This window comes from Nicotiana tabacum, chromosome 7, assembly GCF_000715075.1.
Source record: "Nicotiana tabacum cultivar K326 chromosome 7, ASM71507v2, whole genome shotgun sequence".
NCBI classification, from domain to species: Eukaryota; Viridiplantae; Streptophyta; class Magnoliopsida; order Solanales; family Solanaceae; genus Nicotiana; species Nicotiana tabacum.
The window spans coordinates 130,069,896-130,209,351 of NC_134086.1; the positions used below are offsets into that span (position 1 = coordinate 130,069,896).

At 38.4% G+C, this 139,456-nt stretch overlaps 5 protein-coding genes across 6 annotated transcripts; all 5 read left to right on the forward strand.

Annotated features, from left to right (window-relative positions):
* Positions 1-48,023: 48,023 nt before the first annotated feature.
* LOC107829810 (pectinesterase-like) lies at positions 48,024-52,122 on the forward strand. Its single transcript, XM_016657276.2, has 3 exons — positions 48,024-48,543; positions 49,096-49,455; positions 51,328-52,122. The coding sequence occupies exons 1-3, from the start codon at positions 48,048-48,050 to the stop codon at positions 52,029-52,031; spliced, it is 1,560 nt and encodes a 519-aa protein (XP_016512762.1). The 5' UTR covers positions 48,024-48,047; the 3' UTR covers positions 52,032-52,122.
* A 434-nt stretch (positions 52,123-52,556) lies between these two features.
* LOC107829809 (pectinesterase-like) lies at positions 52,557-56,099 on the forward strand. The gene is made up of 3 exons (XM_016657275.2): positions 52,557-53,813; positions 54,146-54,910; positions 55,357-56,099. Exons 1-3 carry the CDS (start codon positions 52,808-52,810, stop codon positions 55,626-55,628), a joined length of 2,043 nt encoding a protein of 680 aa, XP_016512761.1. The 5' UTR covers positions 52,557-52,807; the 3' UTR covers positions 55,629-56,099.
* Positions 56,100-87,721: 31,622 nt separating this feature from the next.
* On the forward strand, positions 87,722-90,212 carry LOC107759210 (uncharacterized). 2 transcript variants are annotated; one of them, XM_075217643.1, is made up of 6 exons: positions 87,722-88,001; positions 88,938-89,007; positions 89,080-89,155; positions 89,468-89,509; positions 89,599-89,655; positions 89,792-90,212. In XM_075217643.1, the coding sequence occupies exons 1-6, from the start codon at positions 87,842-87,844 to the stop codon at positions 89,882-89,884; spliced, it is 498 nt and encodes a 165-aa protein (XP_075073744.1). In that variant the 5' UTR covers positions 87,722-87,841; the 3' UTR covers positions 89,885-90,212. The 2 variants fall into 2 exon arrangements, with proteins under 2 accessions (XP_075073744.1, XP_016432578.1); XM_016577092.2 differs by having other exon boundaries at positions 87,723-88,001; positions 89,096-89,155.
* Positions 90,213-122,993: 32,781 nt separating this feature from the next.
* Positions 122,994-124,254, forward strand: LOC107759211 (uncharacterized). The gene is made up of 3 exons (XM_016577093.2): positions 122,994-123,149; positions 123,270-123,599; positions 123,932-124,254. Exons 1-3 carry the CDS (start codon positions 123,098-123,100, stop codon positions 124,078-124,080), a joined length of 531 nt encoding a protein of 176 aa, XP_016432579.1. The 5' UTR covers positions 122,994-123,097; the 3' UTR covers positions 124,081-124,254.
* A 3,415-nt stretch (positions 124,255-127,669) lies between these two features.
* On the forward strand, positions 127,670-131,252 carry LOC107759209 (epoxide hydrolase 3). Its single transcript, XM_016577091.2, has 3 exons — positions 127,670-128,325; positions 130,536-130,768; positions 130,883-131,252. The coding sequence occupies exons 1-3, from the start codon at positions 127,861-127,863 to the stop codon at positions 131,130-131,132; spliced, it is 948 nt and encodes a 315-aa protein (XP_016432577.1). The 5' UTR covers positions 127,670-127,860; the 3' UTR covers positions 131,133-131,252.
* The last annotated feature ends 8,204 nt before the right edge of the window (positions 131,253-139,456 follow it).

The window sequence follows — 139,456 nt, forward strand, 5'->3', positions numbered from 1 at the left end:
CTCTTAAATAAAATCGAGACGAGCCTCGACAAACAAAAATGCACAAGCTGCGGGGCCCTCTAAATGTATATATATTAAAATACTTAGAATTCGGACATGCCGTTTAGTGAATTTTACGGCCTTCCCAAAATAACAATACGCTAGTTGCTTTAGGCAGACATTTAATAATCTAACCTTCTTAAACACGGGTGCACTTGATGTGACCCAAATCCAAATCTCAACGGAGTCGAAATGTATTAATAACTGTGGGTGCATTGATTGCGACGTGGTTCAAGATGCATTTTCACGACGTTGCAATTTTATAAAAATAAATGATAATAATAAAAGCGGTTTAAACTTAATAAAAGCACGTAAGTCATAACATGTATTTAAATCAGATATTTAGCCATTATAACAATTTAAGCGACCGTGCTAGAACCACGGGATTCGAGGGTGCCTAACACCTTCCCTCGGGTCAACAGAATTCCTTACTTAGAATTTCTGGTTCGCAGACTTCATTTGGAAAAGTCAAAAATTTCCTCGATTTGGGATTCAAGATAAACCAGTGACTTGGGACACCAAAAACCAAACCTTTCCCAAGTGGCGACTCTGAATTAATTAAATAATCCCATTTCGAATATTGTCACTTTAATTGGAAAAACTCCCTCGCGCATCTTAACCCTTCGGGGCTGGGTGCGCAAAAAGGAGGTGTGACAGCTCTGGCGACTCTACTGGGAATGTATTAACCCAGAACCACTGGTTCAGGGTTCAAGAATTCGAGCTTAGAATAATTGTTATATTTGGCTTTATTATCTGATCTTTATTACATGTTTTTGCATAACGTGCTAAATGTTATTTTTTACCGCTTTGATATTATCTGAACTGTATATAAACTGTGCCGAAACCTTTCTCTTCTTACCTCCGGAGAGAAGCTCGCTGGTCGAGACTCCCTATGTTAGTGCCAATACCCGAAATAAGAAAGAGGTCGGACAAGTTACAAAGCCGGACGATCTCGCGGGTCCCCGGTACGTAGCCCCCTCCTCGACTCGAGTTGTCCGCTCGGGTACACAGTCTAGAACAAATACCCAGGTTGTGAACCTAGTATAACGAAACTTCATGCCGGATCCCTAGTAGGAACGCTTATTTGCATCATGTTGCATTGGACTTAGGGGACTCAACACAGGGGTTGGGTCTGTCTAGGACAGGCAACCTGAGATGAAAAGACCATCCTGCTGCATCCTATTTGTTTTGCGCATTTATTTGCTTCAGTTCTACATGCTGACCGGTTTCTAAAAATAAAAGGGAAAAATAACAGCGTAGGGAGATAATTACTTCTTTTGGAAAAACCAATGTCCGAGTAGTATCGAAACCTCGCCGGAATTTCTTCTAAAAAATATATAAAAAAAAAAAGAAAAAAGATTGTCTTCTAGTTTGATTTTTTTAAAAAAAAATATATATAAAAGTTTCTTTTTATCACTTTCAAAATCAAAAAAAAAAGAAGGTATTTATTTAAAAGTAAAAAAAATGGAAAATTCATAATTCAAAAAAAAAATGTTGTTTCTTTCGTAGTACCCCTTTTTATAAATTCAGACTAATAGTCCAAATATTTCCTAAAAAAATATATATATATTTTCTTTAGTCTTTATCTCTTTTCAAAAGAAAAAAAAATATAATAAAAATACGTATTCTTGATTTCTAGGTTTATTTGATTTTCTCTATTCACGATATTCCCGAACTACGCCAGTTTGATTCTCACCGGATGTGAGATACGTAGGCAACCCTCGTCGGGTTCAACCGCATTTTTTGCTAAAATAGCCAAAATCAATAAATAAATAAAAAAAAGAAAGAAAAAAAGATGTGCCAAATTTTAAAAGAGTCATAAATAAGCCAGGTAATGCTGTTTTGTCATAAATAGCCGAATGTTCCCGAAAAGGGACGCCGGAAGGCTGACTTTGCATAAACAGCCACCTTTGGGTCTTGTTTAGTATTTTTGTCCAGTTGACCCACACAGCCTTAAAATCTTCGTCCCCAAAGTGTTTAAAGGTCGTGTTCAAAACTTGATCCCCTTTGTAAAATATTTTTGAGTCAAGTCATTTTTGTTAAAATCACCTTAATAAATGTGCAGGATGAGCACGATGCAAAATGAACATTTTTCAATAATGACCAAAATCCCTGTCAAGTTACGGCTATGGTGGAATGATCTAGGTGCTGAAGGACAAAATGAGGTCAAGAAATATCTGAAAGGTCTCGTGGGTTTGTTGGAAATCCAGCCTCGGGGAGATATCATAAGAGCTTTGGTTACCTACTGGGACCCGGCGCACAATGTTTTCCATTTCTCTGATTTTGAACTCACCCCGACTTTGGAAGAAATGGCCGGGTACATCGGGAATACTGAACTTCCGTTGAGGCAAAAATACTTGGTCGCCCCAAGAGTTGTCACGGTACATCGATTCCTAGATTCATTGAAGATACCCAGAACAGTCCACAACCCGGATCTGGCAGCCGGATTTTGTACTCCATGCTTCATATATGATAGGTACGGTCATGAGGGGGGATTCGATAATCCAATCAACAAACTGTGCAGCAAAGGTGTTCGTCAGAAGTGGGACAAGCACAGACGAGTAGCGTTCATGATGATGTTCCTGGGCCTTCTGGTATTTCCAAGGAAAGACGGAAACATTGATTTGAAGATATCCGGGGTCGTCAGCACTTTACTCACGCAAAGTGACAGTACTCTCGCGCCTATGGTGGTATCTGACATCTTTCGAGCTCTTACAGCTTGTAAAGCTGGGGGAAATTTCTTCGAAGATTGTAACTTGCTCCTACAGATATGGATGACCGAGCACCTCTCCCATCATTCCGAGATTTTGAGCCATGGTTCCCCGGAAAAGACTTGCATAGAAGAATCTTACACGAGAACCAAAGAGATCAGTTTACCCAAAGGAGTCCTGGCATGGACCTCGTTATTTCAAGCTCTTACTGCCAGCCAAATACAATGGACGCTAGGATGGTTGCCTGTTGATGAGATCCTATATATGTCGGCAGCTAAAACTTATTTCTTACTGATGGGGCTTAAGAGCATTCAACCTTACGCACCCTGCCGAGTTTTGAGACAGTTCGGAAGATGCCAGACAGTACCTCATGAGGAAGATCTTAGCACTCAAGCAGTTGAGATAAGTCCTAACGGACAATTCCCAGAAGCGAAGATTCGCCAAATCTGGAGTGAGTGTCAATATTTGAAATCAGATACTTGCGTGCGGGATCGAGCCAAAGGAGAGACGGCGCTAGGTTACCTTGCATGGTATAGAAGGGAATTTGAGCATGAAAGTCCGGCTAAGAGACCCCACATCCGGAATTTCACCGAATCATCGCAAAGGCAGTGGGATTGGTTAGCAAAGGAAAGAGGCTATTGCGCCGAAATCAGCAGGTTAAAGCAACAAGTGGAAGGCTTGAAATATGAGCACAACGTGCAAGTTACTACTAATCTGGGAGAGCAGAACAGGTTAATTCAGGAAAACGAAATGCTCAGAGCCCAGATCAAACAGATAAGGGTGGATGCGGATAAACAGCCAAGGCGTCGATCAGACGAGCAGATGATAAAAAGGCTAAAAAGTGAAATCAGGGAATGGCAAGATGGTTTGGAGAAATCTGAAAATGTCATAGCAGAGCTCAGGGCACAGTGGGATACAAGAGCAGATAAGCATCGCCGATACCTGAATCAATTGGAAGGCGACCACGAGAAAACTGTTGCTAAAATAAAGAGAGAGATGGCTGCACTTGAGATCAAAGCAGTTAATCAGGCCAAGGATTTCCAAATTGAGAGCAGATACTGGTACGACTCAATAGCCCAGATGAAGTTGGAAGTACGGCGACTGAAACATCAGCATATACAGGATGCTCAAGTATTCAAGATATGTAGCGATCAGATAAAACGCCTACTCGTAGAGAAGAAGCAAACCAGAGATAGGATCAAGTCCATTGCCCATGCCATCACCAGACGATGTCTACGATGTGAGAACATGTCCAGCGTTACCGTCCTCTCGGCAGTGATGGGTTATGTCAAGCAGACTATGCATGAGCTGGAGCAACTTGAGAGGGATCTCACGCCTAGGACCGCGGCAAGGCCGAACGATGCCCCGCGGACACCAATTTTCAAAACCATAATGCACTCATAAGTCAAGCCTGCATCTTAGCATCTTCTGCCTGTTTTTCCCATCAGGGTGATTTTTAGTCTATTTTGAGTCTAGGTTTATTTTCAAAGTTTGCTCTTTCTTTTGCAAAATGTAGTTTGTAATAGACCATTTCAACAATAAAGAGGTTGCTTCTTTTACGCTCATTTGTATTTTTCGAACTACGTAATGATCTGATTCACGTAGGCATCGTGATACGTAGGCAATCCTCATCGGATCCGGTCGCATTTCTTTTACTGCAAAATAAAAAAAAAAGGAAAAAACTAATAAGAGGAAAATGCCAGAATGACGCATGCTCTCGTAGCAAACATGTAGTAATCCACTTAACTGTATAGGTGCATCATGCCCAACGTGAGATTGACTATCTGTTATTTGCTGAAAATTAACCGTACGTTTGTCGTTGAGTATTTCCAGGGTTTTGAAAAGACGGTTGGTTTGGTGAAAGTCTGGCCTCGCACTCATACTTCACGAGGTCAAGGAGAAGTGTTCAACTACCTGTTGTTAGGACCAGAAGCAGCACTCACACTTACTTCACCAGGTCAAAAGGAAGTGTGGAAATGTCTTCAGAAATTCCATTGCAAACAATCCCTGTTTCCGAGGAGAGCTCAATCTCAGCCGTCCTCACACCTGAATCCGCAACTGCGGAGGAAAATAGAATCCTACGGCTCCGCATGTTGGAAATGCTGGACGACTGGAATAATGGGAAAGAGCCGTCAAGTGTCGTCCCCGGATTCCCTGAATTATTCTCCAGGTCAAGTGGGACTTCTAATGTCCCCATAAATTATCCTGCTACCCCATTCGGGTACCCAGCCACCTCAGCCTTCTCTGCTGGATCGCCTTCTGAGCCTCATCCCCGAATGTTAGCCACCGATGCAAGCATGAAAATCTTTACTGCATCGCCTTGCCCGATTACGGCACAGCCTGCCACGTACAAGCCAAGCTTTGACTCATCCTCTTTTACATTCCAAGCACCATCGTTCTCAATGGAACCAACTAGGTTCGCTACCAGCACTAATCCTCTACCGCCTCAGTGCGAGCTTGCACCCGGGCAGGATCAGAACCCCAGAATTGCAGAACAAAATGAGATTGCCAAGAGAATGAGAAGCCTTGAACAAAGTTTGAAGAATATGCAAGGATTGAGCGGACAGAAGAGCGTCTCTTACGCCGACCTATGCATGTTCCCTCACGTGCACCTGCCAGCGGGTTTCAAGACCCCAAAGTTCGAGAAATACGATGGGCACGGTGACCCCATTGCACATCTTAAGAAATACTGCAACCAATTGCGGGGAGCCGGCGGAAAAGAAGAACTGCTAATGGCATATTTTGGGGAAAGTCTAGTAGGGATAGCCTCGGAATGGTATATGGACCAGGAAATGTCCCGATGGCATATATGGGATGATCTCGCCAGAGATTTTGTGAAACAATTCCAATATAACATCGACATTGCGCCAGACCGAAATTCTCTGTCGAATTTGAAGAAGAAACCTTCAGAAAGCTTCAGAGAATATGCTATTAAGTGGCGTGAACAGGCGTCAAGAGTAAAGCCTCCCATGGATGAAGTGGAAATGGTCACTACCTTTCTCCAGGCTCAAGAGTCTGACTATTTCCAAAACATGATGTCAGCCATGGGTAAGCCATTCGCGGAAGCGATTAAGATTGGAGAGATGGTGGAAAATGGTCTGAAAACAGGTAGGATTCTGAGTCAAGCAGCCATAAGGGCGACCTCCCAAGCCGTCCAAAGCGGGTCCGGAGGAATGACAAGAGGGAAGAAGAAGGAAGAAACGACCATGGCAGCCTCGGAAGCAAGGGAGTATCGTCATCCCAGGCCCCGTTTTCCGGAAAGAACCCCACAACACTACTACCCCCACTCAAATTTGGCATGTGCTCATCAACCTTATATGGTCATGAATGCCCAGCCTTACGCCCATCCACCACAACAAGCCAACCGAGGCCCAGCTCCACCTCCCAGAAATCAGCCTCCTTACCGCAACCACTATAACCCACAACCCCCGCAGAATAAATTCTGCCCTCAGGAGCCACCCCGAAGGCGGACTTTCACGCCCATCGGTGAACCATACTCAACTTTGTTCCCGAAGCTAGTCCAGTTGGGTTTCTTGCAACCAATCCCTCAAACAAGGCAAAACCCGACGTGACCTTCTTACAAAGCTGGAGTCTGATGCGCCTATCATTCAGGAGACGAGGGACATGATACAAATGACTGCTGGTCGTTGAAAAGAGTGGTCGAAAATTTGATAGAGCAAGGGAAAATAGTGCTAAGGGACGAGGAGATCCCGAATGTAACTAACAATCCATTACCTGCTCACAATAATGGGCTGCTGATCGGAATGATTTGTGAAGACAAAGAGTTCGACCCTGCTCTGAAAGCCATAATTGCCATTGTCGACACGGGGAGGAGGCCCGAAACAGACCAGAAACCAGAAAAGGGGGAGGAGGCCAAAGCTATAAAGAAAGAGCCTGAAAAGAAGGTGGAGAAGAAAGTGGTACCGGTAAAGGATGGAGTTCTTTACATACCACGAGGTCGAGCTGAGAAGACGCAGAACTTCGGAATCAAAAAGACAAAACCTATGTACGTGCCAAAAGAGGCCTATGTGGTCCGGGGGATGATTCAACCACCTCGGCTGAATGAGCCAGTGGTTATCGGACGCGTGCCACAAAAGCCAATGACCAACCCGTCCACAGTGCCGTGGAATTATCAAAAAACTTTGGTAATGTACAAAGGTAAAGAGGTCATGGGAGAACTTCCAGAAAATACTTTCATTGGAAGGTATTCAAATACCCAAGAACTGAACAACGCCACACAAAGGCACTTCCCGCCAAAGAAGCCCGTAAGTGTTGAAGAAGCGGAAGTGTTCTTCCAATAAATGAAAATGCCGGATTACGAAGTGATAGATCAACTGCGCAAGTACCCCGAGCAAGTGTCCATGCTGTCATTGTTAATGAGGTCGACCGAGCATCAAAAGATCTTACTGAAGACCCTGAATGAAGCATATGTGCCAGTTGAAACCTCGGTAGAACAATTAGAGCGGATGACAGAAAGATTCTTCGCCGTCAACCAAATCTCTTTCAGCAAGAACGATCTACCCCCGGAAGGAGCGGCACACAACAAGGCTTTGCATCTAACAGTTAAATGCGAAGACTATTATGTCAAGCGGGTAATGTTGGATGGGGGCTCAGGCGTTAACATTTGCCCGCTCTCCACGCTGCAGAGAATGGAAATTGGGACCGGAAGAATCCGACCCGACAATGTCTGTGTAAGAGCTTTCGACAGCATCAAGAGAGATACCATGAGGGAAATAGACCTGTTGTTGGTCATAGGACCAGTCGAGTTTGAAGTAACCTTCCAGGTGCTCGACATGGACACATCCAACAATTTCCTCCTCGGTAGACCTTGGATCCATGCGGCAGGAGTTGTGCCTTCCACTCTTCACCAGATGGTGAAGTTCGAGTACGAAGACCGAGAGATCGTGGTCCACGGAGAAGATGAGCATGCTATTTATCGGGACCTATCTATCCCATATCTTGAACCAAGAGAAGGGAGCGAGCATACGGTCTATCAAGCTTTCGAGATTGTACTGGCAGAGCAGCACGAAGAGGGAATACCCTGCCCCCAACCTTTCTTGTCTAACGCCTCGGTTATGGTGGCCAAAGAGATAATTCGGCACGGATTTAGGCCAGGGAAAGGGCTTGGAAGAACCCTTCAGGGAATAACGGAACCCATTACCTTGCCAGTCACCAAGAAACCCTTTGGACTAGGCTTCAAACCTACTCCAGCAGACGAAGAGTGGGCAAAGAAAAGGAAAAATGAGGGTTGGAAGTTACCTCGACCATTGCCGGATTTATATGCAACTTTCATCAGGCCAAGGTACGCCGAAGAAGAAGATGATGAGGTCTTCACAGCTGAGGAAATCGAGGAGATATGTGGGGCGATGAGAGAGATGCTCTACGAGGTCCACATGTTTCAACCAGGTGAAGGCACAAGCACTGCTGAGATGATGTACGTCGGGCCGAACGCCAAACTTCAAAACTGGGAGGCCACGCCATTCCCGACTAGACGGAAGTCCGGGTAGACCTGTCCTGCCACCTTTCCTGTGTCACAAGTTATCTCCAGGACATAACTTGAACTTTTTCTTCCTTTCAATTGTTGTTTTGAATTCCTAAGTTGTAAACATTGTTGTCTTCCAACTTTCCAAAGAAAATAAAAAAAATCATCATTGCTTTCCCATTCTTTCTTTTGTTCTGATTTTTGTTATTTTTCCTTTTATCTTTCTTTTCAGTTATAATAATGCGGCTTTAAATATGACATGCTTGCGGACTTCACGCCCAGATCACAAGGAGCTATTTAACTGCGAATTAATGAACCCAGAACCAGAATATGATACGGAAGAAGCTTTTAGGGAAATAAACCGAGAGTTGGAATATTTTGAGAATAAACCTAAGCCAAATCTGAATGACACCGAACCGGTTAATTTAGGAACTCCTGAAGAAATCCGGGAGACCAAAATAAGAATTCACATGGACAAGAAAACGCGAGAGGCGATAATTCAACTTCTTTTTGAATTTAAAGACGTGTTTGCTTGGTCATATGATGACATGCCGGGTCTAGGTGTTGATCTAGTGGTTCATAAATTGCCGATTCATCCTGATTGTCCTCCAGTTCAACAAAAGCAACGAAAGTTCAAAACTGAGGTCAGCGACAAGATTAAAGAGGAGATCACTAAACAACTGAAAACGGGAGTGATTCGGGTAGTCCAATATACAACATGGTTGGCGAATGTGGTTCCGGTACCGAAAAAGGACGGGAAGACTCGGGTATGCGTAGATTACCGAGATTTGAATAGAGCAAGTCCCAAAGATAATTTCCCACTTCCTAACATCCACATCCTCGTTGATAATTGCGCCAAACACGAGATACAGTCTTTCGTAGATTGTTACGCTGGGTATCATCAGGTACTGATGGATGAAGAGGATGCCGAGAAAACTGCCTTCACCACGCCTTGGGGCACCTACTGTTATCGGGTCATGCCATTCGGTTTGAAGAATGCTGGGGATACTTACATGAGGGCCATGACTGCCATTTTTCATGACATGATGCATCAGGAAATAGAGGTGTACGTGGACGACGTGATAGTCAAGTCCAGGACGTAGGATAATCACATCCAAGACTTGAGGAAATTCTTCGAGAGACTAAGGAAGTATGACTTGAAGCTAAACCCAGCCAAGTGTGCTTTCGGAGTTCCGTCGGGCAAACTTTTGGGTTTCATCGTAAGCAGGAGAGGTATCGAGCTAGATCCAACTAAGATAAAATCCATCAGAGATCTGCCTCCCCCGAGAACAAAGAAAGATGTGATGAGTCTGTTGGGCAGGTTGAACTACATCAGTCGGTTTATTGCCCAGCTGACAAGCACGTGTGAGCCCATATTCAAGCTGTTAAGGAAAGATGTGGCGATTAAATGGACAACTGAGTGTCAAGAAGCCTTTGATAAAGTCAAAGAATACCTTTCGAATCCCTCAGTCTTGGTCCCTCCAGAACCAGGGAGGCCACTTTTCTTGTATCTAACAGTCTTGGAGAACTCTTTCGGTTGCGTCCTCGGGCAACACGACATAACCGGAAAGAAGGAGCAAGCAATCTACTACTTGAGCAAGAAATTCACCGGCTACGAGGCCAAATACACTCTGCTGGAAAGGACATGTTGCGCTCTGACGTGGGTTGCTCAAAAGCTGAGACATTATCTCCAAGCCCACACTACTTTCCTCATAAGCAGGCTGGATCCTTTGAAGTATATATTTCAGAAACCGATACCTACTGGGAGACTGGCCAAGTGGCAAATCCTACTTACTGAATTCGACATAGTCTATGTCACTCGCACGGCAATGAAAGCCCAGGCGCTAGCAGATTATTTGGCCGAAAATCCGGTCGATGAGGAATACCAGCCAGTGAGTACCTACTTTCCAGATGAAGAAGTAAACACCGTAGAGGTGGTCTCGGAGGACGCTCATGTTTGGAAGATGTTCTTTGATGGAGCCGTGAATGCCAAAGGTGTAGGAATTGGGGCAATTTTGATCTCGCCTTCCGGTCAGCATTATCCCGCCACAGCTAGACTGCGTTTCTTTTGCACAAATAATACAGCTGAGTATGAAGCCTGCATCATGGGCATGCATATGGCAATCGATCAGGATGTCGAAGACTTACTGATTATGGGAGATTCTGACCTGATTATCCGACAAGTCCAAGGTGAATGGGAAACTCGGGATGTCAAACTTATCCCATACCGACAGCATGTGGAGGACCTCAGCAAGCGCTTTACATCAATAGAGTTCAGGTATATCCCGAGGTGTCACAATGAACTGGCAGATGCACTTGCTACTTTGGCTTCAATGCTACCCTACCCGGGCAACGCCTACGTCTATCCTTTGGAAATCCAAATCAAGGAAAGACACGGTTACTGCAATGTAATCGAGGCGGGATCAAATACGCAGCCTTGGTACCATGATATCAAGAGGTTCCTGAAGACACAAGAATACCCCGAGCACGATACTGGAGATCAAAAGAGGACCATTAGGCGACATGCAAGTGGTTTCTTTCTGAGCGGTGAATTGTTATATAAGAGGACCCCGGACCTCAATCTCCTAAGATGTGTCGATATCGAGGAGGCGAGGAAGATCATGCACGAAGTACACGCAGGTGTGTGCGGACCTCACATGAACGGGTATGTCTTAGCGAAGAAAATCCTTCGAGCAGGTTATTACTGGATAACCATGGAAAAGGATTGCTTTAGCTTCGTTCGGAAGTGTCATCAGTGTCAGGTGCACGGTGATCTGATTCATGCACCTCCCACAGAACTGCATCCCATGTCTGTGCCTTGGCCATTTGTCGCCTGGGGCATGGACGTCATTGGACCAATCGAACCAAAAGCTTCGAATGGACACAGGTTTATACTGGTTGCCATAGACTACTTCACAAAATGGGTAGAGGGTGTCACTCTCAAGTCGGTCACTAAAAAAGCTGTAGTGGATTTTGTACACTCAAATCTTATCTGTCGTTTCGGTATTCCTGCGACTATCATTACAGATAACGCAGCAAACTTGAACAGTCACTTGATGGGAGATGTATGCGAGCAATTCAAAATAACGTATAGGAATTCTACTCTTTATCGGCCAAAGGCCAACAGCGCTGTAGAAGCGGCAAACAAAAACATCAAGAAGATTTTGAGGAAAACGATCCAAAGTTCCCGTCAGTGGCATGAGAAGTTACCATTTACATTATTGAGGTATCGCACTACGGTACGCACATCGGTAGGAGCAACTCCTTATCTTTTGGTTTATGGGACCGAGGCTGTAATACCGGCAGAGGTAGAAATTCCTTCGCTTTGAACCATTGTCGAAGCGGAAATCGAAGACAGCGAGTGGGTCAAGACTCGGTTAGAGCAATTGACTTTGATTGATGAAAGGCGAATGGTCGCGGTTTGTCACGGACAGTTGTACCAACGAAGAATGGCCCGTGCTTACAACAAGAAAGTCCGGCCCAGGAATTTCGAAGTAGGTCAGCTGGTACTGAGGCGTATTCTGCCGCATCATGAGGAAGCCAAAGGGAAGTTTTCTCCAAATTGGAAAGGCCCATACATCATAAGGAAGATATTGCCAAGAGGAGCGTTGTATTTAGGTGATATCGAGGGAAATGACCCCGAAACAGCAGTAAATGCAGATGCAGTCAAGAGATACTATGTCTAAATTATACTCCAGTGGTCCTGACACATTTGAAAATAACGAAGGTTTTATTCCCCACTACTCCCAAACACTACCCAATTCTCTCTACAAGCCTTTGGGTCGCTTACAAAAAAAACAAAAAAACAACAAAAAAGGGAAAAAAAACAACAAAACAAAACATTGATTGAGGCCTGAACTACGTTTGACTTGATTCCGAAAGGATACGTAGGCAGCCTCTCCCTGAGGTTCAGTCACACCAACAATAAAATCTCATTCGCCCTGAAATTGAAACCGGGGCATGTCGAGCAGTTTAGAAGTTAGTATCATCTACCTCTCTTTACCAAGCAAAAGCCTTCAAATCAATTACCAAAGATAATGGGAAACCAATAAGCGTCACAAATGGAGACCGGCACACTCTGAATTGAGAGAGATAAAATGAGAGAGTCTCGTCGGTGAAAACCTTCGGGCACCGCGAGGCGACGGGAGTAGAGAGACCAAAATGAGAGAGCTTGTTTAGCAAAAACTCACAAAGAATGCTATCAAGCGATGACAGGAAGAGAAATGAGAGAGGTCAACCAGCGAAAACCCGCAAAGGGCGCTGTTGGCCGAAAAGAATGACTCCACCCCAAAGAGGTCTCGGCAAAGTTCCACCGGTTTGGAATCACAGTTCCGTTCTGGTTCAGGGAAACGCAAGTTCATGGAAGGTCAGGCGTCCAGTCCAAAGAGCATGTCATGTCATTTAAAGCCAGTGTTATCTTCCTCAGATAAGTCTTTCTCGTCCCGAAAGGGACACTCCCTTCCTGAAATTGTTTTCTCCTTTCTTTGTTTCTCTTCGAATCCCTTTTTATGTTTTAACCCCAAGTTCAGGATACACCGGAGAGGGCAGGTGGCAGGTTTGTTTTCACGGAATTCCGTTTCATGAAGGAAAACACCCCGTTTCGTTGGTACGTCTGTCCAAACTTGATAAATCATGATGTTTGATGGCGTTCGAAGTAAAGAGGAAAAAGAGAAATTTCCCCCAGCAAGTCCGCCTTCAGACGAATCCCCACAGAGTCTCTCCTTGTACAATCCCCCACAAAGTCTCCCCAATATATATTAAAGAAAAAAAAATCCCCGTTGGAATTTCCCCAGCACATCCCCAGCGAGTCCCTTTGTAAAAATTCCCCAACAAGCTTACCCCAACCAAGCCTAGAAAGCCCGCTTCTAAACGATTACCCAGCATGCCCCATTGTACAAAAATCCACACAAAGAATCCACTTTGTAAATATTCCCCCCACAGAGCTTCCTTTTGTACAAATCCCCACAGAATACCTCCAATAAAATCCCCGTTGAGAACCTCCAAGCAAAACGGGACACAAAAAAGAGAGAAAAGAAAAAGAGCCTTACGAGGCAAATCATCACAGAATCTGGAAATACAAGCCTGAGCAGTCTAAAAGGTTCCGACATATGAATCAAATCAATGGCGGGACTTCGCAACAGAAATGAAGACGCAATAAAGCAACCGGGAACGATCAAGGTCACCAAACCGACCGTCATTTCCGAACTAACAATTGTTCTTTGTCTGAAAAGTTGAAACAGGTTTAATCCAAGACAACCGTGCAAGAAGCAGGTGTCGCCCAAAGAAGAAGGTACATGGGTACAAGAAATATTTTGGCAATAAGGAATTCACTCGAAAGGTAAGTTTCCACGAAACTCCCTTTTGTCTTTTACTAAAACAAGAAAATTCAAAAAAAGAGGTCAGTTGTTGTTCTCGAATTTTGTCCCCAGTTATTCAGCATTAGGGTTTTAAACCCTAAACTGAACTTTTTCCATTCAGCCAGCATTAGGGTTTTAAACCCTAAACTAAGCTTTTCCATGCAATCAGCATTAGGGTTTTAAACCCTAAACTGAATTTTTCCTTTAGTCAGCATTAGGGTTTTAAACCCTAAACTGAACTTTTTTCCTTTCAGCCAGCATTAGGGTTTTAAACCCTAAACTGAGCTTTTCCATGCAATCAGCATTAGGGTTTTAAACCCTAAACTGAGCTTTTCCATGCAATCAGCATTAGGGTTTTAAACCCTAAACTGAACTTTTTTCCATTCAGCCAGCATTAGGGTTTTAAACCCTAAACTGAGCTTTTCCATGCAATCAGCATTAGGGTTTTAAACCCTAAACTGAATTTTTTCCTTTAGTCAGCATTAGGGTTTTAAACCCTGAACTTTTTTCCATTCAGCCAGCATTAGGGTTTTCAACCCTAAACTGAGCTTTTTCATGCAATCAGCATTAGGGTTTTAAACCCTAAACTGAATTTTTCCTTTAGTCAGCATTAGGGTTTTAAACCCTAAACTGAACTTTTTTCCATTCAGCCAGCATTAGGGTTTTAAACCCTAAACTGAGCTTTTCCATGCAATCAGCATTAGGGTTTTAAACCTTAAACTGAATTTTTCCTTTAGTCAGCATTAGGGTTTTAAACCCTAAACTGAACTTTTTTCCATTCAGCCAGCATTAGGGTTTTAAACCCTAAACTGAGCTTTTCCACGCAATCAGCATTAGGGTTTTAAACCCTAAACTGAATTTTTCCTTTAGTCAGCATTAAGGTTTTAAACCCTAAACTGAACTTTTTTCCATTCAGCCAGCATTAGGGTTTTAAACCTTAAACTGAACTTTTCCTTTCAGCCAGCATTAGGGTTTTAAACCCTAAACTGAACTTTTTCCATTCAGTCAGCATTAGGGTTTTAAACCCTAAACTGAACTTTTTCCATTCAGTCAGCGTTAGGGTTTTATATCCTAAACTGAACTTTTCCTTTCAGTCAACATTAGGGTTTTAAAACCCTAAACTGAACTTTTTCCATTTAGTCAGCATTAGGGTTTAAACCCTAAACTAAACTTTTCCCCAAATGGTCAGTATTAGAGTTTCAACTCTAAAACTGAACTTCTCCCCAACTAGTCGGTATTAGGGCTCCAACCCTGAACTGGGCATTCATATCCTCTTTCATCAATTTTATGAACTTCCTGGCGAATAATTCACGAAATTTTCCTAGTGAAACTGGGGCAGAAAATTTCGTTCGTTTGTTTTTCCCGCAGGTCTAACCTCGAGCCACACGGATCGAAACGACCCACGAGATGAGTCTCAACTCAGAATCTAAGAAGGAAAAGACAAAAGGAAGATGTCCCGAGATACCGGAGAAAATGGAAGGCGGATCGCTCCAAGATTTGATTAAGGTCCAGAACTCTGCCAGTCGCGTCTCACTGAGTATCCCGAAGATTAAACAAGTCGCCACAACTCGCAAGCATCAAGATTCGGATCGAAGTCTCCAAGCACAATCAGCTAAGACTCAAGATCAAGTCGCAAAAGAATCATAGATAGGGATCTTGTAACTAGCAGTTGACATACATATAAGTATTTAGTTCAGTTTCAATTTTTCTTTGGTTGTAATAAGGCGGTCAGTAAAGCAACGGTGACAACATCAACAGCAGTAACAACAAGCAATCCCATGGTAGTCCCAACTACCGAAACTTCCCAAACTACATTGACCTGATTTCTGTTTAGCCCAGGATATGTAGGAAATCTTTGAAGCAAGATTCGGTCAAAACTTTCAAAACATGCTTCACACGGAGTAGTCCATAGGCAAAAATCGCTCATATCCGCTCACTTTATCTTTGCACGAAAACTCTTCGTGTTTCCGAACAAAGAGGGGAAGCTGTGAGCACGTGATATTTGTTTTACGCAACAATCGCTCCAAAAGAAACAAAATAATAGCAATTGGTCTTGCTGTACATTTGTTGGATTTTTACGTGGCATTTTTTGCTAGTTATTTGTGATTTTGTCCGTGGTTGTTTTATTCAAAAAAATAAAAAAATATATGTCTATATGTCGTGTGAACCGTAATCCGTTTATTAAAAGAAAAAATAAAATGTGTGCATCCTTCATTGTATTTTGTCATTAAGTGTTTAGTATAATTAAATGTTAATTGTGTGATAAGTGTTGTCCAATGTTTTACATGGTATTATTTGGCAAATTAATTTAAGGAATTAAAAAGAAAGAAAAAAAAAGAGTTTCGGACTTGGGCCAGTCCGATTTTAAAACAAACAAGCCCAAACAACCCAACCCAAAACCAAAATTACCCGGTCCAGTCCAAATCAGCCCCTAACTATCTCAAACGGCGTCGTTTGGGTCGTGCCTGATCTGGGCTGTTGATCTCAGATTGATCAACGGCCAAGATCACTTCCCCATAACCCATAAACAAAACCCGACCCATTCCACCCGGACCGACCCAACCCCCTCTAGTTTTGAAATGACACCGTTTCCTATTAGTTGAAGGATCCTGGCCCTTCATCGTGTCTCATCCGACGGCCAGGATCCGTTCATCCACTCCATATATAAGCTCTCACTCGTACCCTGCCCCCTATCCAATACCCTAGCTTTCATCATCTTCACAAGAACCCCGAAACCCTAGAGCCGCCCCCATCTCCCTTCACCAGAAACCTGGCGGCATGAATGCCGGTGGCCTTCACCTTAACACCATAGGACCATCTCACCCCCCTGAACATGGACCTGTTGACCGTTTAGTTCGAATCATCCTCTAGGTCCTCGAATCTTCATTTGAAGATTCGAGCAAAACTCGATCTACACCGATCTGCCCTAGATTCATACCAGACAATCCCCGGACCCCCCTCGTGACCAAACCATGCTTGGTTTGGTCCGAATCTAACCAAGAAAGCCCAAAACCCAAATCTGCCCTCTAGAACCCTAGGTTTCCTCGTGCCTGTTTTGTGCCTGTTCGAACCAAGAGATTAGGGTCTAATGGACTTTAATCGAAGTGTTTCTAAGGTAAGTTTGTTTTCTCTTTGTTATTCAGTACGTGTGTGGTTTAAAGGTCTGTTCGTATGGCTGAATGTCTTGTGTAATTTGTGTCTTTTTATCAACTGTTGATTGTCCACCTTACCTGAACCTCTGTGTTTGATTGAGTCCCTCTTCTATTTTTACTGATAATGTGTATATGTGTGTACTGTGCAATTAGTCGAACCTCAAATTTGACTGATCAACTGATTCCCCAGTACAATTCTGCTTGGTCAGTATGATTCGAGTCATGTGTTCGATACTGTTAAATGTCTGATTTTGGCTTCGATTGTATGTGTTTTAACTAGTATAGTCGAATCGATATACGTCGTCAATTGGTTTCATGTTAGAATGGTAGCAATTTGACTCAGGCTTTTGTAATTTACTGAAGCATTTTTGAATCAGATTAGTGTTGTTACCACTCGATATTAATTTGTTTAGCCAAATCAGAAAGACATTTAAAGGATTGATTTATTAGCTAGGTTTCAGATTTTAATAGCATTGTTTACTCATCTCTCAGCCTTGGGCAGCATGTGCATTACAAAGTAATGGACAGCATGTGCTGTCAGGACACACCCTTGTTGCCCATACTCTGCTTTAGTTTCAGAAACAATAAACATTACTCAAAAGTAAGTCTGCCAGGGAATATCATGGGGTTTGTCTATACTTAATTAGCTAAGTGGAATCTGAAAATAAGACAGCACATGGGAGGGGTGTTGTGATGGTCTAAACAGGCTGTTAAAGGTTTGATTTTAGGTTGATATAAGGGGGAACTTCCATCAGTTTAAAAAAGAGATTTGGATATATACACACACACACAGACAGACATAGGGAGGGATATAGAAAACTTAGGTTGAACATTGAGAGTTGAGTTCTGAAAAACAGAAAACTGGAAAAGATTTCTTTTGATAACTCAAGTGTAATTTCAAAACTGAAGATTGACACTGGATTTTGAAAGGAGATAGGGAGAGGGATATCATAAAAATCAGAAATTGCTTTTTTCCTGCTGTTTGTTCGATTCTTAGTTTGTTCAAACTGTTCAAATCAGTTCTGTCTTCTTTCAAGTATCAGCTAAGTCTATTGTTTGGAGTTGTATTGTTTGTTTCTCCTGGAATTGGGTTGCCTGGATCTCTGATTCCATACTACTGGGAATTTGCTTCATTCTGTCATTTCTCCATCGGCTCTAGTTGCCTCTTGCACTGGGATTTTGTTCTATTTGTACCTGCTGTTACTGCTGCTGTTTGGTATTGCTTCTATTGTTCTACTGACCCCTTGCTTCTTCTGTTGTATCCAACATCCAGGTACATACTAAGACTTTGCATCTGATGTAACAATGAAAGCATGAAATCAAAGATATGCAGGAGTTTAATCATTTGTTTGTTGCAGTTACAGTTTTACGAATGTTATTAGATTTGTGTAATTTGTTTAGTTTGTAATTCAATAAAGAAACACATTAGGTAGCCTTGTACTTAATCGCAGCTTAGTTCGTCCTAAAGTGTGATTTCGTTTGCTTAATGGGTTGTCTGATAGGGCATGTATGAGTGTTTTGGCACACTGATAATTAGGTAACCTTTCAACTAATATTATGCATGTATAGAACAGAATGCCTTTAATCTTGCCAGATATGATGTTAGTTTGAATCTTTGTAGGTAGTTCACATGATCCTGTTCAAACTCTATTAGCAATAGTTTCCGATAAGTTAATTCCACTGACTTGGCTCAAATAAGCGAGTTTCAAACTCGGATCTGAAGAACATTTATCATAAGCTTTTAGCAGTTATATTGATCTTGTATATTAATTTCCCCTGACAATTTAACAACATGTTCATCCATGAAATAAGGCACAAAACAATTCACGCCTCATAAAATCAAATAATCAAATAAGGATCCGAAGTTGGTCAAGCATGTAATCAGCACGTAATCCTCTTTCTTTCATTTTATTAGAGACAAACACAATAGAAATGTAGTCGCTATAGGTTTATCCTCTTAAATAAAATCGAGACGAGCCTCGACAAACAAAAATGCACAAGCTGCGGGGCCCTCTAAATGTATATATATTAAAATACTTAGAATTCGGACATGCCGTTTAGTGAATTTTACGGCCTTCCCAAAATAACAATACGCTAGTTGCTTTAGGCGGACCTTTAATAATCTAACCTTCTTAAACACGGGTGCACATTGATGTGACCCAAATCCAAATCTCAACGGAGTCGAAATGTATTAATAACTACGGGTGCATTGATTGCGACGTGGTTCAAGATGCATTTTCACGACGTTGCAATTCTATAAAAATAAATGATAATAATAAAAGCGGTTTAAACTTAATAAAATCACGTAAGTCATAACATGTATTTAAATCAGATATTTAGTCATTATAACAATTTAAGCGACCGTGCTAGAACCACGGGATTCGAGGGTGCCTAACACCTTCCCTCGGGTCAACAGAATTCCTTACTTAGAATTTCTGGTTCGCAGACTTCATTTGGAAAAGTCGAAAATTTCCTCGATTTGGGATTCAAGATAAACCGGTGACTTGGGACACCAAAAACCAAACCTTTCCCAAGTGGCAACTCTGAATTGATTAAATAATCCCATTTCGAATATTGTCACTTTAATTGGAAAAACTCCCTCGCGCATCTTAACCCTTCGGGGCCGGGTGCGCAAAAAGGAGGTGTGACACTAGCACCTGGTGCCCAGACCCTCAGATCGAACCATTATAGGAACCAGGTGGGTATTCAGGAACAAGCTTGATGAACATGGGAATACCACAAGGAACAAGCCCAGGCTAGTGGTTCAAGGATACAATCAGGAGGAAGGGATTGACTATGATGAAATGTTTTCTCTGGTCGCTTGCATGGAAGATATTAGAATTCTAATTGCTTTTGCATCTTATATGGAATTCACCTTGTTCCAAATAGATGTCAAAAGTGCATTTCTGAATGGACTTCTTAAGGTTGAAGTCTATGTGAAGCAACCTCCAGGGTTTGAATGTCATGAACACCCTGAATATGTGTTTAAACTAGATAAAGCATTGTATGGGCTGAAGCAAGCTCCTAGAGCTTGGTATGAAAGGATATTAAATTTTCTCTTGGAAAATGTCTTTAAAAGAGGGAAAATTGACAACACCCTGTTCCTAAAGAAACGGGGAAGGAACCTGCTCATTGTTCAGGTCTATGTTGATGACATCATTTTTGGGGAAACAACTGATTCTCTGTGTGAAGAATTTGCAAAACTCATGGGAAGTGAGTTTGAAATGAGTATGATGGAGGAACTGAACTTCTTCTTGGGTCTTCAAGTAAAACAGTCCCCGAAGGGTACATTTATTTATCAGCAAAAATACATCAGGGAGCTCTTGAAGAGGTTTTACATGGAAGCATCAAAGGTGATAGACACTCCCATTACTACGGCCACTCGACTAGACATGGATGAAGGTGGGTCTCCTGTGAATCAAACCATGTATAGAGGCATTATTGGGTCTCTTATCTATCTTACTACAAAGAGACCTGATATTATCTTCAGTGTGGGGCTATGTGAAAGATTTCAATCAAATCCCAAGGAATCTCATTTGAAGGCAGCCAAAAGAATTCTGAGATATCTTAAAGGAACACAGGACCTGGTCCTTTATTATCCCTCAGGTGACAGTTTTAATCTCATTGGATATGATGATGCAGACTATGTAGGTTATCTTGTGGACAGTAAAAGTACTTCTGGAATGGCTCACTTCCTAGGTTCATGTCTCATCTCTTGGGGTACAAGGAAGCAAAACTCAATGGCTCTTTCAACAGCTGAAGCAGAATATGTAGCCTCAGCATCCTGCTGTGCACAACTTTTGTGGATCAAGTAGCAACTGGAGGACTTTTGGGTACTCACTGAGGGTGTTCCCCTTCTATGTGATAACACAAGTGCACTCAGCATGTCCAAGAATCCAGTTCAACACAAAAGGACGAAGCATATTGATGTGAGGCATCACTTTCTGAGGGACAATATGGAGAAATGGTTGATATGTATAAAGTTCTGTAGCACAGAAGATCAAATTGCAGACATCTTTACCAAGACATTAAGTAGGGAACACTTTAAAAGAAACAGAGTGAAGTTGGGGCTTTCAAAGCCCAATTGAGAACCTAATTCCTCATTATTTGGCTATGGAAATTATCTTCAAGAAAAATTGGCTAAAAGTGTTTTCTGGCCCCGTCTAACTCACTTCAATACCATTGTAGGTAAACACACATGATGATTATAGAAGCTAGATGCAGTGCATGGATGATAAACAAGGATTAATATTTTAAAATAATAGGTCAAGAACATTCTGCGCATTCTTTAATACACGTCTTAAAAAAGGTAATAAACATAACTACCATGTCATCCAACTTTTCAGATCCTACTGTCACGTCTCTTCACTTCAAATCATTCCATCTTCCTCTGAAATGTTGCACTTCTCCACGCTCAACCGTCGTTTCAGAATTGGTGCCTATCTCTCTCTCTCTTTATAATTATCCATTCTTAATAAAACCCCTATTTTTGTTCTCCACAAACCATAAGTCTTCTATTCGAACTTCCCAAAGCACCTTCGCTCCATCTTTCCAATGGTTGATACAAACTCCAATCTCACTGTCTCAGTCATACCTATTACTGAAAGACCTGTGGAGTCATCCACCTCTATTGAGCCCTTTTTAATCACTCTTACCCTTCCTGCTAAAATCACACCTCACCCAGATTCCCTGTATCTCTCTATTTCAGAAACCTCTAAAATTGTTGATCATTCCTCTCCACCTTCTAAGGTTCCTACTAATCAAAGACCAAGTGGTGAACAAGGTCAAAAACCCTAATGTCACAGAGGGTTCAGCCATTGTTGCTACCGATTCCGTGGTGGCAGTAGTGCCGATTGAGGAAGAAAATGTTGTAACTGTCTTTGTGGTATCTGCTGATGGTGTACTGCATGAGATCATCTCCCAGAAAAATAAGGTATAAGGTATGGGGGACGAAGGGGCAATTGTCACTATTGAAGGCGCTGCACTAGCAGATACTACTGGGCCCTCATATGGGGAACCTAACCCCTCTCTGGAGGACCCAGGTTAGGGTTCTCATTCCCAGGACAGTTCTGCCTGCTTTCGATGTTGTGCCCTTGGAAATACAGGCACCTGAGATGAGGTCAATTGATGAGGAGGATTTAGAAAACCTAGCTCTGGATACGTTCATAGTAAAGTGAAGGGTGGTGTCCACCCTTGAGTCTTCCACCAAGCGACCCACTACCAGGTTGCAAGCTAAGGTGGCTTACGACTCTGCCCTTTAAAAAAGTAAAAAGGGTAGTAAGAAGCAAATGAGGAAGCTGGTGAATGATGGTATGCCCGTAAGTGATAAGGCGATCCCTGTGGTAGAGGTGGAAGAGGAAACACCAGATGAACCTGGTTCACTGGTTAGACAGTCTCAAAAAAAGAATCACTTTCTTTAGTCGAGAAGGCTTCACCCTCTAGTTCCAAACTGAAGGATGTTGTGAGTGATCTCTCGATGTCTGACGAAGATGTATTAGTCAAATCCAAGGGAAAGGAGAAATCCAGTGGTGGAAAATCCGGCAAACGAAAGTCTAAAATTTTTCAGGAACCTAGTTCTGTGAGAGGATAAGAAGTGAAGTCAGCCTTGGGTCAGAATGCCTGAGGCACCAAAAAGTTCTACTGGGTCGTACCTTTGACCCAGCAATCTCTGAGATGGCTGTCATGCGACAAATTCTTGAAATGGTTGAGTTTCAACGATGGGCGCATCTATTCCAAATATATGCACCTAAGGCATATGAGGATGAGGTAAAAAAATTCTTTTCTAGCCTCTTTCCCATTGAGACAGGCCACATTTGTGCTTTGGTGAATGGAGTGGTTATCGTGTTTGATGTAAAGTTGCTTGGAGAAATTCTTAAAGTTCCTACATTTGGTGTGTCCAGTGTAAAGAATGTGTGTCAGTTTAACATCAAAAATGTTATGGTCAAAGACAATGCAAACCAGAATGGGGACCAGATCCATAAGAAAGCGTTACTCCCTGTCTAGCAGTTGTTGTTCGAATTGGTAAATAAAGTTCTATTACCTCGAGCTGAAAGGAGGTTAGTGACTTCTAAGTCTGACTTTTTCTTGATGGAGCAACTGGATAGCTTTACTCATGTGAGCATGCCTGCTATTATAATTGAACATATGCGAAAGGTCGCCACCTTCAAATATGGTAATCATGTCCTTCCCTATGGGTTCAGCTTACGCGAGTGTTTAAATTCTTTGAGGTGCCACTAAGGCCAGGCAAGGTGGGGACTAAGAAGTAGACCTTCTCACAGACAACATTGGAAGAATGCGAGTGCATAGAAAAGAATGAGGGGGGTAGGAAGTACATCAACTGTCTCACAACTTATTAATGCTCAGAACAGTGCAGCAGAGGAGATTCGTCGGTTGAAGGCCAGGAATGCTATCCTGGAAGGCCAGCAAGCCCGATGGGTTCCGGAAATGATGAAATAGCTCGTTTGACAAAAGAGAATGTTGATATCAGGGCGCAAGTAGAGAACTTGAAAGCAGAACTGCTTAATGAGAAAAAGTTGGCCAATACCTAAATAGACCTTGTTCTCCAAACACTTGCTGCAACTTCCAAGCCCCCTACTCCTAGTGCCCCCTAAGTACCCCTTCAGTGATCAGTTTCTGGAAATGTCCTTTAATTTTATTTTATTTTTTTGGTAGATATTTTGTTTTTTTTATGTGGTTGGGATGAAACAATATTGCTCCCGTCTTAACAGTCCAATGTTGCCTTTGCTTTTTAAGCAAAGGCATATTAAATTTTATTAATATTAAATCTATCCTCTTTTATTATCTCATTGCTATGTTTCTCTATGTTTCTCTTCTCTATCATGTTGTGTGCATATATGTGGCATAAGTTAGCTCGGCTAGACTTCTTTGTAATGTTTATCTGTTTGTGCCTTTTTAATGATGCCAAAAGGGGGAATAAATAAGTCATAAAGTCAGGGGGAACTAATGTGAAATAAGGAAGGCTTAAAGTTAGGGGAACTTGTGAAATTTGTGTTGTCCTGTTACTTAATCTGGTTCATCTTGCTCTAAATAACAACGTTATCTGTTTAAGTTTGTCATCATCAAAAAGGGGAAAATTGATAGGTTTCTCAATGTCTTTGACTTATGTTTTGATGATCTAACAAACTTTATCAAGAACCAGATAGGGAACCTGACATACTTGGGTTGCACTGCAAGTTAATAGATTCCAGCTCAATGTGAACTGCTATGGCTTCAGAGGATAGAGAACCAAATAAGGACCTGATACATTTGATGTTCCCTCATAGCAGCACGAGGTCAATGAGACACAGCTGAAAGACGTGACTGCCTATACTGTTTCTGCCTACACTGCACTGCCAGTGCCCACTTATTCTTTGACCAACTAAAGTGCTTACATCATTTCAAGTGATGTTATCAAGGTCTATCAACATTGAGTTTATATCAAAACATCACTTGAATACTTCTGTTTCTTATTCAAGCCTTTTGCAAAAACAGAGAAATCAATTCTCACGAGCTTGAAGAACAAAGTTGAACGCTACTACGGACCAGTTCCTAAAGTTAGTATCTTGTTGTCCTTAGTTGAGTTGTAACTTTGTGATTGTTCTTATTGTATCTCCTAAACTGCTTAGCCAGAAGCGTTGATTAGGAATCCTCTTGTAAAATCTATAAACTCTCTGAGTTTATGTTGTGACTAGGTTTTTGTAATAAGTTAAAGTCTTTGTCACTAGAGAGTGACAAAGTGGCTTGTGGTGAGAGTATCACAAGTTAGTCAAAGTCTTTGTAACCAGAGAGTCACAAAGTGGCTTGTGGTGAGAGTGCCACAAGTTAGTTGAATTGAATCCTTTGTAATAGAGTTATTATAAAGTGGCTTGTAATAAGTGTTTACAAGTTAGTGAAGTTGAAAGCCTACAGGTGTAGGTCGTGATTTTTTGTCCCCTTGAGTTGGGATTTTTCCACGTAAAAATCTTATGTCTCTCTCTCACTTACAGATTTACTAGCATTCTCAGCATAACCTCATAGAGGACCAGGTACTCTACTGTTTGGTGGACTCATACAAACTAACAATACTTAACTAATTAAGAACATATTTATGAAAATTGAAAATTTTTAAAGATGAATTGAACATACCGGCAATGAGATGATGCTAAGTAAGAATAAAGATGATGAAATTTAGTGACAGTGTGTGAAACAGATGAGTGCACTGTGCTTTTCCTAGTGTTAGGTTTTCAGAGTTCGTAAAGTTTGAACAGGAGAATGAATCCTTCAATTTATACCTGACACAATTTGGCAATGGTTCAAGAGATGAGTGCGGTCTGCACAATTTCATATGTGGATGCACTCCTTTACCTGATACCATTTTACCCTTAGATGATTCTACGGTCAACACATTTTTAAGTACGGCCGCAGAATTCTATGCAGATCGCACAATTCCTTGTACGGCCGCAATTTGGCCTTTTGTTTGACAGACAAACTTCAGAGAGTGTGCAATTTTAGCTTCCCAGTTGTGCAGTCCGCACAAGAATTGTGTGGCCACAGAGTCCATTCTGCTGTGGCAGTCAATTTTGTGATGTCCGCACATTTTCCACACTTAGCCAATTTTTCTGAGCATGGTCTCTGCAAAGCATACTCATTCCTGCAACACACTTCAAAACCAATTAGCACAAAATAAGACCTATCTAATGAAGAATGAAAAGAAAAAGAAAAATACACATGGGTTACCTCCCAAGAAGCGCCTGATTTAACGTTGCGGCACGACTCCGATTACCAATCACTTGAAATGAAGAACCACCACAATATGGCTATCATCAACTTTTCTCAAATAGTTCTTCACTAGGTGACCATTGACTCTAAACACTTCATCATTTTATTTTTCAAGTCCAATGCACCAATGGGTGTCATACCAACAACCTCAAACGGGCCACTCCATTTAGACTTCAACTTTCCCGGAAACATCCATAATCGAGAATCGAACAACAACACAAGATCACCTTCTTTAAACTCCTTGTTCTGAATGTACTTGTCATGTAGGTACTTCATCTTCTCCTTGTATAAGGATGAACTTGTATATGCATGTTACCGGAACTCATCTAGCTCATTTAATTGTGCCACCCTTAAGTTGGCGGCGACATCCCACGCAAGGTTCAACTTCTTTAAATCCCACATGTCTTTATGCTCAAGTTCCACCGGAAGATGACAATATTCCCCAAACACCAACCGGTATGGGGACATTCCAATCGGTGTTTTGTAAGCCGTCCTATAAGCCCATAAAGCATCATCAAGTTTCTTTGACCAATCCGTCCAATACCTATTAGGATTGATTGGGTTAAATGGACATATTGTCACTATCTTATTTTATTCCTACTATTTTTTCAGATTAGTGGATACCATTTACTAGTGCGTGTTTTCTTTTTCTTGCAAGGTCAAAATTCGAGGACGAATTTTCTTCAAGAAGAGGGGAATGATAGCATCCTAGGAAGCTCAACTCTATTCAAGGACATGGATGAAGCTTTTGAATCTCAAAGATGGCCTTTAATAAGAGTTCAAGCTAAAGAATTACAAAACAAGATCATTAGACTTCAAGTGCAAATGAAGAAGTTATTAATTGGGAGGAAGAGCTCAAGGATAAAGGATGTGAATTGGCTAGGTGATAGCATCAAGGACAAGGATAGAGTTTTGGAAGCTCCAAGGCCATATACAAGATCTCAAGCTAAAGAGTTGCAAACTAAGGTTGCTAGACTTCAATGGCAAATAAATAAGCTTTCAATTGTAGAGGAAGAGCTCAAGACCAAAGGAAATAAATTGTCCAAATTTTACAATTATATGGTGGTCCAAATTGAAGTCCAAGAGGAGGAAGATTGGGTCACCAAATTAGCCCTTGAAGTCCATCAAAAAGGGCTCAAAATAAGTTTAAAAGAGGTCCAAAAGGGGGTGTTTCAAAAGGAGCCCAATTGGAGTCCAAACCAATGGCCCAAACTAGTTGTTTTAAGGCCCAAATCTGCCCCAAAGGGTCTGGGCCGCCCTCACCTAATTTTAATGACTTTTCTTACTCTTTAGCAACCACCCTACCTAATTGTAATGACTTTGTATGCCTTAGCAACCACCCTACCTAATTTTAAGGACTTTTATGACTTAGTACTCCTATAAATAGGGAGTTCTTCTCATTCATAAGATACAACATTTATTGATTAAGTATATCATACTTTGAGAGTTCTTTTGAACCTTTGTTACTTGTGCTTTGAGATTTATCTTTCAACCTTTACTAGTTCTTAGTTCAAGGTAGTAAGATTACTTCTCTTTTATGATATCTTTGATTCCTTTGTGGTATTCTTAGAAGGCGATTAATACTAGTTATTAATTGTTGTCTCAAGTTACTCGTAAAGTGGTCAAGATCCGAATCTATTGTTTTGATTTGCTTTTTAAGTAAAGGCGTTTGATTTCTTCCATAAATCAAGACGTTGTTACTTTGATCTTGTCAAGGCTATAGAACTTACGTTCTTGGAAGTTCTTGGAATTCTTTACTTGAATTCGTCCCATATCCTTTATTTTCATCTCTTTAATTCTAGTTGTTCAATTGTTGTTATTGTTTCCGCATTTACTTCTCAAATTCTTACTCTAATTTGGATTCCCGACCTAGTTGTTATCAATATCCCGGCAAGGGACACAATATCATAAGCAATAACATCCCGGCACGGGAACAATAGTATAACAACAATATCCTGGCAAGGGAAATAATATCATAAGCAATAACATCCCGCATTTACTGTCTTTGAAAAAATACTCTTTATCTTCCAATTGGAGACCTCCACTTAACCACTTGCTTGAGGATGATAGGGGGTCGTAACTTTGTGAGCGATACCATACTTGGTGAGTAAGGTGTCGAAAGTCTTGTTGCAAAAATGCGAACCCCCATCACTTATGATAGCCCTTGGAGTACCAAATCTTGTAAAGATGTTCTTCTTCAAAAATGCCACCACGCTTCTCGCTTCATTGTTGGGCAAAGCAACAGCTTCAACCCATTTGGACACATAATCAACTGCGACCAAGATGTAGGTGTTTCCACAAGAACTAACAAACGGACCCTTGAAGTCAATACTCCATACATCAAAAATGTCAATCTCCAAGATAGTGGTGAGAGGCATTTCATTTTTCTTTGAGATTCCACTGTCCCTTTGGCATTCATCACAACACTTGACAAGCTTACTTGTATCCTTGTAGAGAGTGGGCCAATAGATACCGCAAATTAAGACCTTGGCCGCCGTTCTTGCTCCATCATGGTGACCACCATAAAGCGAAGAATGACAAGCCCCAAGAATTTGTACTTGTTCCTCATCCGGTACACATCTCCTAATCAGTACAAATCCAGAAAAGGTACAGTTCATCCCAATAGTAGTCTTGATAATCCCGCATGAGCTTCTTCCTTTGGTTTGAAGAGAACTCAATCGGAATGATACCACTCACAAGATAATTTTCCAAATCCACGAAACAAGGCCCCTCCTTCATAGAAATATCCAAAATCTGCTCATCAGGGAAGGAGTCATTGATTTCAAGGCCATCATGCAACCTCCTCTCCTTCTCCAAATGGGACAAGTGGTCTGCCACTTGGTTTTCACTCCCTTTCTGATCTTGGATATCAATATCAAATTCTAGCAACAATAGTACCCATATCATCAAACGGGCTTTGGAATCTTTCTTGCTAATGAGATAACGAAGTGCCACATTATCCATACGAATAATCACTTTTGCATCCATCAAGTATGGGCGTAACTTCTCCATAGCAAACACAATGGAAAGGAGCTCTTTTTCCGTAACGGTGTAGTTGACTTGGGTACTATTCATGGTCTTGCTTGCATAATAAACCAGATGAATAATTTTGTTGATGCGTTGCCCCAAAATAGCACCCAGCGCTACATCACTTATATCACACATAAGCTAAAAAGGAACACTCCAATTTGGAGTGGTAATGATGGGATTAGTAGTCAACTTGAGCTTTAGCAACTCAAAAGCTCTCATGCAATCATCATTGAAATGGAACTTGGCATCCTTCTCCAAAATCTTGCACAATGGATTTACCACTTTAGAGAAGTCCTTGATGAACCGATGGTCAAATCCCGTGTGGCCTAAGAAACTCCACACGCCTTTGACTGAAGTTGGAAGTGGAAGTTTAGAAATCATCTCAACCATTGCCTTGTCGACTTCAATGCCATTCTTTGAGATCTCTTGGCCAAGGACAATGCTTTCGTCAACCATGAAATGACATTTCTCCCAATTGAGCACCAAGTTTGTTTCTTCACATCTTGCCAACATTTTGTCCAAATGTGCTAGACAATCATCAAATGAATCCCTGACCACGAAAAAATCATCCATGATGACTTCAAGAAAATCCTCCACCATGTCCGTGAAGATAGCCATCATACACCTTTGAAAAATCGCCGGTACATTACACAACCCAAATGACATCTGCGGGAATTAGAAAGTACCATAAGAGCATGTGAAAGTAGTTTTCTCTTGATCCTTTGGAGCAATAAGAATTTGATTGTAGACAAAATACTCATCAAGAAAATAATAGAAAGCACGGTTGGCCAATCTATCAAGCATTTGATCTAGGAAGGGAAGTGGGAAATGATCCTTCCTTGTGACTTTGTTGAGCTTGCGATAGTCCATACACACTCTCCACCCGGTTACCATTCTTATAGGAATCGACTCATTCTTATCATTGGTGACCACCGTCATGCCCCCTTTCTTTGGGACACATTGAACCGAAGAAGCCCACAGACTATCGGAAATGGGGTACACAACCCCAGCCTTCAACCACTTGATGACCTTCTTTTTTACAACCTCTCCTCATTGAGTCTCCTTTGATTTTTAATAGATGGTTTGGCACCTTCCTCCAAATTAATCTTATACATGCAAAATGCCGGACTTATCCCCCAAATATCCACCAAATTCCATCAAATAGACTTCTTCCTCTTTTGTAGCACCGCCAATGTGGAGTCTACCTGCACATTAGTCAAACAAGAGGAAAGAATAACTGGTAGAGTAGAATAAGGGCCAAGAAATTCATACCGAAGATGTGGGGGAAATGGCTTCAACTCCCAAATAGGAGGCTCCTCAATTGAAGTCTTTGTTGGAGGAGTGTTGTTATTCTCATGATCCAAGGACAATTTGCGGGGCTCATAAGTTTATGACCCCATTCCTTGCAAACATTCACACATTCCACATAACCCACCATTTTTTTATCATCACAGTTGATCAATACGGTCTCCAAAGTATCATCAACTTGCATCACGACACTTGTTTCATAAATAATCACATCAGTCACTAAGCCCACAAATTAGCACACTTTATTTCTATTAGGTTGTCTCATAGACTTGCACACAAAGAAACCACTTTCTCATCACCAAACCGGAAGGTAAGCTCTCCCGCTTCAAGATCAACTAAAGCCTTCCTCGTAGTAAGGAAAGGTCTCCCAAGAATGATCGGCACCTTGTAATCAACCTCACAATCAAGAAAAACAAAATCCGCCGGAAGGATGAATTTATCAACAAGAACCAATATATCATCAATGATACCTAACGGTCTCTTCATGGTACGATCCAACATTTGTAATCTCATGGATTTGGGTCTTGGTTTCCCAACTCCCAAAGTCTTAAAAACTGAATAGGGCATCAAGTTGATACTTTCCCTAATATCACAAAGAGCTTTAGCAAAGTCGGCACTCCAAATTGTACAAGGGATTGTGAAAGCGCCCGGATCTTCCAATTTAGGAGCCAGTGAGTGCACTTGATGAGTCATCTTTATAGTTTCACAATTCATTGACATCTTTTTTGTCACTAAGTCCTTCATCAACTTTGCATAACTGGGAATTTGCTCCAAAGCCTCAACCAATGGCACGTTGATGGATAGACTTTTCATTATGTCAATGAACTTTTTGAATTGGTTCTCGTCATTTTTCTTGGCAAGCCTTTGAGGGTATGGAGGAGGAGGCATTGGCATTGGTGCCTTAGCTTTTAGCACTACCGGTTCTAATATGTCAATAATATGCTCCGTAGATGGGTTCACTTCCACTTTAGTCTCCTCCGCATTGTCATAAATATCAATTCTCACCTCATCATTTACTTGCAATTTATTGCTTGACATCTCATCTTCTTGTACCAATTGCTCATCATCCACAATTTTCTTTTGACTTGAGGTGGTTGCATCCCTACCTTTTCCAATCCTTGTAGTAACGGCCATGGCATGTCCCGTGTTGTTACCATCCTTTGGGTTCACCACTGTATCACTTGGTAGTTCTCATTTAGGACGAGTGTTTAAAGCTTAGATTTGCCCCCATTTGAACTTCCAAATTGCGAATTGAAGTATTGTGAGAGGCTAGTTGAGCATCGGAGTTGGCATTCTTCTCCTTCATTTGTTTGAACATGTTCTCAATTCGGCCCATCTCATTGTTAGAAGAACTCAGATGTTGGGAAGGATAGGGAGGTGGGTTGATTAGTTGTTGATACATCTGTGGCCTTTGAAAACCCGATCCCCGATTTCCTTGGTTATTGTTCCACCCTCATTGGTTGTTGCCTCCCCAATATCCTTGACTATTGCAACTCCAATTGCCTTGGTTGTTTTGACCATTCCAATTCTCTTGATTGTTTTGATTGTTCCAATTCCCTTGGTTATTACCACCATTCCAATTACCTTAGTTGTTTGAATTCCAATTCTCTTGATTTTCTTGAGGTCGTCATTGTTGTTGATTCGGGCCTTGAGAGTTGTTTCTTTGCCCTGGAAGTTGTTCATATATTGTACTTCCTCCTCTTGTTCATTGTATGGTTCATCTTGATCAAACCCACTATCATCTTGAACAAAATTTTCCACATGGTTTTGCACTTGAGGACCCTTTTGCCTTCTCTTGTTTACCATCATACTAAATCCCTCCATTGCATTGACTTGCTTAGGACCTTGCACTTTTTGAAGTTGAGCCTTGGCTAGTTGATTCATTGTGGTGGTCAACTCGACAATTGCTTGCCCATGATCATATAATTCTTTATGCAAGTTAATCACATTTGAATCACCTTGAGGAACATTTGCTCTACTTTGCCATGCCGATGAAGTATCCTCCATTTCATCTAGAATCTCACAAGCTTCTGCATATGGTGTTGTCATGAAATTTCCACCGGCAAGTTGGTTGACCACGCATTGATTGTTAGTATTGATCCCCCAATAGAAAGTTTTTTGAATCATAGCCTCCGTCATGTCATTGTTTGGGTACTCTTTCACCATAGTTCAGTACCTCTCCCATATCTCATGCAAAGGCTCATTGGGTTCTTGTTTGAAAGCTAGAATCTCATCCCTAAGAGTAGCCATATGCCCGGGAGAAAAGAACTTGGAAATAAATTTCTCGGCTAGTTCATCCAATATATGGATAGAATGATTTGGCAACCTCTCTAACCAATCCAAGGCCTTCCCCCTTTGAGAAAAAGGAAATCGCCTCAACCGTAAAGCATCCTCCGAGACGCTTGTCTGTTTACTCCCCAAAGTCCACAAACCCTTTCAAGTGCTTGTACACATTTTGATTCGGAACCCCGGTGAAGAATCCTTGTTTCTCTAATAATGTAAGCATAACATTTGTGATTTAAAAGTTGTCCGCCCTAATATGGGGCGGGACTATGGCGCTTGCATATCCTTCATTTGGCAACACCCGGTGCGGAGCCGCTCTTTGTAGAGGTGGGGGTGGAACGGAAATGTTGTCTTGAGCAGTCGGCCTCGTCTATTTGCTTGAGATTAAAGAGGAACCTCTTCAACTTGATCATCTTCCACGTCTACATCCCACATAGGCATGTTTTCAAGACGATCATTGTTGTTGAGAGCCATTGTTCACCTACAATTGTTTCACAAAAAGATTAGTAACTCGGAAGAAAAAGATGACTATTCACACACAAAACTATATATATATCTAAATCCATTTTTATCTCCCCAGCAATGGAGCCAAAAAATGATCTCGTCCAAGTCAAACCTGTATTCGAGGATATGAAACGGTCGATGCAATAGTAATACCCAACAGAGTCGGGGTAAAATTCCATAGGGAGCTATGAGATTGGGATTTAGGAGTATATATTACGGTATATGAGTTCGAACTATCTTTGATTACACTTCCAAAAATTTGGTTGGTTCTATAGCTAAATTAAACTAAGATTGAAAATAAGTAATTGAAACTAAGAAATAGTATTTTGTAGTTGTTTTCAAATATTGTAAAAGGCCTAGGGCTATGACCTTCACCTAGGTGTTTGCCTCACGGGTTGTAAACCTTAAAGCTTGTTTTATTGGTCGGAGTGTATTATAGCTATCAATATTCAAGTACCCACCCAATACCGCTTAGTAAGAGAGTGATTTTGCCCAATTTGGCTTTCTCAAGTCCAAATGAGTATTGAACCAAACAGTTGATAATATGCTCAAGTTGGGTTTTACTGTCTCTAGGTTCTACCCTTTAATTGGGAATATCAATCTCTTGATTTCGTCCCAAATTATTGTTAGCCAAGTTTTCCTAGACTAAGTCTTTCTTGCTCAAATAGAGACCAAGTCAAATAGGCATGAACTAATGTTTGGAACCATTAATTCTATAATAAAAAACAAGAACAAGGCTAAATAATCAACACCCAACCATAAACAAGCTATAAATTAAACACCCATTAGGTTTATACACTAGGATTGGGTCACAATCCTAGCTAGAAATTTAGCTACTCCTACTTAAATAAAAGAAATAGAAGAAGAAAAGATAATTAAACTCATATTGAAAGATTAAAAGACAAAAATCCAATGTTAAATCACTAAAGTAAGCTAAATTTGTCTAAAGCAATTAAGAAAAAAGTCTACAGGAGTTTTGATACTCAAAACTTTACCTAATTCCGTGAAAGAAGTCTATTTATACAAAGCTAAAATTTTCGGACAAAAATGCCCTTTCGGAGGTTCTGCGGCCGCACAATTCCATGTGCGGTCTGCACTTCGCTTGGATCTTGATAGGAGCTGGATCTGCGGCCGCACAATTCTGGAATGCGGTCATATGTCAAGTTCTACGGTCTGCACAAATCTGAGCGCGGCCACGTAGTGTCCTTCTATGGACCACACAATTCTGAGTACGGCCGCATGGCTGATTTCTATGGCCACACAATAAATGTGTGGTCCACATATACTTTAGGCTTGAAATGAGACTTCTCTGAACTTGAGCTCTAGCATAGCTTCTACAGCCGCATAATAATTGTGCGGTCCGCACTTTGTACTAAGTCTTTGTTGGATTTCCTTTGCATTCTGCGGCCGTAGATTGATCCGCACTTGAGCTTTTGTGCCTGGTTTTTTCCTTGTTCAAAATCACTCCTTCTTGAGTTGGGTTTCATCTTTGTGGCTCATTTTCCAATACTTCTGCAATTAAGCATATTTTATCGGTTTTCGGGAATACAATTAAACACTTTGGGACTAAAACAAAAGTGAAAAAATGCTAATAAGTAGTCAAAATCTCCACTTATCAAGGAGATCAACTAGCGGCAAGGAAAAGGAGCGCGGCCTCAATTTCCAGCAGTAAAGGGAAGGAACACACAACATAGCAATTACATGAACCGGAACCTACTCCCGAATAACGAAGACGACAAAAGGGAAGAGGAGTCTAAATCCCATCAGGTACCAAGATATTTCTAGATACCAAATGAATTGGACGTGACCAAATCCACGGTAGAAGAACTCGAACAAGTGGCAATGTTCGAAAAGTTTCTAAAGAGGAAGTTCCACTTGGGGACAGGACTAAACCCCGAGCTCAGGTTAGAATATATAGAATTTCTTAAAACTAAGTTACTTTTTTGCATGATCACACGCGGATATGATAGGTATCCCGCTAGAGGTGGTTGTGCACAACTAAGCCTAGACACCAACATCTCGTCGGTAAAGCAAAAGAAGTGTCCAATTCCCGAGGTCAAAAACAAGTTTGTCAAAGAAGAGGTAACTCGATTGCTCGATATCAGTTCAATCCAGGAGGTAAAGTATCTCGGCTCGCTAGCTAACGTGGTAGTAGTCCTAAAAAAGAATAATAAACTCCGTATGTGCGTAGATTATAAGGATTTGAATGAGGCATGTCTGAAAGACTCATTCCTATTGCCAAACATTGATCAAATGATTGTTACAATGGTCGAACACGAGTTGATGAGTTTCCTTTATGCCTATTCCGGGTACAATCAAATTAAGATGAACCCAGAGGATCAAGAAAAAACTTTGTTTATAACAAACTTAGCACATATTGCTACAATGTGATGCCATTCGGGCTTAAAAACGTCGGAGCCACTTATCAGAGGCTCGTGAACAAAATGTTCGAAAAGCAAATAGGGAAAATAATGAAAGATTACATAGATGATATGTTGGTTAAGTCTTTGAACGCATGTGACCATTTGAAACACCTCCAAGAAACCTTTGATATCCTAAGGAAGCATAACATGAAGCTTAACCCCTAAATGTGTTTGGAGTCAGCTCCGGTAAATTTTTAGGTTTTCTGGTGTCACAAAGGGGGTTCGAAGTCAATTCCGACAAGATTAACGCCATCAAAGACATCCTAGACCACCTGACAAACGTGAAAGAAGTCCAAAGACTAACCGGAAGACTGGCCACTCTAAGCAGGTTCACTCATCGGTCTTCGAAAGATTCCATCACTTATTCTCACTTCTAAAGAATAAGAACAACTTCAAGTAGACTCTATAATGCTAACAGGCTCTAAAAATCCTAAAACGGTATCTATCGAGCCCTCATTTTCTATCAAAACCGAAGGAAGGCGAATAGTTGCTAATATACTTAGCTGTCTCAGAGGTGGCGGTAAGTGCTGTTATGGTCTAGGAAGATGAAGTTATGCAATCTCCTATCTAGTACGTTAGTAAAAATTTATCGGGAGCAAAAACTCGTTATCCGCACCTCAAAAATACTGGCCTTATCTCTCGTAGTCGGCGCTTGAAAGCTTAGGCCTTATTTTCAATGCCACCCGAGAGTCGTGGTGACAACCTTTCCCCTGCGAAATGTTCGTCACAAACCTAAAAAGTCAGGTCGACTGGCCAAATGGGTAGTCGAGATTAGTGAATTTGATATCGAATATAAACCCAAAACTACGATCAAATCACAAGTTTTGGCTGACTTTGTGGTCGATTTCGGTCCCGAATTGCTGCCTCTGACCACAAAGGAAGCAGTGATGGTGTTATAAATGACATCAAGAGTTTGGATCTTGTTCACAGACGAAGCTTCCAACGTGAAAGGGTCCGGGCTCAGGGTAGTCTTAATCACGCCCTTGAGAGAAGTCCTGAGGCAGGCCATAAAAATTGTTCCCTTGACTAATAATGAAGCCGAATATGAGGCTTTGATTGCAGGTCTTGAACTGGACCAGGTATTAGACTTTGAGGTCATTGAAATCAAAATCGATTCCTAACTTGTGGTAAATGTTCAAACTCTACTCGCATCGGGGAATGGTTTATTACTCATATCCTAAGAGAGGAAAATGCAGAAGCAGATGTATTGGCCAATCTGGGCTCGTCCACGGAAATGAATGGATTAGATTTCGGTACGTACATACATATCATACACTCGATACTAGATGTGGATGGTTATTATGAAGTAAATACAACCAACCTGGTCTGGGACTGGAGAAATGAGATCATCGATTACCTCAAGCACGGCAAGATTCTCGAAGACCCAAAGGCATCCTAGACACTCTGCACCAAAGCAGCTCGCTACAGCTTCTAGGGAGGATAGTTATATAGAAGGTCGTTACAAGACCCGTTGGTCCGACGCTTAAGAGCCTCCGAGGTTAATTACATCATGAGAGAGGTTCACGGAGGAATTCTATGGAAATCATTCAGGTGCAGACTCATTGGTGTTAAAATTAGTTAGGGCATGATACTACTGGTCCCGGGATGGAACAAGACGTTAAAGTGTTCATTTAGAAATGCAACAAGTGCCAACTCTAGGCACCGTTAGTGCACCAACCGACCGAACTACTATATTCGATATTATCCCCATGTCCATTCATGAAATGAGGGATGGATATAGTCGGACCGCTGCCACTAGCTCCCGGGAAGGTAAGATTTCTTTTAATTTTAATTGATTATTTTACGAAGTGGGTTGAAGCAGGTCCTTACTAGAAAATCAACGAGCGTGAAGTGGTCGATTTCCCGTGGGAAAACATAATTTTCCAGTTCGAAATACCAAAGGAGATTGGTTGCGACAACAGGTCACAGCTCATAGGCTTAAAGGTCACAAGATTCCTTGAAGACGTGAAAATCAAAAGAATCACCACTTCGCCTTACCATGCAAGCAGAAATGGGCAAGCGGAATCAACAAATAAGGTGATTACTCAAAATCTCAAAAAGAGATTGGAAGCAGCCAAAGGTAGGTGGCCCGAAGAGTTACCGGGAGTGTTATAGGCATACCGGATGACGACCAAGTAAAGCACGGGAGAGACACATTTCTCTCTCGTAATACAGAGTAGAAGCTCTGATTCCAGTGAAAGTAGGAGAATCGGCCTTAAGGTACTTCCATGCGGATGAAGAGACAAACAACGAAGCATTGCTAGTCAAATTGGAGCTGCTTGACGAATGCATGGAATTAGCGCACGTAATGATGATGGCCTAGAAATAAATAATGGAAAGGTACTATAATCTAAGGGCCATCGTCTGCTATTTCAAAGTGGGAGACTTGGTTTTAAGAAAGGTGACTCAAAACACCCAGGAGCTCAATGCAGGAAAGCTAGGTCTGACACGGAAAGGCCCCTATCAGACTAAGACAGAGTCAAATTGCCGAGCAATTGGAATGTAACTCACCTCAAAAGGTATTATTGTTGATGAGCACAACAATGTGTTGCACTTTTTTTCCCTTCGTCCAATTTTTGTCCCAATTGGATTTTTCTGGCAAGGTTTTTAACGAGGCAGTAATGGAAAGCATACTACGAAGAAAACGCCATCAGCAGAAATAAGACCTTTAAACGATAAGGCATCGAAACAACAAATCATTGCGATATGGTTAAATAGTCTTTGGCTCAGTGAAAAATTCCTAATGGGAAGCAAAACTTGCCACCGGACCGAAGGCTATTCAACCATTTACAGGTATTTTCCTTATAAGCCATTGGGGTGGTTAGATAATCTTTGGCTTGATAGAAAAGTTCTTAACGATAAACGAAGCTTGCTATCGGACCAAAGATTATCCAATCATTCACTAGTGGAATCCTCAAAGGAGCAAAACTTCTAGTGTTCCAATTCGCATTCTTCGCACTCAAACACTCGGGGGGAATGATATGAGAATGTGATAACCTGATTGCCACAGAAACTGGGACTACAAAATTCGGGAACAAAAATTTCTCATCGAGACCAGGGATTGCACAACCAGCCCCGTAGAAATAAGTTGTACAAATTAGCCACATGTAATGGCATTTTCTTTTCCTTCAGCAAAACGAATGCTTATATACTTTTTAAGATAGAAGGAATAAAATAAAGTCCATTTATTTCTACCTTGTTTCTTGTCCAAACGATAAATTAATTTTATCATTTGAAAGTTAATCAAGTACTTCAAATGCTAGTGCCGGAATAAACATGAGACGTCCTCTTCAAGAGCACCATAAACATAAATTTATGAAAACCTCATAGTAAAGGGTTGGTTCCAGAAGAGTTTATGACCGGAACCCAAATGCTATCGGGGAAAAATACACCAGAATCCTTGTATAATTCGACGCAAAAAATTAAATTTTTGTGCAATGCTTAAAAAACACTTTTATTTATCAAATGTGCCAAGCAGCACAAGTACAAAAATACAAAAAGAAAACAACAAAGGAAAAGAAAGAAAAAAGTTAAACTCTATAGCCCCCAGAACTCGGAGGAAGGGAAGCATCAGCACCCCCAGGAGAAGTAGGTGGATCTATCGTCGGCTCAAGATCGTGGATCATAAGAATCAGTTGCATCGGGCTAAGTCGGGAGGCATCTTCTAGCGATTGATTCCAGTTCGTGGGCCTTAGCGATTTTATCGTCAATATCAACGATGCCCGCTTTGGCCTCTTCTAAGGTTATTTTCCTCACGCTATACATAGAATATGTCTTTCAATGATGAGGAAATATGCTCGACACTGAAATTCTAATTTGAGCCTATCAACCTCGGTCAGAAGGCCATCCCACTCAGATCTCGTGGCACTACGGCTAAGATCAAGATGAACCTTATTGTGATCCATGATCCTCTTATACCTATGAACACCTAATTTTTGACAACATTTAATTTTTTATCACTTCTTTTATGTAAATATTTTAGGGGTTTTAACCTACTATTATTTTAGCTTTATTACACTTTTTATTATAGGATAAAAATACAAAAAAAGTTTAAAAGGTGAATTATCATTATTAATATTTTTCTTATTATTTTTTGTTTTTTTTTATAAAAAAAAAAACAATCCGAAAATATTACTTTTTCTAAAAAAAATATTTCGGGAATGATTTAAAAAATAAGAAAAAGGGAAGTATTGAATAAAAAAAATAAAAGTAAAAATAGGTGGAATTCTCTTTTAAAAAAAAGGTAAAAGAATGTAGAAAATTAAAAAAAAAAGTTTTGTGGAAATTTTAAAAATTAAAAAGTAAAAAAAGGTTGGAATTAAAAAATAAATATAAAGGTATCTGAAAATTTAAAAAATTTAAAGTAAATGAAAGTAGCATTTTTAAAAGAAAAAGGAAAAGAAAGTGGTTTGTTTTTCTAAAGAAAAGTTAAATAAAGTGAGATTCTCTTTTAAAAAAATAAAAAGTGGGATTTTAAATAAGATAAAAGTAATTAAAGTTGGAATTTTAAAAATAAAAGTAAATAAAAGTGGGATTTCTTTTTCTAAAAAAATAAAAGCAATTTGTAAGTGGGGTTTCTTTTAATTAAAAAAATAATAAAATAAAATAAAAACAAATCTGAAAGTTTTCGAAAATTTTGCTATAAATAGAACAAAAAATTTAGGAAGAAGGGGGTTCAAAAAAAGAGAAAAAAAAAAGAAGGGGGCGGAGAGAGCGGTATACACTCGATATACACTCTGGATACACTAGATATACAGGGACAGAATTCATTCTGGAGAGAGTAAAAAAGATAGAACCAAATTTTCTGAAATATTGAGAGCGGAAGAACACCAGAGAGAGTTCAAAGCTAGAAAGATAAAACAAAGAGAGATTTCCGGACTATTTTTCTTCTCCATTTTTACTAGTTTTCTCCGTGTTGCTGGGATTTCTGGATTGAGGTGTTGAAGCTACTGTGTTGGACTTTCTGCTGCTGTATTTTGCTGTTTGTTGTTGCTGATTGCTTACCCCAATTTTCTGTTCTACATACCAGGTACACACATGAACTCACTAATGATGTAACTCTGAGATTAAGCATGAAATAAAGTATTTGAGCAGTTGCTCGCTGGATGAGGCGTCTGTTGTTATTCCATTATAAATGATAGTTGAAATATGTTTTGAGATGATTAACACTCGATGAAATTTGAAGCTGTGGAATGTACTTAACGAGGACTATATGGGATCAGTAATCTCACCTTATTCGATTATAGATTTGGTAGTTAAACACTGAATTCAGTGGCATAGACTTTCAGGTTAACTCTACACTCTAAATAGTCCAGTATGTTGTAATGTGGTAGCGAATAATATTAGTTTCCAATCGTTAATTGTTAGTGTTAGTTTAAATGAGTATTGTTAAGCATTAATTTGTTTCCAGTGATCGTAAAGAAGAAAGACAAGTTTAAAAGAGGTATGTGTCTCGTTGATTCAATTCCGTAGTCCAGCTGGTTCGAATTATTAATGTATTTGAGTGTTAATCTAGTAGTAGTGATTTGAATAATACCTTATTTTGAATTGGGCCTTTAGTTGGCTTGTATGAATTTGTTATTTTGTTGTGAACTATTTGGGCATATGTGAAGTAATTTGAAATAAGTGTAACAGATCTAGGCCTGTTGTTGGGCCTTACGTGACTGGGCTGCCGATAGCCCAGTTTCCAGAGATGTTTGGTTATAGTTTAGGAAAAACACGGGTTGTCCAGCTCAGGGAATCGATCTCCCGATCTGTCCTCTAAAGCCTGGTCAGTTGAGGTGTCTTGGGTCACACAGCTTGGGCCATTTGGGTCTGAGATTAAATGGAAGATGGACTGATAATACCCAAGGGATAGGTGGTGGATCTCATTATCTCACAATAATTAATTAGGATTTTATTTTATTTTAGAGACAAATAGAAAATCGTAGTCACTTTTAGGTTGGCTTTTTAATAAAATAAAATGAGACGAGCCTCGCCAAATAAAACGTACAAACGGCGGGGCCCTCAATAAATGGTTATTTTAAATACTTAGACTTCGGGATGGGCCGTTTAGCAAAATTCCACGACCTTCACCAAAATAATGATACGCTAGTCGCTTTAGGCGCGCCTTTAATAATTTACTTTCTTAAACTCGGGTGCACATTTATGTGACCCAAATCCAAATCTCGACAGAGTTGAAATGTGTCAATAACCACGGGTACATTGATGTGACGTGGTTCGAGATGTATTTTCAGGACGTCGCAATTCTCGTTAAAAATAGTAATAATAAAAGCGGTAAACAGTTAAAATTTGCACATAGTTTCAACATGTATTAAAATCAGATAAATAAGCCGAATATGATAGTTGAGTGACCGTGCTAGAACTACGGAACTTGGAATGCCTAACACCTTCTCCCTGGTTAACAGCATTCCTTACTTAGATTTCTGGTTCGCGGACTGTAACACAGAGTCAATCATTTCCTTGATTCGGGATTCAACCGGTGACTTGGGACACCATAAATCTCCCAAGTGGCGACTCTGATTAAAGGACAATCGAAACGGGATTTATTTATTTATTTCAGAGTCGCCACTTGGGAGATTTATGGTGTCCCAAGTCACCGGTTGAATCCCGAATCGAGAAAAGGATTGACTATGTGTTACAGTCCGCGAACCAGAAATCTAAGTAAGGAATTATGTTAACCCGGGAGAAAGTTTTAGGCATTCCCGAGTTCCGTGGTTCTAACACGGTCGCTCAACTGTCATATTCGGCTTATTTATCTGATTTTCATACATGTTGAACCTATGTGCAAATTTTAACTCTTCACCGCTTTTATTATTATTATTTTTAACGAGAATTGTGACGTCGTGAAAATACATCTCGAACCACGTCACATCAATGCACCCGTGGTTATTGACACATTTCAACTCTGTCGAGATTTGGATTTGGGTCACATAAATGTGCACCCGAGTTTAAGAAAGTAAATTATTAAAGGCGCGCCTAAAGCGACTAGCGTATCATTATTTTGGGGAAGGCCGTGGAATTTTGCTAAACGGCCCATCCCGAAGTCTAAGTATTTAAAATAACCATTTATTGAGGGCCCCGCTGTTTGTACATTTTATTTGGCGAGGCTCGTCTCATTTTATTTTATTAAAAAGCCAACCTAAAAGTGACTACGATTTTCTATTTGTCTCTAAAATAAAATAAAATCCTAATTAATTATTGTGAGATAATGAGATCCACCACCTATCCCTTGGGTATTATCAGTCCATCTTCCATTTAATCTCAGACCCAAATAGCCCAAGCTGTGTGACCCAAGACGCCTCAACTGACCAGGCTTTGGAGGACAGATCGGGAGATCGATTCCCTGAGCTGGGAAACCTGTGTTTTTCCTAAACTATAACCAAACATCTCTGGAAACTGGGTCATCGGCAGCCTAGTCATGTAAGGCCCAACAGCAGGCCCAGATCTGTTACACTTATTTCAAATTACTTCACTTATGCCCAAATAGTTCACAACAAAATAACCAATTCATACAAGCCAGCTAAAGGCCCAATTCAAAATAAGGTATTATTCAAATCACTACTACTAGATTAACACTCAAACACATTAATACTTCGAACCAGTTGGACTACGGAATTGAATCAACGAGACACATACCTCTTTTAAACTTGTCTTTCTTCTTTACGATCACTGGAAACAAATTCATGCTTAACAATACTCATTTAAACTAACACTAACAATTAACGATTGGAAACTAACATTATTCGCTACCACATTACAGCATACTGGACTATTTAGAGTGTACAGTTAACCTGAAAGTCTATGCCACTGAATTCAGTGTTTAACTACCAAATCTATAATCGAATAAGGTGAGATTACTGATCCCATATAGTCCTCATTAAGTACACATTCCACAGCTTCAAATTTCATCGAGTGTTAATCATCTCAAAACATATTTCAACTATCATTTATAATGGAATAACAACAGACGCCTCATCCAGCGAGCAACTGCCCAAATACTTTATTTCATGCTTAATCTCAGAGTTACATCATTAGTGAGTTCATGTGTGTACCTGGTATGTAGAACAGAAAAATGGGGTAAGCAATCAGCAACAGCAAACAGCAAAATACAGCAGCAGAAAGTCCAACACAGTAGCTTCAACACCTCAATCCAGAAATCCCAGCAACACGGAGAAAACTAGTAAAAATGGAGAAGAAAAATAGTCCGGAAATCTCTCTTTGTTTTCTCTTTCTAGATTTGAACTCTCTCTGGTGTTCTTCCACTCTCAATATTTCAGAAAATTTGGTTCTATCTTTTTTACTCTCTCCAGAATGAATTCTGTCCCTGTATATCTAGTGTATCCAGAGTGTATATCGAGTATATACCGCTCTCTCCGCCCCCTTCTTTTTTTCTTCCCCTCTTTTTTTTCCTCTTTTTTTGAACCCCCTACTTCCTAAATTTTCTGTTCTATTTATAGCAAAATTTTCGAAATTTTTCAGATTTGTTTTTATTATTATTTTATTATTTTTTTAATTAAAAGAAATCTCACTTACAAATTACTTTTATTTTTTAGAAAAAGAAATCCCACCTTTATTTACTTTTATTTTTAAAATTCCAACTTTAATTACTTTTATCTTATTTAAAATCCCACTTTTTATTTTTTTTAAAAGAGAATCTCACTTTATTTAACTTTTCTTTAAAAAAACAAACCACTTTCTTTTCCTTTTTCTTTTAAAAATGCTACTTTCATTTACTTTAAATTTTTTAAATTTTCAGATACCTTTATATTTATTTTTTAATTCCAACCTTCTTTTCTTTTTAATTTTTTAAAATTTCCACAAAACTTTTTATTTTTTTTTAATTTTCTACATTCTTTTACCTTTTAAAAAAAAAAGAGAATTCCACCTATTTTTACTTTTATTTTTTTTATTCAATACTTCCCTTTTTCTTATTTTTTAAATCATTCCCGAAATATATTTTTTTTTTAAATAATATTTTCGGATTGTTTTTTTATAAAAAAAACAAAAAAAAATATTAATAGTGATAATTCACCTTTTAAACTTTTTTTGTATTTTTATCCTATAATAAAAAGTGTAATAAAGCTAAAATAATAGTAGGTTAAAACCCCCTAAAATATTTACATAAAAGAAGTGATAAAAAATTAAATGTTGTCAAAAATTAGGTGTTCACAATACATATCCTCTATTTGGGCACGCTTCTCCTCGGAAGCAGCAACCTCTAAAGTCTTGGAATTCAAGGCTGCCTCCAAGTTATTCACTCACTCAAGGGAGGCAGTCTCGCGCTCGGCAGCAGCAAACACGACATCCTGGACTTCAGACCGTTTATCCTTAGCTTCTTGGAATTGAAATTTTAATTGAGAAGCTTCTTGGCTAAGGGATAACACCTCCTTCTCGTTAAGCCGTAATCGGTCCTCGAGATCACTTGATTCGGCGGCCTTCGCTTCTAAAACTGGGAGGCGCGCGATGATTGTATCCCTCCCGGCCAGCAGTCGATCCCTCTCGAAATTAAACTTTTCTTTATCGAGGGTCAATTTCCAAAGGTCCTCGAAATCAAGGAAGTTGGCATGCAAAGCAAAAACCCAAATTAGATACTCTGTCATAGCAGGTCGAGAAGAAATAAGCAATAAAGAGAATAAGTATGTTACAGTTGCTGTTTGTGCATTGCATTGTTTAACAAACACTCTCCCGAGAGAGAGTGCATCTTCTTCTTATCCTATTCTGAAGCCAACGGCTTCAGATAATTAGCAAGTTCCACCGGTCGGGACAACAGATGGTAGTTAGTAGATACCGAGAGGTTGGAACTCCTCCTCCTGGGGATCTGCAGAAGGGGAAGAATAGTTGTGCCTCAAATTCCCATGGTCTGGGGACTAGGGAGGAGGGGTATCCTCCTCCCGGGTTCTGCAGCTGGTTGGGGTGATGTAGTAGTTGCTGGTGATGAAGGTATGGCAGGCATGGAAGGAGATGAAATTGATGGTATTGTGGGATGAGAATCAACTACGGCGGAGGCAGCTCTGGTTGGTGGTTGCTCGCCAACTAAAAATAGAAGAGGCCCGCTACTCAGCCTCGTAGTATCGGGAGCAGCAACTGGGACCGAAAAGGGAGAATTGGCATTCTCTACTAAGTCAAACTCTCCCCAAAGCGCTTGGGCATCGTCCTCGGTTGGGGTTATAAGCTCTTCAGATTGAGCATTCTGTTGAGCTGATGAAGGCCGTTGTCTCCTTTGTAGGGAATCCCCTTCATCACTGGCTTCCCAATCATCATTGATAACCACAGTGGTTGCGACTGGCTCGGGTGTGGCCTTCTTCACTTTCTTATTCTTCCTCTCGGCCGAAGAAGAATGCCGCCCTTTTGGTTGCTTGTTCTCCGACCAGAAACTCCGAGAGGAGGCGCTTGCACAGGATACAGATCCGATGGCGCATGTTTGGGTAAGAGCCTCCTTCAGCAACCTCGCAACCTCTATGACAATCAATCAAAACATCCTCCTCATGGATGGTAACGCAGCCATGCGGGAGACATGAATCCAACAAAAAGTGAGGTTAACCAGTTTTCTTATGCACAAAGATGATATGAGGGCAAAATCGATTTTATGAGTCAACTTACCGTGATACTTGGCCCTCCATCCGTATTTGAGGGCCAACTCTTTCCACCGGCTGGTCTTAAGCGTGGTGATGTCCATAATCTTCTAAACCCAACGGTCCAAGCCTTCAACCTTTGGAGGTGTCCACTGAGCTACTGAAATAATGAAAAGAGAAGGATCATAAACGACATGAAACAGCCTTTTTAGAATAAAGACAGACTTTGAACTTACGTGTACGAGTCCAGGACTCAGGGAAGATAGAGTTATGGATGGGATGATATCCCTGGTGGCAACAACGACAAACCACTCCATCCATCCACGGTCGTTTTCGTTTTCCATGCTGGTGAACAAAGTATGGTGGTCTCATTTGCTAAAATTTATTACTCCTCCACGGAAAATCTTGGGGGAGTAAAGATTCATCAGGCGAGCCAAGATGAGCAGATTCATCATGCGAGCCAAGATGAGCTCCTCCTTCGTCACCTAGCACAACCGCCATAGACATGCCACCGTTCGCCACACCAAAAAGCCTACATGTGCCAAACAAATCTGGTATTTATGGCACAACTCCAAAATCATGAGGTCAAGTCCCCCGCTTATATAAAACGCACCCAAAGTGAACGTATACGTATAAATATACCTGAAGCCCTTATTAGTGAAGATTACTCGCTCCACCAGTTCGGGAGCAATGATGTTCAGGTCATGGCAATCACATTCCTCCTTCATTGCACGAATGCTGGAAGGGCGGATAGAATAAGGATATATGCCAACAGCCTAAGTGCGAGAACTTGAAGAAGGGAACTTCTCTTCGAAGTCTTTGGCTGTGTTGAGTTGTTTAGAGATGATGGTGCTCACCGTGGGAGGATCAATATCAACATCAATTTCTTTGTCTTTGTTCTTCTTCGGGCCCCCACTGAAGAGAAGACTGGAGTTCTAGGGAGAGTTATTAACAGAAACCATGATCGACAGAAGATGATGAGAGTTCTTTGAAGAAGATTAAAGAAAGATGAAAGCATCGAAGAGTAGAATGCAAAGAAATTGAGAGAGTTTGTAAAACTGTTAAGTGTAAAAGAAGAAGAATGAGGCGCATAAGTAAAGGAATATGCGGCTAAAATCGTGGTCATGATTACCTCGAGAACCGGCAAAAATATTATTAAATCATGGAGTAACACATGTTCCGGGTATTAAATGCAAAGAGACGTGCGTCTTATAAAGCATCAGAAACTTTTCAGAAGGGTTCAAAAAAATTTCCGCCAATAAAGGAATCTTCACTAACTTCCCGGTGGCACAAAGATGTGCCACCAGAAAGCAGAGGGACTATCTGTGTAGGACAAAATCGGTTTACATTAAATAATCGAATGACATAATGACACGTGGAACCGGGAATAGACGAAAGACAAAGCAAGTGGAAACCAAGGCCGAGGACAATAGCTTCGGTTGACATCGGGTTGGCCCCGAAAGAAACATTATCAACGAGAGCAAACAAATATTTGCTACCAGATGACATTCAATGAAGAATATTCCTTAATATTAAATACACATCCGTTACAGAGAATTGTGGCATTCATGACATGCTGTTATATATTCATCAATGGCTATTGTCATTTAAGTGGGGCTTGATCCTAGGACCTTGTTCCCTAGGTATAGCTATAAAAAGTGGCTTCAACAACCATAGTAAGGGCCGAAAATTCTGACAAACTTATGCTACACATTATTCCAAGCTAAATAATATTTTTTTTCCTGTCTAACGATATTCTTATTGCTGTTTTCGGAAGCTTTGTTCCCGGTTTCAAGTTGTCTGCTATTTTATCTTGATTTGAACGCTAAATTTTGCATTTTGTTTAATTTATTTATTATTTTGAGATCAAATCGATTTGTTTGTCTATAAACCACGTTATCAATCCAACTGTACCGTTTTTACAGGTAAACATTATCTCAACCAGATCTAATTATCCAATGGTCAGTGAAGCAGGCCAGCTATTATGGAAGAATTCTAGTATTAGTATGAGTTACGTACTTAAGTGGTACTATACATTTTCAGAATCGTTCTCCTCCCATTTACAAAATGCACCTTTCTTTTTTCCCTTTTAATCTTGATGGAGAACCCTTCCTAATTGCAAATGGAATTTAAATATTAAGGTTGAAAGTTTCAAAGTTCACTAGGTACAGCTTGACTTTGCTTGCAGATCGATGTTTATATTTTGCATAATAAGAAATAAATTGCAACCACCGAGAATCAACATTAAGAAGATATTACCGTAATAAAATAGCACCTCTTTTCAACAGCATGGCATGCAAGTTGCCATGATCAACACAACTATATTGTTTACGAAATGAACAATTGTTTTATGAAACTCATTGCTATATAAATGCATGTTTCAGATAAGTAGTATTCATACCCAATAAACCTAATCGTTTATTTGCCATGGCATTCACACATTCTCTCCTTGTATGCTTCTTACTTCAATTCTTCTTCTCTGCTTCTCATGCATCTCTCTCTTCTGATGAAATTTGCAGCAACACCCCTTTTCCTAACTTATGCAAATCTTTACTCCCTCAGAATAATTCTATTGATATTTATGACTCAGGAAGGCTCTCCATCCAGCTTTCCCTTTCAACAACTAGTCAGATTCTTAAATCAATCAATGATTTTCTCAATCCGATTAATCTATTACTGCCTAAAAGCACCAGTTCTGCCCTCCAAGATTGCAAGTTCCTCCTTGGCCTAAACGTTGATTTATTATCTAATGTTGCTGCCCTTACTAAGAAACCAAAAGATTTCCTTGAGAATACAGAAGCAGATGATGTAGTAACTTGGCTTAGTGCAACCATAACCAATAAACAAACTTGTTTGGATGGTCTTCTAGTTGCACCTTCAATTTTACAGGTTTCTAAGTTGATTACACCCTTAATTTCTAAAGGTACGCCGTAGTGTTGAAATCTTTGACAATCATGTTAAGAGTGCAAACTTTTTGTTTACTCCCTCTTGTCCAATTTAATTGATTTTTGGCCCTTTTTTTTTGTCCACAATATTTGATTTTTTCAGCTATCAAAAAGGAATTAACTTCTTTTTCCCAAAGTTGTCTTTGGAGTGTCTTAGAATATCTGCTATATTTTCAATAAAAATATAGAATAAAGGTTAATATGGTTAATTTCATTATTAATTAATGTTAAAAGTTAAATTATTTAATATACATAAAAACAACCAAAAAATCAATTAACGTGTACCGAAATGAGTACTTAATTATATTACTATGTCTCAGCACGCCCCCTTATATGTGAGTGATTTTTTTTATTAACCAGATACGTGAAAATATATGTTGTTTTTGCTTTTTCGGCGACGGTGTGATTTGAACCTAGGACCTCTTGTCTCCTTTGATACCATGTTACATTATATGACTACCTTATCTCAAAGTTTAAACCGTTAAAAGAAGCGTATTTTTAATTTACTCAATTACATTATGTCTCAACAGGAAGCATGACGTGTAGCGTGTCACTCGCGCTCTTTAAGAATGGGTGGAATCCTGATTCTATTTTAGGGAAGGTAATAAGTTGGAGTATGCTGAAAATTAGCCAAAAGGTAGTAGTAAATCCTGATGGAACTGGGGATTATACTACTATCAATGATGCAATCGCAGCTGCCCCGGACAATTGCCCAGCAAATGAAGGCTATTACCAGATATATGTGGTTGCTGGTGTATACCATGAGTATGTTTCTATTGCTAACAACAAGAAGTATTTGATGATGGTCGGTGATGGCATAGACAAGGCTATAATCACTGGGAATAGAAATGTACCTGATGGATGGACAACTTTCAATTCTGCCACTTTTGGTAAGTTCTTACCATCGAAATATGGAGTATTAAATTATTAATCCATCTTTTATCAATATGTAGAACTGAAAAACCAAATCTTTTATGGTTTATTAAATATCAGACTGCGGAACATATTACGTTTTTCGGTGCATATCTAAACACATCATATGGGGTTGACATATAATATTATAGTTTTAAGGAAGACAAAATTAATGCCATGCATGCATTTCCCCATGTTCTTCAATTCGCTAATGGATTATATATTTTATTAAAGTCTTATCTTGTTTAAACTTCTTAAATAACAACATGCTTGTCATCTAAATCTCCAAGGATTCTTTACTATATAAAGCCAGTTGTATATATAGAATTACTATACTATTATATTATCACCGAGACACCGACGAAAATTTAGGAGTTAAGGATTTGAAGTTAGTTGGGGGGAAGGGAGATAGAGGAAGCGAATAAGTATTCTCGAATCAATTACTGAAATGCTCACTCAACTTTCCCAAATTATCTCCTAAAGTCATTTTTCTTTCGTTTGTAACAACAAAGTCACTGAACATTGCTAATTGCACTCAGAAGGTCACTCAACTAGATTTTCCAAATTTTGAATTGTCAAATACCTATTTTACCCTCTAAATTATAAACATTTATATTCTTTTTATTTTATTTTAAACTTTTTAGTATTAACAAAAAAAATTCAAAAATTTATTTACACAATTCAGAGTGAAAGAAAATAAAGGTTGTAAAATATATATTCCATACACGTAATATAAAAATAATTATTTAAATAAAGCATTTTTATAATATACATTATATATTCTTGAAAATTATGCTCAATTATATTATTATGTTTCTACCAACTTTCCGACGACACAAAGTTATGTCACCGGAAAGCATGGGGACTATATGTATAGGGTAAATTATGCTATGTTAAGTCGTGCATGGAATATATATAATATAATTGAGCATAATTTAAATACCTTCATTTAAATAATTAATTATTACGTGCATGGAATATATATTTTAAAACTTTTATTTTCTTTCATTCTGAATTGTGTAAATAAATTTTTGTTGTTGAACTAAAATTATTATTACTAACAAATTATTCTAATTATTTTTTTTATTATGCTCATTATTTTGTTATTCCAGCATTATATATGCTTAAATACTTTTTATTTTTTTAATTTATATATAATATTTATTTATTTTATAGGTAAGTCCATAATGTAAACTAAAAGGGAAAAATCATAATATTAAAAGTTAAAAATAAAATAAAAAGGAGATAAATATTTATAATTTAGAGGGTAAAATAGGTATTTGGCAATCCAAAATTTGAAAAATTTAGTTGAATGACCTTTTGAGTGCAATAGGCATAGCTCAGTGATTTTGTTGTTACAAACGAAAGAAAAATGACTTTAGGAGATAGTTTGAGATAATTGAGTGACCATTTGAGTAATGGACTCAAGTATTGTGCAATTATTTGGAAGGAAGTAGGAACTAGGCACCACTTTTCTTTTTAAGATTAGCATAAACTTGATTTAACATGTTACATTAGATTACTTACAATTAAATATTTTATCAGAAAATCTATAATTATTCTTTCTATGGCATCTATCGAATTTCAAAAGTCAAACTTCTTAATTTTAACTATGAATTCTGACATAGAACTTTTAATTTTTTTGAAATAAAATTTACATATTTGAAATCTATATAAAAGTTACTATAAGTCATAATAATTAACAATTTAAAATATTTAAAAGGTATATGAAAAAGTTGCGAGGAAAATTTTGTTTGACTCTCAAATCCGAACAGTGCCACATAAATTGTCATGCACACACGAGATAAACTATTTTTTATGGTTCTAAGTAGCGTTTGATACACATGCAGCTGTAGATGGACAAGGATTTGTGGCAGTAAACATTACCTTTAAGAATACAGCAGGAGCAGCAAAATTCCAAGCAGTAGCCGTTAGGAATAGTGCTGATCTATCCGCATTCTACCACTGCAGCTTTGAAGGGTATCAAGACACTCTGTACACATATTCCCTGAGACAATTCTACAAAGACTGTAATATCTATGGGACTATAGATTTCATATTCGGAAATGCAGCAGTTGTTTTCCAAAACTGTAACATATATCCACGCCTTCCATTGCGCGGCCAGTTTAATGCAATTACAGCACAGGGCAGAACAGACATTAACCAGAACACAGGCATATCCATTCACAAATGTACCATTACTCCCGCTTCTGACTTAGCTTCGTATAATGGCAGTAATCCAGTACGGACATACTTAGGCAGGCCATGGAAAGAGTATTCGCGAACTGTTTGTATGCAATCATTTATGGACAGTTTTATTCATCCTGATGGTTGGTCGATTTGGACAGGAGATTTTGCGTTAAGTACATTGTGTTATGCTGAATATAAGAACACGGGCCCAGGATCGGATACCAGTAACAGGGTTACTTGGCCTGGTTATCATGGTGAGATTAACTTCCTGGATGCATCTTATTTCACTGTCTCCAATTTTATAGTGGGGAATTATTGGCTGCCTTGGACTGGAGTCCCTTACACTGGTGGTTTATATTTATAAGCAAGATTTTTTTATTGACTTTTTATTTAATTTGGTTGTGTTCTTAATTCAGTTAATTCCAAGTATCACTGTATCTTCTTTATTTGTTAGTTTGCCAGTTTGGTTCTTTGAATTTATATAAAAAGTTCATTAATTCAAGAAAAGATGTCAAGTCAATAAAATACTGGAATTAACTGTGTTATTGTCATTACATGAACAATTTATTACCTTCCATGTGTTAATTATTGAAAGTAGGAAATTTGTTTGGACTGAAGTTAACATTTTTTGGTCATTTACCCTGTAAACGTGTAAATAAACGTGTTCGTATCATTTGTATGCTTAAGGTTAAGTATTACTGTGTTTAAGCCGTGTAAAAAGTATGGTTAAAATGTACCCAAGGGACTACGGTTAAACATCAATGTTTTATCCCCCGTAACTTTAGGATTTGAAATTGATCAGTCAAAAAAAATAGGAGTCGGTGGACGGTGGTAAAAATCTCCTAGCTTTTTGGAAACTATAATAAGACACAAATTACCAACTTTCACTTTTAACCTCCGTCAATATGCTTGTTTCCCTCTAAGCTTCTGATCTAGAACAGAACAAAATTTGGGAAAATGCTATAACTTCTTTTCTCTTATTCGTTCCTTTTTTCAGCCATTTTGAGGAGAGGGTCAAGAGCAATTCTCCAGGCCCTTCTCCGTTACAATTTGGTAAAAGAACGCTAAGCAACAATATTTCCATTTATTTGTTTTACTATCTAATTCAACCAGAGTTAAAATTCCCATTAGAGATCAAACATGGCGGGAAATAATCGTAAGAGGAATGTCACGATTATCAGTGTATGTTCCTTAATCTTGGTGGCTATGGTAGTTGCAGTAGCCATAACCATGAAGGGAAAGGACTCAGATAATAATGGTCAAGATGTCACGACTTCGCAAAAAGCTATTGAATCCATTTGCCAAACAACACGTTATCAACATACATGTGTTGAGAGCCTGGAGTCCTCAGCTGAAGGCTCCTCAGATCCCAAAGAACTTATCCAAAAGTCATTTCAGGTGACAATGGAGAAAATTAAAGAAGCAATTGAGAATTCAACAATGTTGCAAAAACTCGAGAAGGATCCAAGAGCGAAACTTGCCCTTGAGAATTGTCAGAAGTTGGCATGGCAAGCCGTTAATGATCTAAATAGAACACACATCAAATTTGAGAGTTTTGAGTTCAATGATCTAAGTCATTGGATTGCTGATTTGAAGATTTGGTTAAGTGGTGCCATTACATATCAAGAAACTTGTTTGGATGGCTTTGAGAAAACCACTGGAGAGACAGAGGAGAAAATGAAAAGGGCATTGAATTCTTCGATGGAACTAACTAGCAATGCTCTTTACATGATCACTGAGATTTCATCTGTCTTCACAAGCCTCAATGCTGGCAGCTCTAGTCGTCGTCGTCGTCTCCTTTTCGACGAGGCCCCTGTCTTAGGTCATGGAAATGAGTTGTTGCCTGATTGGGTTGATATGAGAAGGCGCAGACTTCTTGCTGCTAAGGAAATCAAACCTGATATTGTTGTTGCCAAGGATGGATCAGGCAAATATAAGACTATTAACGAGGCTCTCAAAAACATCCCCAGTAATAGAAACCAGACTTATGTTCTGCACATCAAACAGGGTATTTATAATGAGAAAGTAGAGTTTACTAGCTCTATGACTAATTTGATGGTCATTGGAGATGGTCCAACAAAGACAAGAATCACCGGGAACCAAAACTTCAAAGATGGCACTCCCACCTATCTCACCGCAACTGCAGGTAAGTTTTGGCACAATAAATATACAATATTATTATAAAATACCATTTAGTTTCATAACACGTACTCCCTCTGTTTCACTTTAATGACATTCTTAATTTCAAAATGAGTGATAACTTTTTATATTTACAAACTCTTCAATTTTAAACTTAAGCAATATAAATATAATGGGAGTTTTAAGGGCATTTTTGGTATGTGCGAAAAGCTTTTCACTGTTTCCTTAACTTAGTGGCAGTCAAACACTGATATTGTCTGATTCATTCAATAATATTGCAATTATTTTATTCTCTTCTTTGTTTGTTATTTTAATAGAAGATAAATGTGACTATTGTAGCTGTAATGGGAGATTATTTCATTGCTAAGGACATCGGGTTCGAGAACTCTGCTGGTCCAGAAAAACACCAAGCCGTAGCTTTGAGGGTGGCAGCAGATAAATCAATTTTTTACAACTGCCATATCGATGGCTACCAAGACACGCTCTGTGTCCACACCTATCGACAATTTTATCGAGATTGTGTGATCAGAGGCACCATAGACTTTGTTTTCGGCGATGGTGCTGCTGTGTTCCAAAACTGCACTCTCGCAGTAAGAAAACCTCTGAAAGAGCAGCATTGCATTGTCACAGCACAAGGAAGGACAGATGCACGCCAGCCGACAGGTCTTGTCTTTCAAAACTGCAGCATTGTGGCTGATTCTTCTTACAATGAGGTCAAGGGGGAAGTGAAAACATATCTTGGTCGTCCATGGAAAGAGTACTCAAGAACTATTATAATGGAATCTTCCATTGATGATTTGATTCAGCCAGAAGGATGGGTGGAATGGAATAAAACATTCGCTCTGAACACACTATTCTATACTGAATTCAACAATAGAGGGTCTGGTTCATCCAAAAAAGAACGTGTAAAATGGCAAGGCGTTAAGGAACTACAGATAAATCGTGTTCAACGATTCACGGCATCACAATTCCTAGATGGAGATGCATGGATACCATCTACTGGTATCCCTTATACACCTGGATTCTTCTTATCACCACCACAACAAGACACTTCTGTCGAATACTCACCTGTGGATGATGAAGAATACAAAGATTTGGGAAGCGGTAAAGACAAATCTTCTTATGAACCTAAGATTTAGACGGTTTTAGAAAAAAATTCAAAACAACTTCTTAAAAGATTTCTAAAAGAACTTTTTAAAAAATTCAATATTTAGATTTTCTTGAAAAAAAAATGTTTGGGTGGATATATATCTATATGTGTGCATGCATACATACACACACATGTACACAAAACTAGAAACTATTGATCATTAATAAAAATATGTGACTCCAACTTGTTTGGATTGAGGCGTAATTGTTGCAATTATTGTTGTTGTTATTAGTGTATGTTAGTCAGAAATATCCTTCAAAAACATAATTAAACTATTAATTGAAACCTTAAATAAGAATAGTGTAAGAATAGTACAAGATGTAAATACTAATTTTACGTTTTGAATAATTTTTTTTTTAAAAAAAAAAAGAGCATAACTTTGTGAATATTACTCCAACAGTGGATCCAGTTGCAGCTCCAGTGGCAGCTCCGGTGGCAGCTCCCGCAGAATCTCCGAGAGAATCTTCTGCAGAAGCTCCGACGACAGAACTAGTAGTGGTAGAAGCTCCACAGTCAGAATCGCCAGTAAATTCTCCGGCAGAATCCCCAGAGGAATCTCCGGCAGCAGATTCAGAAGAATATCAGACAGACACACAAGCACCAAGCCCAGCGGAATCTCCGGCCGGAGAAGTATGGCTTAACACTAGTGATGAGAGTGACGGCAGCTCCTAATAACAAGAAAGCTATTGGGGCCTTGTTTATAAGCTTATTTTTTCTGAGGAGCTTGAGAAAAATCATATGGTTCTCTTCTTCTTGATTGGGAAATTCGTTCATTATGTGCATGATTCAATATGCTTGCTTCACCACCCAATCAACAATTGTTGCTACTATTTGGAGATATACAAGCCAATTGTTGCTAACAGCTCGAACATTTAAAAAAACTGTGTATAGGGAAGAAAAAAAAAAAGAAAAAAAAAACGAAGAAAAAAACAGTTCTTTTGTCGAAAAAAATGAATTTTGCAATTTTTCACATGCCATAATCTGACTTGTAATTATACCTTTTCTTTTTATTCTGTCTTCTAAGTTTTTATTTTTCTTTGAAGAGTTTTGCTTACTTCTTTAGGTAAATTAATCCAGGATTACTATGACAAATGGCTGAATATTTTAATTAGATGAAAATAGAAAAATACTTTTTGAGTTTTCTATTGTGTGTATTTTTTTCTAAATCTTGTTGATATTTTGCTACGTTAAATTAGTTCGTTTTTCTCAAGTTGGTTTTTCATATATAAAGGTTATAATTTATTTTATACTAGCAAGAGGATGATCGTGCTAAGCACGGACCCAACACTAAAACAGTTCAACACATTTAATCGAAAACTAATATATTATTGGCCCAAATTATGCCAGAAAGTTTGGTAGTTCACCTATTTGGCCGAAACACTCGTTGAGTTGCAGTTAACATAGCTTCATTCAACTAAAAAAAGATAGAACTACATTGCCATGATAGTTTACACACAAAATTTAAAGTCGAAAGATAACAAAATATTTTTAGTTCATCACTCATACAAAGGGACAAACTATCCAGAGCAGCAGTTGTACAGAGTTGCTATTTTCCTTCCACTACAAAGGTTTAAGTTTGACCTTCCGCTGAATAGAAGTCCAATACCAAACACATAACCTCTAATACCACCGACTAGCCTCAAATCAACCTTTCTCCATGACTTTACCACGATCACAAAAACTAGGCGATCAATTTAATCCTCACAAGCTCGTACTCACCACCCAGATACTAAAACCCGCTGCATCCCACACGTGGGCAACTGAAAGATCTACCAACACATCCGCATCCTCAGTCTGAACAACACATTGAGACAATGATCGAGCATTCATAGCCCCCTTGTAGCCCATCCGCAGCATCACAAACCGTCGGTGCATAGCTGATACTGAGCGTGCAACATCATATACGAGTGGATGTAAAGGAATGTAAGAACACGCTTCAAGCTGAATCAATGTCGCATGAAAAGGGAGGAAAGAAGTGGAATTTCCTAATAGTTTTGTAGTCTCTCGAAGTAAGTACAGACATCTCTGTACCGATTCACAAACCTCTACTAAACTTATGACTTGTAGAACCTATGAATCTATATCTCTAATACCAACTTGTCATGACCCCAATTCCCCCTTAGAAATCGTGATGGCACCTAATCTCTTGAGATGTAACAGAATTAACCAACTTAACTGTATAAGCATTAAACTGATAAATAAAATAACGTAGCTAAATCGAACAATTATATACAACTCTAAAACCACTAGTATAGAGTCATAAGATCTACTAAGAGTAACTAAGATTATCAAGTACATCACTGTTTGGAATGAAAGTAAATAATAAAGTAAAGCTTCAGAAGGTGATTCCGAGGCCTGCGAGCGTAATAGCAAGTATACATTGAAATCTCCGTAGCAAATCTCCAATAGCTAGTTAACGACCTGTAGGTACTAAGGTAGATACTTCAGGTGGTCATATGAGCGCGCATACGCACTATCCGAAGGCTTAGTGACGAGTTGTTCTCCATGCTCCAATCTGTAGCACCCAGAGCCTCCTTTCTGTTATATTTCATTTCCGTCTATTTTATTTCAACCAATAGCTGTAATGGTTTGTATATTCTACTAGAATGTTCGTGCACTTGTGATACCGAATTTTGAAAAGTTTCTAGTAGATGATTATGGTTGTACCTGATATTATCATTATTTTACTTCATGTTTCATTAATACTTTACTTAACGAAACCCATGATTTCAAAAGCATAAAAATAGATAATTAAGTTGATGGTTTGCCGTTGGCTTGCCTAACGGCGATGTTAGGCATCATCACCTATGGTGAAAATTGGGTCGTGACAAAGCCCCTCCAAAATCGGCTCCAATGTTTTCATCTCGATATATGTAAAGACTACATTGACTTTTGAGCAGCATAATAATAATGGCAAGAAACTGAAGAGTTCATGTATCCTCACCGCACACGTTACCGCTGCAAATTTGACCAAAAAATATTATTTTTAAATAGAAAAGTTAAAAATTTAAAATGTACTAAAAATCATTACTTCACTTGACTGTTCTTCGTTGTTATTCTTAAGGTTCATATTTTTATGGATTCTCTCGTTCTAGGGGGTCTGAAAGTTGATTTTAGTCATATCAGCAATGGAGTTTTCCGAATTTCACCCCGGTCTACTTCTCTCTTAATTTTATTTTGCTTTATATTTCTTTCTCATGTTTTTTTTAAACAATTGTGAATTGTTTAACCAAAAATCTGAGTCTTTGGTCAAAGCTAAAAAAGAAATTCGGGTTACTGATAATCAGGAGACAAAAATAAAATGTTTTTGAGAATGATGGTAAAGCAGTAAATAGTTTTTTATTTTAGTAAGATCCCAATAGTATTTCGTATCCTTACAGATGGTGAGTTCTTCTCCTTTTATAGTTAATTCTAGGAGAAGATGTAATGCCTTTGTCTTAATGAGGCAATTATGAGCAATAAATAACACTAAAAGAAACGTTACACAATCATTTCTTTTTAATTCAAATGTTCTAACGTATGATATTTAATGTTGTATTTAGACTCTTTTACGTCATCAGATTCGTATCTTCAACTTCTTCCGATCTTCGGTCTTTAAATGACTTGGATAGGTACGAGACTCGTACCTATTTTAGTAACGGTCCACACCTATGTTGCTTTCTTTTTCCCTTATCTGTTGTCGCCCGTGCCTCTTGGCTATTTATTGTGTTTTGACCATTTGACCAGTCCACGTGTCATGTCACGTCACCTACAATGTAAATTCAGTTTTTTCCCAATACAGATAGTCCCCCCACTTTCCATTTATTTATCAAGTAAATAATTGGGAAGTGGATCTTCATAAAAAGGGAATTTTTGCCGTAATTAATATTATGACAAATACTGACGCTTCAATTGTCCCTTCCATTTAATGCCTTACATACGTGTCACCTTCTGATTGGTTCTGCAATTCTACACCCTTTTTTCGAGACTTCTTCATTCACATTATTCACGAAATGATAGTTGTCTTTATTATAGGCTTTCCTTCATTGCACTTCTAAGTTTGACGGTTGTCATTATAAGCATTTTTAACCCTCTTTCGTTTACCTTCTTCTTCATAGATCTTCAACAAGCGATTTCTTACTTACTTGTATTTTCTCTCCCCTTTAGTACATCCTTCTTCAACAATGTCATCTCCAAACCCTAACCCTAGAAAAGTTCCAATTCTCGATCACTTCCCCAATGCCCCCGTAAGACATAGGAGAGGCAGAGGAGGTAGGCTTTGGAGCTTGGGTCTAGGGTCCGCTCGTGGTGGTTTATCTGGTCCTACTTCTTCTTCTTCTAATATCGGGAGTTCTATTCCGAAGACCCCTTCTTCTAAAGGTAAAGAAATCTTTGATTCTTCTCAAGAACCTTTAGTCGATGAAATTGTTCCCAGTGATTTGTCTTTTGGGTTTGATAGAACGTCTCTTCAAAAGCAAATTGTAAATTTAGAAAAAGCTGACACTTATCCTTCATTAGTGACCGAGCTTACAATTCCTACCATCAGAAGGGATTGTAACTGGAGCAATAGTCTTCGAATGTCAATTCCTTCCCCAAATCAAAGAATTTCTTCCTTTAGAAGTGGTTACTCTTCTGTTTATACTTACCCATTTACTTTGGGTTTTAATCCTCCGGTTGACCCAGTCATTATTAACTTTTGCCGTTTCTTTAAAATCTGTTTGGCCCAAGTCGGTCCCCTAGTGTGGAGAGCAGTGGCTTGTCTAAGATACTTATCTGCCAAAGCCAATGTCAACTTCACTCTTTCTCACCTTATTCATTTATATCATCCCAATTTAATGCGCCATGGGGTTTTTACCTTAACTGTAAGAAGCAAAAAGGTTTTGGTAAGCCCTGAAGATGACAGAGATCGTGGATGGTACACCAGTTACGTTGTTGTACGTACGGTGGACTTGCTTGGTGAAATAAATATTCCCTTCCCTGAGAAGTGGAATTTTGCACGTAAGTTTCCTTTTATTTACCGCACCTATTTTTGAGAATTCTTATTCTTTTTCTAACTTCGTCTCTTTTTGGTTTTTTGTAGCAACCATGGGAGATGTGGAACTTATTCCTGACTTCCGTGGTTGGATAGATTCAATTTTGAAGATTGCTCCTAAGGATCAAAGAACTTGGAAATCAATTTCTTCTTTACACGGCTGGAAAGTGAAAACACATGGTATGTCCCTTTTTACACGTTTTTTTCTTTTTACATGTTAAACACCTTTTTCTCAATGTTGATTATGTATCCTTCTTTTAATCAGGATTTGGTGTTAGAGGAATGGCAAATGAAGCAGCTATGGTCATTCGCATGTCTGCTAATGCTGCACTTGATTTGAACAAGGCTCGAGCTTCGCTTCCCAAAAGGAAAGCTATAGGAGAAAGTTCTGAGAATGAGGAAGAGGAAGATACCTCTTTAATTGCCAGGCCAAGAGTTAGGAGACGAGTCATTAATAGTGATGAAATTGAAGATACCCCTGCTCAAACCTCATCCACCGAGCCTGTTTTGATTCATTCTGACGAGGACACCGTGCCAAGAGATACTAATGAATTAACTCAGCGTCTTTTTGATAGTGGTTTTGAGAGTGGCGAGCTCGGCCCTGTTTTTGATGAAGCTCCTCTTTCCTCATTCGTTCCTATTTCCTCCATTCCTTTGCCAACCGACAGTATTTCTTTACCAGCTTTGAGGGCTTCCGTTCCTTTTCCAGTTTCAACTGCACCTGCTTCCGCTCCTGTGTTGGTTTCTACATCTTCTCCTTTCATTCCTACTTTGACTCTTATGACTTCTGCTGTTGTGTTTACCTTTTCTACTACTCCTCCTTCCATTGCTCCTTCTCCCTTTGTTCAGCATACAAAAGCGGGTTCTAGCAGTGGAACCATGGCTATGAGAAGTGTTACTCTTGAAGTTCCTGCCAACCATAGCCTTTTGAGAAAGACTGGTAGAGCTGATGTTTGGCTCGAGCCTCTAATCGGAGATATTGCGAAGAAGAAGATGGAGAGCCACAGCTTCCTGACTCTGATGAATGACATAGTTTATTCTACTTTAAAGGTATTTTTCCTTTACCAATAAGTTTTTTGTTTTTAATCTACAAATCCTCATTTCTATGAGTTGTCTCTGTAGGCTAACCTCATTGGTACAGAATTGATGGGAAGAATTTTCCTTCTGGAAAGAAAAACCTGTGAGTCTGAAAAATCTATCCATGAGGCCGAGGAAATAGCCAGGGGAGCCCAGCTTGAAGCAGCTAATTGGAAAGAACAGTTTAAGAATGCTCAGGGGACCATAGAGGAGTTGCAAGAAAGTAGAAATCTCCTGGAGCAGCAAAAGCGTGGTTTGACTTCTGAACTAGCAACTGCCAAGGCTTCTTCAAGCCAGTTTAAAAGAGATAAAGAGCTTTTGGAATGCTCATTGTCAGAACAATTATCAAAGGCTAGTGAAGAAGTCAGGGAGCTTAAGGCACTTTTAGCCAAGAAAGAAGAGTATGCAGGAGAATTAGTGCAAAGCTTGACTCAAACTCAAGCTGACTTACAAACCTTCTCTGACGAGATTCGAGCTTTGAAGAGTTCTCATGCCTCCCTTGAAGCTTCCCTTGATTCCCATTTAGCTGAACATCAAATATTAAAGAATGATCTTGCTATGTGGGAAAGGGAGTATCGACTTCTGGAGGAGAACTTCAACATAGAGGTAAGTTGGGCTTTCCTTAAATCTCGCCGTGATGTTTTGATGGAAGCTGCTCAGGAAAGCTTTGATTGCAATCTGAATTAGCCATAATCTTAGACACTATCGAGAAAAGTCAACAACTTGTTGATACTCCTTCTCCTGCACTTGAAGCTCCTGGAACGGAAGAGCTTTTAAATGAAGAAGTGGATACTGCGGCAATTGGAGTTGCAATTCAGGCTCCCGAGGGTGAAACTTCTATGACACAGTCCATGGAAGCTGAAGCTCCTGTGACTCTTGCTTCCCTCGGTGATTTCAACATTCCAAGCCCAATTGAAATTGCTCCTGAAAATGAAATTGCAACTTCTGATGTTCCAACCCCTTCAGTGACTAGTTGAATGTATTTCAAACTTTACTGTTATTTTTGTTTTTGTTTTTATTAATTGGTGGTGTTATCCCTTGGCAACTTTAAGGGATTTTTTGACGAAGTCCCCAGTTATCATAATGGGGCATTTGTAAAAAACAAATATTTTGCTGACTAAGTTTGTTTTATATTAAGAAGTTTTTATTGGTACTTCTGTATATTTTATTCTTGCCTATTTATCTAGGACTTATAGAATAGCTTAGCATTTTTATCCTTTTAAAATGCTTTATGATTCTTCTCATGGATTATCAACATGAGGCTTATAAAAGAGGGCCATTTTATTTTATCGACACTTAATGAAAGACGTCTCAACTTCATAATGGTGTTATAATACGATGAAAGAAATAGGAATACGCATGTTTTGTATGAAACAACTTTGGCAAGTTTTTATTCATGAACTTTAACAAGTGTTTGACTATTACATGTATTACAATACATCTACAACTTTCTCGTAACTGTTTTTCTTGTAACAGATTTGTACATAACATAGAATAAACAAGGTTTTTCTTCATAACCTGTTTCAGTACATAGTCATGACCCTATCTTTATATATTAAGAAGGGTTTGAGAGGTAACTTTGTTTATGAGTTTGAGAGATGACTCTGTTGTTCTCATGAATGCTGAAGACTTCGTAACTTTTTCTCAACACTTGTCTCTTTGTGGCCGACTTTTGTTCGATATTCGTATCTGTTTTTCTACATAAATCTGTGTATAATATGTAGTCCCCCAAGTGTTTGAGCGGTGAAGTATGAAGCCTCGAGCACTTGTTTATTTCTTTTACTTTGGCCCTTTTCCTGAAACAGAAAAATATACGGGACTCGGAGGTGCGATTATAGATGAAGACTACCTAAATCGTGTGTATTTCCATCAGATTAATTGTAACCCTGGGCTGGGAAATTAAGAATACTCCATTTTGCCTTGCAGGTTGTGACTCATCATTTGGCACGAGTTAGGGTTTTTTGCCTAGCATCTAAAATCGTTAGTAAAACATTAATAATTCAAGAGAGAAATTTTAACATGGTGATACCTGACCGCGGGTACTTTTTCAGAAGTAATACCTCTTTAAATGGACGGCATTCCAATGTGAGGGTAAAACTTTGCCGTCCATTGTCTCCAACTCGTATGCTCCTTTTCCCGCAATGTCACAAACTTTGTATGGTCCTTCCCACGTTGGACTTAGCTTTCCTGAATTAGCAGCCTTTGCATATTGGAACACCTTTTTAAGTATGAAGTCCCCAATTTTGAAAAATCTGAGGCGTGCTTTCCTATTGTAATATCGTTCAATTACTTGCTTTTGTGCTGTCATTCTTATCAATGCAGCTTCTCTTCTTCCTTCAAGCAAATCAAGGTTGACCCGCATCTCTTCATCATTAGATTCCTCCGTTGCCCGATCGTACCGTGTGCTTGGTTCACCTATTTCAACTGGAATTAAGGCTTCCGCACCATAAACCATTGAAAATAGTGTTTCTCCAGTGCTTGTTTTTGTCGTTGTACGATAAGCCCATAATACTCCATGTAACACCTCAGGCCAAGTACCTTTTGAATTTTGTAACCTTTTCTTCAAGTTGTTGATAATGACTTTGTTAGTGGATTCCGCTTGTCCATTACCCACTGGATGGTATGGCGTAGACGTTATCCTTTGAATCTGCCAACTTCGAAGAAATTCTGTGATTTGAGCTCCTATGAATTGTGGTCCATTGTCACACACGATCTCCTTTGGTGCTCCAAAGCGGCATATTATATTTCGCCATATGAAGTTTTTAACTTCCTTCTCTCGTACCTGTTTAAATGCTCCTGCTTCTACCCATTTAGTGAAATAATCTGTGAGTACAAGTAGAAACTTTACCTGACCTTTTGCTTGTGGAAGTGGACCTACGATATCCATTCCCCATTTCATAAAGGGCCACGAGGCTATAACAGGGTGTAGTAACTCAGCTGGTCTGTGCATATTATTGCCGTATCTTTGACATTTATCACATTTGGACACGAAACTGTTTGCCTCTTCTTCCATCTTAGGCCAATAATATCCTGCGCGAATTAATGTTCTTACCAGTGACCTCCCCTCTGCGTGATTTCCACAATGTCCTTCGTGCACTTTTCTCATCACATATTCTGTTTGAGAGGGTCCGAGACACCTTACTAGTGGTCCACCGAACATCTTTCGATAAAAATTTCCTTGATATAAACAATATCGAGCAGCTTTTTTGCGAAGCGCGTGAGCCTTTCCTTTGTCATTAGGCACGGTACCGTGCTGTAAAAAGGCAACAATTTCGTTTCTCCAATCCCATGTTAAATGATTAAAATTTACCTCGTTTTTATCAGGTTCGAGAACGGAATGAAATAAATGTATGACTGAAGCATTTGTATCGTTTGCTACGTCTGCTGCAGATGCGAGATTAGCTAAAGCATCTGCCTCTACATTCTCATCTCTTGGGATCTGCTCTACTTTCCAAGTTTGGAATTGCTTTATTAACTTCCGTACCTTTGCGAGGTATTCTTGCATTCGCGTCTCCCTGGCTGTATAAGTCCCCAACATTTGATTGACCACGAGTTGAGAATCACTCTTGATTATAATCTGTGTTATGCCGAGTTCTCGTGCTAATTCTAGACCTGCAATTACAGCCTCATACTCTGCTTCATTGTTAGTTATAGAGTGACATTTTATAGCCTGTCTAATAGTCTCACCCGTAGGTGGTACGAGGACTATCCCTAGGCCTTCCCCTTTTACATTAGATGAATCATAAGTGAATAAAACCCAAGTCCCCGGGTTTGCACCATTAAAACTAGTAATTCTTTTTCTGCTTCTAAATGCATCCCCTGACTAAAATCGGCCACGAAATCAGCTAGTACTTGAGATTTTATAGCGGTCCTGGGTTGATAAATGATTTCGTATTCACTTAGTTCTATAGCACATTTTGCTAATCTTCCTGACAGTTCGTGTTTATGCAAAATATTTCGAAGAGGAAAAGCAGTAACTACAATAATGGGATGACATTGAAAATAAGGTCTTAATTTTCTAGATGCCATGATCAAAGCTAATGCTAACTTTTCTAGTTGTGGGTATCGTGTCTCGGCATCTAATAAGGACTTACTTACATAATAAATAGGAGATTGTTTACCTTGGTCCTCTTGGACTAAAACAGCACTGACCGCAACTTCAGATACAACCAGATAGATGAGAAGCTTTTCCCCCACCTTTGGTTTTGCCAATAACGGTGGTTTTGACAAATAAGCTTTCAAATTTCTAAGGGCTTGTTGACAATCTTCATTCCATTCGAAATGATCTTGCTTTTTGAGTGCAGAGAAAAACTTGAAACACTTTTCTGAGGATTTGGAAATAAATCTCCCCAAAGCTGCAATTCTTCTCGTTAATCTTTAGACTTCCTTCTTATTAGTAAGTATATCAGGGATTTCTTCTATTGCTTTGATCTGAGAAGGATTTACCTCAATACCATGATTAGAAACAAGAAAACCCAAAAACTTACCTGATGCAACTCCAAATGCACATTTTTCTGGGTTGAGTTTCATATTAAATTTTCGCAAAATATCAAATGTAACAGATAGATGAGAAATGTGATCATGAGACTGCTGGGTTTTGACGAGCATATCGTCTATATATACTTCCATTGTCTTCCCTAAATGTTCTTGGAACATTTCGGTGACCAACCTTTGATAGGTTGCCCCAGCATTTTTGAGACCAAAGGGCATTACTTTATAACAGTAAGTCCCCCTGTCTGTGATGAAAGAAGTTTTTTCTTCATCATAGGATCCATTTTAATTTGATTATATCCCGAATATGCATCTAAAAAGCTTAAAAGTTCATGACCTGCGATTGCATCAATTAGTTGGTCTATATGCGGTAAAGGAAAAGAATCTTTTGGACGGGCTTTGTTTAGATCGGTATAATCCACACAAACGCGCCACTTACCATTTTTCTTGGGTACGACCACCGTGTTAGCTAGCCAATTAGGATACTTTACCTCGCGGATCGATCCGATTTTTAATAATTTTTGGACCTCATCCTGAATCACCTGGTTCTTGAAAGCACCTTGCTTTCTTTTCTTTTGCTTTATTGGTGTGAAAGAGGGGTCCTCATTGAGTTTGTGAGTCATCACATCCGGTGGTATCCCTGTCATATCAGCGTGGGACCAAGCAAAGCAGTCTACTTTAGCTTTTAAAAATTCAATTATCATACCTCGCATGTCTGAGCTTAAATTTGCTCCGACATAAACCTTCCGTTCAGGCCATTGCTCAAATAATATCACTGTCTCGAGCTCTTCAATTGTTGTTTTGATGCTTTCATTTTCTTCAGGTTCCTGAATTGTATCAGGCCTCGAGTCCAAATCTGTTACAGCATTGACACTTCTAGCCGTCTGCTGATCCCCACGAATTTGGCAAATTTCCCATGGTGATGGGAATTTAATAACTTGATGTAGAGTTGATGGGACATCATCCATATCATGTATCCATGGTCTCCCCATGATCATATTGTAGGCCATTTCCATATCAACTACCTGAAATTTAGTTTCTTTAACAACACCCGTAGCAAAAGCTGTTAGAATTACCTCTCCTTTTGTTACCACACTTGAATTGTCGAAGCCTGACAAGGTGTGCGCCTTGGGTATTACTTTGTCCTCAGCTTGCATTTCACGTAATACCCTTAGTAGTATAATATTTATGGAACTCCCTGGATCAATCAAAACTCGTTTTACATTAGTATCATGTACAAGTAAAGATATTACCAGAGCGTCATTATGTGGAGTTATCGCTCCTTCGGTATCTGCATCATCGAACGAAATACTTTCATTTCTAAAACCTGCCGCACCCGTTTCCCATGTGTAATTGTTACCTTAGAAACCTTGTTGGAGGCTGTGTAGGTTATGCCGTGAATATCTTCTCCCCCACTTATCACATTCACTGTTCTCTTGGGTGAAGGAGGCTTTGGTGGCTCTTGCCTATTTTTCATATAGGCTTGTTTTCCTTTTTCACTAAATAACTCAGTGAGGTACCCTTGCTTCAATAGATGATCCACTTCACTCTGCAAGAATCTACATTCTGATGTTTTGTGCCCGTGATCATTGTGGAATTCGCACCAATGATCTGGATTGCGTCTATTTGGATTTGACCGCATCTCTTTTGTCCACCGTACCTTATCTCCCATGCTTCTCAAAATAGCCACGAGCTCGGAGGTAGAAACATTAAAATTATATCCGCAGAATCGTGCCTTTAAACTTCTGTCATCATCACGTGACTCTTGTCTGTTCCGATCATTCCTGAATTTCGAAGAAGAACCAGAGTCCTTGTTCCTCGATTTTTGATCATATTGCTGGCTATCTTGTTTTGACCGTGGGTCTTTTCCTGCAGGTCCCATATATGGATCGTACCTGTTTTTACCTGATCTTTTTTCGGTTTCTGATCTTCTAGGACCACCCCTTTCTTCATGATGAAACTTAGGTACGGTATCTTCTTCAATTCGCAGCTTCGTACTATACCTGTTGTAAACATCATTCCACGTGGTTGCAGGAAATTCTCGAAGGCTTTCTTTGAGTCGTCTCGTGGCTTCAGAACTTTTGTCATTTAAATTACTTGCAAAGGCTATTGCAGCCCAGTTGTCAGGAACACGGGGTAGAGTCATTCTTTCACGCTGGAATCTATCAACAAAATCTCTAAGCAACTCTGAATCCCCTTGTTTGATTTTGAAAATATCTTCCATTCTTTTCTCAACCTTTTGTGCTCCCGAATGTGCTTTAATAAAAGAATCTACAAGCTCAGCAAAAGAATTTATAGAATTTTCAGATAAAAGAGAATACCAAGTTAATGCACCCTTGGTGAGTGTTTCTCCAAATTTCTTGACCAGTACTGATTCAATTTCTTGTTTGGTCAAGTCGTTGCCTTTCACACCTGTTGTAAATGCAGTCACGTGGGTCTGTAGTACCACCATATTTCGGGATGTCAGGCATTTGAACTTTTTCGGAATTGGAAGGGGAGCAGCACTTGGCTTCCAAGGTTATTGTGAGTATTTGTCTATGTCTACTCCTTTTATTACAGGCGGAACTCCAGGGATTTGCTCAATACGCTCATTTTGTTCCTTAATCTGTTTCTGCAAGGTTAGTACTAAATTTTGCAAATAGTAATTATTTAAATTACCTGGTCCCCCTTCCCGTGGTTCGCTGGTGGTTCCTCCATTCCCAGAATTAACAAGACCAGAACGGGGATTCTCCAATGTATTATTATTAGGAGTTGGTGTGGGTGGTGCAGCAGGCAATCGACTAACTAGAGCCTGAAGAGCTTTGCCGACCTGTGCATCAATTAGCTTTTGTAAAGCTTCATTTGTGCCTCCTTCAAAGTGTTCAGATTGTTCTTGTTGATCGGCACGGGATTCAGTAACAGGAGTGCCTTCACGAGATTGACGTGGGGAATTTGGAGGGGAGGGGACCACGTCACCTTGATTTTGATGAATTTGATTTTCATGGTTTCCCAATGGGTTATTACTGTTATTGTCGGTGTTGTTTGACATGGTGATAACAATGGACAAGATATAGCATAAAAAGAAAAGATTATCAGATTCCCGGTAACGGAACCAATTTGTTTAACCAAAAATTTGAGTCTTTGGTCAAAGCTAAAAAAAATTCGGGTTACTGATAATCAGGAGACGAAAATAAAATATTTTTGAGAATGATGGTAAAGCAGTAAATAGTTTTTTATTTTAGTAAGATCCCAATAGTATTTCGTATCCTTACATATGGTGAGTTCTTCTCCTTTTATAGTTAATTCTAGGAGAAGATGTAATGCCTTTGTCTTAATGAGGCAATTATGAGCAATAAATGACATTAAAAGAAACGTTACACAATCATTTTTTTTAATTCAAATGTTCTAACGTATTTGATATTTAATGTTGTATTTAGACTCTTTTACGTCATCAGATTCGTATCTTCAACTTATTCCGATCTTCGGTCTTTAAATGACTTGGATAGGTACGAGACTCGTACCTATTTTAGTAACGGTCCACACCTATGTTGCTTTCTTTTTTCCTTATCTGTTGTCGCCCGTGCCTCTTGGCTATTTATTGTGTTTTGACCGTTTGACCAATTCATGTGTCATGTCACGTCACCTACAATGTAAATTCAGTTTTTTCCCAATACATGAATATTACTATTAATAAGAAAATTAAATTAATACACCTAAAGAGAACCTAGTTTTATTTGATCATATTTTAAGATCTTGGTATTACTTTCCCTATTCTAAATGAAGACTTCGATTGCTATCAAATAGTAATGAAGGAATAGGGGAAAGTATTCCGGTCCCCTTGGTATTAAAGCTGTGGTATCAAATAATATTAGAACCTTGGTATCAAAGTCATGGGGTAAGTAGGGATTATTATTCTAGTTTTTGGCTTGCTCTTATGTTGTATTGATAAATTAATAAACTTAGATCTATAAATATATGGCTTCTTTTATATATCATTCTTAAATCATATAATTTTTATTCTTATAATTATTATTTATCATTGATAAATAATGAAAAATGAAATACTTACTAGACTGATAAATCCATATCTGACATCAAGACTAAAGACACATCATAACAGGGGATAAAGACAATGTTTCCATCTCGGTATATGTAAATGCTACATTAACTTTAGAACAACATAATAATAATAATGACGAGAAATTGAAGAGGCCATGTACCCTTCGCACATGTTACTGCTGCAAAATTGACCATAAAATATTTTTTTTAAATAGAAAAACTAAAACTTTAAAATATACTAAAAATTATTACCTCAGTGTTTCCATGTAGAGTGGGTGTTGTGCGAAGCTATTGATTGTTCTTGGTGTTTGGCTATAATTATATATTTTAAGTGCATTACTTATCTTACTTTTTGGTGCTTTAATGCTTAATTATATTATATTTGTGCTTAATTGAGTTTATTTTATGTTTAGGTACTATGAAGATGAAATTGAAAGCAAAATAGAGATTTTATCTGTATTTTACGCACTACAAGAATGGCTCGTGATTATTTGATTATGGGAAATATTATGATGTCATGATTTGATGATTGAAGACATAATTATGGGGTGATTATTAAAATAAGAAAAGAGAATTAAGAGTTGAAAAGCAAAAAATAAAAAAGAAACAATACAAAGTCAATTGAAAAAGAAGACAAATATGTGACTTTCAAAGTTAGGCAAAGCAAAGCAAAGCAAATTGCAACGAAACAAAACAAAGAAGCACGCGATGCAAGCAAACTTTCTCGCGTTTCAGCTTGCGTCGCCAGGGCTGCAGCGAGATGGAGCTCGCGTTTGAGCTCGCTGGCAGTCTGTCGCGAGGGTGTTTTGGGTTTCAGGCCTATTTTGTCTCCATTTAGTTTTGTATTTGGTTATTTCGCCTAAGCTTTTATCCTACACCTATAAATAGTCCTTAAACATAATTTTTACAGAGGAAACCTGATTTTAGATCGAGAGAGTGCACAGAGTCATCGTGGAGCCCGGAATTCATCAGATTCCATCTTTCTTCCATCAAACTTGGTAATCTTTACTTTTTCTTGATGAATTGTTGTTTTACTACCATGTCTATGTGAAGCTAAACTTCACGTTCTAGGGTTGTGGTTGTCATGAATATTGAATTTTATTAATGACATCACCGTTAACTCGAGTTATTATTGTTGGTTATTTCTCTAATTCTGTTCATAATTGCTTAATTGTTTGTCCAGCAGTTGAGTTCTATTTACTATCTATGCTATTCTTGGGAAAGCCGTGTTTAGATTAGAGTAGAATTAGAGAGTACTTGTTTCTAAACCCGTGTCTCGGGGAAAGATTTCGCGGTTAGGATAGGAATATACCTAAGGGTCTTGCTTAGTTGAATACCGTATTATACTCGTTCATGATAGATTCAAGAACATAGGAATATAGGGTTGATATTATATTTAGACATAGGGTCTCCACTCCCCAGTCGTTTTTACAACACAGGGTCTCCACTCCCCAGTTGTTTTTACAACACAGGGTCTCCACTCCCTAGTTGATGATTTTTAGATATAGGGTCTCCACTCCCTAGTCGTTTTTCCAACATAAGGTCTCCATTCCTTAGTTGATGATTTTAGACATAGGGTCCCCACTCCCTAGTTGATTTTTCAACATAGGGTCTCTACTCCTTAGTTGATCATTTTAGACATAGGGTCTCCACTTCCTAGTCGCTTTTCCAACATAGGGTCTCCACTCCCTAGTTGATGGTTTTTAAACATAGGGTCTTCACTCCCTAGTTGATGATTTTTTAGACATAGGATTTCCATTCCCTAGTCGCTTCTTCCAACATAGGGTCTCAACTCCCTAGTTGATGATTTTTAGACATAGAGTCTCCACTCCCTAGTCGTTTTTCCAGCATAGGGTCTCCACTCCCACAATTGATTTTATTTTAGACATAGGGTCTCCACTCCCTAGTTGTTTTTCCAGCATAGGGTCTCCACTCCCTAGTCGTTTTTCCAGCATAGGGTCTCCACTCCCTAGTTGCTTTCATTTTAGATATAGGGTCTCCACTCCCTAGTCTCTGATTTCTCAGGGTAAACCAATCTCGACCTTTTATTGCTTTCAATAATGAATTAGTATAGAGTTTCGTTACCAATAACTCACAAAATTTTTCCTAGTGAAAATTGGGGCAGAAAAGTTTCGTTTATTTGTTTGTTTTGGTGCCCGAGCAAGTTATACCTCAAGGCACAGGGTTCGAGACGACCAAAAGAAGAAGTCTCAATCCAAAATAAAAGAAAAAGAAGAAAAAGAAAAAGAAGTGGACTCAAAGTGTAGAAGCGGAGAAAATATATGGACTGCTCAAGATATGATTGAAGTCACAAGCTTTGCATGTCCCCCCTTGATCCGAGAAGCTGAAGAAGAATGACCCAGCACATGTAGCTAACAAGCATCAAAATTCAGATCAGAGTCTGTATGAAGAACCAGCCAAAACTCAAGATCAAGCTTCAGAAGATTTATAGATAGGAATATTGTAACATCGTAGCTGATAGGCTTAGTTAGTTTAGTTTTTCATTTTGATTTTGGTGTAATAAAGAGTTCAGCAAGCAATAAACAACAACAACAACAGTGAAATCACAGCTTTTCCTGTAGTCCCAGCTACCAAAATTCCCAGAACTATACTGACCTAATTTCTTTATAGCCAAGGATATGTAGGCAACCTCCGAAGCAAGGTTCGGTTAAACTTTTTCAAAATGCTTCATGTGGAGTAACCAAACGGGCAAAAATCGCTCATAATTGCTCACTTTATCTTTGCCCGAAAATTCTTCATGTTCTCGAGCAAAGAGGGACAGCTGTGAGCACGTGATTTTTGTCTGACTAAAATACTCCTACAAAATTCACAAATAGATTTTTCCTTAATTGTTTTTAATTTTCATAGAATTTGTAGGAATTTTTGTTAATTAATTGTTTGCATTTAGTTGCATTTTTCGTGCATTTTTAACTTTTTAAAATCATAGAAAAATAACAAAAAATATCCAAATCATAATTACATAACATTTTTAGGTCTTAATTGCATTTAGAGTTTAATTGCATAAGTTAATTGCATTATTAAACAAAAATCATAAAAATAATGTTAGTTCACATTTTTTTTAGCTTTTAGCTTTAAATTAGTAATTTTCTTTCATTAGTTTTGAATTAATCAAGTGTTCATATGATAAAAATAGGTAATTAGGTTTAATTCCAGGTTAGATTTGATTTAGGAATTAATTTAGGTGCTTAATTAATTTGATTAAGATTTTTTTTAATTAAAAAAAAAAGAGGAGAAAAACAAAGAAAAGGAATTAAAGAAATGTTGGTCTTGTTTTATAACTGGCCAAAAGCTCCAATGGCCCAATTTCCCTAGACGCCTGTCCTAGCCCAGATCTAAAAATCTGGTCCAGCTCCCACTTAAACCAAACGACGCCGTTTGGGTGTCAAGTGATCCCAGTCGTTGATCATTTTGATCTAACGGCTCCTAACTGAGCTTCCTATTATAATTAAACTGTCCTAAGCTCCCCCTAACCCCCAAGACCCTTCACAGAGTTTCCCATTCTTATGTCTCTCACCCTCGTCGTCTCCGCCTCTGGAAATCGCCCCACGGCAGTGGACACACCCCAAAACACCCCAAATTGACATCACACACTCCCCACACCCTCCTAAACCTTAATCCCATACCAATTTCCCCAAACTAGGCCAATTTTCCCAAAATCCCCACCAAACTCGGCCAATTTCAAATCTAAGAAAATCAGAAAACCTAAATATGGTTTTTTTCAGAAAATTTCAAGTACGTTTTGGTTCAAACTTACATGAGTCAATTGTTCTTGACACGAGCAATCGATTCATGTTAGTTTAGTTCATTTCGAAGCTCATCGGATTTCGGCCAATTCACTACTGACCGGCCAAGTTTCATCGTCATCGTTCGTTGATTCACCTCAATCATCGACTCATCTTCTGGCCCAAAATCAATATAACTCTCCTCTCTTGTTCTTTTGCTTCTTTTTTATCAGTAGGTTTTAAAAATTTTGTTTGATTTATAGGATCACCTAGTTCATTATATGTTAATTAGTTTTAATTATATAAGTTGTTAGTTTAATATTTTAAGTTAGTTAGGTATAAAACAAGTTAGTAGCTAATTGGTTTGGTCTGACATGGTTGCTTCTGTTTTAGCAATGTTTTGTTTATCAGTAACTAGAAATTTAAAAGGGACATTTAGGATTGGAAATAGATAGTTGAGTCTATTATTGGAACTTGTTTGCTCTTCTGGGGTAACTGTTTGTAATGAACAAAAGATAAAGGGGGTCAAAGGGATTTGGAAAATTAAGGAATCTAATTTGTTTGTTTGGGAAAGTCTCTAGAAGGGACTAAAAGTGCATTAAAAATCAGAATTCAAATCAGATTAGAGTTAAAAGAAATAATTTTCAGAAGCTAAAGGGTAGGAAATAAAAAGAACTATCTAGTAGGGACAGTTGTCCATTTCTGTTGAAAATAGACTCTTATCTCCTGATTTTCAGCCGACAGAATTCCCAGAGATTCCCTCACACCTCTCTGATTTTTTCCTCGTTCTGTTGAGGACATGATAGATTTCATTCTCTATATAAGACATCATCTCCTCCCATTTTGACGGACTCGAGAATCCGATACACACACGGTAGAAATCACACATAGACTCCCTCATCTTCACTGCTATTTCTCAAAGAAAACACTTTGAAAATTCCAACTTAAATACAGAAAACACAAAAAAAAAAGTAGATTCAAAGTGTGTTCTTAATCTCTGCTCAGTTGCTGCATATTTCCCTAATTTTTCATGGCTATTTGAGTTGAATAGTCACTGTTTCTAGCCCACTAGCCCACTAGTCACTGTTTAAGTTCCTATACCCGCTTTTTGTGTCACATTTTAACTTGTGCCCGCTTTGCAAAAAAAAAATTGCATGCGTATCCGCTTTTTCGCATAATTTCAGCATATGGGGCTGAAGTAGCAAAGACAATCATGCAAAGCTTCAGCATTCTAGTTGCCGGGATTGAAGTTTAGCTCTAGAGCTGAAGTTTTTGCTTTGTAACTGGTTTTGTTTTGTAACTGACAAACTTTTTTTGTTTTGTAATGGGGAACTTCGGTTCTAGAGCTGAAGTTTTGTTTTATATTTGATTAGTTTCCAGCATGTTTTATGCTATCTGACCCAATCGTACTAAATATATTCAGAGGCCCAAACTAAATTACCGGACAAGATGGCACACTGGTGGTCCCAAAAGAAGTCATGAGGCATAATGATTCAAAAGCAACCCAAGTGGGAGACAGTGAAATTTCAAAGAACTTTTATTGTCTCTTGGTTTGGAATTTTTAATATTATAATAATTCAAGTGGAAGTCAAAGTATATTAGCTTTAGCTTCATTAATCAAAGAGAGCAATGTTGAAGTCATCGTTGTAGAAGAAGAAAGAAGAAAACGAAGGAGGAGAAGGAGGAGGAGAAAGAGGGCTGAATTTGTTTAAAAAGTGGGTACAAGTTAAAAAGTTTTTTAAAAAATGGGTATAGGTTAAATGGACCTACCAAATAAGGCGCCTCGTGCAATTTTTACATTTTTTTGTTTCTTTTCTCGAATTTAAATCAAAATAATTTACTGTGAATGTATTTGGGCTAGTGGGTGTCTTTACCAAGCCCAACTATTAAAAGCCTTGATAACCTGAAAGGCTGGCTGTTTGTAAGAATGTTTGATTGGGCTTTTCACTCAAGCCCACTTTGCATGAATCTGTCGATATTAGCAAGTCAATAAGGCATTGATGCCATTCTAAGATTTGTCAGTACCTTAATTAATTTATCTACCAAAAATAATGCCTTTTAGAGTTTAATGATATTCGAATCTTATCACATATTTGGATAAATAAAACTTAAGACTTCCAACACTTTGGATTTGATCGATAGAGCATGGAAACCATTCTAACGTGTTTGTGCTCATTGACAGTATCAAGACGTAAGAACCTCTAGTTCAACAATGTTTTTCCATAATCCGTGACTTTGCAACAATCTCAAAAGTAGTTTAGAAAAATAATTTATATATTCTCGTAGTTTGTTTTAGGCGCGATTAATAATTATATCCTCGTGACTATGGGTATGGTTCCCGCGGCATAATTGCGATACATAAATCCAAAATCGGGTATGCATTTCATGTGACCCGACTATAACTTCAGGTAATAATAAAACAAACATGTTGTAGATCGTGGGTACATCATGACACAATTCGCAATGTGTACAAGAACAAACGAGTGCGCGACATCGCGACTTGTTCAAACAAATTTCATAAATCCTAAAAGCGCTTAAATAATTAATTAAAAGCGGTAAAAGGAATAAAATGCACATAGGTTTAAATATGTAATAAATCAGATAATTAGGTTAATTATTAATAGTTGAGCGACCGCGCTGAAACCACGGAACTCGGGAGTGCCTCACACATTCTCCCGGGTTAACAGAATTCCTTACCGGGTCTTCTGTGTTCGCGGACCATAAATGAGAGTCAATTTCCTCGATTTGGGATGTAAAATAAACCGGTGACTTGGGACACCATAAATTATTCCAAATGGCGACTCTGAAATTAAATAAATAATCTCATTTCGATTAATGTCACTTTAATTAAAAAAATTCCCTATCCCCTGTCCCCTCGGGAAAAAATAGGTGTGACAATACAAATCCTATCAAGCTGGAACAAAGAATTTATGGTACAACACAGAAGTAGATGCAAGATATGTTCATTACCGGCTAATGTTTGTTGTCATGCTTCATACAAACAACATCGTAAAACTTTCATACAACTCATTATACAACTTTCATATAATTTTGATATATCTTTCAACATGAGTTCATCGCAGTTAAAGTCATGTCTTGCTTCATACAACATCACACAACTTTCATATAATTTGGGGATAATGCATAAAATCCACCCCATCCTATGACCCATTTACCAACTACACACCTTTCCTTTTCGGGGGTCCTATTACCCCCCTGAACTTTTTTTTACCGTAATTTATTTGTCATTATTTGATCAATTAAACCCGACCCCATCTATAAGACTATTCGTGTATACACGTACTAATGGGCCCCACCCAATTCCCTTTTAATTTATCAAATCCCTTTTATTTCAGTAATTAAACCGACCCTATTTCATTATTTCCTTTCCTACTCCCATTTTCTACGGTCCAAAATCACAATCCCATCTTCGATTCCTTCCATAAAATCACCCCAATCATAATTTTCTCTTTAATCTATTGCAAAATCGGCTCTAACATAATGTAAAGAAGTATGTAATCTCTGTTTTTAGGTTCGTTTTGTTCAATTTCAGTAGGGAGTTACAATCTAGGATTTAATTTGATATTGTGGTGTTACAATCAAGGTCAGCGCAGAAGTATTATCTATTTATTCGTCACAAACCAAGTCTAAAGGTTAGTTTTTTACTGTCTTCAATTGATTTTTGGTAGTTTATAGTTTTGTAAAAAAATCGATCACTGTACAAAATTATGAGATTGTGATTTTGAAACTGAGGGGTTTGCATGTTGATTATGATACTTATACTTTGATTTTTCGTATTTTTTCACTGATGTGTTCTTGGTGGTAAGTTTTTTAGTGATGCCCTATTTTCGGCAGAATAATTACTTTGATTGGGGATTTGTCTGAAATTATTTGTTCCCTTTTACTTGTATTCAGGTATGGGTGTGTTTATATTTGTTACTTTGAGATTGTTTCATGGTGGGGTCTTAGAGGTTGTATGTGGGGAACCAAGATATGTGGGTGGGGTAATGACAGAATATGTGAATGTTGATGTGGATACTTTATCTTATTTTGAGTTGGTGGACTATATTAAAGAATTGGGGTACAACAGCAACTGTACATTTAGTGTTAGGCCACCTAACTGTGGCATTATAAAAAATATAAACAATGATAGGGAGGTTTCAAGAATTGCACAGTTTTTGCAAAATGAAGCCATTTTGGAAGTATATGTCCAGCACATGGGTGTAGAGGAATCTGGTTCAGCTTTTAATAAAGGGGATGGGACCGTTGAAGCAAGTGCTAGTCAAAACATTGAGGTTGGTGAGGAGGCTTTAAATGGTGCAGCAGCTACTTCACCTACACCTACTGATTCAGCAGCTGATCCAGCAGCTTCTCCACCAAATCCAGATCCAGATTCATCCTCAACTGAAGAGGCATCTGATAAGTCAAGTGAAGATAGTTCAAGTGATGAAGACAATAATTTTTTTGGTGATGACATAGAGGATTATGGTAGTGATATACATGAAGAGTTCTTAGAGTTTAGGGCTGAGAGAAAGTCTTTCCAGAGAAGAAAAAGAAAGGAAAGAACTCTTGCTGATCCTGAAAATGTTCCATGTGGTGTAGCTGGGCCAGATTTGGGGTTTGATGAAACTGAAACAGGTAAAAAAAGTTTAGAAGGTAGGATAGGAGGTGATGAACCATATTACCCAAGTTCTGATGCTTGTAGCTTTGAAACAGATGAAGATGAAAGTTGGGTTGAAGATGGGGAAGAAGTTAGTGTAAATCTACCAAGAAGAAGATCTTCTACCAAGAAGGTGGTTTATGATCCTACAGCTAAAAAAGTTGTGTGGCAGCTGGGAATGATTTTTGGAGATGTTCAAGAATTTAGAGATGCAGTAACCAAGTATGTTGTTCAAAGGAGGGTTCAGGTGGAAACATATGTGAATGAGCCCACAAGAGTCAGGGTGAGGTGCAGGGATAGTTGTACATAGATGTTGTATGCAAGCCTTGACACTTCAAATAATAATTTTGTGCTTAGGACTTATAATCCAGTTCATAAGTGTAATAGGGTCACCAGAAATTACATGTGCAATTCTAAATACCTGGCTAAAGTGTTGAAAGATAAAATAGCTGAACAACCAAACATAAGAGTGTTCAAGTTACAAGAGTTAATAAGGAAGAAATTTAAAGTGCATGTTGGCAAGACCACAACTAGGAGAGCAAGAGCCAAAGTGTTGACAGAAATTATGGGGAACCATATACTTGAGTTTGGAAGAATTCTTGACTATAGGGATGAATTGTTAAGAACCAATCCTGAGAGTACTTGTGTGGTAAAACTTGGTGAAGCTAATGAATTTGGTAAGGCAATATTTCAAAGTTTCTATGTCTGTTTTGGTGCATTAAAGAATGCATTCATGGGGTGCAGGAAATGCATAGGTTTAGATGGTTGTTTTCTGAAGGGAGTTAGTAGAGGGCAGTTATTAGTTGCTGTAGCTAAGGATGCCAACAACCAAATGCTTCCACTTGCTTGGGCAGTAGTGGAATATGAGAACAAAAATACATGGACATGGTTTGTATCCTTGCTTAAAGATGATTTAGGATTAGGAGATGGCAGGTATTTCACCCTGATTACAGACATGCAAAAGATATATCATTACAGCCTGTTTGATATTCTTTTTTATGTTTTCCTGTTTGATTACTAACTAATTTCCTCTTTTGTAGAGACTTCTAGCAGCAATTCAAGACATTATTCCAGCATGTGAGCACAGGATGTGTGCCAGACACATCCTTGCAAATTGGTCAAAGAATTGGAGAGGGATTCGGAGGAGGATGTTGTTCTGGAAGTGTGCTAGAAGTACATATGAGGCTGAACTCAAGAAAAACCTTAAAGCACTCAGTATGCTTGGTAAGAACATAGTTGATGATCTTTTATACTATAACAAAGAGACTTGGTGTAAGGTTTATTTTAATGTGGAAGTCAAGTGTGATGTTGTAGATAATAACATGGCTGAAAGTTTTAATGCATGGATCCTAGCTGCTAGGTACAAGACCATTATAACCATGATTGAAGAAATAAGAGTCAAGATGATGACTAGAATAGCTAAGTTAAGGGAATTTGCAAATACTTGGTCATGCAACATTTCTCCAATGGCATTAAAGGTCTTAGAGGAAAATATTGAAAAGTCAATGAGGTGTACAATTTTTTTAATGGAGATACAAGATACCAAGTTAAGGAGGGAACAAATCAACATACTGTTTGCCTAAGAAATAACATTTGTAGTTGTAGGGCTTGAATGTTGAAAGGGATACCATGTCCACATGCCATAACTGCAATGTACTATAAAGGGTATGGACCAGCTGACTATGTTGATAACTGCTACATGAAGGAGACATACTTAATGACATATTCTCACTTCCTTCAACCACTCAACAATATGGAAATGTGGCCTGCATCTACTAACCCTCCTGTTGCACCACCAGTGGTGAAAAGTATGCCTGGCAGACCCAAGAAGGTTAGGAGAAAAGAGGCAACTGAAACCAAAAAATGTGGAAAGTTGCCTAAAACTGGACTTGTCATGAGGTGTAGCATCTGCAAGGGTGTTGGTCACAACAGGAGGGGGTGTCATAAGAGTGCTACTGCTGCTGCACCATCAGGTTCAGGAACTACTGCTGCAGAAGCATCAGGTTCAGGAAGACCAAGAGGCAGACCAAAGGTATAACTAAGTGTATTGTTTCTTGTAAATTCAACCACTATATCTTACTGTTTATTATTTGTTAGAAACCAAGAAATGTAGAAGATGAACCTGCTGCAAAAAAAGGGAGAGGAAGGCCTAGAAAATCAACATCTACTGCACCTAATGCCTCTCTTGCTGCTGAAGGATCTAATGCAACATTTGATGCACCTAATGCAACAGTTAGTACAGGAAGGGGAAGAGGCAGGGGAAGAGAAGGATTTAATGCAACATCTGCTCCACCTAATGCAACATCTGTTGCAGCTAGTAGAGGTAGGGGAAGAGGAGGATCTAGGAATGTAACAGCAACAGTCAGTAGAGGTAGGGGAAGAGGAGGATCTTGGAATGCAACTCACTCACAACCTAATGTATCTGGTGCTTATCATTCACTAGCAGTTTGGTTTGAATGTTCTGCACCTAATACATCATCTAATGCAACTCACTCACAACCTAATGCATCTGCTGCACCTAATGCCTCTACTGCTACACTAAATAGAGGAAGGGGAAAGGGTGTGGAAAGTACAAAACAATTTAAAAGGCCAAGAGTGATGGGAATGGGTGTGTTTCAAGCAGAAAATGACTTCAAAACTTTGAATGTAAGTGTATATTCCTTGGGGTATTCAATTTATTTTGTATAGTTGTGATAACTTATTTACTTTATTCTTTCTCTGTAGCCTGGCATGCAAAGTAGTAGAATAGTAGCCACACCAAGTACTAGAATAGAGCCCATGGGACCAACAATGATAACAAGGTCAGCTGATGTAACTGGTGACATTGGTTTCAAGCCAAGTAGTGGACTGAAATGGAAAGGGAAACCAGCAATCACAACAAGAAGGTTGCAAGAGATTAGAGGGCAACATAGAATTCAAACAAGGACTGGTGTATCAAAAAACCTAAGCCAGAATAACAGTTCTGCACATCCTTAGTTCTGCCATAAACAATGTATATGGTTGTTTTTGTTGACTGCAATCTGCAGGTTTTGTATATGTAAGCTAGACAGTTGGTTGTTTTTGTTGACTGCAATCTGCAGTTTTTGTATATGTAAGCTACACAGTTGGTTGTTTTTGTTGACTGCAATCTGCAGCTGTTATCCTATTAGAACAGATAATGTGTTAGTTATTGATTGTTGCCTTAGTACATTTGATGTTTTGTTGACTGATTTTGGTGGTGTTTATGAAATGTGGTAACTATATTTCTATGAAATTCAGTGGTGTCTTGCCATTTATATAAATCAACATATTAAGACTTATATATAAAAGTTGAAAGAATCTAGGAATCGATCATGGCAAGTGGTTTAATACATAATTCACTTCCACATAGCATATATTAAAATGAAGTTACATACCATAATGACAAAAACAACTACTACTGCAGAAAGACTGCTATTACAGCTTCTTTTGATCAACACAAACAACTACTACTGCAGCAAGACTGCTATTACAGCTTCATTTGATCAACACATAACAACAAAGACAAAACACAATACACAAAATGAACTTCCTATTAAGCCAACACCAACCCCCTTATCTTTTTCACCATCCTTGGTATTTTTCAGACTTTCAAGCTCAACCAACTGCATCTTGAGGCTTTCATAATGTGCCAAATCTTCTTCCATCTCTTTAATTTTGTCGAACAATCTTGGAAGAATAAACTTTGATCTTTCGTAAACTTCATTGTCCCTCCATTGAAAAAATTTGCAACTCTTGGCCTAAATTTTTTTTAAATTAGAATTAATTTAATGACAACATACAAAGATAATCAACCACATTAGACGAGTTAGAAATGTACACATACACCATAGCAGGGGCAAGACCAAAATCTTTGGCCCGGATTACACTTCGACCAAGAAGTCTGCATTTGCAGCAAAAATCCATGTTTACATCGCACCTGAACATTCAGCATTGGGTCTTCATCGTCCATACACAGTCTATTCAAGTTGGTATTTGCCATTTCATAACCCTAATTCCTAAAATATAAAAATTGGGGAAGAAATTTCAAACCATAACATAAAGATTATGAAATCGAATTGACTGAAGATTAGTATTTAAGAATTATGTGATTGAAACTCACTTCAATTTCAGCTGGAGTAGCAGCAATTCTTCAATAATGGTAGAGATTCTTTTAGTTTAGAAAGAGGGATAAAGATAATGGGTTAAATTAAAATAGGTGATTTTAACATTGGGGACCCTTTTATGGCTTATTTGGCATTACACGTGGCCAATGAATGGCAGACAAGCCTTTTAAAATAAGGCCTCACGCGCTTGGAAGAGGTGTAGTCACGGTTGGGTTTAATTGATTAAATAATGACAAATAAATTACGGTAAAAAGAAGTTCAGGGGGGTAATAAGATCCCCAAAAAGAAAAGGTGTGTAGTTGGCAAATGGGTCATAGGATGGGGTGAATTTTATGCATTATCCCTATAATTTGCGTACAACTTACATACATGTATGTGTTTTATATATCATTTGTATATATCTTGTATAGTTTATTTTCTTCTTCCTTTTCGAGTTTTAATATGAAATTTCAACAAACCAACTCTAATGTTCACTAAACTCCCTCAAAGTAGAGATATAAACCCCAAAGGATATTCTCGATCGTTTTCAAAAACACACAATCCAAACAAATTATAATTTCGTAAAACCCAAATTTCGAATTCAAAGCTTTAAGTTTTTTAATGATTGTCGATGAAATTTATAACTTTATCATTATTTCATAATTATGAACAAACAACAGATGATTGGTAAAAACTTTCAATTCACGCCAGCATCTTCAATTAATTAATGTGTGTTTGTGTAATTGCATTTTCTAAGCTAATTAATCAAGTAATTCATAGAAATATTTAAAACGATCGTATTATTGCGTGAAATAAGAAGATTCAGAACTCAACAATGAAATTTTATATTGGATTTAGAGAGAGATTTGAAGAGGAACAGAAGGTTAGATCTGAATGTGAGCGGGAGGGCTATGTTATTATAGATTAGTATACAAATTATAAATACATGATATGTAATTAAGAAGAAACTTCAATAAAAATGATATAAGTTTATAATTTAATATAGCTAGGTAAAAATTCCTGTAAAATAGCATGCTTCTGCCCCACTCTCTATTTCTACAGTAATTTTTTCTTGTTTAATAAAAACCAGCTCCTTACTATAATTCAGGAAATTAGTAGTTTCTCTGCCACAACATGCTTCTGTTGTTGCTCCTTAGTTAAAAGTATTTTTCCCTTGCCAAACACCCCAAATTTCTCGTAAAAAATTGATCGTTTTTAAAGGAAAAAAAAGTAGTTTTTGTTTTAATTGGATGCTACATTGGATGCTCATGTTGTGAATAACATAATTTGTACATTGGATGCTACATTGGATGTCCATGTTGTGAATAGCTTAAAGATTAAATCTCCTACTTTATGTCCATCATTTTACATTTTATGCCTATAAAAGGCTATGTAATTGCAATGGAAATAGACACCAAAGTGAAAAAAGAAAAGACTTCTTCCTTCTTTCTATCTCTTCTTATTTACATTTTACTGCATTGCTTTTATTTCTTAATATTTTTTTTCCGCTTGTCATATTTCTTATGATGTATTATTTGTTTTTTTTATGAAGAATATGAAAATTCTCCAGTCTTCAGTTGGACTCAAGATTAATAAAGATGATATGTCTTCTGGATAGTGCTACAACACACACTATTTTAAAAGATAAGAGATATTTCTCTTATTTGGTAATGAAAGAAGCGAATGTTAATACAATATCTGGTAGTACAAGATTAATTGAAGGTTCTGGAAGAGCCAATTTATTATTACCAGGAGGAACAAATTTGGCTATTGATGAAGCCCTATATTGTAGTAAATCTCAAAGAAACTTATTAAGTTTCAATGATATTCGACAAAATGGCTATCATATTGAGACTACAAATGATGAAAAGATTGAATATCTTTATATTACTACAATAATGTCCGGTAAGAAATATGTGCTTGAAATGTTACATGCTCTTTCCTCCGGCTTATACTACACAAGTATTAGCAGGATTGAAACACATGTCGTAGTAAACGAGAAGTTTACTAATCAAGATAATTTTATTATTTTGGCATGACCGGTTGGACCATCCTGGTTTTAATATGATGCGTAAAATAATTGAGAATTCACATGGACATACAATGAAGAATCAGAAGATTCTTCAATTTAAGGAATTCTCTTGTGCTGCATGTTCTCAAGAAAAATTAATTATTAGACCATCAACTATTAAAGTTAGGATAAAATCCCCTGCATTTCTGGAACGTATACATGGTGATATATGTGGGCTCATTCACCCTCCATGTGGACCATTCAAATATTATATGGTTTTGGTAGATGCATCTACAAGATGGTCACATATGTGCTTACTATCAACTCGCAATATGGCATCTGCGAGATTGTTGGCTCAAATAATAAAGCTAAGAGCACAATTTCCAGATTATGCAATTAAGACAATTCGTCTTGATAATGCTGGTGAGTTTATATCTCAAGCCTTTAATGATTATTGTATTTCAACTGGGTTAATAATTGAGCATCCAGTTGCTCATGTTCATACACAAAATGGTCTAGCAAAATCATTGATCAAACGCCTCCAATTAATCGCTAGACCAATGCTTATGAGAACAAAATTTCTCATTTCAGTACTGGGTCATGCTATTTTGCACGCAACAACACTTGTGCGGATAAGGCCCACAAGTTATCGTAAAGTCTCCCCATTGCAATTAACTTTTGATCAGGAGCCAAATATTTCCCATCTTAGGATCTTTGGTTGTGCGATATATGTTCCAATTGCTCCACCACAACGCACAAAGATGGGTCCTCAAAGAAGGTTGGGGATATATGTTGTATAAATCTCCTTTTATTATAAAATATCTAGAGCCGATGACTGGAGATTTATTTATGACAATATTTTCTGATTGCTATTTTGATGAATCAGTATATCCAACATTAGGGAGAGAAAATAAGCAGCTGAAAAAGAGATAGATTGGAATTCATTATCACTGTCTCATTTAGATCCTCGAACAAATCAATATGAACAAGAGATTCAAAAGATTATTCATTTGCAAAATATTGCAAATCAATTGCCAGATGCATTCACTGACCTACCAAAAGTGACTAAGTCACATATTCCAGCTGTTAATGCTCCAATTCGAGTTGATATCCCGGCCGGACAATTAATTAAAGCAAACGATTTTAAGCCATGCTTGAAACGTGGTAGACCAATCGGTTCTAAAGATAAAAATCCTTGAAGAAGAAAAGGAGCAAGTGATCAAAGTGAATATAATACAGAGGTAGTGGCTCAAGAAGAGCCCCAAGACGTAACAAATGATAAGACCTTAGGGGAGGTCCAGGTACCTGAAAATAATGAGAATGAAGAGATATCAATAAGTTACATCTCAACCGGGAAAAGATAGAACCGAAATAATATTTTTATCGATAACATTTTTGCTTATAATGTTGCTGTTGAAATAATGCAACAAGATGAGGATCTTGAACCAAAATCTGTCAATGAATGTAGACAGAGAAATGATTGGCCAAAATGGATAGACGCTATCCAGGCAGAGTTAACTTCACTTGGAAAACGTGAAGTCTTCGGACCTATAGTTCGAACACATGAAGGCATAAAGCCAGTAGGGTATAAATAGGTTATTATGCGAAAACGAAATGATAAAAATGAAGTCGTTAGATATAAAGCGCGACTTGTGGCACAAGGGTTTTCCCAAAGGCTTGGAATTGATTATATGGAGACATATTCTCCTGTAATGGATGCTATCACCTTCAGGTATCTCATAAATATGGCAGTGCAAGAAAAACTTGATATGCATCTAATGGATGTTGTTACAGCCTATTTGTATGGATCATTAGACAACGAAATTTTTATGAAAGTACCTGAGGGATTTAAAGTACCAGAAGCATATAAAAGTTTTCGAGAAACTTGTTCAATAAAGCTTCAGAAATCTTTATACGGATTGAAACAATCAGGTCGTATGTGGTACAATCGGCTGAGTGAATACCTGTTGAAAGAAGGGTACAAGAATGATCCAATTTGTCCTTGTGTTTTTATAAAAAGGTCTGGATATGAATTTGTTATAATCGCCGTGTATGTTGATGGTTTAAATATCATTGGAACTCCTGGAGAGCTTCCAAAAACAGTAGACTGTTTGAAGAAAGAATTTGAAATGAAAGATCTTGGAAAGACAAAATTTTGTCTTGGTCTACAAATTGAGTATATGAAAGATGGAATATCTGTCCATCAATCAACATACACCGAAAAGATTTTAAAGCGATTCTATATTGATAAAGCACATCCATTGAGTACCCCGATGGTTGTGAGATCACTTGATATAAAGAAAGATCCATTCTGACCTCATGAAAATGATGAAGAGCTTCTTGGTGCCGAAGTACCATATCTTAGTGCAATTGGGGCATTAATGTATCTTGCCAATAATTTCCGACCAGATATAGCTTTCTCAGTAAGCTTATTGCCAAGATTTAGTTCTTCGCCACACAAAGACACTGGAATGGTATTAAACATATATTTAGATACCTCCAAGGGACCATTGATATGGGTTTATTTTATTCAAATGAATCCAAGCCATCATTGATTGGTTATGCAGATGCAGGATATTTGTCTGATCCACACAAAGGTCGATCTCAGACAGACTATTTATTTACAAGTGGAGGTACAACCATATCATGGCGTTCGACAAAAGAAACTATGGTTGCTACTTCTTCAAATCATGCAGAAATAATAGTCATTCACGAAACAAGTTGAGAATGCATTTGGTTGAGATCAATAACTCAACACATTCAGCAAACATGTAGTCTTTCTTCGAAAGAGAATATTCCAACAATATTGTATGAAGACAATGCTGCATGTATAGCTCAATTGAAAGTAGGATATATCAAAGGAGATAGAACAAAACACATTTCACCGAAATTCTTTTTCACTCATGATCTTCAGAAGAATGGTGAAATAGATATACAACAAGTTTGTTCAAGTGATAATTTGGCTGATCTGTTCACTAAGGCATTACCAACCTCAATATTTGAAAAACTGATATATAAGATTGTAATGCGTCGTCTTCGAGACATTAAATGATTTTTCATCAGGGGGAGTAACTACACGCTTCACTCTTTTCCTTAACCAAGGTTTTGTCCCACTGGATTTTCCTGGTAAGGTTTTTAATGAGGCAGCAAGCAATGCATATTATAAATAACTATGTACATCCCAATATTTTTTTTGTAAGTTCTTAATGAACATCAAATGAGGAGTGTTATAAATAGTTTGTACATTGGATGCTACATTGGATGCCCATATTGTGAATAACATAGTTTGTACATTGGATGCTATATTGGATGCCCATGTTGTGAATAGCTTAAAGATTAAATCTCCTACTTTATGTCCATCATCTTTACTTTTTATGCCTATAAAAGGCTATGTAATTGCAATGGAAATAGACACCAAAGTAAAAGAAGAAAAGACTTCTTCTTTCTTTCTATCTCTTCTTATTTACATTTTACTGCATTGCTTTTATTTTATAAAAGTTTTGACTTCCCAAAAATTTGATCAAACAAGTCATAGGCTGGTCTTTAGAATTAGGGGTTAAATTGAAATGGAGTACTAGCAAAATACCAAGATTACCCTTTCGGAAAACGTAAAATCCAAGAAGCGTCGCCTAACAGATACAATTTGCACCAATTTGTGTCTTCACAAGAGGAAAGAAAAAGCTCCCAACTCATCCGCTGATCTCGATGGCCGCCTCATCGTCCTCATCGGCATCGGAGTCTTCATCGTCTTATGGTCACCGGGATCGAAAGCGTCATCGGCGCCACCGCAAAGACAAAGATAAGGACGCTCTCAAGGTCCGGAAGAAGAGCCGCTCTCACACCAAACGTCGTCGTAGCCGTCACTCATCCTCCGATAGCTATTCTTCTTCCTCTTCCTCTGAAGACTACAGGTTTATTTACATAGATTAATTTGCTTTCATGGAGAATGGTTTAGGGATTTGACGATCTAGTTTTATGAGCTTAGGGTTAATTAGTTGTGTAAATTAATCCGAAGTGTTAAGGCTAGTAAACAATGAGTTGTTGGCAAATGATTGTTCGAATTGTTTGCTTTTATTTGTTTATTCTTTGTTGAAATCAGTGTTTTAGGCATAAGAAGTATTGGAAACTGCAGTATTCGTCACTTCAGATGTTTGTCACCTTATCAATATAAATAGAAGGCGAGGTGTTTTCCTAGAGCCTTAGCTATATCTTTTAAGTCACTCTTAATTGCTGAAAGTTTAACCAAATGGGGAGGTAAGCCTTCGCTAGGACGAAGGCATCCTCATAAGAAGATAAGAGCCAGAGAAGTAATGGAAGTTTTAATATGGTAAAACAGTGTTCTATTAGGGTAATTTTATGTTAGAAAAACATCTTGAATTTTTTCTATTTAGTTGCTTGGTGATGAAGACATTGCTCTCAATAAATCCTACTGTTGAATCTTTCCGAACTGGGGCAGAACGAGCAAACAAATATTGTTTTGTCACAGTTTCGACATGAGATATTGGGGTTCACACCAGCTTGTGGGAACTTAGACCGAAACTAGGGGTCAGATATGGAAGCTTTAAAAGTTCTCTCTTTCCAGAACAAAGGAATTCTTTTGTATCCAAATTCTTAAAGGTCTTATTTTCTTTTGTACTATCTCAAATCCAAGCATGGGGCTTTCAAGATGAGCATGATTGTTGCATGCCTCTGCATTATTGCTTCTTAGAAAACTGTTGCATGCCTGTGCGTGTTCCACTATGTGCTTAGATTCTAGCCTGCTGTTAGTGGGAGGTCTCAAGTGTTTCTAAATTAGATTGCCTCTTTTTTCCCTTGTAACCATCTACTTACAACTCTTTTGCTGACAGTTCTTCGGACAGTGAGCGTGAAGCAGTCAACAGTTCAAAAAGACACAGACAGAAAGATAGAGCCACTAAGGTGGTTGCTTGAGAAGATTTGGTTATTATTTTTTCAATTACATATTTTGCTTGAACATTGACATATTACCAGCTTGTTTCCTTTTCAGAAGGATAAAGAGAGAGGGAAAAGTCACAGGCAAAAACGTCATAAGCATAAAAGTAAAGAGGTAGATTTTTGTTCTCATGACCATGCAGTAGACTTCTGCTTTTTATGTTTTAATGTTTTACACTACTGCTCCGAGCATATAAAACTTTAAGCATGCTGTTGTACAGTCCATATAAACTTTTTATATGTCAGTTGTTGGGAGTTACTGTGTTTATTAATGTATGAGATGCTGATAGTACTTTTCTGCCTGATTATTTTTTATGGCTCTTCGAATTTGGAGCTGTGGTCTGTGACATGGTGGCTGGGTGCTTGATGGCTTGCCTGGTTTTGTTTCTTGCTTGTGGGTTGTGGTGGCAATGGGAGCCATATGCAGAAGCAGCAGGAGGAAAGTAGTGGTCCTGTGCAGCTCTCTAAGGTTTTATTTTCTCATACTTAATTTTAGTTCTCTTTTATAGTTGTTCTCCTTTCTTTCTTTTTTTCACATACATAATCTACCCTATCCAGTTTTTGGGGCGTGATAAGGATGATGGTGTCCGTCGGAGTGCTGTCTCTGGCAAAAAGGTCTGTTCATCTTTCTTGGATTGTCAGGAAACTATGCTACTAGTGTTTGCTGCCTTTAGCTTGTTTATTAATCGCCTTGAAACATGGGTGGGGTTAAAGCTGTGGAATTTTAGTGATTATATGTTCTTATTTGTAGATTCTCTTGAAGCTAGACAAGACAAAGGAGGACAAGGAAGCAGAGAGTAAACGAAATGAATTACTCAAATTCCTGAATGCAAGTTATGATTGATTATTTGAAGTCTAATAGTTAGCCTAAGTTTCCCATTGGTTCAGGCAAATGTTTGTAGCAACATATCTTCAAGTATCAGTGTTCTCATTGTATTCAGAACTTGCATCATTTGCCTTTTGTTAGTATGTTGATCGTATCCAGCCTTCAGGTGAAGCTCAATACCATGCTGCTCATTTCTGCGGTTACCAGTGTGGGAAAGTTTGTATAAGTTTTGAAATTTTTGTTAGTTTCACCATTATGTATTCTGACAAATGCCGTTGTGCTTTTAGTTTTTATATGGTTAAACTAGACACTGTTATATTAAATGATCGAATAGTGTTTTGGCTGATCATTGTTCACTCTGTGAGGAAACCAACTATAATTTCAGCTCAATTAATTTAATAGCTGAACAAGTCTCAGCATAGCAGAGACGACTATAGGCTTAAAAAGCATGATTCGAATTGTACAAATTCTCCCTTTAATATTTTACCAAATGTAATTAAGTGGTCAATCTTAAATTACTGCTGTTAAATCTGCCTGTCTTTTAGGTTGAGCCGTTAAGGCGGAGGGGAACTCTTATGACTCTTCATAGTGAGAAAGGCACTTTCACGGGGGACTTTAATTGAATTTCCTCTTCACCTGCTTGCTTGATTTCAGAATTTTCCTAACAATGTCACTTATGTGATGGATAGTAGACATTTCGGACATCTGGTTAACGCATTGCATCTATAAAAGAACTGGTAGCCAGCTAGAGTTCGTCATTCTCTGTTCTGATTGTTGATTGCTAGTGAAGAGATTGTTTATTACTCCCTCTGTTCACTTTTCCTTGTCTAGCATTCTAAAAATAGATTTTTGCTTTTACTTGTCACTTTTAGCATATCAAGAGAAGATAATTTCTTTTTTCTTACCCAATATATTAATTACTCATTTTAAATTATTTTCTTAAATTTATTAAAATTATGCATCAATTAATATGGGTATCATGGTAAATTATCCACTTTATTTATTATTTCTTAAGGGGAGTACAAAGTCCATAGTGGACAAATAAAAGTGAACGACGGGAGTAAGTGCTAGTGATGCAGTCTACCCTTAAAGCATCATGGCTTGCTATTCCAAAGAGGGTTCAAAACAAAATTTTGTTGCTTTCAATTTTCGAACTTTGACAGATATCATTTGCCATTTGTGCAGGTGTAGAAGGCCTTTAATCTGTCTATGTAGCTGCCAAAAATTAGTAATCTCCATGTATTGCTGATAAGCATGTTAAGGAGGTGCTATTTTCTTTTTCTTTTTTTCTCTTTCTAAAAGGAGGTGCTAATTTATCAGCCACTTTATTAGCCTCTCTATATTTTGCTAGGCGACTACCCTTTCTCTTCAATGATTTGTCTAATAGCTTTCACTTCTGAAGCATCCTCCATGTTGTCACCTTGTTACGAAACACAAGACGTTAACACCGTTGGATCAGTTTCAGATGATCTTTTCATACCCCATTTCAAGAAATTTTCTTAAACCAAGCAGCATACAACTTGTTTCAGCCCAATTACTAGTACCTGCTCCCTGGTACTCCTACAAAAGAATTGGAGATTGGTTGTTAACTACTCGAAAACATTATCTGTATCACCTTTTATTACAACCGTTAAAGTCAATTAATAGCATTGTCTTTAGGATACACAACTTTAACTAGAAAATCAGAATATCTAACGAGTACTTTTCTTTTCTAAACTACACGAAGTTCATAGTTTTACAACTACCGACCCAATTAAAGTGACTTGATAAATGTGAAGTAGAATCAGATAGAATGATGTAGAAATTCTTAAGTTGACACATCTCGACCAAAGAGGTCTTAAAATCAGTACAAAAGACTAGATACAGTATATTAGATTTTAAAAAGGACAAGTTGATACCTCAAATTACCAAACTTCAATAATACCTTTTTGTTTTTCCCTTACTGCACCTTCCGTGAGATGCTGTACTGCCAAGTTAGAGAAGAATAAAAGGTAGAGACCGACGAGATAAACTATAAGTATATGACTTATAGTTTATAAGTCATATACTTATAAAAAACAACTAAAAAACAATTAGCTAAAGGTCTTTCTCTCTCTAGAATGGGAGCTTCTCAATTAGGAAGTCATGGACCGGAGGGCGAGGACAAGGAGGAACTGCAAATCAACAGGGGAATATTGCCAGAAAAGGTCTTCCCCAATCGGAAGATGGGAAGAAAATTAGAAGTTTGAATGTGATACAAGGCGTAATACAACTGAAATTGAAGCAAACACCAATGGTGGGTCGTCACTAATGGTGACGCCGATGGCGAACAATCACTTGACAACCTCAGTGCGAACAAGTAACCAAACACATGCACAGAGCTCTGGGAAGAACTCCTGGGCGGACCAGGTTGAAGATGAAGAAAAATCCCAAAATGAACTAGGTAATGCTCAAACCCTAAATCCTAAATCGTGGAGCAATGTAGTGGAAAAAGCGATTATAAGTGAGGGCTTTGACTTGGAAAGGGAAGGGGAAACCTCCGCAAATATCAAAAGTACTTTGGCAGATATGCAAGAGGAAATTGAATACTGGCAGTCTGCGGTAGTTTGCTATGTCCTGGGATCGAATCCCCTATTAACTGTAATAGAGGGGTTCTTCAAGAGAATGTGGGGTCATTTGGGGCTCGATAAGGTGGCTCAAACTAATAAAGGAGTCTTTATGGTAAGATTTCATAGCGTAGAAGGACGAACAAAAGCAGTTGAAAGGGGAACTCAAACCTTTGATAGGAAACCAGTGGTGGTGAAGCCATGGAAACCATGTATGAAAGTGAGCAAAATAATTGTGGTGTAGGTCCCAATATGGATTTGTCTTATGGGACTGGACCTCAAATATTGGGGTCAAGTTGCTTTGGCCAAAATTGCAGGGCTAGTAGATAAACCTGTGAAAGCTGATACTACAACTACAAGGAAAGAGAAACTAATGTATGCTAGGGTGATGGTTGAAGTACCATTGAATAAAACATATCCAGATACAATAATGTTTGAGAATGAGCTAGGGCAAATAATTGAACAGACAATGGAGTATAAATGGAAGCCAACACTGTGTGACCATTGCAGAAATTTTGGACACATAAAGGAACACTATAGAAAACTACAGGTCAACACACAAATGAACCAGGCAGCACAAGAATGAAAACCTATAAATGGCAAAATCCAAGTTGAAATGCAAAGAGGAGAAGGCAAGAAAGAAGTGCAGGAAGAGAAGAGAAAGCCAAGGCAAGCAATAGTGCAACCAATTACCACTCCTTTGAGAAACTCATTTGCTACTTTAGAGGAGCATCCTGAGAAGAATGAAGCTCAAGCAGGGGTAGTAAATAAAAGAAACCAGGATGGAATAACAGAAGGACAAAGGAAAAATAATAGTATTATAATAGAGGGACAAGGAACACAATACACAAGTAGCACAATAGTGGATGCCATAAGCAATAGAGGTGCACAGATGAAAAATGAAATATGTTCAAGTAAAGTGACGGGAGGAGGAGACCCTCCACCTAATGGATAAAATAGAATTCTAGAATGCCAGGGGCCTAAATAGGCAAGACAAGCAGAAAGAGATGAATCTGTTTCTGCACAACTCCAAAGTTGGCCTATTTGGGTTCTCGGAGATAAAGGTTAAGAGGTCTAAAGCATCATCAACTGCTCTTAAGCTTTGTAATGGATGGTCATTTAGTATAAACCTAAATCACCATCCGGTTGGTAGAATTTGGGTGCTATGGAAGCTACAAATTTTAAATGTGAACATCACAAAGGTGTCTGCTTAGATAATGCACTGTATGGTAGAACATAAAGGAACTCAGTACAAGTTTCAAATAACAATGGTATATTGATTCAATTATCAAGGCCTAAGAAGAGGTTTGTGGCAAGAAATTGAACAAATATACAACACTATGCAAGGACCATGGGTAGTAATGAGGGACTTCAACTGTGCCCTACATAGAGATGAGAGAGTGGGGAGACCGATATCAGTATCAAAGACAAGAGACTTCAAAGAATGTGTGGGGAAGTGTCCACTCAAAGAACTCAGGTCTTCTGGACCATTCTATACTTGGAACAATAAACATAGAGACAATAGTCGAGTCTATAGTAGAATTGACAGAGTCTTAATAAATGGGGAGTGACTGAGTGCATTGCCAAGATCAGAATGCACTTTGGGAATGATGGTCTCGTGGACCATTGTCCTGCTTTGATAAACTAGGATAATGGACCTCAGTAGAACCAACACAGATTCAGATACTACAACATGTGGAGTCAAGCCATAAATTTTCAACAACAAGTGAAAGAAAGCTGGGACAAAAGCATATAGGGTACATGTATGTATAGACTAGTGGGGAAACTCAACAGACTCAAGTCTGTTCTCAAAGCAATAAATTGATGCCAATTTAGTGATGTTGAAGGCAAAGCTATACAGAAACAAAAGGAATTAGAGGAATGTCAAAAGGCACTACAGAGGGACCCTGCTAATCTGGAACTAATATTGAAGGAAGGCCAGCTTTCCAAGCAATGCCAGAGATGGACACAAGCAATGAATAAGTACCTGCAGCAGAAATGCAAAATAAATTGGTTGAATGCAGGGGACATGAACACTAAGTTCTTCCACAACATGATTAAAGTTAGAAGGAACTCCAACAGAATCTTTATATAAGAGATGGTGAACGGATCACAAGAACTACTGCACCTGACATAGCTGAGGCTTTTGTGGAGTATTACAAGAACTTGCTAGACACAAAATGCACAAACAGAACAAGAGTACATAGTGCAACTGTAAAAGAAGGGCCTGTGGTTTCAACTAAACAAAGGAGAATGTTGATATCAAAACTCAGTATTCGGGAGATAAAGAAAGCCTTATGGGACATTGCAGGGGACAAAGCACCAGGACCAGATGGCTATGGAAGTCAGTTCTTTAAAGACTGGTGGAAAACCATTAAATAAGACTTAATGGTGGGGGTGATAGAGTTTTTCATAGCAGGGAAACCATTGAAAATATGGAACAATACAATTCTCACATTGATCCCAAAGTCAGACCATACAGACACAGTAGGTTGTTGATACCTAATTTTTCCCTATATATTTTCAATATGCAAAATACTTTTCAAATAACATACATATGCATATATAAGCATGTCCAAGTTTTTTATTATTATTTTTTATAATTTTAAAGGTTTTAAATTGAATTATTTTGCTCCCCTTTTATTCATAAAATCCGAAATAATTATTTCCAAAATTATTATTTTGATAATTCATCTATTGTATTTCTATATTTATGCCAAAATATTAATTTTTACATATTTTTATAATTACATTTAGTATTTTTAAAGCTAAATTGCACATAATTGCAATATTATCCCGTTTAAGGTTTAATTATGTTTTATATGCATAAAATTGGATCCTTTATTATTAAATTTCCAATTATGTATTATAAATTATTTTAGTACTTTAAATTATTTTTCAGAAACTATTTACTATTTTTTATAAATTAAATAAGGAAAACTGGCTATTTAAAATATAGTCAAATTGGCTTTCAATTGTAGCCCAAATCAGGACCCCAATTTCCCAGCCCAATTTCAATTAAAACCAGACCCACACCCTTTTAACCCATACCCAAAACCCGGAACCCCCACCTACCCATTTAATCTCGACCGTTGATCTCCTAGATCAACGGTCCCCATTATTCCCTTCCATTTTTAACCCAAACGCCTAACCTAACTTATTTGTTACAAACCGCTACCCTAGAATCCCCTATCCTTTCCAATTCTCTCTGAGACCTAAACCTAACCCTAGCCGCCGCCACCCAAACCAGCCCTAAATCTCTTCGATCATCACCCAATCCATGGATTTCCATGGCTGCTTGAGACGTATACTTGTCTCTTACGTCTCCTGGTTGCTTGTTTTTGTGATTTCATGGAGGGATATCGAAGAGATCTAGTCCAGGTCTTGTTCAAAATCCTCCAAGAGCTTATCCACGGTTTTTCATGCCATTTTCTGGCCATCCATGGCTGTTCGAGTAAGATCCATGGCCTTTCCGGCTAAAACCGGTAACGTTCTAAGATTTTCTCATCTTCTCTGAAACCCTAACTCTCGAGATTTTTTACTTTTCTTTATATCTGTCTTAGATCTAGGTATATCCATGAGTTTTTTAACTGATTCTCTTCATCTCTACTATTTTCTTTGAAACCCTAGTTTGCTACTGCTCGATTCTTCTCAGATCTTTATAGATCTAAGACGATTCAAGTATTATTAAGCATTTTCCTCTAAAAATCTCCGATTTTAATTAACTATTTCGATTTTAGTCATTCTTTTCCAAAACTAGGGTTTCTCAGAGTTCTTTTACGCATGTTCTGACTAATTTCGTTATGATTAAACCTTTTCCCTTATTTGTTTTGACTGATTTTGTGCTCTTACTGCTTTTAACTTGACTCTGTTAAAAGGCCCCCCCCCCTTTTTTTAAAGATTTTCTTTACTTTGTTCCTTACTTTGCTTCCCTGAGTGTTAGCATGCTTCTCTACTTCGTGTCTGTGTGTTAGCTTGCTTACTTGAGCCCTGTGATTACTCTGTTTCGAATATGTTTTTCTGAATCCCTAACCTACTTATGTTGCTTTTGTATGACTATGCTCACTTTGTTTGTTCATCTTTGCTTCTTTCTGTGACCATGCTTAAAATATGTTTTCTTGCTATATCTATGGACCTCCTCTATTTATATGATGAAAGTATAGAGTCATGACTCCCTTTTGATCAAGTCTGTTTTCCTTAATCGATGGTGATTGAAAAATTTCTTTCAAAAAAAAAAACCCTAAAAGCTTTGCCCCATCTGTTAAGCTGACTGATTTCCTTACCCTATTTTGCTATGATTCTTATTCTTTCTACTAAGTTGTGGCCTTAATCAGGGCCTTATGAATTGGTCCTACTCTATGCTACTAAATCTCGACACCTACTTAATTTGATTAGTTGCTTACCTTAGTTAACTCTCCTTGCCTTGTCTGCATTACTACTGATTGTCTCCTTAGTTCGAAAATTTTCTGAACCTAGCCTTAATTGCCTGTTCTATACTGGTACTATTTTTGAAATCTTTTCTTATTTGTTATACTCCAGCCGTGTATGATTTCTTTCCTTATCTGTCACCTACCCTTTACCATTCACACTGACTCCCTTAATCAAAGGGAGATTCGAATCAATTTTCTATGTTAGTTCTATAATTACTGAAGAATTGATTCTTGCCTTATTTGAACCTGTTTTCAAACTACTATATAAATAACTCTCTTCTACAGTCTTAACACACGAACAATTAGTTCATAACACACACACTCAAACTCTTTCTTCTTTCTCTACTACTTGTGCTACTGCTTGTCTAGCCGGCTGAAAGCCAAGGCTAGACTGTGAAACTCTACTTGCTTTACTTTTCTGCACTTTGCTTCCTTAACTGGTATGTACCTAGTTCAATTCTGAAACTGAACTCTATGTGCTCCATTGTTTGTCAATCCCTCTTTCTTTCTGCACTGACTTAATGGCTCATGCTGTTTAATTGCACTTCTTGTTTACTGCTTTACTCAGCATGCTTAAAGTTCTGCCCTCTCTTATTCAAAATGTAATCAGCATGTCTACTTGTTCCTGTTTATGTCCCTCAACTAGTATGTCTACTAATGTACCTGATTAACACTAAGTCATGACTAATTATGTGTAATAGACCCCTACATGGATACTCCCATACCCTGTCCCTATGTCTTATTACTATTTTCAAACATGATTCCCCTGTTAACACTTTGAAGTAGTAGTTTGTAGGCCAATCAGTTGCTACTTGTTTTTGTGCTTGTTGGTCTAAATGCTTCTCTTCTCATCCATGTTTTATGTGTTTCTCATTTGGTCCCTCTATGTCCCCAACCCCTACTTCCCTGTTTGTAACTTCTAAAATTGTACTGCTCTTTGAACTTGCTCTGTGTGTGTGCGCTGTCTTGTTCCAAGTTATTGTTGCTCCTATTCCCTTCTCCTTTTCAAAACTGTTCTATTGTTTTTGCAAACTCATTTCAAACATGGCTGTTTGAAAACATTTTTCCAACTCAACTCTTTAAAATCTATGTCAAGCACTCTTACATATACTCTTAGACCATTAGGTTCTGCTCCTTTTGTGTGAGCCTTGCCTTGGGACCCTTGAGTTCTCTCTGAACTTGGACACATAAAAGCTGGACCTCCCACACTTACTCTGTCTTAGTTATGCAATCTGGGTGTGAGCACTTCCCGGGATCCCTTGAGGTCCTTAGCGAACTCTGACACATCCATATATGAGAAAGGCTATGGAACAATATTGGCACTTGAGGTGGTTTATTACATAACTCAGGGAGGAAGTCCTAATCAGACTTCCTATAGTGTAACTTATTTTCATTTCTACTTATGTAATTCACTTCAATGTTGGTCTGTAATAACTTGTGGTAAACAAGTATTGGGGTTGGCTAGTGAAAAGGGATGGGGTAAATATGCATGTTGTAGTTGTTAAGGGTAGAAAACTTGTTATTAGGTTTATGTTCCTAATTGCGCAATAGAAACTATACTTAGGGTTCATACATACATTAGAAATCATGCTCTTAGGTCTCATGTTTATTGTTTCAGCATGTGCACCCTTACAAAATCATGTGTTAAAATCTACTAATAATTAGCACTTTACTATAATATTCTACGCTGCCATGTGCATTTAGAAATCCTGCTCTTAGAAAATTTTGCAATCCTGCCATGTGCATTTAGAAATCTTGCTCTAGGAACTCTGCATCATGAGTTTTATACACGCATCTTAGATACCATGGTTTAGGATCTCATTCGTACTTGCATTCATAATTAGTGTAAACGGCTGATTATAAAAGAGGTAAAAATAGCTTCATACTTAATTATCATGTATAAAGTAACTGGTAATAGTCTCTGCATTCATATCAATTAGAACAACATGCCCTTATGTTAAAACCATCTCCAACTTTTGTTTTAATAATTCTGAATAACTGCTTTACGCCTAGGCAAGCCTTAGGTAATTGCTTAATAAAAACAGAACTGTCCTTGTTTAATTGTCAGCATGCCAAAATCAGTAGGCAAGCCTGATTCAGACTTCTTTTTTGATCCATGTAATAAATCTGGTTCTGTTGTTATCACTTAGATGCCATGCTTTGGAATTCTAAATTCAGACCTTAATTGTGTATGAGTCATGCTGTTTATATACATTATTTGTGGAGGTATACCTGAGCCTTCTACTTGCTTCTGTGTTTTCCCTTTGAATGCAGTCTTATGTGTTCTTGTATATCACCTAGTATTTTACCTTTAAACCTGAGGGTCTGCCTAGAACCTTCCCCTTGTAGGATAGGCGTCCTAAATTTCTTCGGGACTGACAGGAAGGAATGAGTAACAACATGCAATAAGGGTCAAGACCAACCCTCGCTTTAATTACCTTCACGGTGTGGGAAAGGGTAGATATGGATATGATGGCCGGTGCGTTAATGCCACGTGTAGCCCCTCTTTGAGGAGTGTCATACCTGGTATTGCATTGATGTGATTCATATTACAAGCAAACCTAGGACACCGCTTTACATTCATAAGCATGCTTTAGATTGTAGTAATTCTTTTCAAAATTTCACCTTTCACTAATTATTTTCAAACACTTGTGTATTTAAACTTAAATCCCCTACTATTTGAGACATACTTGTTTATTTGTTAATTGCACAAATTCACAAAAACTGTCTGGCCAAGAACCACACTAGTGGATCCTGAGGGGTGCCTAAAACCTTCCCCTTGAGATAATTTTAAGCCCTTACCCTATCTCTGGTTACCAAATATAGTTATAAATGAACCCTATAGGTGCCCTAACGTACCTTAAAATCGTTAGGTGGCGACTCTTCAAAATCGCAAAACCCCTTTCCCAAAAAGAAAGAGTTGTCCCACATCAAATGTCATGAACCCGATTCCGCGGAAGGAAAAAGGGGGTACGACAGCATGGAGACTCTGCTGGGAACACTTAGGCTTTTACTATTTCATATCATTTTTGTGAATGTGTACCCTCTTTGTGTGAAATTACTTGTTTAATTTCTTTAAGCATTTAATTTCTTCTTCAAAAGCAAAACTGACATATCTTTCTTGTTTCCTTTCTTTATAACTGCTTTAAATTATGAAACTGTTGTATTTATCCCTTTCTTAACGTGCAAATAAGATAACATGATTTTAATTATTGCATCATCATGCTCAACATCATACTCCACTCGTGTCAAACAAATACTATAGCAACGCTTGATGAGTGGTTGCGCCCTTCCTATATCATTACCCCTAAATTCGGAAAGGTTTATTTGCAGTAAAACTAGTCGATCAACAGTGCAGTCGATAGTTCCGTACCTTCCCCCTTGAGCTGCCCACTCAAGGGTACCAGTCTAAAACCCCATAGAAACTTTACTCTGTTTTAAATTGTGCATGCATCATGGTCAAACCTAGTCGGGTCAGTTATGTTGTCCACATAATGATCCTTTAAGATAGCCTTGTCCAAAGTCCACTGGGTTTCTCTAAACCCAAATGGACATCATCACGTTCTGTGCATTTATTTGGAGAACTAAATGCTTCATGCTAATTGTTGGTATTAAATAGTCGAGTCTGATGGGGGTAAGGGCCTAACATTTTTTGTCTTGCAGAAATATGAGGCACAAAGTCCCCAGATTTGGCATGGTCGCTAACATCCACCCAAAATTGCTAAGTTGGTGGGAAGATTTACATTCCAGTGACGAAAACCTCGTCAGAAAATATCTGGGCAATCTACCATCCCTTCTAGAGATCCAACCTAACAACATAATAATAGAAGCTTCTACCTTATTTTGGGATTGTGAAAGGGTCGGATTCCACTTTGGGGACATCGAAATGACACCTTTGCTAGAGGAGATAGGAGGACTGGCCGGTCTACTGTGGGAAACTCCGGGTTTGCTGATGCTTGAGAACGGCACAGGCAAGGGTTTCTTTAAAATGATGGGTTTGAAGAAGAATGCAGAATTGGTATGCCTGAAGGAATCGTACATCCCTTTTGACTACCTGTATGAAAGGTATGGTCACATTAAATCCTACCATACCTACCCTGACGAGTTTGCCATCATGTCCTTGGGACATATTTATCGTAGGGTGTTCGTCTTCATGTTTTGCTTCCTGGGTCTGATCGTGTTTCCGATGAAGAAAGGGAGGATCCACACTAGGTTGGCTATGGTAACCAAAACCCTAATGGAAGGGATTGGTGGGCAGACAATCAGCATTGTACCCATGATCATCACAGACTTATACCGAGCCTTTAAAAAGTGTCAACGAGGAGCGAGACACTTCGATGGATGCAATCTACTACTTCAGCTTTGGCTCATGGAACATCTCCAAAGGGGCGAATACCGACAAGAAATTCAGCGAAGGGTCTAGGATGACCACATCTCTTTACACCATCCAAAGCGAATGAATTACATCCCCGGCATGTTCGCTCAGCCTGAGAATGCCAAAGGATGGGTTGAGCTCTTTGATAATTTGACTGAAGAACAGGTTCAATGGATGTTCGAGTGGTTTCCGAGAGAGGAGTTCATTGCCCGATCCAGAGATGAACCTTTCCTGATACTGATTGGTCTAAGAGGAACATACGCTTACGTCCCTCTTCGAGTTATGAAGCAAGACGGTAGGAAGCAAGTCATACCCAGGGTCAACAAGATGAGCCATTTTCGAGATGACTTCCAAAATGATAATAGTCCCTACAAGTGCCAAGCCCAACACATGTGGCATTGCAAGATCGTAATAGGGAAAGACACCATCGAGCCAGACATATATTATACCGGTTGTACTCCTTTCTATTCAGGTTGGTTGGAAGACAATTGGGATGGTCTGGGCCAGCCAGGGTTCATTCGAGGTCACAGAATTATAGATGAAAAGGCCGAGGCGCAAGTCAAGTACAATCAGCTGCGCGAAAGGATCCGTGAATGCGAGAGCGAACACCACGAGATACAAGAGTCCAACCAGAAGCTGATTGAGGAATGGAAGGACATGGCTATCAGTGCCAACAAAAGGCTAGGATACTTGGAGTGAGGCATAGTAGAACTAGAGGAAAAATTTCTCAAAAGGGTTGAAGACTGTCAAAAAGCTGAAGGGACCGAAGGTGGACATCTAGCCAGAGCATACCTGTTGCTAGGACTTCGTGAATTGGGGAAGCTGTTTGAAGGAGCCAGATATGCCGAGTCTTGGGAAGGTCTTTCTGGGACCAAATAAATAGGAATTTACTTTTTCTCTTTATGAATGTAATAAGGCCAATGACCATTAGTGACTTTTATTTCTTGTTTATTTAGTGTCGTTTTGGGATTCATCTATTTCTATCAATAAAATGAGGCATTTAGCATTCTAAGTTCTCCAAATCAATTTGTCGTTAGGCCTACCTCGGACACAAATAGGTTCCCAAATTAGGACACGCTTTACATTCCCGCACTATGTGTTTAAATATTGCAATACTTTTGATAATCCTCACTGACTTGGTTACCTTTTGTTTTTATTTTTGTTTTTATTCCCCTCCCCAAAAGTTAGTTCTTGTACTCTAGCATCATCCTCTTATTTCACAAGATCCAAGGTCCCTCCACCCACTCCTCCTCTTAGTCCTATTAAAGGCAAGAACAAAGGTAAGATGGAAGATTTAGACAACATCAGGAAGGAGAACACGGCTGAACGGGTAGAGGTCACTGATGGCTAGGGTATTCAGGTTCCTAACGAGAATGTGTCACAGCTTGAACAGAAACTATTGAAATTCCAGGAAGAGCTCGATCAGGTTCGGAATCTGGTAAACTTTTCATTTTCCCTCAACACCCCAGATATCAACTTCCCCAATACTCAAAACCCTACACCTCCTCAAAACATCCCAAAACAATAGAATCATCCCGCTCTTCACCATTACACTACTCTACCAAAGAACCAATGCAACACCTGCCATACCCCAAACAACACTCCACTACTCATCCCAGAAGCTCAGAACTCCACAAACGACCATTTCCATACTCATACACCAGGCTATCATAACACTCCTATCTATGTGGAGACCATGCCATACTCCACCCAACCTATATCATACACACCTGAGTCTGATGAAAAGGATTTGCTTATCAAGAACTTGGCCGAGGAACTTAAGAAACTAACCAGCCAGATTCAGGGCATTGAGGGAAGCAAAGGAATCGAGGGGTTAAACTATGAGGATCTTTGCATACATCCTGACGTCGAACTGCCTGAGGGGTACAAACCTCCTAAGTTTGAAATGTTTGATGGTACGGGTGATACAAGGGTCCATCTGAGGACGTATTGCAACAAGCTGGTTGGAGTAGGGAAGGATGAAAGGATCCGCATGAAGCTGTTCATGAGGAGTTTGAAAGGAGATGCATTATCTTGGTACATCAGCCAAGATCTCAAGAAGTAGTCAAGCTGGGTAGGCATGGCATCTGACTTTATGGACAGATTCAGGTTTAATACAGAGAATGCACCAGATGTGTTCTATATCCAGAATTTGAAGAAGAAGCCCACAGAAACATTTTGCGAGTATGTTCGAAGCTGCTAAGGTCAGACCCGCCTTATAAGAGGAGCAAATGAACGAGTTCTTTGTCCGGGCTTAGGACCCGCAGTACTATGAATGATTGATGATGATTAAAAACCACAAGTTCTCCGGCATTATCAAATTGGGTGAAAGAATTGAAGAAGGTATTAAAAGTTGTATAGTTACAAACTTCGAGGCCTTGCAAGCTACAAATAAGGCTTTACAGTCTGATGGTATGTCCTAGAAAAGGGACGTAGGGGCCGTGATGGTTGCAAAAAGGACAAAGTCTCCCCTTAAATACCAAGCTTACCCAACAACTCCACTCACATACCAGCCAACTCTAAATTACCAAGCACCCTCAGCCTCATACCAAGCTCCGCCACCAACTTATCAGTCACCTCCACCTCCTACATATCAACCTACTTCGCCCAGGTACTCCCAACCCGCTCATGTCTACCAAACATATAATGCCCAACCATCACACTATCAATCACCCCCTGCACGCCAAAATTTCCCTAGACCCCGACCTAATTTTGATCGCAGACCTCCAAAATAATATACAGCCATTGCTGAACCCATCGACCAGCTGTATGAGAGGCTCAAAGCTGCTGGTTATGTCACCCCCATCCCTGCTACAACCCCTAAGAATCCTTCTCAGTAGGTTAACCCAAACAAATCCTGTGCATACCACTCCGGCATAAAAGGGCACACCATCGATGAATGTCGTTCATTGAAAGACAAGATACAGTCTTTGAGTGATAACAATATTATTGTGGCAAAGGAGCCCGCTCCAAACATCCGCAACAACCCTCTGCCAGACCATAAAGGTTGAGGTATCCACATGATTGAAGTAGAAGATGACTGGGTTCCTGAGGTATCAATCGGGTTGATCGCAGACGGTGATGACCCAAAGAAACCAACAATTACTCTCAATCCAATCATAGTCCAGATCTATCCGTCTGAGGAATCTGAGGTGAATATGTCTGTACCACTTGAGTTCGAAGCGGCACCATCCGCAAAAACACCGGCACCAATTGAGGTTGAATTCGTGTCTCCGGCAAAAGCACCCTTTGAGGTTGCAGTCTTGCCACCCAAGGCACATGTTCCATTCGAAGTGGGGATAGTTGCGCTGATCCCAGTGGCGATGTCTGCCATGACCACATTCTATACAAATGTTGTACCCTAGGACTATGCAGCCGAGGCGAGAAGGAAAGGTAAGGCCAGGATCGAAGAAATTGTCGCAGCATAGGGTATGACAAGAACTAGTAGAGTCTATGCCCCTAAACATCTAGCTGAATCAAGCAAGAAGGCCTCCAATCAGCTGCCCCTCATTAAGACAGGTCCGTACGACCTTTGGAGGAAAATATAGGCCAAGGAATATTTGGTCATCGACAAGTTAAACAAGACGCCAACACAAATATCCATTCTCTCTTTGCTACAAAATTCTGAGATGCACAAGAATGCTCTGTTAAATGTACTAAATGAAGCATATGTACCAAGTAACATCACTAGCGGGGAGGTGGCTAATATGGTAGGACAAGTTGTGGAAAGCCATAAGATCGCCTTTCATGAGGACGAGTTACCACCTAAAGGGCTAGGGCACAACAAAGCACTGCACATCACCGTGCAATGCGAAGATTATTTTATCACCAGAATCCTGATCGATGGAGGTTCCAGTCTTAACATTTGTCCGCTGGTAACACTCAAGAAGTTGGGTAAAAGGCTGCAGAAGATAAAAAGGATGGAGCAATCAATGTGAAAGCTTTCGATGGTTCTTAGAGGTCCACTATTGGTGAGATTATTCTATGCTTGCAGAAGGGGCCGACCTGGTTCGAGGTCGATTTCCAGGTGATAGATGTACCAGCGTCTTATAACTTGCTGCTGGGACGACCGCAGATTCATGCCGCTGGGGCCGTAGCATCAACATTGCATCAGGCAGTAAAGATCGAATGGAATCACCAGGAAGTGATCATTCACAATGATGGTAGCAACCCCATATACAGTCGCCAAACTATTTCGACAATCGAGGGAAGAAGGAAGCTGGGTGGAGAAACTTACCACCATATTGAGCGGGCCAATTCTATCTACAAAGACAAATGGTGGGATAGCAAAAATCAAAAATATACTGAGTTGGAATGGGTACGAACCTGGCAAAGGGCTCGACAAGAACCTCCAAGGAATCTCTAAACCTATAAAACTCAAGAAACATGGCACTACTTTCGGTCTGGGATATGATTACACCTAGGAAGAATTCAATAATTGGTCGCCACCATGGCTCGGTCCTTACTACCCGCTAGATTAGCCAATACCGCATCTGGAGCAGTCTTTCCAACAGGCTGACATTATTTATGGGTCGGATGAAGAAGAAGCACTTGCAGCAGTGAAGAACTTGTTTTTAGAGGACAGTGATATGGAATGTTGTGTTATTCTCGAGGAGGAGGGGGAGGAAGGCTCTTCCATACAGGCTGTGATCAGAGGGGCACATCTCAAGAATTGGACATTGGGACAACCAAAGCCCGACATGCCTCGAGGTAGCAAGGCTAAAACAAGCATTATTCATTGTTTTTACTAAATGATTTTCTTTTCGTATTTTTCAATTCCTGTAATAAGATCTTCGATGTTCAAAATAGTTATTCAATTTATCAAAAGCTTTTTGATTTTTCTGAATTAATATTTATTGCTATTATTTTCTCTCCTTCCTTTACTCATACATCATTACTATTACTTGTCTTAATGAACCAATGACTGTGACCTACAATGAGACAACACAACAAACGGATATTGATTGAGAAGAAGATGACATACCTGACGAGATTGTCAAAGAAGTTGAGAACTTTGAGAACAGACCTAAGTCCAACCTAGACGAGACCGAAATTGTCAACCTGGGAGATGTATAAAACGTTAAGGAAACACGAATCAACATTCACCTATCACCATCAGAGAAGAAAGAATATACAAAATTTTTGAAAGAGTATGAGGACATATTCACCTGGTCGTATGATGACATGACTGGTCTAAGTACGTCCATTGTGGCTCACAAACTGCCAACTGATCCAATGTGTTCACCGGTAAAGCAAAAGCTTAGAAAGTTCAAGCCTAATATGAGTCTGAAAATCAAGGAGGAAGTTAATAAGCAGATCAAAGCTAAGGTTCTCAGGGTGGTAGAATACCCGACATGGTTAGCCAACATTGTGCCAGTGCCAAAGAACGATGGGAAGGTCAGAGTCTGTGTCGACTACCGGGAACTCAATCGGGCTAGTTTGAAAGACGACTTTCCTTTACCAAATATACACATCCTAATTGACAATTGCGCCAAGCATGAACTACATTTATTCATAGATTGCCTCGCTGGTTATCATCAGATCTGGATGGATGAGGAAGATGCTGAGAAAAAGGCTTTCATTATGCCGTGGGGAGTCTACTGTTACAAGATGATGCCGTTCGGCTTGAAGAATGTAGGGGTCACCTACATGAGGGCCATGACTACCATTTTCCATGATATGATACACAAGGAGATAGAGGTATATATGGACGATGTTATTATCAAATCTAACAAGGCCACTGACCACATGGAAGATCTGAGGAAATTATTCAATAGACTGCGGAGGTACCACCTGAAACTAAACCCCACAAAGTACGCGTTTGGGGTTCCTGATGGGAAATTGCTTGGGTTTATTATGAGCCGCCGAGGAATAGAACTGGATACATCAAAAGTCAGAGTCATTCAAGAACTACCACCGCCAAAGAATAAGAAGGATGTGATGAGTTTCTTGGGGAGGCTTAACTATATCAGCCGATTCATAGCGCAGTCTACAATTATCTGCGAGCCAATCTTTAAGATGTTAAAGAAGGATGCCGCCACCAAATGGACCAATGACTGCCAAAAGGCCTTCGACAAAATCAAGGAGTACTTGTCAACACCACCAGTCTTAGTCCCGCCCGAGCCAGGTAGACCCTTATTACTCTACCTTGCAGTGTTAGATGGAGATTACGGCTGCGTTCTGGGGCAGCACGATGAAACAGGGAGGAAAGAGCAAGCCATTTATTATCTCAGCAAGAAGTTCACCCCGTACTAGGCCCGATATTATCTATTAGAACACACCTGTTGTGCTTTGACTTGGGTAGCTCAGAAGCTGAGACATTACTTCTGCGCCTATACTACATATCTCATATCAAGGATGGATCATTTGAAGTACATCTTTCAGAAGCCCATGCCCACCGGCAAGCTAGCCAAGTGGCAAATCCTGTGAGTTCGAAATTGTTTACGTAACTCAGAAAGCGGTCAAGCACTGGCAAACCACCTTGCTGAAAACCCCGTGGATGGAGGATATGAACCCCTGAAAACATATTTTCCTGATGAAGAGGTATCCATAGGAGTAGACATTGTGGAATCTTATGACGGTTGGAGAATGTTCTTCGATAGAGTAGCAAACTTCAAAGGAGTTGGCATAAGAGCAGTCCTAATATCAGAAACCAGTCAGCATTATCCGGTGTCTGCGAAACTCAGGTTCCCCCGCACCAACAATATGGCCGAGTATGAAGCCTGCATCTTAGGACTCAAAATGGCCATTGACATGAACATTTAGGAGCTACTAGTGATTGGAGATTCGGACTTACTTATACATTAGGTACGAGGAGAATGGACGACCAAGAACTCCAAGATACTCCGGTATCTACAACATGCATGATTTTTGTAAAAGTATGACATAAATGTATAATTAAATAACTTTTAGATGAACCGACGACTGTGACGCAATTCAGGACATTGCAACCTCTCCTGCTACGGAATTTTAAGGGTCCTCCTCAAAATTCTTTCCCAGTTTAATGGGTTGACATTTCTGACTGTTGCTCGTGCGGCGATCGGATGAAATTACTTCGGAATTTTGAGGGTCCTCCTCAAAATTCTGCCCCAGTTTCTAATTGCGGGGAAGTGAATTTTTTATTGCATTATCACCGAACCATCAGGGCTGCCTACGTATCCCCTCTTAAATGGGAATCAGGTCAAGCGTAGTTCAATTTACATCATATAAAGAAAGCATAAAGATTACACATAGTAAAGCTTGACTGCATCTGAATTGATCGGCTTTGGCCAGACTTCTCCGTCCATTTCTGCAAGTATGAGGGCTCTTCCTGTCAAAACCCGGTGAACCATGTATGGACTCTGCCAGTTGGGAGAGAACTTACTTTTGTCTTCATCTTGATGCGGGAAAATTTTCTTTAACACAAGTTGTCCCGGTGCGAACTGTCTTGGTTTGACTCTTTTGTTGAAGGCTCTAGACATTCTGTTCTGATAGTTGACCATGGCAAACTGTGTTCATTCTCTTTCCATCTATAAGGGCTGGTTGCTCATAACGACTTTTTGCCCACTCTGCATTGTCGAGCTCAACTTCTTGTATGATCCTTAGGGAAGTAATTTCTACCTCAGCGGGAATGACAGCCTCTGTACCGTAAACCAGCATATATGGGGTTGCCCCGGTTGATGTGTGGACTATGGTGCGATACCCCAATAGAGAAAATGATAACTTTTCGTGCCACTGTTTATGCTTCTCTATCATTTTCCTCAATATCTTCTTGATGTTCTTGTTGGCGGCTTCTACAGCTCCATTCATCTGAGGCATGTAGGCTGTAGAATTCTTGTGCCTGATCTTGAAAGTTTTGCACATATCTTTCATCAATTTTTTGTTGAGATTGGAGCCATTATCAATAATGATTGACTCTGGAATCCTGAATCGACAAACAATGCAGTTGCGGACAAAGTCTGCCACGATTTTCTTAGCCACTCCTTTGTAAGATGTTGCTTCGACCCATTTGGTGAAATAGTCGAGGGCTACTAGGATAAACTTGTATCCATTGGAAGTAGCAGGCTCGATTGGTCCAATAACATCCATCCCCCAGGCGGCGAATGACCACATTGAGCTTGTTGTGTGAAGCTCGCTCGGAGGTACCTTTATCATGTTTGCATGTATCTGACAGCGGAGGCATCTTCGGACATACTGGGTGCAGTCAGTTTCCATAGTCATCCAAAAGTAACCAGCCCGTAGTATCTTCTTTGCTAAGATAAAGCTATTCATATATGGGTCACAGGTCCCAACATGAACTTCCTCTTGTAGCCTGGTTGCTTCCTTTGCATCGACACATCTCAATAATTCCAAATCGGGAGTCCTCCTATATAGGACTCCTCTGCTATAAAAGAGGTTGTTGGAAAACCTCCGAAGTGTGCATTTTTTAGTAGGATTTGCAAGCTCCGGGTACTCTCCTTTTGCCAAATATTCCTTGATATCATGAAACCAAGGCTTTCCGTCTACTTCCTCTTCGACATGGGCACAGTAAGCTGGCTGATTATGGATTTTCACTGGAATGGGATCAATGAAATTCTTGTTTGGATGTTTATTATTGAAACTAATTTGTTTAGCAATGCTACTCCAATGATACAGACGATATCACCAGATCAAATCCAAACAAGTCAAGCAAAGCCAACGAGGATGCGAACTAACCTTCCCCCTTACAAAACTCACGATTTTTCTTCGGATGCATGCACTAGGATTGCGAAACCATTAAACATAATGTATGCCCATGGGACAAACATTGTTCAAAATACGACTCACAGAACCATTGCACTTGCCAACATTTACTATCAGCACACACCAGTGGTGTTCCGTATGTCACAATGCTCCCACTAATCACGACGCCGCAATCTGCTATCAGCTAAGAAAACTCTACTGTCATTTGTTATTTTATTTCTTGCATAAGGCTACCATTCTGCCTTCCGAGACTAAACGCTGTCTTCATCCGCATATGCATTGCATAAGGCTACTATTCTGCCTTCCAACCTGCATAAGGCTACCATTCTGCCTTTCGAGACTAAACGTTGTCTCCATCCGCATCTGCATTGCATAAGGCTACTATTCTGCCTTCCAACCTGCATAAGGCTGCCATTCTGCCTTCCGAGACTAAACGCTATCTCTATCCGCATTTGCATTGCAAAACGCTACTATTCTTCCTTCCAACCTGCATAAGGCTACCATTCTGCCTTCCGAGACTAAACGTTGTCTCCATCTACATCTACATTGCATAAGGCTACTATTCTGCCTTCCAATCTGCATAAGGCTACCATTCTACCTTCCAAGACTAAACGCTATCTCCATCTACATCCGCATTGCATAAGGCTACCATTCTACCTTCCGAGGTTAAGCTCTACCTCCACTTGCATTTGCATTGCATAAGGCTACCATTCTGCCTTCCGAGACTAAACGTTGTCTCCATTTTCCAATATGCATAAGGCTACCATTCTGCCTTCCGAGGTTAAGCTCTACCTCCATCTGCATTTGCATCTTTGCATAAGGCTATCATTCTGCCTTCCGAGGCTAAGCTCTATCTCCAATTTTATTCAAAACTAAGCACTATCTCAAGCACTATTTATCTCGCTTCTCTTACAGGCTAAGCTCTGCCCTTCAATTCGCAAGACTAAGCTCTGCCTTGTCTGCATCATACTACTGCATCCCTCATGGGCTGAAATATCGCCAACTTATCCAAAGGTGTCATCATTCGGAGGCACCATCTTCATAGCTCGAGAATACCATGTCATGGCCTGAGGATCCCTTTCGATCTTTAGAATATCATTATTCAAAGGCGTCATGGTTTGGAGGCATCATCTTCATAGCCCGAGAACATCATTTCATTGCCTGCGAATCCTTTATCATACGCTTCATGGCCCAGGACATCATGGTCTAAAGACATCATCCTCATCGTCCGAAGACAACACTCATGGTCCAACGGGAATTTGCATCATGTTTAAATTTATACACAATATACGCTTGTATTGTTTCTAATTGCAGGTAAACCGACGAGCAACGGACATCCCGGCAGGAGTGATCCCGCTCCAGTTCCACAGCCATATCAAACCTAACCATTCCCGTAAACCGTCCACTCACCCGGCCCTAGGTATTGTGTCCGTTCCTGAAAGGTCTTTATCGGTATACTCTGCCGATGAATCCTGAACTATATACGGCCTGATTCCTGTGAAACCAGGGCTATGTAGGCAGCTCAGAAGCTAGGGTGCGGCCTAAACCTCTTCAAACCGTTTCGCTCGGTCAAAATTGGCCATCATATCTTTACCCGACAACTCTTTCATCCATCCCGGGTAAAGAGGGGCAGCTGTTGATACCCAATTTTTCCTATATATTTTCAATATGCAAAATACTTTCAAAATAGCATATATATATGCATATATAAGCATGTCCAAGGTTTTTATTATTATTTTTTTTATAATTTTAAAGTTTTTAAACTGATTTATTTTTCTCCCTTTTTATCCATAAAATCCTCAATAATTATTTTCAAAATTATTATTCTGATAATTCATCTATTATATTTCTATATTTATGCTAAAATATGGCTAAAGTAATTTTTACATATTTTTATAATTATATTAGTATTTTTAAAGCTAAATTGCACATAATTGCAATATTAGCCCTTTTAAGGTTTAATTATGTTTTATATGCATAAAATTGGATCCTTTATTTTAAATTGCCAATTATGTATTATAAATCATTTTAGTAATTTAAATTATTTTTTAGAAACTATTTACTATTTTTTATAAATTAAATAAAGAAAACTGGCTATTTAAAATATAGCCAAATTGGCTTTCAATTGTAGTCCAAATCAGGACCCCGATTATCCAGCCCAATTTCAATTAAAATCCGACCCACACCCTTATAACCCATACCCAAAACTCGGAACCCCCACCTGCCCATTTAATCTCGACTGTTGATATCCCAGATCAACGGTCCCCATTATTCCCTTCATTTTTAACCCAAACGACCCCCTAACCTAACCCATTTGTTACAAACTGCTGCCCTAGAATCCCTTTTCCTCTCCAATGCTCTCTGATATCAAAACCTAACCCTAGCTGCCGCCACCCAAACCAGCCCTAAATCCCTTCGATCCTCACCCAATCCATGGATTTCCATGGCTGTTTGAGACGTATACTTGTCTCCTACGTCTCCTGGTTGCTTGTTTTTATGATTTCATGGAGGGATATCGAAGAGATCTAGTCCAGGTCTTGTTCAAAATCCTCCAAGAGCCTATCCATGGTCTTTCATGCTATTTTCCGGCCATCCATAGCTGTTCGAGTAAGATCCATGACTTTTCCGGCTAAAACCGGTAACGTTCTAAGGTTTTCTCATCTTCTCTGGGTTCTCTGAAATCCTAACTCTCGAGATTTTTTACTTTTCTTTAGATTTGTCTTAGATCTAGGTATATCCATGAGTTTTTAAACCGATTCTCTTCATCTCTACTATTTTCTTTGAAACCCTAGTTTGCTACTGCTCGATTCTTATCAGATCTTTGTAGATCTGAGATGATTCAAGTATTATTAAGTCATTTTCCTCTAAAATTCTCCAGTATTAATTAACTATTTTGATTTTAGTCATTCTTTTCCAAAACTAGGGTTTCTCGGAGTTCTTTTATGCATGTTCTGACTAATTTCGTTATGATTAAACCCTTTCCCTTGTTTGTTTTGACTAATTTTGTGCTCTTACTGCTTTTAACTTGACTCTGTTAAAAGCCCCTTTTTTGTAAAGATTTTCTTTACTTTGTTCCTTACTTTGCTTCCCTGAGTGTTAGCTTGCTTCTCTACTTCGTGTCTGTGTGTTAGCCTGCTTATTTGAGCCCAGTGATTACTCTGCTTCGAATATGTTTTCCTGAATCCCTAACCTACATATGTCGCTTTTGAATGACTATGCTCACTTTGTTTGTTCATCTTTGCTACATCTGTGGGCCTCCTCTATTTATATGATGAAAGTATAGAGTCATGACTCCCTTTTGATCAAGTCTATTTCCTTAATCGATGGTGATTGAAAAGTTTCTTACAAAAAAACCCTAAAAGCTTTGCCCCGTCTGTTAAGCTGACTGATTTCCTTACCCTATTTTGCTATGATACTTATTCTTTCTACTAAGTTGTGGCCTTAATCAGGGCCTTATGAATTAGTCCTACTCTATGCTACTGAATCTCGACCCCTACTTAATTTGATTAGTTGCTTACCTTAATCAACTCTCCTTGCCTTGTCTGCATTACTACTGATTGTCTCCTTAGTTTGAAAATTTTCTGAATCGAGCCTTAATTGCCTGTTTTATACTGGTACTATTTTTAAAATCTTTCCTTATTTCTTATACTCTAGTGGTGTATGATTTCTTTCTTTATCTGTCACCTACCCTTTACCATTCACACTGACTCCCTTAATCAAAGAGAGATTCGAATCAATTTTCTATGCTGAGTTCTATAATTACTGAAGAATTGATTCTTGCCTTATTTGAACTTGTTTTCAAACTACTATATAAATGACTCTCTTCTACAGTCTTAACACATGAACAACTAGTTCAGAACACACACACACACTCAAACTCTCTCTTCTTTCTCTACTACTTGTGCTACTGCTTGTCTAGCCGACTAAAAACCAAGGCTAGACTGTGGAACTCTACTTGCTTTACTTTTCTGCACTTTGCTTCCTTAACTGGTATGTCCCTAGTTCAATTTTGAAACTCAACTCTATGTGCTCCATTGTCTGTCAATCCCTGTCTCTTTCTGCACTGACTTAATGGGTCATACTGTTTAATTGCACTTCTTGTTTATTGCCTTACTCAGCATGCTTGAAGTTCTGCCCTCTCTTGTTCAAATGTAATCAGCATGTCTACTTGTTCCTGTTTATGTCCCTCAACTAGTATGTCTCTTAATGTACTTGATTAACACTAAGTCATGACTGATTATGTGTAATAGACCCTGCATGACTACTCCCATACCTTGTCCCTATGTCTTGTTACTATTCTAATTTCAAGCATGATTCCCCCATTAACTCTTTGAAGTAGTAGTTTGTAGGCCAATCATTTGCTACTTGTTTTTGTGCTTGCTGGTCTAAATGCTTCTCTTCTCATCCATGTTTTATGTGTTTCTAATTTGTGTTTCTAATTTGAGCCCTCTATGTCCCCAACCCCTACTTCCATGTTTGTAACTTCTGAAACTGTATTGTTCTTTGAACTTGCTCTGTGTGTGTTGTCTTGTTCCAAGTTATTGTTGCTCCTATTCCCTTCTCCTTTTCAAAACTGTTCTGTTATTTTTGCAAACTCATTTCAAACATGGATGTTTCAAAACTATTTTCCAACTCAACTCTTTAAAATCTATATCAAGCAGTCTCACATATACTCTTAGACCATTAGGTTCTGCTCCTTTTGTGTGAGCCTTGCATTGGGACCCTTGAGTTCCCTCTGAACTTGGACACATAAAAGTTGGCCCTCCCACACTACACTTACTCTGTCTTGGTTATGCAATCTGGGTGTGAGCACTTTCCGGAATCCCTTGATGTCCTTAGGGAACTCTAACACACCCAGATATGAGAAAGGTTGTGGAACAATATTGGCACTTGAGGTGGTTTATTACATAAATCAGGGAGGAAGTCCTAATCAGGCTTCCTATAGTGTAACCTCTTATTTTCATTTCTACTTATGTAATTCACTTCAATGTTGGTCTGTAATAACTTGTTATAAATAAGTATTGGGGTTGGATAGTGAAAAAGGATGGGGTAAATATACATGTTGTAGTTGTTAAGGGTGGAAAACATATTATTAGGTTTATGTTCCTAATTGCGCAATAGAAACCATGCTTAGGGCTCATACATGCATTAGAAATCATGCTCTTAGGTCTCATGTTTATTGTTTCAGCATGTGCACCCTTACAAAATCATGTGTTAAAATCTGCTAATAATTAACACTTTACTATTATGTTCTACGCTGCCATGTGCATTTAGAAATCCTGCTCTTAGGAAATTCTGCAATCCTGTCATGTGCATTTAGAAATCCTGCTCTAGGAATTCTGCATCATGAGTTTTATACACGCATCTTAGATACCATGTTTTAGGATCTCATTCGTGTACATTCACACTTAGTGTAAACTGTTGATTATAAAAGAGGTAAAAATAGCTTCATACTTGATTATCCTATTCAAAGTAACTGGTAATAGTTTCTGCATTCATATCAATTAGAACAACATGCCCTTAGGTAAAAACCATCTCCAACTTTTGTTTTAATAATTCTAAATAACTGCTTTACGCCTAGACAAGCCTTAAGTAATTGGTTAAATAAAACAGAATTGTCCTTGTTTAACTGCCAGCATGCTAAAATCAGTAGGCAAGCCTGATTCGGACTTCTTTTCTGAGCCATGTAATAAATTTAATTCTGTTGTTATCACTTAGATGTCATGCTTTGGAATTTTGAATTCAGACCTTAATTGTGTATGAGTTATGTTATTTATATACATTATTTGTGGAGGTATACCTGAGCCTTCTACTTGCTTCCGTGTTTTCCCTTTAAATGCAGTCCTATGTGTTCTTGTATGTCGCCTAGTGTTTTACCTTTAAACCTGAGGGTCTGCCTAGAACCTCCACCCTTTAGGATAGGAGTCCTAAATTCCTCCGGAACTGATAGGAAGGAATGGTTAACAACATGCAATAAGGGTCGAGACCAACCCTCGCTTTAATTACCTTCACGGGACGGGAAACGGTAGATATAAATATGATTACCGGTGCGCTAATGCCACATGTAGCCCCTCTTTGAGGAGTGTCATACCGGGTATTGCATTGATGTGATCCATATTACAAACAAACCTAGGACACCCCTTTACATTCATAAGCATGTTTTAGATTGTAATTCTTTTCAAAATTTTACCTTTCACTAATTGTTTTCAAACACTTGTGTATTTAAACTTAAATCCCCTACTATTTGAGCTATACTTGTTTATTTACTAATTGCACAAATTCACAAAAACTGTCTGGCCGAGAACCACACTAATGGATCCTGAGGGGTGCCTAACACCTTTCCTTTGGGATAATTTCAAGCCCTTACCCTACCTCTGGTTACCAAATGTAGTTAGAAATGAACCCTATAGGTGCCCTAATGCACCTTAAAACCGTTAGGTGGTGACTCTTTAAAATTGCAAAACCTTTCCCAAAAGGAAAGAGTTGTTCCACACCAAATGTCATGAACCTGATTTCGCGGAAGGAAAAAGGGGGAGCGACATAGGTGACTACAGGACAATTGCATGTTGCAACACTATCTATAAAATAGTGTTCAAAGGCATGAGGCAGTGTTGTCAAGACAAGTCAAAAACGAAGTGGCAAAGGCGGGCTAAAGTGCAATGAAAGGCAGTGCACGGGACAGACTTGTCATGGCACTAGGGCACGACAAATGGCCATATATGTGGGCAATGTCATAGGAAAAATGTGGCTATAATGCAGCTGAGTACAAGGCATTGGCGCCTGATTCAAGCCAAGACACAAAAATGGGCAGTATACTTCAGATTGACCAAGTCAAAGGTGGTTATACGACACATATTGTGCATATGGGCAGCAGTTGGCTTTGCTAAAATGCTGGCAGATGGTGTTAGCACGTTTTTTGCCATGTTTTAATTATTATCATGATCTTACATGTTCCTAGTAGTTGGGGGATGTCAACTACATTAGGCTAAAATAGTGGGCTGTGTGGGATAAATGTCTAAGCCTAAGTGCAACAAGTGCAAGGCAAAGGGCTTGTCTCATATTTTATAAATAGGCAAAATTTTTATGCTTGGGGAAGAAGTGAAAAATGAGTATGAGTGCACATTTGAGAGTTAGGAAAGAGTCCTAAGTCTGTTTTCAAGAGTGAAAGCGCCTAAGGTAAAGAGTGATCTTTTGTACACGGCTGTACTTTGAGTTGAGTTTGTTTGTATGCTCGAGTTAAATACAAAGTTGGAAAAAAAGTTTCACTTATATTGTGCTTGTGTTCTTCTATATTTTCTATTGCCTTGCTTAATTTCGTAGCCTAAAATCAGTCCAAAAACTTACTATGTTGAAGCTACCTAAAAATAATCTAAGTCCAAAGTTGTTGTAATTTTGGCTAAGTATTGTGAAGGGTGAAATCAAGTGCGGGACTTGGCTGCTGCGCAGGCTGGTTTTTGAAGGACTGAAAATGCGCCTATGACAAGTGGTATCAGAGTGGAGCTGGTTTGTAACGAAGACACGATGGCAGTGGTAGATTTCGTGGCCTTATTTGAGAACATGGCCGGTTGTAACAACAAACTGCAGGAAAGGCTAACGAAACTTGAGGCATTGGTGGGAAATGTTCCTGAAGGTGAAGAATTTTAGACTCTCATGACAAGGCTTGCCTACCTTGAGACAGAATTGGCAAGGCTAAGTCAAGAGAATACAGATGAGATAGTGGTGTTGCAACATGCTGTAGGCGAGGATGCTCCTCAACGTGGTGCTGATCGTCTCAAGGTAAACATTCCTAAACCTAAGGCATTTGGTGGTGCAATGAGTGCACGTGAATTGGAGAATTTTCTTTGTGATATGGAGCAGTACTTTCATGCTATTCGTGTGCAAGATGAGAAGGAGAAAGAAACCATGACTAGTATGTATTTGAGTGAAGATGCTAAGTTATGGTGGCGCACTCATGTGTTTGAAGATGAAAGTTTAGGCAAACCAAAGATTGAGTCGTGGGAGCAACTTAAAAATAAATTGAAGGATCAGTTCTTTCCTAGAAATACGTCTTGGATTGCTAAGGACAAACTGAAAATATTGAGGCAAACCGGATCAGTTAGAGCATATGTCAAAGAATTCACTTCTTTGATGTTGAGCATCAGGAATATGCCGGAAGAAGACAAATTGCACAACTTCATGAGCAAGTTGCAACAGTAGGCACGATTGGAGTTGTGTAGGCAGAATATTCAAAACCTCACAAGTGTTGTGGCTGCGGCTGATGCATTGGGCAAATTTCACTTGAGTGGTAAGACTTCTGCTTTAAAGTCTAACGACAGAAAGAAGGACAAGGCAAATGAGTGGAAGAAATGTGAAAATGACAACGCAAATGAAGATAAGGGGAAGGAAAGACAAGAGGCTGGAACTTCAAAGAGCAAGGAGAAGGGCAGCAAATTCAGTGGCTATTTCATTTGTGATGGGCCACATCGAGCAAGGGACTGCCCGAAGAAGGCAGTGTTAAATGCTATGAATGTCGCGGACAAAAGGGTTGCATTAGAGGCAATGGTCAACAACAAACAAGAGGTTGGAGTAAATGCAATTGTGGCTGAAGAGAAGGGAGGCCAATGGGCATTGCTTGTCAACCCCTTAGGACTCATAAATTGAGCTAACCTCAATGAGGACGACGAATTTCAAAGGGTGTGGGTGGTTTGTTAGAACTCTGCCACTTTGAGCTTGACTTGAAAACGAGAGCATTGTCATGGGGCAGCAAGAGTGTTGCAAGCTAAGGTGCACAAGTAGCACCAAGGCAAAAAGGAAAACGGCAAGTGATGGACAAGGCTTCGATGAAGGCGAGACAACTTGGCAAGGGCTTGACAATAAGATGCGGGCTGAGGGTGACACTTTATCATGGAAAAGGCATGAGGCAGTGATGCCAAGACAAGGCAAAAACGAAGTGGCAAAGGCAGGCTAAAGTGCAATGGAAGGCAGTGCGCGAGACAGACTTGTCATGGCATTGAGGCGCAACAAAGGGCCATATTCGTGGGCAATTATAGGCAAAATGTGGCTACAATGCATCTGAGTATAAGGCATTGGCACCTGATTCAAGCCAAGGCACGAAAATGGGCAGTATGCTTCAGATTGACCAAGTCAAGGGTGGTTACACGGCACATGTTGTGCACATGGTAGCAGTTGGCTTTGCTAAAATGTTGGCAGATGGTGTTAGCACGTTTTTGGCCATGTTTCCATTATTATTGGCATGATCTTACATGTTCCTAGTAGTTGGGGGATGCCAACTACACTAGGCTAAAATAGTGGGTTGTATGGGACAAGTATCTAAGCCTAAGTGTGACAAGTGTAAGGCAAAGGGGTTATCTCATATTTTATAAATGGGCAGTATCCTTATGCTTGGGGCAGAATTGAAAAATGTGTATGAGTGCACATTTGAGAGTTAGGAAAGAGTCCTAAGTCTGTTTTCAAGAGTGAAAATGCCTAAGGTCAAGAGTGATCTTTTGTACACGGCTATACTTTGAGTTGAGTTTCTATGTATGCTCGAGTTAAATACAAAGTTCGGAAAAGAGTTTCCTATATATTGTGCCCTGTATTCTTCTATATTTTCTGTTGTCTTACTTAATTTTGTTGCTTAAAATCAGTCCAAAGACTTATACGTTGAAGCTACCTAAAAACAATCTAAGTCCAAAGTTGCTATAATTTTGGTTAAGTGTTGTGAAGGCTGAATTCAAGTGCGGGACTTGGCTGTCGCACAGGCTGGTTTTCGGTGGACTGAAATGCGCTCTAACAGGTTGAAACTTGTCTTGCCGGAGATTATATCACCTAACCAAAGTGCATTTTTAGCTGGGAGAAACATAGTGCAAAATATCCTCATATGCCAAGACTTGGTAAGGCTTTACAACATGAAGCAGAAAACTAGTAGTTGCCTGATTAAAATAGATTTGAAGAAGGCATATGATACAGTGGAATGAGAGTTTATAGATGAGATGCTACATGCCATGGAGTTTCCTCAGAAGTACATCAAATGGCTCATGAACTGTATTACAATTGTGCACTACTCTATAGCTATAAATGGAGGAATGTATGGTAGCATTAAAGGGGAAAGAGGATTGCGGCAAGGGGATCCAATATCCCCATTACTATTTGTTATATGCATGGAGTATTTTACTAGGATAATGGGGGTAGTAGCTAAACAGGAGGGCTTTGGGTATCATACCAAATGCAAGAATTTATACCAAAAAGGTTTGTTATATATAAGGTGTTCAGCAAATGGGACTTCTAATTAGTACATCTGCTCCTTAGGGGATTAAAGACATTCTCTAACACAACAGGGCTATGCACAAATGCCAACAAATCAAATATCTTCAGTGTAAATATGAATCCTCAAAGTTTAAATGACCTGATTGAAAGGACTGGATACAAAAAAAGAAGCCTTCCCTTTAGATACCTTGGTGTGCCAATTTCAGCTAAGAGAATCTCAAAAATGGATTGTGAAGTTTTTCTTGACAAGATGACAACATGAATTAAAAGTTAGGGTACCAGGCATCTTTGCTATATTGGGAGAGTGTTGCTTGTGAACTCTGTATTGTTACACATTTACAGTTACTGGTCCTCCATATTCATACTACCAAAGCATGTACTTAAAGGCATCATTACAATATGTAGGAATTTCTTCTAGGATGAAAAAGTTGTCACAAATAGACCTCCCCTAGTGTCATGGGACCTAGTATGCAGGGACAAGAATAAGGGTGGACTGGGGATCACATATTGCATTAAATGGAATGAAGTAGCTATTGCAAAATATGTCTGGAATGTGGCACAGAAAACTGACAACTTATGGGTAAAATGGATAAGCAACATATACTTAAAAGATAAGGTATGGTGGAAATATACATGTCCAATCGATTGTTGCTGGTACTGGAAAAAGATATGCAAAATTAAAGATGAGTTTGAACCTGGCTTCATACAAGATGGATGGCAGCATACTAATGGACAGTACACCGTGAGAAGTGGGTACAAATAGAGAATCAGAGCTAAAGAAGCATGGCCATGGGGAAGATGGGTGTGGAGCAAACTGAATATACCCAAGCACAGCTTTATATGCTGGCTGACCATACACCAAAGGCTGATGACCAAATCTAGACTATGACATCTAGGCATAAGCCAAGATGATAGATGCCCAATATGTGGGATGCATGAGGAAACTACACAACGTTTATTCTTTGAATGTCCCTTTTCTAAACTATGCTTACAGGAGCTGCTACTGCGGCTAGGGATAAGACTACAACAAACGGATATAGCTGGAATATGGAGACGAATGGCCAGAATCGCCAAGGGAAAGAGATGCAGAGAAGTGGTAATGGCTACAATTGCAGCACTGGTCTACTGGATATGGAAGGAGTGCAATAATGCAGTGTGGGAGCTAAAACTACCAATTACAGGGTACGTGATACAGCAGATCAAACAGGAATGCAGATGGATGAAGATAAACTTTGTAACTAAAAAGTTGAATATTAGAGAAAAGGAATGAATAGACAGAGTAATTAGATAATAGAGGTATAGGATTATGTTATTTTAATGTTGTTTTGTTGTTTCTTGATAGGGGAAAAGTATAGATAGAAAACAAAAAGGGGAGAAATAGTTAGAAAGGAGAGAAAAGGAATCATGTAGCAGGCTGTGGTGATGAATGAATAAAAAAAATTCTTCACCAAATGATATAGTAATTAGATTATTACCCTATCATACGCCCGCTTCTTTCTATTAGGGAACCAAATCGATTACTTGCAATCGTCTTCCCTTTCTGCGCATGCACATAAACACTTCTAGTCGTTCCTAGTCTGACTAATAAATGTGACTTATCCCTTAGCTCCCTTAATGCCCCTAGTTTTGATATTTTCACTTGTATATTCAAACTTTGAAATGCATATAATTTTTAGGATCAAATATTAAAGTTCTTATTCTTGGGGAATGCTGTGTCGATCGGTGATGCATTTGTATATACCTCAGTTGGTGCTAAGCTAATATAAGGTTATAGCAACTTTTTGAATCACTGGAAGAATGAAGATCACGACATGACAAATGACAAATTTTAAGGACACTAAATCGTATTAGTCATTTCTGGTTGTTAAGTTATGTGCATATTTCAAACTTGTTCTTCTCTGTGCATACATACTACGAGTACTATTAATTTGTCGTCCCACCTCCTCCTGTTGTTCATTTAATTAGCTGTCTATGGAGTTTTGCTTCTCTCTTGTAGTCGTAATACTTGGCTTGTCATGATTTCTTCCTAACCCTCACCCAAACAAAATACATGTGAAATGAATTCGTACAGTCCACCACACATAAAATACCAAATTCCCCTGCGCAACGCTCATCAACCTAAATATTGGCAGTACTTGAAATGACGAAAGGAGCTCATTATCTTCAGCAATATAAACAACAAAAGAGAAAAACTTACTAAAATTAGAAGAGAAAAACTTGGAACTTGTCTGTTTGTGTATATAGGCAAACGTAAGCTGTCTCCTGTTAAAACTCCACCCAGACAAAAACAAACTGCCAGCAAGGATCGTGCTACAGTTTGCTTATCTTGAACCAAACGTATAGTCTCTTGTACTTTGCATAGACAAAGACAAACTACCAGCTGCAAGGATCGTGCCACAATTTTCATGCAAGGTTTTAATAATAAAAACAATTTTCATTCGAGGCTTTAATATCACACTACCTGAACTGTATGCACAAAACAATTTAGTGATATCATTTCGTACATGACAGGAACTAGTTACCTTGAAACGTGAAAATTCGCAGTTTACCAGGTTAAGAAAATTAATTTAATCAAACCTAGAGATCTTCTCGTTACGGCAAACACTTTGTAGAGATGAAGTGTAAGATTAATGTAAATCAATATATTAATTCATGTAACTCAAACAAATGCATATTGACTAATATATAGATCCAATAAAGAAAAAAAAAGGATTTATTTTGACCGACATCCGCCCCAGACAATTGTCCTGGAACTCCTACCTTTCCAATAGATTTGACAAACACTTCTCTATATAAACTCTCATTTTCCATATATAATTCCCCTCATGCAAACACATTCACTCTTCCTTCACAAATCTCCAAGCAACGATCTTGCAGAATTTATTTGGACATCAGTATGAAGATCTTTCTTTTCTTTGGTTTATCTCTCTTCCTTCAAGGAGTTCTTGGTAATTAACCTCCAAAACCAAAAATAAAGGGAGACCTAGTTTTCTTCTACATCCTTAATAATCACTTCAGGGTTTTAAGTTATAACCTCTTTTAATTTTGCTTTTTTGTTTATTTTTCAGGTGATTTGATATGCGAGGAATTACCAGAAGAAATGTGTTCGTTCTCAATAGCATCCAGTGGAAAGAGATGTTTGCTGGAGAGTCATGTTTCTGCGGAAGGAAATCTGGAAATGGAATGCCAGACTTCAGAAGTGTTTGCTACTAATAAAATACAGGAATATATAGAGACGGATGAATGCATTGGTGCATGTGGTGTTGACAGGCAATCTCTTGGCCTGTCTTCAGACTCCCTTCTTGATCCTAAATTCATTGCCAAAATTTGCTCAGCACAGTGTTACAACAATTGTCCCAACATTGTTGATCTTTACTCCAATTTGGCTTCTGCTGAAGGTGATCCCTCACCCCCTCAAAATTAGTACCCCTTGTGTACATTTTCGTGTTTGTTGGTTCAATGGACATTTTTTTAAAATAGTTTAACTTATATACAGATAAAAAATATGCAAAAGAATCTTTTACACTATCAAGTCCATAATTATTGGAACCAGTTATTACGTGAAAAGATAAAGTTGATAGTGTAAAATTTATTTATGATTTGATTTCTCCTTTTCCTCTAATTTAACAAAACTACACTTTGTCTCTTTCTTTTATTGATGTTTTATATGATACATTAATCTAGCCAAAAGCCTTAGCTTTTCTTATCCTAAAATATGAAATACTTGCAGGAGTATCTTTGCATGGACTATGTTTGACGCAGAAAACTCGTGCACACCATGGAACATCTCAACCTCTTAGCTCTGGTGCTGTTGCTAATGCTCCAGGTTATGCTGCTGGTCCAGTTTCTGCTGCAGCTCCTCCTCCTTCTGAATATTGATTTTGATTGTGCTCCGGCACTCATGTAATAAATGTGTAAGACAGTCCCACTTCCATTGCCAATATCTATCACAATTATCTCTTGGTGATTATGATAGATATAGTACTTGTATTATTAAAAAAGTTATACTCGTGTAAAATGGGATGATACTATATGGAGTTTAATTTTTGTGCACCTATAGGTTATAATATAAATATGTTACTATTAGATTAAGGTGATTTACAACAGTAGGTACGTAACTCTCATATATAGTAAGCTCAATTTTATAATAACCTATCTTATTAATTTTGAAGATCACAAATCTCACATTTTAAAGAAGCTTTGCTTACCCATAGATATTCTTTGCGTGATTTAATAGTGTAAAAAAATAATGTATATAATTACTTAAACTGATTAATTTGATGAACTAGACCATAAGGTATAAGTAACATGTTATAACATAGTAATAGTGTACAAATTATTTGTACTGTCAGACTCATACAAGTTAAATCCTATATGCAATTCTTTGAGTTTATACAACAACGAAGCAAATAAGATAAACCTAATACTCCAATATAGGATCGTATTTAACACGTTCATTTACAATATGAATTAGAAACAAATTAACCCGTTTCTAACTTGTAAATATGAGTGAGTTTGGATTAAAAAGAGATGAATATGACTTAAACAACAGATATAGGAAACAAATGTCGTGTACTTCAAGTCTATTTCTAGCGGTTTTTATTGAGGATCTAATGCCACCAGGCACCTATCTTGAAACTTACTACTGTTCGGTTTTTTGATAAGGGCATGAATGAAAAGTCGAGGGAAAAAAGTGGTGGAAAATAAAATATTAGTTTTTTTTTTATAACAAAGTTCCTTTATAAAAAAGAATCACTTCCTTTCCAAGATTGAATGGAAAAATAAAATAAAAAATAGTAGAGAAATTTCTTTAGAGAGGTGGGCCAAAGTTTCAATTAGATAGGCCTGGTGGGCCGAAGAAACAATTTTCTCGAGCTTTTGACAAAGTTAGTCGCTCAGCAAAGACTATAAACAACCGCCTAGCCTACAATTGCATATTACAACTTGTAGCAAAAAAAAAAAAATATGTTAACCAACATATTTGGCCGCCCGAAAAATTTTACGTCGGGTCTCTGTGAGACTCCTCTTAAATTTTGACAAATTGAAAGTGGGTCATATGGTGTCAGTTTATTAACTTTTTGCAATCTCCTACCTTCTTTCTTCTTGAAAAAATAACCTTCTTTCTTCCTTGAAAATTTTTAAAACACCTTCTTTCTTCCTTGTACTTCAAAGTTCAAACCATTTCATCTTCCACTACAAAAATTTGTCACTACTCTCTCAACTTCACCGGCAAACTTCTTTTTTTTTTCTCTCACACAAGTATTACGTATCATGTCTCACACATGATAAAAATTCTCGTGCTGCATCGTCCTCTCTATTCGCTCAAGTCCAAAATTTTCTTGCATTCTTTCCTCTTCTTCCAATTTATCTCGTTCACTACCGCTCTACCAATCTTCGCTCTCGTATCTTATAGTAAAAATCAACAAAACAAACTCTCAGCACTTCTTTTCAGGCCAAAACTTTTTTTTTATTCTGCCACTTCCATTCTTATTTTATACAAAATTTCATCTTACCTTACCAAATTCTCCTATACAAAATATATACAAAAATAGATTGTCACCATACAAAAAATATATAAAATAGATTGTAACTATATAATTTATATAAAATAGGTTGTCGCTGTACAAAATAGACTGTCACTATATAAAAAAATATACAATAGACATTTCAGGCTATTAAATGTAATATATTTGGGCCGGAAGGACATTTCGTGTTAATGAGAAAAAAAATATGGGCTATTAAATTTTGAGGGGCTATAAGGATCATTTTCTCAATTTTCATGATGAGCCTTGTTATGCATAATGTTGGGTCAGAGGAAGTATTTCATCGGGTTGATCAAATTGAACATTAAGATTAAATCCCAAAACAAAGACAAAATTATATGTCAGTAATGTATGAATTTTATCATGCGTATCATGCGTGTTAATCATGTACAATTGCCGAAAATTTCATATTTTAAAACTAAAATGAACTTTATAGGCCAAATTTACCTGATTAATGAGAAAAATAATGTCGTGAAAGATGAGATTGTTCGGTACATGTCACTTACTAATGAATCTTCTAGTCAAATCCCTCTATTTCACTTCATTTCATTATTATTTTTATTAATTCGTTTCAAGAAAAAATATTTTTATATTTTAAATAGTTGAACTTCTTAAATTTTTTATTATATTCTTAATAAGAAACTATTATAATTATGTAAATATTATAATATTCCAATTAATAAATTATTAAAATATTATAATTTATAGTCACATAGTAATTATGGTATCTATAAAATTACAATATAAAAATCTTTCTATTATCTTAAATATCTTGTTGAACAAAACCACGTCATGTAAACTAAAATGTGTACACAATTTTGTATAATAAAATACATTTGCCCAACCCGTTTTTAATTCACCTATTTGCCACCACTAGTACAAAATAGTCAAACTTCTAATGATAAGGATAGGTGTGATGTATCCTTCGAGGTCTGTTCTTTTCGGTACAGATATGAACATTGAGAAGATGGCAGTTATCTTTCAGCGTGTAATAACTAAGACCAAAAGCATAAAGTACAGTTGAGTATTAAGTTTTAAACCTATAATTTTAACGGCACAATATATTTAATAATAAAAGTTAAACTTATTAAATTTAGCCTTTGCTCCCTTCCATTTATTAAACATGGATTATAACTATTGGAGTATCTCAACTGAAACGTACTATCATGCACTAGAAATGAAAAAGAATTACGATCTCGCGTCTAATAAATACCATTTCAAAAAAGTCGAGATAGAGAGAAAGAGAAACAGAAACCAAATTAAATGGTCGTCAAGGGAACAAAAATTAGCGGTGGTAGGGCTATCAATTCAACTATTTTACGTGCACCAATTTTATGACTAACATTTTCTTTTTAATCAGTTTTAAAAAAATAGCAGCTTTTTAAATTTAAAAATAACATAATTTAAACTTCATAGTTTATCGTTAATAATAAGTTTTTATATGCACACAAATGTTATAGCATATCTATATTCAAAAGTCTTGCACACAAATATTATGTATGGTATATTTATAATTACAAATTTCTAATTTTTTTATTTTTATTAAACTTTGTATCTAGTCAAACTAAATTATATTCCTATACTAACCATGTTAATTCATTCTTAATGAATCTTGATTTTCAACGCCAACCAGCCCTCGCACAAATTAAAGGGGGGAAATATGTGGGGTATGACTAGGCTGGCAGTCATATTATACACAAGTTCCTATTACATTTAGCCACTAGGTATTAGTGTCCAGCGGTCTCCATCTTTAAGATGCATTTCGGCCCCCTCGTTTCCAATGCACAATTATTAAAAAAAGACGAATTAATACGGCAGCTGCATTTAATTACTTTCATCCGTCACTTTTGCCTCCCTTTTCCTTTTAATAAAACTACGAAAAATTTTATTTTGTATCTCTAAAACAACTGACACTAATTATATGAGATATTTTTTTTGTGTCATAATTTTATGGACCCAAAAATATAAGATTAGGATTCACAAATTTATGAGACAAAAAGGAGTCTCACACACCTCGGGATAAAACTTCTCATAAAACTACCCTACAAAAACACATGATATATCACCTTTCAAAAAAGAAAGCGACTACAGTCTTATCCTGAACAAGAGAGAAAAGATGGAAGGCATCGAGCACAGAACCGTGAACGTTAATGGCATCAACATGCACGTAGCTGAAAAGGGTCAAGGCCCAGTGGTTCTCTTCCTCCACGGCTTCCCTGAGCTCTGGTACACGTGGCGCCACCAGTTGGTAGCCTTCGCTGACTTAGGCTACCGTGCGGTGGCGCCGGATCTTAGGGGCTACGGAGACACAGACGCACCAGCTGAAGCAGCTAGCTATACTTGTTTTCACGTAGTGGGGGATTTGGTGGCGCTTATAGAGTCGCTAGGAGTGGAGAGTGTTTTCTTGGTGGCTCATGATTGGGGTGCCATGATAGGTTGGTACTTGTGTTTGTTCAGGCCTGATTTGGTGAAGGCGTATGTTTGTCTCTCTGTGCCTTTCAGACCAAGGCATCCAAAAATGAAGCCTATTCCTACCATGAGAGCTTTCTTTGGAGATGATTACTACATGTGCAGATTCCAGGTACGCACTTGATATGTAGTAGAAGATATTAATTCTCAAGATTATTTTACACTTACATATATGATTAATCTAATGGCATCGCTAGATTAGTATACACAGTGGGCAGGGGCGGAGGATTCGGCCGAACTCAATAAAATTTATTCAAATAGTATACTTGTATTAAGAAATTAACTAAATATTTATAAATATTAAATTTAGAAGTCAATTAGTAGTTTTTAAAATCGTCCTTCTAAAATTTAGAACTCATAAAGTTAAAATGCTCGGGGAGTTACACAAATTCAAAGACTTAAGGAAAACACCTTTCAACGAGATATTATATTGTTTATATTGGTAAAAAAGATTACATATAGAAATAAATAAATTTGTGACCACGCTAGAAGTATATGGGGTCTTTAATATCTATTGGTTGTGTGTTAATTTCGAGATAGGTGGGGAAAGTTGTTCCGCATCTTTTGAATAACGATGGTACGTGCCTGGAATTTTGACTAATCCAGCTTCGTGTAGGCAACACCATTATCTTTTTAGGATTCAACATATATTCACTCACTCACAGATCGTTTTTTAATTACTTTTTAAATACCCTAATAGTGTAAAATGTTGTTTATACTGTATCATACCTTTATTTATTTTGCATGCAAAAAAAGTTCGACATATCTCTTCATTACTAGTAACCATTCGAAGCATCAACAAAAGTTGCAGTGGAGTAACAAGTACTCATTCATCCCTAACTAAATATTTTAAGTACAAGTATTGACTATAAAACCGCCTTCCTTAGGGAGTACGTTACTCCCGATATGGGGCTTCCAGGCTAAAATCTGAATTTAGTTGAGGCTTAATGCATACTCCGGACATCGGGTAAAAGACAAAAAAACATTCTTAGCATATCCCTTAATACTTGGAAAAGTAAAATGATTTTACATCTCTTATTCTCTTCCAAAGTAAGCAAACAACACAAGACGAAAGGAATATTTAAACTGGCTTCTAGTATTCCTTGTAACTTTTAGATGTATAAGCTTTTCAAGTACTGAAAGCAAAAGAGAAAAGGAGTTTAATAAATATTGTCTAAGTAAATAAATTGACCACTTGTTCTTGATGAAAAGAACAGGGTAGATTCAGAAGTCCTTATTGCACATGGAAAGTTGGCATTATTGTTGTCAAATTTGACCTTCCAAGACAGTGCCTCCAATTTGTCCTCATGTTGTACCTAAATTTTAATGGGTCCAATGTACTAGTTGCACTAACGTAGAATTTAAGATTGCTGGTAAGCGGTGGTTTTTAATGATGTAACGTGACGTGCCTATGTCAGGTTAAGTTGTTAGTACCAGTAGTAGTTTTTTTTTTTGGTAATACTAGTAGTTTAGTTCGTTAACATAGCCGAACATAATACTCCATCTACCAAATATATGACCAAAGGACTTCACGGGAGGATTGAACTAGCTACCGCGCACCCCTAATTATGGTTTAAAAAATCTAAAATATGCGCTAAATACAAAAATACAATGTTAGATCGATCAAAAAGATATGAAATTTAGTAGAAGTCCAAAGTACAACTTGCTCCATAACATATCATTATTCCCTTATATACTTAGGGTTGTTTGGTTGAAGGGATTAAGTGGATTATCTCGATATAAAATTTGGATTCGATATGTTAGTATATGTCTGCTTAAAAGTATTATCTAATTCAGGTTAGCTTTCATATCGCAGTTATGAGATTATCTATCTCATATAGATGGTGGTATAGATAATTTTGATTATAATCTTAGGATGACCTGGTTTTGAACCATATGATGAGCTATTGTTGTCCCATGTGCATCTTCTTTTTCTTTTTCTTCCTTGGGTTGGTTTTTGCATGATTTTGCCAAGTCGGTGCCTGATGCATGGCTCAATAAATGCTGTTCTACCGGAATGTTAAATCACTTCACCAACCCCATGTGAATTAGGTTTGCACCATTGAAATTAGACCTACCGATATTAAAAGGCATTGAACTTAACTACACTAAAATATAATGAATTTTGTGCACCATTCGTATAACAAACTTGTTGTAACAGGTCATTTATCATTTATTCTGTATAGAACTCAAGCTGTGTTAAAAAAATTGAAAGATAAGCTTAATTTTGCTTGAAATAGCTCTGTTTGTCTGATGTAATTGTTGTCATGGTTTTCTATCCCGAAACATAATGTATATTTTGACATGGTGATTGTGTTACAGGATCCGGGAATGGAAGATGAAATAGCCAAATATGGGAGCGAAGCAGTACTGAAAAAGATACTTACAGATAGAAAACCAGGACCCCCTTGCTTGCCCAAGGAAAACCCCTTTGGCATTTCCCCTGATTCTAAGCTACCTTCTTGGCTTTCTCAAGATGACCTCAAGTATTACTCTACCAAGTTTGACCAAAAGGGCTTCACTGGAGGATTGAACTACTACCGCGCACTCGACTTGTACGTCCCATTATGGTGTAAAACATTCTTTAAATGTAACACTGTTAGTGTGTTTATAAGTAAAAAATTTCATATATGTTTCTTATATTGTTGATTTTTTTTTTTTTTTTGCAGGAACTGGGAGCTGACAGCTGCGTGGACAGGAGCAAAAGTGAAGGTTCCGGTGAAATTCATGGTTGGTGAGTTGGACTTGGTGTATACGACACCAGGAATGAAAGAGTATGTGCACGGAGGTGGTTTCAAAAAGGACGTGCCTATGCTTGATGAAGATGTGGTTGTGATGGAAGGAGCTGCCCATTTCATTAATCAAGAAAGAGCTCAAGACACTAACTCTCACATTCATGGTTTCATTAACAAGTTCTGATCATACTCTAGTTGCTTGCTCATGACCTTATGATTTACTGCTATTCTGGTTACTAAACTGGAATAATGTGGTTTGGTATCGGCAAACTGAAAATGAATTAATCTGCATTTTTTTGATGTTTCACTGCTCTTGGCTTCTGAAATTACAACTCAAGGGTTATGCATACAATATTTTCAAAAGCCACAACTAAATCAGAGGTGCCCTCACGTCGACCTTGAGCACTCCAATTTCTTTCTTCTCTTTCTCCCAACTCAAATCAAGTCGAAAATGCTGGCTACGGTTGTGCTCAATGAAGGGCTTCTTGCTGGGAGAAAGGAAACAGTACCTTAAAATTGGTATTAATAGTTATCAAATAATTGAGAGAAAAAAAAGCCTTCTTTATGTTTCTGAATATCTTTAGAAACTTTAGAGTTATAGCTAGAATCAATCGATGGAAAAACTTGTTAAGACCGACATTATCAGTACAATTTATCTCAAATTAAATTATCTAAATTAATGCCACAAAAATGGTGAAATAGGGTTTATCAATGTTGTATGGCTAAAAATCAAAATCGAAGTATAATCAGATGGAATTCATATGAAAATGATCTATTAATTTATTACATAAATGAAAATGATTCTGATCGCTAACCAAAAGAGAGTGAGAAATGAATTAGTCGTTGGTCATTCTAGCCGGTCCTTGGGATGTTGAGTGGTTTGGTCAACTAGTTCCATTCTTCTGTAGCATTGAAGATTTGAAGAGGATGATTGAAGACAAATGCAGAGGTTTTTCAATGTGAAGAATTGATGAGAGCAGAGTGAAGAAGATGACATGGAGAGAGAGGAGAGAAAAAGGGAGGTCTGATCTTATGGAACTGTTTCATTGAAGTTCAAAGCAGAAATGAAATACACGTGACTACGTTATACAGAGTCTATGCTTAATTGTCATCAACTAACTAATTATTTAGCTAATTAACTAATCACTTAACTAAATAACAATAAATAATATAAAACTACTCCCTAAGTCACATTACTGTCAACACTCCCCCTCAAGCTAGGTAGTACAAATACATTTAGCATCCCTACCTTGGAACAGAGGTAATCATGTTGAACTCTACTGAGTCCTTTGGTCAACAAAATTGTTGGTTGTTCTCTGGTGGAAATGTACTCAGTCTTGATCAGTCCCTCCTGTATTTTTTTATTTACAAAATGACAGCTAATCTCTATATGCTTGATTTTCTCATGAAAGACTAGATTGGCTGTTATTTACATTGCTGCCCTACTATCAAAGTGAATCTCAACTGGTAGTTGCACCTCTACTCCAATTTCCTTGAACAGCCCTAGAATCCATGTTAACTCTGCAATTGTAGATGCTAGGTTTCTATACTCTGACTGAGCTGAACTTCAAGATATGGTGCTTTATTTTTTAGAGTTCCAAGATATTAGTGAATCACCAAACTTAACAAGGAAGCATTTTACAGATTTTCGAGAGTTTGCCCAAGCTACCTAGTCAGCATCACAGTAAGTTGTGATTCTTTTGTCAGCTTTGCTAAATAGGAGCACTCCTTGTTCATGCTGATTTTTCACATACTCGACCACTCTTAAGGCAGCTTCAAGGTGTGATTGTTTTGGTTTATGCAAGAATTGGCTTAAGTTTAGCACATTAAATGCAATATCTGGCTTTGTTATTGTTAAGTACAGCATCTTGCCTATAAGCCTCTGATATACACTTGCATCAGGCAGTAGTTTATCCTCCCCTGGCTTGGACTTATCAAAGTAATCATCAAACTCTTTTGTAGTAAGTCTTGCATTAGCTTCAAGTGGTGTAGTTGTTGGCTTTGCAGCTCTCATTCCTAGCTTAGAGATAAGTTCTAGAGTGTATTTTCTCTGATGTATTAACATTCCCTGCTTGGACCTAGCAATCAATCCCCAGAAAGTATCTTAATTCTCCTAGATCCTTTATTTTGAAAGCATGCTTCAAAGCAAACTTTGCTTCTGTAATCAGTGCTAAATTGCTCCCAATAATCAGCATGTCATCAACATATACTAGAAGGAGCACCAAGTCACTTCCTGATCCCTTTATGAACAGGGAATGATCATGTTGACTCTAAGTGAATCCAAACTGTAACACAACATCTAATAACTTTGCATTCCATTGTCTAGGATTCTGCTTGAGGCCATACAAGGATTTGATGAGTTTGCACATAGGTTGTTGCTCCCCTTGGCTCTCAAATCCTTGAGGCAGGTCCATGTAGATCTCATCATAAAGATCATCCTGGAGGAAAGCATTTGACATATCTAGCTGATGAATGTGCCAGTGCTGAACAGCAGCAATGGAGAGGACTATCCTAACTGCAACCATTCTGCCATCAGGAGAAAAAGTCTCCTGATTGTCAATGCCTTCTCTCTGGCTATAGCCATTGGCAACTAACCTGGCTTTGAACCTGTCAATTTCACCTAATGCCTTGTACTTTATCCTGTACACCCATTTGCATCCAATAATTTTCTTGCTAGCAGGTAAAGCTACAACATCCCAGGTATGATTATCCTCTTGAGCAACAATTTCAGACTGCATAACAGCCACCTATCTAGGATCCTTGACTGCCTCAACATAGGATGATGGCTTAACTTCAGAAGAAGAAGAAGAAGAAGAAGAAGAAGAAGAAGAAGAAGTAATGAATACTTGATAATGAGGAGACAAATGATCATATGATAGATAAGTTCATATTCCATAAGTAATGTTCTGATATGCATGGAGAGAAACAAAACCTTTCATCCACAATGGTGGATGTTTATCCTTGAATGATCTTCAGAGCGGGAGAAGAGATTAGAGAAATCATAATGTCTATCGGTTCATCAACTGGCAATGCACTCATATTAGAGTCATTACTCCCAAGAAAAGAAGAGTTTATAGGTTCAACAGCTAGACCTTGCTGAAGCATCTTCAACATGCCATTGCTCAGTAGAATATTGTAATAAAGAAGGAGTATCAAGAAACATTGGTTGCTTCTTTGAATAGGATGGCTAAAATGGAAAGACATCATCTCTGAATGTTACATCTCTGTTAACAAAAAGGAGTTAGTTGAAAGATTGAAAAGAACATATCCTTTCTAAGTAGATGAGTAGCCCATGTGTACCGCAGTAATAGCTCTTGGTTGGAGTTTGACTGTCTCATTGACAACTTTAGCATAGCGCAGGCAGCCTAGGACCCTGAGATTCCCGGGGGATGGTTTCTTCTCATACAATAACTCATATGGAGATATATGACCTAGCTGTGAAGAGGGCATCCTATTAATAAGGTAAATAGTTGTCAACCTAGTGTCTCCAAAACTTTAATGGAATGTGACTTTGAAACCTTAGAGCCCGACACACCTATAAAATATGCTTATGTTTTCGCTTACCAACTCCATTTTTCTGAGGAGTATAACATACATTCTCTAATGAACAATACCAAGTCTTTTAAAAAAGGCATCAGATAGAATTACCAAATTTAGCTCAATTATCAGACCTAACATACTTAACTTGTTTGTCTAATTGAGCTTTCACATACATCAAGAAATCATGTAATACAACACACACATCTGACTTAAGCTTTAGAAGAAAGATCCGGGTCATTCTAGAGTAATCATCCATCACAGTTAAGAAGTCTCTCTCTCTCTCTCTCTCTCTCTCTCTCTCTCTCTCTATATATATATATATATATATATATATATATATATATATATATATATATATATATATATATATATATATCCAAATGCGACCGGTGATATCAAGCTACAATTTTATTAGTACTACTAGGAAAAGGTAGTCTAGTTAGTTTGACACATGGACAAATAGAACATTCTTTTACAATAGAAATACAACTCTCTTACTTTATTGAAAACAGTTTATTAAGGACTGATGCTGACACATGGCCAAGTCTTCTGTGACATAGATTGAGATCCATATTTACTGGTGTTTCCTTGGTAGACGTGCCCTCATTCTGTGCGGCTACTAGTGAGACTTCTACAGTTTGTTCATTGACATTTAGTGAACTCCAAGACGGTAATATGTATAGACCTTTGTCTTCTCTACCATTTGCATTCATTCTCCCACTGAAGAGATCCTGAAATATACAAAAATCAGGATAAAAAACAACCAAATATTGTAGTTTTTTGGTTACCTTTGATACAGATAGCAAATTAAACTTAAATTGTGGTATATGAAGCACATTTTTAATTATACTCTTTTCTAAAATAGCACTAGTACCAATATGTTTAACATATGAAACATCTTCATTAGGTAAGAATACTTTCTTAGAATGAGTAGGATCAACTTTACTAAAACAGGTTAACAGACTGAGATCATAAATCATGTGATCAGTAGCACCTGTGTCAATAATCCATTCTTGTATATTATCAGTTGCTAAGAAGGTAGTATTTATACTTGCAACCAGTGTTTTAAAAGGCATTTTTGGGGCGAGTCGTGGGGCTGGGTGCACCAAAAATGCCCTGAGGTGATGGTATGGGGCAAAAGTCTCAAGAGGGGTACGCCCAGCAATTCAGAGCGTACGCCGGGCATTTGAGGCGCATTTTGTAGTGAGACGTAAGCCCTATAAACTTTTTCAAATTAAAATAAAATTTGTTGAATAAGTCCGCATATAATACCTAAATTCTCAAAAGTCAGCTTGTAATTACTCAAAAGTTTTAAAAAGGAATTTAAATGTATTAAATTTAAAAGTCAAAACCTTTTTATTGATTGAAGCCCTAATTTGTGGTCTTTCCCAATTCTTTTCTTATCCGCTAGTTTGTTAATATCTCCCAAAAGAAAAGAATATTTTATTTATCTATTTTACAAATACAAAGAGAACTCCATTCTCTTTCATAGCAGCAATTTCAAAGTTCAAATTGCAGGTTAGTCATCTTTTTTGTTCCTACATGTAGAAAACTTTATTCTTTTCGACTCAAGTTACTTGTGCTTGTAAGTAGCGTATAATAGATTGTTTTGACTAGTTTTTTGTTATCTTTGATACAGACAGCAAGTTAAACTTAAATTGTGGTATATGAAGCACTTTTTTAATTATACTCTTCTCTGAAATAGCACTAGTACCAATATGTTTAACATATGAAACATCTTCATTAGGTAAGAATACTTTCTTAGAGTGAGTAGGATCAACTGTACTAAAACAAGTTAACATACTGAGATCAGAAATCATGTGATCAGTAGCACCTATGTCAATAATCCATTCTTGTATATTATCAGATACTAAGAAGGCAGTACTTATACCTACAGCCAGTATTTTAAAAAGCGTTTTCGGGGAAGGGCACACCAAAAATGCCCCGAGGCGATGGTGTGGGGGGAAATCTCAAGAGGCGTACGCCCAGCAATTTGGAGCGTACGCCCAGGCGTTTGAGGCGCGTTTTTGTAGTAAAGCGTAAGACCTAGAAACTTTTTCAAATTAAAACAAAAAATTTTTAATAAGTACTTCACATAATACTCAAATTCTCAAAAGTCGGCTTGTAATTACTCAAAAATTTTACAAAGGAACTTAAATGTATTAAATTTAAAAGTCAAGACTTTTTTTATTGATTGCAACCCTAATTTATGGTCTTTACCAATTCTTTTCTTGTCCGGTAGTCTGTTAATATATCCCAAAAGCAATAAATATTTAATTTATCTATTTTACAAATATAAAGAGAACTTCATTCTCCTTCGTAGCAGCAAGTTCAAAGTTCAAATTGCAGGTTAGTCATCTGTTAGTTTGTATGAGTCCATCAAACTATAGAGTACCTGGACCTATATGAGATAATGCTGAGAATGCTATAGAAACTGAAAGTAAAGAAGACAAGGGATTTTTACGTGGAAAAATCCCACACAAGGGGATCAAAAAACCACGACCTACTCTGCTTTTAACTTCACTAACTTGCAACCTCCCTATTACAAGCCACTTTGCAATAACTTTATTACAAAGACTTCAACTAACTTGTGATACTCTCACCACAAGCCACTTTATAACTCTCCTAGTTACAAAGGCTTTAAACTTATGACTATTCCTAGTCACAATATAAACTCGAAAGTTTACGGATTTTTGGTTTTTTCCTAAGACAAAACTTCTAAGAAAGCAAACTAGGAAATACAATGAAGAGCAAATAACAAGATTACAACTCAACTACGGATGTACATAAACTCATTAAGAAACTGATCCTTAGTGGAGTTGTCTTCTTGTTCTTGACACACCAGTGACTTCAATGCCGGATGAACACTGTTATGCTTGAGAAAATATCACTGAATGCACAAAGATGTTGTATCTTGCACTAGGTTGTTATATCACAAAAGATATCACAATAGATAGTGATGTCAATTCTTGATATATGCATTTTCCCAATGAGAAGTGACCGATGTACTGTCTGCACAGTTACTTCTGTGCAGTTGCGTTCCAGTTGGATAGTTGACTTGTACTTCTGTCAGAGAACACTAACGGACCAGGTCCCAATTGTGTTCCTCTTTTGTAACAGTTGCGAGATAGTCACTTTCTACTGTTACGTTCGCTGTTTAGTTGACTTATACTTCTGCCAGAGAACCTTAAGGGACCAGGTCCCTGTTGTGTTCCTCTTTATAATGATTGTGGAAAGTCACTGGCTTGTACTTCTATTGGAGTACCCTAAGGGACCAGGTCATCAGGTCCCTGTTGTATTCCTCCCTATGGTCGTTCATTCATTTGTTGATTTTCAGACTTGGACCAGGATAGTTAAAATGAGGGTCAGGTTCTCTATCTGGTTCTTCACAACAAGTTTGTTAGATCATCAAAACATAAGAAGCATAAGGTAAAGACATTGAAAACCCATCAATTTCCCCCTTTTTGATGATGACAAACTTAGGCATGGATGGTATTTGTTTAGAGCAGAAATAACCAGATAAGATACTAGAAACTACACAAAGTTCCCCCTTAATCGTAGATCTCTTTTTCTTTTTGATTCCCCCTTAATCTGATATTCCAGGAACTACAAAAAGTTCCCCCTTAATATCAGAGCTCTCCTGAAACTACACAAAGTTCTTCCCTTTTTTGGCGTCATTAAAAAAAAGGCACAAGCAGGTAACTAGCATAAAGAAGTCCAACACAGCTTAGCTCATGCCACATGTGTGCACACAACATGATAGAAAAGAGAAGCCAGAGGAACACAGCATTGTATAGGCAAAAAGGGGAGTTTTTTTATTAATGTTTACAATGGACTGAGCAAGATAGGAGCAGTAATTGTGAATTTCAGCATGCCATCACAAAAAAAGCAAACAAAAATAAAACAGCAGCCACAAAATGTTAGAGCAAAAATAGCTGGACACTAGGAGGATCCTAGGAGACACTAGAAGAAAGAGGCTTGGAAGAAGAGACAGTAATGGTTTAGAGAACCAGGTCCAGTCGAGCATTTGCAGACAGTTGTTCTTCAAGTAATTGTGCCCCAAGTTTAGCATTTTCCTTTGTCAATCGAGCAACTTCTTCATGACCAGAATCAGGACCTTTAACTCCTTGACTAAGCTGAGTTTCCAGTATGGCATTTCGAGCCCTCAACCTCCTGATCTCTTCAGAAGCTACATTTTGAGCGTTGATCAGCTGAGAAATGGTCGAGATGCCTCCACCAACTCTTTCTACACATTCACATTCTTCTGAAGTGGTCTTAGAGAAGGTTTGCTTGTGTGTGCCCACTCTGGGATTGCTACTTTTTGCATATGATCTATCATGATTGCTGGCAAATTGATTGACACAAACTCATCAAGCGCTTCCACTAAGACCATATCCGATTTTGTAACAATAGATCGCCTCTCAGAACGAGGTAAGAGCACCTTATTGACCAGTTCAAAGAGAATCTGATACTCAGGAAGCAATACTTTCTTATGCACTTGTTCCCACTGCTGAATAGCTTGCTCCTTCATGATGACTCTCCTAAAGTTTACACCACAGACACCCTTAACTGAGGACATCCCTTCACATGGAATTCTGAGAACCTTTCCCAGTGTCGAAGCATCGAGCACAATGTCTACTCCATTCACTAGCGCACAAATATGATCCCCGTCAACAATGAAGAGAGATGCATAAAAAGTTTGTACCGCATCTTCGTACACCAGAGGAATGCTCCCTTCAAACAAGTGTTCCCATTGTTGAAATTCCACAATCTCCAGAATTTGTCTCATATCGGACATCTCCGAAATTGCTGGATCAAATGTACGACCCCACAAGACTTTCTAAGTTCTTAATCTCTGCTGCCAAAGACCACTATCATAGGGCATGGACCTCAGTGAACCAGGTTCTTTAACATTTTCCCGTTTTCGTTCGCTAGACCCTTCAACAGACTTTCCTTTCTAGCTTACTA

Coding starts and splice junctions, on each gene's coding strand:
- LOC107759210 (XM_016577092.2), top strand. CDS start 87,796: ATGGCCGCCTCATCGTCCTCATCGGCATCGGAGTCTTCATCGTCTTAT. Junction 89,008..89,095: donor AGAAAGATAGAGCCACTAAG/GTGGTTGCTTGA, acceptor TTTCCTTTTCAG/AAGGATAAAGAGAGAGGGAA. Junction 89,656..89,791: donor GTGCTGTCTCTGGCAAAAAG/GTCTGTTCATCT, acceptor TCTTATTTGTAG/ATTCTCTTGAAGCTAGACAA.
- LOC107829810 (XM_016657276.2), top strand. CDS start 48,048: ATGGCATTCACACATTCTCTCCTTGTATGCTTCTTACTTCAATTCTTC. Junction 48,544..49,095: donor TACACCCTTAATTTCTAAAG/GTACGCCGTAGT, acceptor ATGTCTCAACAG/GAAGCATGACGTGTAGCGTG. Junction 49,456..51,327: donor TTTCAATTCTGCCACTTTTG/GTAAGTTCTTAC, acceptor ATACACATGCAG/CTGTAGATGGACAAGGATTT.
- LOC107759211 (XM_016577093.2), top strand. CDS start 123,098: ATGAAGATCTTTCTTTTCTTTGGTTTATCTCTCTTCCTTCAAGGAGTT. Junction 123,150..123,269: donor CTTCCTTCAAGGAGTTCTTG/GTAATTAACCTC, acceptor TTTATTTTTCAG/GTGATTTGATATGCGAGGAA. Junction 123,600..123,931: donor CAATTTGGCTTCTGCTGAAG/GTGATCCCTCAC, acceptor AAATACTTGCAG/GAGTATCTTTGCATGGACTA.
- LOC107759209 (XM_016577091.2), top strand. CDS start 127,861: ATGGAAGGCATCGAGCACAGAACCGTGAACGTTAATGGCATCAACATG. Junction 128,326..130,535: donor ACTACATGTGCAGATTCCAG/GTACGCACTTGA, acceptor ATTGTGTTACAG/GATCCGGGAATGGAAGATGA. Junction 130,769..130,882: donor TACTACCGCGCACTCGACTT/GTACGTCCCATT, acceptor TTTTTTTTGCAG/GAACTGGGAGCTGACAGCTG.
- LOC107829809 (XM_016657275.2), top strand. CDS start 52,808: ATGGCGGGAAATAATCGTAAGAGGAATGTCACGATTATCAGTGTATGT. Junction 53,814..54,145: donor CTATCTCACCGCAACTGCAG/GTAAGTTTTGGC, acceptor TGACTATTGTAG/CTGTAATGGGAGATTATTTC. Junction 54,911..55,356: donor ATACAAAGATTTGGGAAGCG/GTAAAGACAAAT, acceptor TTACTCCAACAG/TGGATCCAGTTGCAGCTCCA.